The sequence below is a fragment of the Oculina patagonica genome, chromosome 10 (assembly GCF_052425735.1).
Source record: "Oculina patagonica isolate OP01 chromosome 10, crgOcupat, whole genome shotgun sequence".
NCBI lineage: Eukaryota > Metazoa > Cnidaria > Anthozoa > Scleractinia > Oculinidae > Oculina > Oculina patagonica.
Window position 1 is genome coordinate 20,984,200 of NC_135767.1, and position 122,899 is coordinate 21,107,098.

The 122,899-nt window shown below is 40.1% G+C and overlaps 9 protein-coding genes and 1 non-coding gene across 17 annotated transcripts in view; 6 read left to right on the forward strand and 4 right to left on the reverse strand.

Moving 5' to 3' along the window:
- Window positions 1–25,890, reverse strand: part of LOC144629286 (A disintegrin and metalloproteinase with thrombospondin motifs 9-like) — a 53,375-nt gene extending 27,485 nt beyond the window's left edge. For 3 of the 4 annotated variants that reach the window (XM_078487503.1, XM_078487502.1, XM_078487501.1), the window contains exons 1-23: window positions 25,811–25,890; window positions 21,149–21,400; window positions 20,690–21,051; window positions 19,669–19,828; window positions 16,958–17,151; window positions 15,166–15,249; window positions 14,106–14,230; window positions 13,454–13,494; window positions 12,872–12,977; window positions 12,257–12,400; window positions 11,439–11,583; window positions 10,503–10,607; window positions 6,931–7,073; window positions 6,675–6,738; window positions 6,429–6,549; window positions 5,710–5,846; window positions 5,156–5,273; window positions 3,424–3,516; window positions 3,142–3,308; window positions 2,556–2,688; window positions 1,473–1,599; window positions 1,165–1,366; window positions 515–682 (exon numbers count right to left, since the gene is read on the reverse strand). In XM_078487503.1, coding sequence (XP_078343629.1) covers window positions 515–682; window positions 1,165–1,366; window positions 1,473–1,599; window positions 2,556–2,688; window positions 3,142–3,308; window positions 3,424–3,516; window positions 5,156–5,273; window positions 5,710–5,846; window positions 6,429–6,549; window positions 6,675–6,738; window positions 6,931–7,073; window positions 10,503–10,607; window positions 11,439–11,583; window positions 12,257–12,400; window positions 12,872–12,977; window positions 13,454–13,494; window positions 14,106–14,230; window positions 15,166–15,249; window positions 16,958–17,151; window positions 19,669–19,828; window positions 20,690–21,051; window positions 21,149–21,230 — 3,021 coding nt within the window. In that variant the 5' untranslated portion in view covers window positions 21,231–21,400; window positions 25,811–25,890. Of the gene's footprint in view, window positions 1–514; window positions 683–1,164; window positions 1,367–1,472; window positions 1,600–2,555; window positions 2,689–3,141; window positions 3,309–3,423; window positions 3,517–5,155; window positions 5,274–5,709; window positions 5,847–6,428; window positions 6,550–6,674; window positions 6,739–6,930; window positions 7,074–10,502; window positions 10,608–11,438; window positions 11,584–12,256; window positions 12,401–12,871; window positions 12,978–13,453; window positions 13,495–14,105; window positions 14,231–15,165; window positions 15,250–15,423; window positions 15,514–16,957; window positions 17,152–19,668; window positions 19,829–20,689; window positions 21,052–21,148; window positions 21,401–25,810 lie in introns of those variants that run through there. The other variant, XM_078487504.1, reaches the window with a different exon arrangement.
- Window positions 4,549–4,623, forward strand: Trnat-ggu (transfer RNA threonine (anticodon GGU)). The gene has a single exon. It is a non-coding gene; the product is annotated as a tRNA-Thr (tRNA).
- A 21,975-nt stretch (window positions 25,891–47,865) lies between the features above and the next one.
- Window positions 47,866–57,604, forward strand: LOC144629293 (uncharacterized). The gene is made up of 3 exons (XM_078487515.1): window positions 47,866–48,453; window positions 53,218–54,266; window positions 55,686–57,604. Exons 1-3 carry the CDS (start codon window positions 47,970–47,972, stop codon window positions 57,324–57,326), a joined length of 3,174 nt encoding a protein of 1,057 aa, XP_078343641.1. The 5' UTR covers window positions 47,866–47,969; the 3' UTR covers window positions 57,327–57,604.
- Window positions 57,605–57,856: 252 nt separating this feature from the next.
- LOC144629294 (uncharacterized) lies at window positions 57,857–63,859 on the reverse strand. Its single transcript, XM_078487516.1, has 6 exons — window positions 63,821–63,859; window positions 62,387–62,557; window positions 61,133–61,227; window positions 60,432–60,518; window positions 59,782–59,843; window positions 57,857–58,978 (listed from the first exon to the last, which is right to left on the reverse strand). Exons 1-6 carry the CDS (start codon window positions 63,828–63,830, stop codon window positions 58,162–58,164), a joined length of 1,242 nt encoding a protein of 413 aa, XP_078343642.1. The 5' UTR covers window positions 63,831–63,859; the 3' UTR covers window positions 57,857–58,161.
- Window positions 63,860–64,217: 358 nt separating this feature from the next.
- Window positions 64,218–64,920, forward strand: LOC144667178 (uncharacterized). The gene has a single exon (XM_078528581.1). The coding sequence runs from the start codon at window positions 64,387–64,389 to the stop codon at window positions 64,831–64,833; it is 447 nt and encodes a 148-aa protein (XP_078384707.1). The 5' UTR covers window positions 64,218–64,386; the 3' UTR covers window positions 64,834–64,920.
- A 685-nt stretch (window positions 64,921–65,605) lies between these two features.
- On the forward strand, window positions 65,606–66,392 carry LOC144628153 (uncharacterized). Its single transcript, XM_078486211.1, has one exon. It carries the CDS (start codon window positions 65,796–65,798, stop codon window positions 66,252–66,254), a length of 459 nt encoding a protein of 152 aa, XP_078342337.1. The 5' UTR covers window positions 65,606–65,795; the 3' UTR covers window positions 66,255–66,392.
- Window positions 66,393–67,032: 640 nt separating this feature from the next.
- On the reverse strand, window positions 67,033–78,729 carry LOC144667446 (uncharacterized). Its single transcript, XM_078528863.1, has 11 exons — window positions 78,405–78,729; window positions 78,192–78,278; window positions 77,519–77,581; window positions 76,027–76,105; window positions 72,675–72,817; window positions 71,982–72,086; window positions 70,775–70,886; window positions 69,962–70,064; window positions 69,461–69,517; window positions 68,752–68,846; window positions 67,033–67,735 (listed from the first exon to the last, which is right to left on the reverse strand). Exons 1-11 carry the CDS (start codon window positions 78,477–78,479, stop codon window positions 67,644–67,646), a joined length of 1,011 nt encoding a protein of 336 aa, XP_078384989.1. The 5' UTR covers window positions 78,480–78,729; the 3' UTR covers window positions 67,033–67,643.
- A 346-nt stretch (window positions 78,730–79,075) lies between these two features.
- LOC144629193 (uncharacterized) lies at window positions 79,076–86,951 on the forward strand. 3 transcript variants are annotated; one of them, XR_013566313.1, is made up of 7 exons: window positions 79,076–79,203; window positions 80,969–81,174; window positions 83,105–83,133; window positions 83,253–83,298; window positions 84,313–84,448; window positions 85,751–86,047; window positions 86,469–86,949. XR_013566313.1 is itself a non-coding variant. In XM_078487411.1 (6 exons), exons 1-6 carry the CDS (start codon window positions 79,137–79,139, stop codon window positions 85,918–85,920), a joined length of 654 nt encoding a protein of 217 aa, XP_078343537.1. In that variant the 5' UTR covers window positions 79,076–79,136; the 3' UTR covers window positions 85,921–86,949. The 3 variants fall into 3 exon arrangements, 2 of the variants coding, with proteins under 2 accessions (XP_078343537.1, XP_078343538.1); XM_078487411.1 differs by having other exon boundaries at window positions 85,751–86,949; XM_078487412.1 differs by lacking the exon at window positions 83,105–83,133 and having other exon boundaries at window positions 80,969–81,203; window positions 85,751–86,951.
- Window positions 86,952–86,996: 45 nt separating this feature from the next.
- Window positions 86,997–103,550, reverse strand: LOC144629245 (uncharacterized). 3 transcript variants are annotated; one of them, XM_078487481.1, is made up of 7 exons: window positions 103,213–103,550; window positions 96,371–96,515; window positions 94,357–95,665; window positions 94,216–94,254; window positions 88,184–88,299; window positions 87,424–87,577; window positions 86,998–87,144 (listed from the first exon to the last, which is right to left on the reverse strand). In XM_078487481.1, the coding sequence occupies exons 5-7, from the start codon at window positions 88,262–88,264 to the stop codon at window positions 87,110–87,112; spliced, it is 270 nt and encodes an 89-aa protein (XP_078343607.1). In that variant the 5' UTR covers window positions 88,265–88,299; window positions 94,216–94,254; window positions 94,357–95,665; window positions 96,371–96,515; window positions 103,213–103,550; the 3' UTR covers window positions 86,998–87,109. The 3 variants fall into 3 exon arrangements, with proteins under 3 accessions (XP_078343609.1, XP_078343607.1, XP_078343608.1); XM_078487483.1 differs by lacking the exons at window positions 94,216–94,254; window positions 94,357–95,665; window positions 96,371–96,515; window positions 103,213–103,550 and adding an exon at window positions 90,661–90,867 and having other exon boundaries at window positions 86,997–87,144; window positions 88,184–88,294; XM_078487482.1 differs by lacking the exons at window positions 94,216–94,254; window positions 94,357–95,665; window positions 96,371–96,515; window positions 103,213–103,550 and adding an exon at window positions 90,661–90,867.
- Window positions 97,082–114,160, forward strand: LOC144667332 (uncharacterized). Its single transcript, XM_078528722.1, has 7 exons — window positions 97,082–97,407; window positions 101,381–101,441; window positions 102,730–102,777; window positions 104,937–105,318; window positions 106,286–106,372; window positions 108,307–108,382; window positions 113,762–114,160. Coding segments are annotated over exons 3-7 (945 nt in total). The 5' UTR covers window positions 97,082–97,407; window positions 101,381–101,441; window positions 102,730–102,776.
- Window positions 114,161–122,899: the final 8,739 nt, after the last annotated feature.

Genomic DNA, 122,899 nt, shown 5'->3' on the forward strand with positions numbered 1-122,899 from the left:
TTACACAGGTAGGTAAGATAAAGCCTGAGCCAATCAGAGGGGTTGGTAAAGCCATGCATATGGCAAATCGGTGCTGACTTAGTTAAGCCTTCTAGCTAGACAGATTAACACCGATATTTTATCGGGTTACCCTTAGCGTTCGGCAGTGCAGATTAAAGCTAGCGCTCCTGCCCAAGATTGCTTAGTAACACTGGTCACGACTCGAAGCTGGACCTATTCATCTGAGATCTAGCACATTAATTTTTAAATGCACGACACCGGTCAAACAGACAGACAGAAAGACAAATTTATAGACAGACAGACAATCAGACAGACAGACAGACAGACAGACAGACAGACAGACATATAGAAAGTCAGTCAGTCAGTCGGGTGACAGACAGTTAGATAGTCAGACAGAGAGACAGACAGTCAAACACAAAGATACAGTCAGACAGGGAGAAGGACAAACCGACAGACAGACAAACATAGAGACAGACAGGAAGACACAATGAATATGTATGAACGTTCGACTTACCGAGCTCCAGTCTCCCTCCGTCCACCACGGGCACCTGAAGGCATTACACTCTCTTCTTTCTGTGGGTTTTTCTTCAGGTCGGCAATCCCGTTCTATCAAGAGTTCTCCAAAGTTATCCACGCATGTAGCTTGCCTGGTCTGTTGTCCATTATTGCAACTTTTTGAACACTGTGGATGACAAACGAAAAAAAAAAACATTTTCTTGGTTATGTTCGGTAATGCTTCGATTGGGCGCTTATTTAATTTTGGGAACTCAAGAGGTGCTTATTGGAGAGGGGCGCTTATAAGGGACACGGCACTTATTCCTTTTTTGATGTGAATATATGAATACGTAAAGCAAAAGAGACCGCTTTCGTTTGAACGATTTGAATACAAGAATAACAATCGAGACTGGCTTATTTTGTAATTCGGAAATGATGTCAGCAGTTCAGAAGGAAGGTCAACCACGAGTGATCTGAAACTACTCTAACGCAGAAGTTGAAATAGAATATGGGAACTTAGCTATTAGGAACGCTTTTTGGCACAGAGGCACTTATAATTAAAATTGGGGCACTTCCAAAAGAGGGTGCTTATTAGAAAGGGAGGCGTATATTTGAAGGCGGGCGCTGCGTTATTGGCAAATGACCTTCACTAATTTAATTATGAATTACCTCTGTCCATTTACTGTACACCCATTTAGTGCCCTCGCACGTGCCCTCACATGGAACGACTACAGCGGGTTTCGCGCCTGGGCAATGTTTGTCCTGAACGACGTCCCAGCGGCCACTGCTAACGCGCATGCACCGTACAGTTCGACTCTGGTACCCATTCCCACAACGTGCTGAGCATTTACCCGGGTTTTGTATGTGCCATCTGAAAGAACGAGAAGAGAAGACTTAGATGAGTAAACAAAGAAAGTATTTCTGGGAACGAAGTGTTGATATACGTTACAATTTCTACGGAAGATTGCGTGACCCACCTGAGGCGGCAGCTGATGTTACAGTCCTCTGTCACGCTACTCGGCCGCGTCCTCTGATCACAGCGTGAGTTCGATACAAGCTGACCGTCAATAGCACGAACACATCTGGGTCGCCGCTTTCTTTGTCCTGAAAAAAGACGGCAAAAGTACTGTAAAGGTTCATTGAAAAAGGAAATGTAATATGAACACTTTACATCGCTAAAGAAACGTTGCCTTACACATTGGTAAAAAAAAATATCTGAATCATCGTCAACAAAGATGTTGCAAGATCGTACAGGGTCTGTAACACAGAGACAAATTTCGTGAAACTTATGACATAGCTACCCTGCAAGAAGGCTCTGCCACAAGGGGCTTTAAGGGCCTGTTTATATGGAGGAGAGTTGTCCCTGGTAGGAGGGTTACTCTGTCCCCCGAGCCATCTTTTGCCGTGCGTTTAGATGAGAAAGTGGTCCCTGTTGACCGAGCCAAAACTTGGCCCTCTCGGTTCAAAAGACTAGCGAGAGTTGTTTTGAAACATCTATTATGCCTGCTTTTTCTAAAATCAGGAACGCTGAATCGTCGACAAAGACCATTTTTTGGACTAATTTACCGCCGACTTCGATTTCAATTTATCTGCAGTTTTGTTTTTGCTGATTTTAGCTTTTGCGCATGCTCCGTATGTGTCAACTTGTCCCTGGTAGGCGAGGCAAAAACAACCAAACTGTTTATATGGAAAAAAGTTGGCTCGCTCCCCAGGGTCACCCTCCCTTCAAAGCGAGTGACCCTCCACCCAGGGTCACCCTGCCCCCCGAGCCAACTTTGCAATTTCTCATGTAAACGGTTTGCAGCTATTTATAAAGAAACGTATGAAAAGCTCTCTCGCCCGGGGTGGCTCGGTATGGAGGGTAACCCTCCTTCCAGGGACAACTCTCCTCCATATAAACAGGCCCTAAGATAGGGAGAATAATTAAGGGGGAAGAAGAATAGCTTTCCTCCTTCCTCCATCATTTCCCTTATATCTCTTTCTTTCTATCCATGTCAACAAACTGGCGAGGCAAGATGTACGACAATTTTCCAGGTGCATGCGCACAGAAACATTCCTACCTTGACAAAGTCTGCTGCACTGGGTCCATGGTCCAAGCTGGTCCCATTTGTAAACGAACTTTGTAGGTTCCGCCACTTTCTGGTTGAGAGCGTAGTGAACATTAGGGGGCAGAACCTCTCCTACTTCAAGGACCTACAGAAGGTGATGGAAAATTGGACAACTTGGTTATCATCTGATCAGATGCAAGGTAAAACGAAATTTCTGAAGTTTTAAATGGCTCGATCAAAATGGCGCCAAAACAGGATCAGGCAAAATACAGCTATAAGCATTACGGCGCGAATATTGACTTTGTCTAGACTTCTAAGTTTATAATCTACTATAATCAGACAGTGGTTTGTTTCAGCAAAATGTTTCTTGTTCAAGAAGGGATAAGTGATCCCGACATTTTATTTGTGGGGAATACTGCAGCGCCAATTGGACGCCATCTTGTTGCTGTCTTTTCATACGATCACAGAATAACTAGCGCTCCAAACCGGTCCTTAGTCTCCTCCAAAGTTTATTTTATAACATGGCCCGGAAGTAAGATATCTATTAACGCACGACGTAGTTACTAAGGTTACAAAATAAGTAGCATTGTTTACGCACGTGCACTTTGATTGGTTCTGAGAGTTTCCCGTCAATCTTGATTTGTTCCGTTGCCTTGTCTGAACCCGAGTACCAGACTTTCCCGCCTGCGAAGCGGAATTCTCTTACTCCAATCCCGATGATCATTCCTCCATTGAGAAGAAAATTGCCGTTTTCAGCTTGAAGCGCTGAAAATAACAAATGAAAGCAACTTCAGATCATGTTCATACTACGTAAAAAAAGGCAAGATTGCATACTCGTATACACACACACAACCCAACAGAAACAACGGAAAGTACTAACCTAAATAACTGGAATCTTCACGATTTTTCCAGCCGTACTGAGTAATTACGATATCGGTGGAGCCAACAGGAATTGTAAATATATAGTTGTACCCTGTAGATGAAAACGAAGGAAAAAGAAAATGATAATTTTGCTCCATTACAACAAAAATAGTTTATCGTCAAATGTTCAGGCCGAGTAAGCTACTCTAGGAAAATAACTTTCACACCAAATTGTTTGAAAGCAGAAAAAAAGAAAACTTAAAAAAAAAAAAATGTTTGAAACGATGGTAACCCACAAGCAGTCACACGTTCCCTCTAGGAAGTAAAAGAAAACTTGAGGTCAGGTGTGTATTGATGCCAACCATTCCCTGACCGTGTTTTATACTCGATCGCTTTTTGCTTTTCTTTTTTACTAACAAAAAGAGAGACTAATGAAGATGAAGTGTTCAACATGGAAGCATAGGTGCTTCTCTTTTGTAGCACCTAGCCTATGGAACTCTCTCCCGAACTATAAAAGAGAGAGAGAGAGCGGCTCGCTATCAGATTTTAAGACTTGTATAAAGACATACCTTTTTAACAAATTTTATAATTAGATTTATAGTTAGTCAGTAAACCAGTAAATTAGATAGTTTAGTTAGACAGTTAGTTAGTCACTTACTTAATTAGTTAGTTTATTAGTTAATGAGTTAGTTTTTCATTTAAAGGTTTTAATGATTCTTAGTTTTTATTCCCATTTTTAGAGCTTAGCTATTTTATTTGTTAGTACAGTATTTCCTTTTGTCATTGATGTAAATTTTTTAAGTAAATTTCACTTTTTAATAATATTTTTACTGTAAAGCGCCATAAGCCATAGCCTGTTCCAGGCTCTCGGTTTGTTGAGAAGAGCGAAAAAAGCGGGCGAGCGCGGAAAAGACGAGCGGGGATGAAGGCGAGCGAGCGCAGTGTCGAATTCATCAAGTTTGTAGTAAATAGTAAAGATAGTAAATTTTAAGCTCGGTAATAAATAATGAAGATAAAGTTTTTAACATGACACGAGCATCTTTACTATTTACTACAAACTTGATGAATTCGACATTGCTGATCCTAGCAGTATGCAGGATGTGTGTCACTTATCAACCTAGTGAAATGGCCCAGCTCACAACGAGTCTCTCGTAGCTCAGTTGGTTAGAGCGCCCAACCGGTATTTGGGAGGCCATGGGTTCGATTCCCGTCGGGGACTCAGAATTTTTCTTTGTCCCATGCTGGTGTCATGTTGAACACTTCATCTTCATTATTTATTACCGAGCTTAAAATTTACTATCTTTACTATTTACTACAAAAGGAGAGACTGTTTGTAGTGTAGACAACAGTTAAACTCAAAAAGTTGCACACAAGTAAGGATAAACAATCCTCGACAACATTAAACGGATTGAACAATTTGTAACAGTTAGAGCGGTTTTCACTTGAGTATCGAAAGTAATTCGTATTTGCTTTGGTTTTGCATTACTTCGCTTGTGATTGGTTTAAAAATCTCGCGCCACTTTCTTAACCAATCAGAAGTGAAACCAAAACCAATCATGACTCGCTCACACGCGTTTTCCCGCGCTTTGCGTCGGCTACATGCATTAACTTCGAGTTTTGATTGGTTCACTGGATTGTCTGTGTCTGTTTTGATTGGCCAGCATGATTGCTTTGGTTTTGGTTTTACGACACTCAATTGAAAACCGCTCAATAAGCCCTAGCCCTTGCAATAACATGCCGGCAAACCTTACCAAACCTTGTTTCATTGAATGTTCCTGTGAATCTCCTGCACGATGAGTTGTCTCCATCACACACTCCACACTTATCCACCTTCTTCTTTGAGTTAAGGACTCTGTCACATCCAGCAGGCTATAAAAAAGACAGACCAAGTCATATTTTTTCTTTCACTTTGGCAATACAACATAAAGTACCCTCAAGCGGATTCTTATTTGCAATCTCAAAACGCAAACACCTTCCCTAAGACTCCCCCCCCCCCCCCCACGAGCCAAGACTTCCCATAAGCAGACGCATTTCCTTTACAATCAGTCTCATTTACGAGGCAGAACTTGCAAATTGTTGTCGTGTTTTTTTTTTTGTGGAGGAGAAGATAGCGCCAGCACCGAAAATAAAAATCAAGTCTTCCAGAGTATTACCCCTCGCATCATTTTCGTTGCGTTGTCTTTACTAAATCTGCCTGCAGTACATATGCAACCACTTTTAAGCTGACATAAAAGTTTTCGTTTAAGCAGATAACAAGCCAGTCAGAAAACCAACGTGCTTCACCACTGAAAAACTGAACACTTACCAGACATTTTCCATCCACACAGATGTCGTTGGTCTCTTGGTTACACGGGGTGCCATCAATAACTTTGTCTCTTAACTTGAAATAGATCGCCGTACCCACCATGCGGCAGTAGAGTTTACACTGGTCTTCTTTTCGAACTGTATTGTAAACAAAAGCTAACTGTTAGCTGATTGGTAAATGGGCATAAACTGCGCAAAAACCACCCCTAGTGGTAGAGTTTGAAACTGCACGACCTCAATCTCGTCCCAAGAGAGCACCAAGAACGCCGTATCTGGCCAAGTTCGATTCATGCTCAAAGCTGATTGGCTGATAATTGATAATGAGCACTATAGGGACTAGGTTTGAGTCCGCGTTTTTGGTGCTGACCAAAAGGCGGGTCTGGGGTACGAAATTGGTGAAGCCTGTATAGTAAACCATTTATCCTTCTAAAAGTACCACAATCGTCGTCTCTAATTGGCTTATGATCAAAGTTAAGACACCTTTGAAGACAAACGAACGTTGCTTCAAGCATATTGAGCTGCCGTTTGATTGCATTAAAGAAGCGTCAAACTGCGCTTTTGTTATGCTGCGTAGCTTTGATACCTTTGATTAGCCCAGATAAGATTAAAAAGGTTATAAAGATAACTACACTTGGAACGGTGAGTTGTTGACCTCCGCATCTAAACTAAAGTGGATCTTGAGCAAAGAGACACTTCATTAATTTTAAGTGACGTTCTTACCTCCAGCATATTTCGGCACCCACTGTGTTGCTCTGTAGCTCTTCGATCCGGCACTCACAGTTCGCGCATGCGTATTTACACACTGCAGGGCTCGGAAGTCTGCTGACCCTTTCTGGCATTCCTACAAAGGAACAGACACGATGACCATTGCGTTACACTTTTATAAAGCAATTGTCACAAGAGTGTGAGTGTAACAGGTAACACAACGTGACGGAATTATAATTCGTTACATTACGGTATTACTACCTGAGAGTTACAGGACTTGAATCGTTTCCTTTGTCCAACGCAATATTTTCCACCATTTTCTGGTCTGAGAAGAAAACATAAAATTAAGGTCAGCAAATGAAATTTATCTTCTGCAATCTAGATTCAAGAACTAAAAAGAAGTCATTTAATACGACTAACAACTCTTCCTATTTGCAGGGGAAAATTGCGTGACCTGCTAAACGAACATCAAATTGCGTGACAATAGTTGCGTGACGAGGCAAATGAAGGTACTTACATTGGATTGTTGCATTTCCTGTATGAAAAGGTAATCCCTCCGCCACATTTCCTTGTGCACTCATTGTACGGACCCCACGGACCCCAGTTACCATCCACTGGCTTTAATCTACGTTTCTTGACACACTGGCCCTTGATACACCACTGTGAATTGAAAGAAAAATACAGGAAAGTAAACAAGGGTTTTTTTCCGAATTACTTTCAACCTTTATTACCACGTTTCGAAGGCACTGAGTCACGTGTGAGAGTAACGCCTTCCGTTCGTCACGCAATGCCTTGTCTGGTTCGTATTAATAAAGTAAGATCTTGTTACACGGGACCAGTCGTAGGGAAATCGCGCGGGCAACCAGCCACTAACAATTGACAAAAAATGACAGCAAAAGTAAAAAAATCTTTCCTAAAAGTTATGTGATTAGGGACGGACCATTATTTTCTTGGGGGGGGGGGGGGGGGTGAAAAATGTTCCTCTGCAAACTTTTTTTTTAGTTAATGCACCTCTGCAAACTTTTTTTTTAGTTTATGCACCTCTGCAAACTTTTTTTTTGAAATTCTTACTATTTTTTGTTATACATATCGTGTTTGCAAACAATTTATTTTGTCTTTCCAGGCCCTGCAAACAATTCTTTTCAATATTTTTCACCCCCCCCCCCCCCGCTTCAAAAAAATAATGGTCCGTCCCTTAGTGGCAACTACCTTCAACTTGTTTCGCAATCACGTTTCAACTTTGTACTGGATATGTCACGATAATTAATCAACTTTGATAGTTTGAAATTAACCATGTTTTTCCTGGTTTATATACGCGATAAAAATGAGCAAGAAAAATTCAACTGCTGTAATCTTTTAATTAAATTAATATGACATCGCTATTTAAGCAAGGTTAGGAGCTTTTCATAATTGTCTTACACGTTTAAAAGTCCATCATGGAAAACCTTCTTACAGTTTTTTGAGCACTTATGTAGAATTTGCTTTTTAACTCCACAAAATCCTAGAGTTCGCTGTCGACAAAATGTGTGCCTGCATAGCAACACTCGCACATCAAAGTTTACTGTAAACAACTTTCCCTGTGGTTCCAAATAAGGAGCCGTTATTGAAAACACGAAAATTGTTGCCATTCCTGACGTCACAGGGATTGTTGTATGACGTCATAAAATTTGTTTACCCGGTAATCTTGTTAGTTGAAGTGGATAACGCGCGCCATTCTAAAGATATCTATGGACCACACTTATCGAGAATGTAAACAAATTGGGTATGAGTGATTGGAATTGAAAACACAACAAAAATTAACCCTATCGCCTCACAATATTATCTTCGTGACCTCGTGTTAAGAACGACATTTAAAACTTGAGAGAAAAAAACACTTGCAGCAAACAGCTACAGATAGTAACAGTCTACAATATGCTTGTTGCTTAAGGGAAAATGCTCTATGCTTGAATAACGTACGTTGTAACATTGTTCGCGCTCAGAAAACAAAGATTGCGCTCGCGTGTTCATAAACTCGAATTGACATTTAACTGGTCTTTATCAATTAAAGAGGCAACGTTGTAAGGTCTTCATTAGAGAGTAAAGCAATTACAAGTTTGTGGTCGCGTGTTCATAATTTCGAAATGACATTTAACTGGTCTCTATTAATTAAAGAGGTGACGTTATAAGGTCTTCATTTGAGAGTAAAGCAATTACAGTTGTTGACATTATTGAAAGCCGTGCGCAAAGTACAAATCCAACATCTGAGGGAACGCACAGAACTTTACAAAATTTGCTAGAAAACTAAAACCAAAGATCATTACGTAATTATGACATCTTCATGTGCCAAACATGGCATATAAAAGATTCGTTATTATCGTATCAATAACGTACATGTAATTGATGACAGATGAGAAACGAGACATTCATGTTGGATTGACACACTCGAAACACACCTTGTTGTTTTGAAGTTTATTAAAGGGGCTCTGTCACGGATTTAACCAGTTTTTTGAATAGCGAAAATTTATATTAATGTCGCAGGGATAATAGTCCATTTGTGTTAAAAATTGATATACTAGAGCACTGAAACTGCTAACAAGCGTCTAGCTCGGATGGAAATGGATTGCAGCTTGAAAAATTAAGGCTTAACTTTTTCAAGTTGTTTCTGCGCGTCTTTCAAAAATCGATATTCATAGCTGTAGCTTGATTTCTATCCGTTCAAAGATAATGATTTTCATGGGCTAAGTTGCCTGCCACTAATTTCAGATGAGTTAAGACCAAGAATCTGCGAAAGCCCCGTGGCGTAGCTCCTTTAATTTTCATTGTAGATTATGAATGTCAAATCAATTGTAGGAACTCGTGTACGTGCTCGTAAAAATCTATACACGGTTAAAAGTATTTAAAACTCGCGTTTGCTTAATTGATTTATTTCTTGATAACAGATAACGCAGGTCTCATCAACATCAAGTAGTGGAAAAAAAAAACGGATTTGGCCTTGGCCTGGAAAAACAGGCGTTTTCTTGGCATAGTGCTTTTGTAGGCTTATCCCAGTAAAGAAATTAGCGAAGATGTACTTAGACAGATAAGGAATAGATTTCTTTAGATACAGTTAATCTATTTACGCCTGCTGGTTAGTACGGCCAAAAAATTCATGGTCATCTACAAGCTTTAACGTACGTGAAGTTAGGCGAGTCATGATACCATGATTAAGGCATGATTTGCAAACCAACATAATTAGTGACCTTACTCGGTTTTTTGGCAGACTACATTTAATAAATGTCAACATAAGTCCGGGCTTATTACAATTTAGACGTTTCGTTCGCGTTTGAAAACTATCCAAGAATGAGTGACAATTTGAAGGAAGGGACGTTTGGACTGGACTAGCGAAATGAGACTCGGGAGGGGAAGTTACTCTACTTCAAATAACAAATTTAAGATAAGGAATATATTCTTTTAAAGAAAGTTAATCTGTTTACGCCTGATGGGTAGTAAAGCCAAGAAAATGCATGGCCATGTGCACGCTTTAACGCACGTGAAGATAGGGCTAGAGTCATGATACCATAATTAAGACATGCTTAACAATCCAACTTAATTAGTGACCTTAGTTTTTTTTGCAGACTAGATTTAATAAATGTCAACATATGTCCGGGTTTACTATAATTGAGACATTTCGCTCGCTTTTGAAAACTGTCCAAAAATGAGTGAATGATTGAATTGAGAGAAGATGACATTTGGACTGGACTAGCGAAATCGGACTCGGGATGTCCGTCTTAGAGAGTTGTCCGTTTTATTGGGAGTTTAGTTACAGTAAAATGACTGAAAAACGGCAGGGACAATCACCAGGTGTCCGTCTTATAAAGGTGTCCGTCTTATAGAGGTGTCCATTAAGAGAGAGTTGACTGTATACTTCAAATAACAAATAGAATTTATATCCAAGATTGACTTTTGACTTAAGTCGCTCATTTGCGATGTTCAAAATTACTTTCGAAGCGAGTAAAATCACAAAATAATAGTTTACTAAGTTAGTAAAACAGCAAAGGAGTGATAACAAACCAAAACTGAGAAACAAGGATGGTTAGAATTGAGGAAGATTAAGTAGGATTTCACGCTTACTCTTTTTTTGGCGCAAGGCGTTCCATCTGCCCACGGCATGTGATGAGTCGAGCAACCTCTTCTACGTCCAATCATCTTCACGCACCAGAGACGTCGACAAGGTTCCTTGGAGAAAAAGGAGACAAGACGAACGCATTAAGAACGTTTATCATTCAAAATCGTCAACGACTTAATTTAGAGATACTTCACTGATTTGTTTTCCCTGAAAGCAGCTGTTTTTATTGCCCGTCGTCGAGACAACGGGCGATAAAGCCCAGGGCCGTAACAAGCAATGGCAAGACGAGGCACTTGCTACTCGTCTAGATTTCTACCCATAACTTAAAAACAAAATATGTTTTTTTGGGAAAATAATCCCCAGTTGAAAAAAATGATTTTTCTCAGGAAATGCCTCAAGAAAAATGTCTTTAAAAGAGTTTCATGGCATCTAGATTTCAAAATTTTCTGAAGGGCCTGCCCCCAGAACCCCTTAGCAAGATCTTGCCTCGGTAAAAGGTCTGGTTACAGCCCTGAAGCCCGTGGCAATTTTTGCATGCATACTCGTTTTTTGTAGCGGAAACGAAAGTCGGGCTTTTGGAAGTAAATACGGTAAATTATTCACTGGTCTATAGCTAATAATATCGAACAATTGTGGGTGCTTTCCTTAAACTTATCTTCCCTAAGCAGACTCTTACGGATAGAGTTATTCACTGTAGTTAGAAAGCAGGGGGGACAGGATTCAAAAGGGGGGGGGGGTGGAGGAAAGGGCCCCCACCCACCCAACCCAGGGGGGACGGGACGGCGAACAACAACCAGACTGAGCGAGAGCTCTTTTTTCTATTTCAAATAAAGTGACTTCGATTCCGAAAAATGGGGGGTGGATATCCACCCTATCCACCCCCTTATCCGCCCCTGGAAAGCAAAAAAGGACAAACTCGGAAAAGACAAGTCATAACTTACCATAAAAGGGCAAAGTGACGAGCTATCCCCGAAAATCATTTGACATTGTTTGTCGACGCTGTAAATCTCCCCTGGCAGAGTATCATGGTATTTTATTGCTGTTTTTTCTTGGGGTTTATCTGCCAAGCAAGATCCATAACCTAGACTGCGACAAAAAAAAACAAAGAACGAACTTATGAGCGAATGTTTTTAAAGACGTTATCTCACAATACAATGGTAAAGTCTGCGTTCGGGCCTAGTAGCGCATCAGGCCGGAGCTTGTTGTGTCCCGGTTACCGTAGCATTAGGAGATAAGGAGTATTATTATCCCTCTCTGGATAGGGTGCTAGTCCATTGCAGGGTTAACCCCAGGATTAAATTCGCCGGTACCCGTTTATACACCTGTGTGGAAAGGGACACTGCGAGAGTTAAGTGTCTTGCCCAAGAACACAACACAGCGACCCCGGTAAGAGAGTTCTGGAATTTGGGGATTCGATAACCTGAGCGTAAATCATATTCAAAAGCATTGCCAAAATTTGTAGAGTTCGGCTACCCGAATATTCCATGGTTCAAACTATTTATTATATCATCGGTTTCTCGATATGTCATAACATCGAGGGTTTTCATGGAGGCCACAAATGGAATTTCCAAACAATAGCAAATGTTTGCATAAGAAAAGAGCTCGTTTTCCAAAGCAGGAGTAAACTCTTGATTGTACGTTTGGGACACCGGTATGGCCGCCGAAACATCATGTGAAAACGTGCTATGGTGAGGCTCCCCCAGGGGTATCAGGGAACAAGGGAACATGGGCTCCCGGGGAAGGTCCTGTATGTACTTACTCTAAGAACTGGGTGATTTTATCACGGCTACAATTGGACCAAGACCACGGCTTTGTATCGAAGCTGAGTGACGGCGCCATCAGGTGCTGATCTCCTCTGCTCCGTGTACACCTGTTATTATCGCCATCATGAGGAAGGCTGAAACTGCAGTGTCACAAAGCATGAAAAAAGGTTTGAGTTTGATTAACCGACTCCTGGAAGGTGAAGGAGGAAAAAGAGAAGAGGGAGGAAAGGAGGAGGAGAACGACGACGAGAAGGAGGAGAAGAAGAAGAGAAGTAAGGGATGAGGAAGAGGTGGAGAAGGAGGAGCAGGAGGAGAACGAGAAGAGGCATGAGAAGGCGCACGAACCTGAGAAGGAGCAAGGGAAGGAGGAGGAGGCAGAGCATGAAGAGAAGGAATAGGAGGGGGAGGAGGAGAGAAAGAGGAGGGGGAGGAGGAGAGGAGAAGGAGCAGGAGGAGGAGGAGGAGGAGGAGGGGGGACTCAAGCTTACAGTACGCACAAACAGCAACGCATTTTTTTTGGTTACGGAATGTTGAAATATTTGCTGTCTGTTTGTTGCAGTTGAACAACCCCACATCCCTGCTCAGATTCAGTAAAAAAGTTCGATACTTACACATGTCCTAGTTCGTGTGCTATTGTGTACGCCGTGCTCAGTCCACTGTCCTCAGCTAAGGCGCAGCTTCTGGAAGGATGGCACATAGTTCCAAGCTCAGCAAGACCTGACGTGAAGCAGAAACAAATAGGATCAGGGATAAAAATAAATACAAAGAAAAACAGGGTTAAGGTGGGGTGCCTTAACGCCTGCACCTACGCGACAATGTTCTCTCTATAAGTAGTTAGAGTCGCTGGTAGGTGAATAAAAATTCAATCTCGTAACCAGCGTTTTCTTTATTCTTTCCTGTTGGATTTCGCAACCTACAGAACTTATACGAGAGCATTAACGACACTTTTTCGCAAGGAGTTTCGTCACATAAAGCACGAACTGTGAGTTTATTGAACGGCTTCAAAAACCTCTGATGAAGATCTTTACATTCTTGCACTGATATTTAGATTTGGGTTAATTTTGGCCAAGAAAATTGGACATAAAATTTAGCCTTGTCTTTATTAGATATAAAGACACACATTAAACATTAATTTCCTTTGTATTTTCTTAATGAATTATTAAACTAAAGCAATGATGGCTTCAAAAACTTACCTAGTGTATCACATTTTCCAGCTGATCGACATATATTTCTCCTAAAAAGGGAAACGAAACAAATTTTAAGACAGAGGAATATCAAAATGGGGATATTAGAAATGCATACACGGCTATTTGAGCGGAATTCCCGCGCGAGCGGAGCATCCATAACTAAGCGAAATTAGTAAAACCATCGGACCGAAAAAAAAAGGAAAAGGGGGTAGCGTGCGCCCGTACGCACGGATTAGACCTGGGTACGAGGTTGGCCGAGTCTAAAGGAAATTAAGGAAATTACAAACTACAAATAAAGCTCGCAGGGCTAGACAAAATACAGACAACGGGTAAGATTACTCAGCGACACTACGCAGCAAAACATCTGAGAAATTTATTATCCAACTGCTCTATTTTGTTTGCCTGTTTTTTAATACACTTGGGTGAAAGAAGACGAACACTTGCAAGTGGTGTCTCCTTCGATAACTAAAACCAGTACAACATTTTAGTCACGTGTCTTTTCCCCGCGCGCTTGTCACCGGTACACATTTCTGCTTACACTTTTGATCGGTTGATAAAGATATTTGTGGGCGAAGCGGTTCATTCTGTGATAACTTAGGGTTTTACTTTATCACAGCTGTTCCACAACTCCTCTACACAAAATTAAGATGAATTTTACCTTGTTAATAAGATTGCTGTGTCGTGATGTTCAGGGTGACTGTCCTCTTTCGCCATGACTCTTTTTTGCCAGCGGCAGAAACTTTTCAAAGTGTTAGTAGCGTCTGTCGAAATACGGATACCAGGCTGAAATTAACAAAAACACATCATAGCCTGTTATGACGAGTGCAGGCATTGTCATGGCAACAGGTGAAATGACAGGCGCGTGCGGCGCAGTGACCCAGTGGCTAATACACTGGGCACGAGGTCTGAGATTCGAGCCCTGACCTTTGACTTCGTATTTTCATTCTACTCTCGCAGAGCCTCTCTTCCACCACGGGAGAAAAATGGGCACCAGTGAGGGGGAGAATGGAGGGGTAGGTTGGGGGTGGAATTAGGAGACCTAACGTGCAATAAAATAGAACCCCATCATATCATGTGGAAGTTGCCTTACGATCCCCTGCTACGTGCTTCGGAAAGTACAAGAATCAGGCACCGGTTTAAGGCATGACTAAGGTGAACAGAATTAACTAAATCCAATCTTTAATTCGGTTCCGTTGCGACATTTCTTACGCACTCTCCGCTTTATCATCGGTCATCTCAAAGCACAAGTTGTTTGGGCGCAAAAAATGCTTTGAGACTGAAGCTGTTGTGAAGTGTTAGGTACACGTATACGTAGGATGAGATGGTGACGATAACATTTTAACAAAGCTCAGCACCTATCTTTAAGTCAAGAGTAATCTCCCAGGTAGGCGACGCCGAGGGACTTCCGGGTACTAACCCTAACACTGCAAAGTTATGGCAGCTAAGAAAACAGGAAACACTTTATGCGGAAGTTTTTGATTAGCACCGATTTAAATTGCTTCACGACTTCTTTATTAGCACCTTCCAGCGCAACCACAAAGTCGCCGGTATGCAAAAATACCACCCACTGTTTCCCGCTTGTCGGCACCATTTTGGACTTTGCTAGTATAAACTTTAAAGGTTTATGCAGGCTTGGGAGTTTTCAAGATTGGTTATTTTTTACGCTTTTGCGTCGGCGTTGCACCCAACAGAATAACTGAAAACAATTGACAGCATACCTCGTTTGTTTCCAGAAAGACAATCTTTACCACGACAATGTTAATGGAATTACCAATACTTCTGTCACGATATACTTGAGCGACCTACAGAAAGAATCAGCATTAAACATCAGAAACTTTCGTTAGGAATAAAAAAAAGATTTTTTTTCTATGTAAGATTACTCACTCAAAAAGATTAAGTAAATAACGTAACAAAAAGTGAACTAATTAACAATGACATTTTAACGTTCAATTTATTTATGATAGTCAGTTTTTCACCTGTTGGAGTTTGCGTTCGAGTATTACACCTCATTTCGTGAAGAGTCATTAAGCGGATTGCTGAAGCATCTCTAGACTGGCCAGGGTAGTCTGCGGTTCTTCTCTCGCGATGACAAGCAAAAGCAGGCCGGGGATTGACTAGGAGGGCACGAGCATTCGTTTGTCAAGGGATTTACATTGGATATTTTGCTATCGTTTAACGATGAAGAAGCGTCTGCTTCACCGTTGGGCTTAGGCGTTGTCCTAATTTGCATTACTGCGATAAAGGACGAACGTACGGGACATCCGCTGAACAAAAACCGGCGACTAACTGAACATAATGTAATTGTTCCACTTCCCCGCCGACGAAACGCAAACATTTTCTTTAGAAACTTATCCCGATATCCATTTTATCAGGACAGTTTAGGAAAATTAGGACTTGCGCACGTCTACAGGACACGATTACATGAACAGAAATTGAGTGAATTTACTGAGGTATAAATCGAGCAATCAAACGTTGAACTGCAGAAAACACGCGTGCCTGCCCAGGGCCTTGAAAGAACTTTAATAGACACCTGATTATCACTCGGTGACCTTTCATCATGCATTTTTATCTGATTAAACCCCGAGCCATATCACAGCGGATTAACCATGTTTACATATTAGGTGCTTATAGACTACTTATGGACTGAGCGGGGGAACTTAGTTGAAATATCTTTGTTTAAGGTCATGGCGTGCGAAATAAATTAAACGCTAACCAGATATTTTCTCGTTCGATTCGTTCGCGGCCTGATCATCTTATGCGACAATTTGTGGAGTTTTATTCGATTGGAAAATACTGGAGTTGCTAATTGCAAGTACGGGAAACTTGCTCAACTATGCTAGCGATAGTTAAACTGCTGTCGTGAGCTGAGCCGGACATATGTCCCGGGACCAGACAAAGCTATCCTGCCTTGCTTACGTCAGGGTGTGGTGCAGTGGACTTAAGATTTTAAAACAATGACGTGTTCTTAGGGTCGTGGCCGGTCGTGTGATAACGCGCGCGCGTGTATCGCTATAGTAAATCGCGCGGAGGTGTTATGATCTGTGTTGGCGGACAGCCTTATCGCACCAACTAAGGTTCCGATGCAAAATGTGCATTTTCACACGTCTGTCTATGAATATTTTGAGTCGCCTGATATTGGCGCAAATTAAACGACTAAGATGAAGGCGGAAAAATACAACTTTTTCAAGCGTGCGCGTCATAGCTTGCGAGCAAACTTTCCTAGCTCGTATTCTACGCGCGTTATTTTAAACAGACGGATTCACACAGGGGTAAGTGTTGTTTTGAATTCGATTGGGGAATCACAAGCCAACGAAATTCTGCGTATAAGATTGCGAGGCTGCACGCTTTCTAATTTTAGCTTGAGTTGTAGAAGAGCCGGACGCCTTTGCCTTATGGGCAGCTTTCACTTCCGAGGTCACGCTAAGCTAAAAGCGTTGCGTGACAACCGAGGCAATGGTTGGTAAATTACAAAACGCATGTGAAATCTGAATCTGAGATTGCGTTACTTACCACTCCCATTAGGGTGATGATATAGCTTTGTAAATCCGCCTTGCTATCAAACGCATCCACCATAGTCTTGTCTGCGACCACTAATGTTTCAACAAAACTGTCATCGATGCTTCTTCTTCGTCTTTTCCTCGAGTTGCTCTCGTTGGAAGGGTGTGACGGCAGGCCACGTAAAAGTGGCAGTGGTTTGTTAGTGTCTAAACAGAGAGAGATTGGAAAGCAATGAAGCGTTATAATTACACAAGAAATATCTACACTCTCCTTGTTCGTTACACTACAGACGTGTGCGGGCAACCGTGGCTGAAAGTAAGCGCGTCGGACAGATTAAAGGGTTGCCTCCTTGCTGGGACGTAGGAGGCGCGGTGGTCAATGGTTAGCGCGCCGACTCCGAGCGAACGGCCTGGGTTCGAGGCCGGCCGGCCGGGGCGCTGCGTTGTGTCTTGGGCAAGACACTTACTCCACAGTGCCCTCTCCACCCAGGGACAAATGGGTACCGGGATTACTGCTGGGAGGTAACCCTGCGATGGACTAGCATCCCACAAGGGGGGGAGCAATACTCCTAGTCGGCTACGGAAACCGGGAAGCTCCGGCTGAGAGCCTCGGCCGGACACAGACTTTACCTACCTTTTTTTATCCTTGCTGGGATGCTCTTCCAATGCCTCTATCCACTAAGGCAAATTGTTGGGGAAAATTTTAGAATTATCTTACAAAGCTAAAGAGAGAGGTAGTAGGCGATAGTCTTGTAATACTCCAGAGCTGTTTTATGCCACCGAAATCGTTGTTAGCATGGGGGACTAATACGGTCGAAGCCTAAGAACATAGCTTACCTTCAAAGAATACTACAAACATATTAAAAGGGAAAGGTGCTTTGCATACGATTCGGAATGTGAAAGCGTGATCGAAAACCTTTTCACGGAGAATCAAATTTACTATTACAGCACTTACTAAACATTCAATACCGAATACAACGTTAGCAGGGAACTGGGACAAAGGCCCGGACACATGGAGAAACATAGCTGATTATACGGCGATCATTCCACTTCGGAAATTTGTAGTCGCATAATGCGCGCAAAGATTTTTGGGGTAGACAGACGGTGCAACGAAGAAACTGCGCGCAACATTGTGAGTTACATTGATTGCCCGGACCTTAACTGCGCTGGAGTGAAGCAGGTCTAGTTAATACTTATACAAAATAGTACGGTAATGGGTAAACAATCTAGTGTCTTTGTGGATAAAACGTCCGTATTGGAGTCTCGAGCACTCGGAACGTTGCGTGACGCGAGGTGCGTGACGAAAGGGCACTGAGTTAAAGACAAGATCAGTTTCAACTATGCAACTGATCGCCGTCATTAAAAATCGATCACGAAAACATTAATTGCAGGTTTTTCCCTCGTATGCGTCATGTGCAGTGTCAAATGCGCACGAAAACAAAACCAGATACATTGCGCAAAGAAATGACGCGCACAGACAGGAGAAAAGTGGACCTGTCTTCAGTTTTCCGGTCTGTCAGATCGTGAAATGAAGTGATTTGTTAATGCCTCTATGGCCTGCATGCTGCGTGCTGGCAGCGACAGCCTCATCTGCAGAACAATTTGCATGCGCGTGAAATTCCTGACTTTCATCAAAGGAATTTACAACTTTATAGCATCTTGAGTTAGAAGTCGTTTTATTCGTGCGTTCTCTCTCCGGAACAATTTGGAAAACCTGTGATCAAATGCACATAGAGCACGTTTGAGACAGCAGGGAGGGAATAAGGGGGAAAATCAGTGTGTTTTTGAAACAAGTTGGTATTTACGAAATTTAAAAAATCTATAACCTCCATCATTAGACAATGACCTCTGACTAGTGACTGGTTGATTGAGCAGAGCTATAACTTGTTCCCTGTTTTCATCAATTCGTAATGATGCACGTAGTGAAAAGATCTTACAGCAATTTTCTCTATCTAATTTGTTAGCTATTCTTCAACTAAAATTCTCCATTTTTCGTGCAACACGACCAATCGGAAAAGGTACTAAATTGATAAAATCCAAAAAAATGGTTTCAGACAACTAAAGACACAAAGTAAACTGAAAGATGTTGGTTTGTTGATGGTATCAAATCAGTTTTGAAATGTCCACGTGAACTCTGTCAGCTTTGCGTCACAAATTTCTCAGATGACCTTCCTTCGCGAGCGCGACGCGATCGTATCGCGATAAGGGGATCAGGATATCAGGTGGATTTCTGCTACGTTCCCGCGCTTGCACGCACAAGGCAGAAGTGTATCTGGGGTCAACAAATCGTGCAGCGGGGTGATGCGAAAAGGAATTTCATTCAAATGACCCGTGCAATTTCTCACTCGCAGTTTTGCGCACAAATGGTATAACAGCTATTGGCAAGAGCGTTTTTAAACGCGCGCAAGAGAAAAGAACAATTAGCGATTCTTTCCATCGGGTTATCGACCCAAACTTGAGAGTTTATTTATTTGTTTTAGCTGAGAGGTGAGCAGTGAGGAAAACCTATCTGATCTGGCGCATGATCTAAAACTACGTGAAATTAGGCATTGTAAAGTCTATTGTTAATGTAGATAAGGAGAGCAGGACTTCGCCAAAAGAGATAAGCCTCTTGGATGCGGGAAAAAAATGGCGGTTATAACAACAGCGCATTGATTTGGCCGTTTTTGCCAGGCACGCACTGGCGCACGGAGTTCTTTGTTGTAAAAATTCAACTCAACTCACCTTCAAGCCCACAGGTTGACGGTGCGTTACTAAGACCTTCTCTCACGGCAGAATGGCGAAATATGAGATGGAATTTCCTGAAATGTGCGCTTGTATTCATCTTTCCGTCGTTGGCTGGTCCAACAAAATAGCGCTCGCCGTTTGAGACAAATGAACCTCGCTGAAAAGAAAAGAAATAAACAAAATGGCGCAAATCTGAGAAACGGTGTAAGACTTAAAACTGCACGTACACAAAATAAAATATAGGATAGGGATAAACTGGCGTTGCGGGCTATGTGTTTTTGTCCGGGCTTCTTGGACTCAAAGCGTTGTTTATTATAGCTATTTATCACATAGGAAGTACCTACTCGAGATTCTATAAGCTAATTAAAAGTCTATATACCAAAAGTTGTAGTTTAAACACAAAAAAAAAAATTAAAGATTGTTTTTTAAACCGTTATTGAAATCGGCTGCGAGACGCGTAGTGCGTGAGCCGCTAACAGTTCACCGTATTGATTACCGGGGGGTCATTTACCGCATTGGAGCGCTTCCGGTTCAATTAAAAACCCAAAAATCTGAAATGGCGACCACAACATTACCCAAGCCTCTGTTAAAATTCTTCTCAAAGAGTACTGATGGGTATAAATTCTGGATAAGCGCTTCTTGTTCTAAGACGCAAATCCGCCTAATAAAGAGTGTTTTGTAGGACTTTTCAATTCACGGGCTTTACGAACGAACCTGTCAATGGGGACGATGGGTTGTGATGGTCGGCCAGGCATCGTTAATTGAGTAAATAAATACAAGGTTATACCGCCTTAGTCTCAAATGATAATTTTTCCAAATGTTTTCATCACATGCAAGAGGATCGTATGAACTCGGAGTAAATGGAATTAAAATTACGGAGCGGTTCGAAGCAAGAGTATTAACTGCCGGCGAGATGAAATGCCGGCCAGCGTTACAGTACACGTTTTGTGCCGCGCCGCGCGGCTTACACCCCAAAAATTATTAATCAAAAAATACAAAACAGGGCCAATTGACTTACCAGTCCATTGCATAAGTTAAATACGGCAGTAGAGTTGGGATCTCCTTGGATTTCCCCACGGTAAAAGCAATGTTGCAAATCTCCAGCGAACGGCAATCTCCGCGTGTCGCTGTAAACATGTTCTACAGTGAGCACAGGCGATACAAAGCTATCATCCCGCTCCAATCGAAATTGAAAAGTGCGCCCAAACGCCGCAAGTCTATAGTAAACAGTGCCTGTCCTCAGACCACTGTGTTCGTATTTTATAAAATGTTTATGAGGCGAGTGGCGTTTCCCATTGCGGTTCACTCTCTCCACTAACGTTACCTCGTATTCAAAGCGCCCATTGTTAACGTGGAGATCGCTAAGGCCTTGCGCGCGACCTGTATCGGAGAAACACCGGACAATATTAGAAAACATACACACATAACAGTCTTGAATCCTTTAAGCCGGCTCTAAATATCGATTAATTCCACTTACCTTTTGAGGGTTTCTTGTCCGTCGCCGCGCAAATTTGATGAATCAACACAATTATATATACAGCACAAGATATTCTCTTCATAGTACAGGATTTTGGCGATTTGAAGCTTTGGTCTCGAGTTGCTGGGACCTTTACTGAAGTGTTTTGTTAGACAGCTACAGGACCTCAAGGAACGCCCACAGAGTGCATGAAACTAGCCAATCACAGGCCAGCTTGAAGATAGCGATGTTATACGCGTTGACACAAATCACCTGGTGAGAGAGGAAGAGTTCTACATCACAAAACTGTGCAATTTGTTTTGCTTTACTGCACAAGACCCGTGTTATAAACAAACTAAGAATTGCTGCTGTTTCTTGGAGTTGATTGGTCGCGTCTCTTCGACATTTCGCTGTGGGTGAGTTGCTTCTAGAAAATTGCCATTAGTGTCAAGCAAATCATTAGAATCTGTAGCGAGAGGGTTTTGATTAAGCGCCCAGCCGTTAGAAATCGGCCTGGATAAATGACTTCTTGACAGCGGTTGCGGAATCCAAGTTTCGCACAGGATCAAAGTTTCACACACAGATCTGCTGCAGATTTGTTTATGTACCCTTTTGACGTTGTTTAATTTATGAGGATCAGGTCGTTTTACGCCGGTGATGGCTCGGGGTAATGATGTCACCAAAACCGGTTTGCATTGCCCTGTCGCTCAAAGCGCTGAAAACACTGTCATAAAAAACATTGAATAATTCTCCGCGACACAATGAAAACAAATCAACTCTCCAGTTCTGCGTCTAGGCAGTTGAGAATGTCAAATGATCGAAACAACGACGTTTTCATCAACGCAGTTGCGCAACACAGAAGAAATCCTGATATCTGTTTCTTTTTTTTATTGACCGCAAATAAAGGTAAATATTTATATCAAACTGATCAATAAGCACCGAAAACTGGTGCTAGAGGTAGATACGATAAATATCGCACGGTGTGGAGTCCGCATCAGGTCCGAAGTCCCCAAAACGTCTGATAATAAACGTATCAGTGATGGTCACGTTGTAAACTTAAACAATAACAATTTGACGGTTGAATAAAATTTCTTTGACGATGTATTATAACTTCAATATTGTGAATTTATGTCACTGAAACATTAATAATCATGAGTACTTTGTGCACATCTTCCTTTAATTTAGCAAATCAGAGCGTTATTCCACTGAAAATAACAGCCAATTTTTTTTGGAGCGGGTGAAATCCGAATATTTATACCCGTCCTTTTATGGATACCTGTACAAGTGTGCAAGACCCACAGATTGAAAATCTTGTTGTTGTTTTTTTTTATTCGCTGATCGTTCAACGACGGAAACCCTTCAAATTTAAACATCAGTGCGATCTTGGAATTCTAAAATAAAAGCTGCTAAATTTACATCAACAACACATGCCCAAGAAAGAAAAATTTCATAAGGTCACTAGCAATTGAGCCCTCGCATTAACTATTTAAAAATACCTGGGAATGATCAAATTAGCTACAGATGAAATCGATTTAAAATGCGTTTAAATAAATGAAAATCACGTCAATACGTACAATTTCTGATTCTTCTGCTTCAAAAAAGGTAGAAGTGGTAGTTTTTAATGCGGTAATCATGTTCATAAGGTTGTACAACATATTTAGGTTTGCTCATTTCCGTTGTGACCTTGTAGCGCGAAACAGCAGCGTTTTGCATTGCAAGCCTTTCAGACATAGGGCCTGATTACATGAGCCGGGCTGGCCCGGTTAGCCGGGCTGGCTCGGTTTGCCGGGTTTTTTTCCCCGGTTTTTGGGGGGTCGGGGGGCCCCGTTTGGGTTTTCTTTTTTTTTTTTTTTTTTTTTTTTTTTTTTTTTTTTTTTTTTTTTTTTTTTTTTTTTTTTTTTTTTTTTTTTTGAAAAAAAAAACGGGGGGGGGCCAATATAACTTTCATAATCTCTGTGTTGTCGCATAGTCATTCCTTTCGTCAAATGAAACCGGAAACAATTTACTTCATATCAATTTTCTACAAAACATGTCGAATGACAGCGCACTAGTGCATATCATATCGATCGGTTATCTCGTTCTGTACCTAAAATTAAAGAACAAAGAATTTGTGGGAGAAAATCTGCGCGCGCTTCTATTTTACACGTGGAGACAATTCTAGAAAGCTGTCAGCGGATTTGTCGTTTCAGGAATGTTTTAAAATACTTCTCGATTGGTCCATAGGGATTATTTTAGAGCTCATCGCCTTAGAAATCTTGTATGTCCTCCATAACATTGTTGAATTAGCACGTGTTTTACCTACTTACGTTCTAAGAAGGAGATTTTCTCTGGACGTTTAAACAAAGCGAAACATTTGAAGAATTCACCTCGGCGAAGGCGGCGCGCATTTAGCCGAACGCGGTAAAGCGCGCAAAACTGCTTTGAAAAACGACCGCAGATTCTGTGGCAGCAGAGTGGAAAAAAGCCGATTTACCAAGGGTCAAAATTCTTTACGAAGTCTTAAAATCGAATTACAACTTGGTGCCGCCATAGCCGAACGTTTCTGCTTTAGCTTTGTTTGCGCCGAGAAAACCATTATTTCAGCCAAAATTTTCAGACGGTGACCTCAAACAGAAGATGTGGTTTCACAATTGACATTTTGGGTCCTTTTCTAATAGCACGTCTGATGCAGCGATAAGGTATTATCATCATGATGAGACGAAAACAGATCGTTTTTTGGGACGTGCGTGACTTTTTAAGTATTTGCTATCGATCCCCCGTGAAAAAAGGTATTGTCTTCTTTTTGGCTCGTGACCATAAAGTCATACAATTCTCGTTTGTTGCCCGGTTTAACCGTTCAGATTAATATCAACATCCAATTTCTCAATAAGTGTCCCTATACATTTCTTGTAGAATAAGTTGGGAGAATTCCATTTTCTATCACTATCCTGTTCAATAGTCATCAATTTTTCTATTTTCACTACTCGGCATGCCTGACTAAATATTTTCGGTTTTTCGTGAGAAGTGAAATTTTGATCACCTGTTAAGAAAAAAAAATGGTTTATGGAGTTTGCTTTTTGAAAGTGAGTGTCCTTATTAAAAAACAAACATTTTAAATCAGACGCATCGTGAAATACTTTTCTGTCAATGCGCGAAACGAAACTTGGGTATACATTTCTGCTACAAATACCACATGCCAAAAACTCGTTTGATATTCTTAGAATTCCCTTCTGATTTTATCCGATTCTTCATTTGTTTGTGTAAAAAAACGCCGCGCTTTTCGCCCCCAAGCTTGTAAAGAGGCAGAAAATCGACACCTTAATCTTTCTAATCGGGCGAAACTCTGATCCATTTGTGGCTAGATAACCGCTCTTAACATCGCTTCACAAAGACAAAACAGTATCTTTCTACATTCGGCCTTTTATATGTCAAGGAGTCTGGTGTAAGCATAGACACTTGTATATTAGCCTATATCCGTAACCTACCTTATAGGTGTGGCTGGCTGCGGTGGTTTCAAAAGATTCCTGTTCGTTTTGAAACACGTATTGCAAATTCTTTGCCAACGTTCCGGCCTTTTGTGCGCGTCGACAAAAAGATGATATTGAAGTTCCCTTCTCTTGGAAAAAAACGTGCGCTCGGTCGACGAACTAAATTAAAATCATCCGAAATGTCGGAGGTCGAGTGATGTGAGTTAGCTGTGTGAATATTTTTAGTTGAAGTCCTTACACCAGACGCGCGCACCTTCAAGACTGGGTCAATTCCTTTCAATTGCCGATTAACTGTACGCGAAACTTAGTTTAAAGTCGCAAACGCCGTTGAATCAAAGCGAACGTAAAGTAAACCGATACGATTTTTCTTATTGACGGATAATTTGGTAGTAAGAAGCTAACCCCTGAAATGCCATTTTCGAAACAAATGAAAAAGCTATTTGCGGTTTTTAAGGATCATCCCTTTAGTTAGTTTATTAGAAGGAAAATCTCCTTTACTTATAGTTAGTATAATGGGGCCACGTTTCTGGGTCACAGTGGCGACTACATTCTGTGCAAACATAAAAACAACCAGCAAAAAGATTTTTATATTATGACATTTACTTTAAACACAGAGTTTTAAATTCGTTTAATTCCTTTGACAGTCGGAAATGGCGTTGGTGTAATGGTGTAATTTGTTTTTTAACCCTTTGGGTGGGATGTGAGATCTCTTCACTTATTTTCCCCCCATATTTCCCGGTCGTGCTACAAGGAAGTCTTAAAATAAAACATTGATAACATCTGTACACAGATATATACCTTAATTTAAATCTTACTATAAGATAAAATACGATAAGATGTAGTTATCACTGATTTTGCCATTAATAGCTGAAAAAATCGTCATGCACTCGACGAAATTTCCTTATTTATGTAACTGAATAGTTTTAATCTTTTCTTGTTGTTTTCTGTTTGCAGTAATGTTTATATTGAAGCCAAAACAATTTTACTTTAATGTTAGCGAAATTAAATTTAAAGTGTACCAGATTTTTACCCTTCATCATCAGCAGTTAGCCGCCAAGTAAGCTGATTTCTTAGCAAGCCGAGTATTTTAATGCTATGATATTAATTGCAGACTAGCCTAATAATATAAACTTGCATTAAACTTTAGTAATGCACGCAACACGAAATTCTAAGCTCGTTTAACTAGAATTTTCTGACAAACGTAACTTCGACCCACCTTAGAGGCTTTCAGCTAAAATCCACTTGAAAGAAACCATTGGAGTTGAAAGCTAAACGCATTGGGTAACAACATTTGATTATCGCCCAGTAAACAAGCGAATTAACAATGGCGCACAACACTAACACGTATTATAAAACACTTTTGCTTCCACGAACAAAGCCTCAATACATGCAGTTAAAAACCCGCCAGTGACTTTTCCTTGCGGTCAATGCCTCTTTACCAACTAACCAATCACATTCGAGGAGGAATTGCGCGGAGGAACTGCGCAGATTTCGTCTTAGTTGATGGCCGGTAGCGGGAAGCCTGAAAGTATCCATTACAGATTTTCTTAAGTTGATCGCATTGAATTTTTCAATCCGGATGACTTAGACTTTGCATGTCCGACAGAAGTTTAGTCATGCCGAGAATTTATATCGCTTTATACACGCAAACGATATAACATCCCTCTTAATACAGTACGCCAATTACATTACCAAAGTCGATACGTAAATTCTCTGCACTAATCACCGTAAATTTCTTTAAATCCACGTTTGGAGAATTTAGCTGTACATCAAGGTGTTATCTCCTAATGAGTTCATTTTTGTTCTTCTCGTCATCGCCTGTCCATTCTTTAAAAATTTCTTCCAAAAATACTTAAATAAAACGCGAAAAAGGTTGGTTGATTCCTGTGATATATTCTACAATTTTAGCCATGTGCCGTTTTTGGGAACTGTAGCAAACTAAAAAAGTTTTGATCTGAAAAGGTTCTAAATTTTTATATTATAATCGTGACTTTAGAGCTAGTTAACCATATCAAAAACAAAATCGTTATTGGATTCCAGTAAAACTCGACAAAACCACAAAACCGATTTAACCCTGCTTTGTCACAAAGCACCGGTACTATATTAGTGTGCAAAAAAGTTATGCCTAACAAATAAAATTGGGAAATAAATGGGAAAACATGCTACAGATTTCGTCTCTGGGGTGTGAAATGGTAATAAAACCAAACTGGTAAAAACAAAGATCTGCTTTTTTTGAAATAGGACGTCGCATTGGTATCGATTTGTCTTTTACTGAGAAAATCCTGCACTTCAGCTCGCCACAGGGCTTCTCTTCCGTAAAGAGATACTAAGCCGTAGTTTTTCAATGCCGATAAGGTACCACAATAAAAAAAAAACAGTATAAGAAAAAACCGAAAATCAAGTCCAAAAAATACCCGAAAGCGACAGGGCTTCCAAGGCAACATTGGCTTGTTCTGTTAAGGTTTCCCTGGCATTCTTCACTGACAGGTTTTCCTATAGTATAAGTCTAAAGAAATCTTAACATTTTACCTCAGGAGGATCAGCTCCATCGATCTAAGCCCTACCTGCTTGAATTTGTCAGAGAAAGGAAGACCAAAGGAAGGAATTAACGAGTGCTAGACAATTTTGACGGTGTTGTTAGGCAGTCGGAAAAATTGCCCGTGTCTTTTTGCTGCTGTCGCCCAGTTTTCCTGCTCATTCAAGTCAGTTCAAGTAGACATGAATGCTCCGCAGTCTCGGCGCCTCTCAAGAACTAAAAAAAACGTTTTGAAACACACAATGGATTGGGGTCGAGTAAGAGTTAATTGAACACAAGTGGAGTACCCGTATCATGTAGCTTTAAATCCTTTGCTGACCATAAGTGTTCTTATAGCTTCCGAGTCTTCTGTTCTAACACGAAAATTTGTTCCATGCGGTTAGATTTTATTCTAAGGACACGGAAGCATTGGCCATGAAGTTTTGCATGTAGACAACAGTTTATCGAAGAAAGACACACCCTACAAATTTTGTTCACGCAGTGAAATGCTTTGCAAGTCGGACACTTAGGTGCAGTTTTTGCAGGCGTGCAGATATGGAACTTGTTCCTTATCTGCTGGCAATACCAGCGATATTGCACACATGGTTATTATATATGGGTGGCCCTAGGCTTAGCCAGAATTTCCGCCGCCTTCCTCTTGTGTTTGAACTTCATTAGCACGGTTAGTAATTAAGACTTCCATCATTGCATGCAATCTTGAAACGCGAATCCGGCGAGCCTTGTCATTCCTAGCATGTACTAACAAAATCACCACTCGTGTAGCTATGAGCTCGGTTTTGTTTAGCATTGAAGGCTAGGCTCGGATCATCAAAATTTGGACCTTGCGCTGGAGACCACACATGCTCAAAGGAATATTAAGAAGGAAGTGTTAGATGTATAGATGGCTTTATGTTATTTTGTTTTTTTATTGAGATTTCCTACAACAAGCGAACTAATCGTCTCCACCACACTATAGTAGAACCTTAGCTAACGGTCACTTTACGTACGTGTAAACTCTTCTTTTTTGTCGACGCCTCTGGTAAAGGGTTGCCAACACCTTTCTTATAGGTCCTTTTTGGTAAAGATGCACACAGTTGAGCCTTTTACTCAATCTTCGCTTTACGGACACCACCCATAAAGGAACGTTAGAAACGTGGTGTTGAGAATTTCTGGTTGAACGCCAAATTCATTTCCCGCCAAATTCACCGCCGGGTTGCCTTTCATATGACGTCATCGATTGAAATTAATAAATTGCGCCTTGAACTAGTCGTGCAATAAAAAACCGCTAAATAGTGTATACTTTCATTTTCGACAAACTGGCGTTATATATTTAGTTTCATCTTTTGATTCCTGTTAAGTTTCCCTTAAAGATATTACGCCACAACAATTGAAATAACGGACCAGACCGTAAAAACTGAATAATCTTAAAATTGTTTAAAGCCGACAAATGAAACGTCCAAAATGAGCGATGTAATAAACAGATTACATTGTTTGTTACATGTTTAGAGGATATGTAAGCCGGATCTATCTTACAGCGAGTAATAACATTGCCAGACAACTTGATAGCTTTTTCATTATAAGGGAAACACATCCCACAGTTGGGGCCGTCTGGGAAAAGAAACTGGCGCTTGATTCATAATAACCGCAAAAAAGTTGTCTTCAACATATACACAGCTTATTAATGATACAAAGAGTCTGTCGTTAGCAAATCAAAACCAAGTGCTTTACAATTTCGTTTAATTTTTTAAAGAAAACGTTCATGACTTCTTACGAACGTTTAGCATGCGATTTGACTTCTAAGGGATCTAGTAGCTTGCGTATAGCGTCTATAGCCGGCGGTTTATTCTGCACAGTGGCAATAATGGAAGCAGGAAACCTTACTAACGTGCAGTTATGTCCAATGTCCTGATTTCGTTCACTGAACAGTGCTTGGAAAATGGCAGGAAGCAGTAAGTGAACACGATTAACAAGGAAGCATTTAACAGACATGAACAAACTTCGGAAACGCGAACCTAAGGCGTTTCCAAGTTTCGGTGATGAATTGGACTTCATTTTTTTTTTCAGTTATAATAAAAAAAATGATGTCTGGAATCCTTTGGTTTGATTGCTTCCTATATAAGAAAAGAGTTAAAAAAAACATTTCCTGATAACTGCCTGATTAAATGCGCGTCGACAGAGCTCCTATAAATGAACGTGCAGTCTTTCCATCCAAAGTGAGAAACAACATTATCAGTTGAATACCAAAACACGAAACTTATCAACAGCTTTCATGTAAATGTAAATGTCACATTTTGCTTTATTCAGGAACTATGAAAAAGGGAAATCAATCTTGTCCGACTGTTATTTACAACGACTACAAGTAGTTGTTCTTGGCCAGTTTTCATTCACAGCAAAATGGAAAGTACCACAGGAATGTACCCATCGATAGCTGTCATTTGTGAAGTCCGCGACTGCTCAATGGCTTTTATTTGAATGGTCACATAGTTCAGCCACATGCAGAAAGAAATGTTACAATGTTCATGTCAGTAGCTTTGATTTAAGTAATCACAATTTCAGTTTGGCTTCATTTAAAGCTGACTGAAAAGTTTGAACCACCTTGTAAAGCATAATAAAGAGTACCACATCAATGCATTGCACTGTGTAATAGCTTTGCGGATTAAAATGGTCACGCTCTGGGGTTTCTCCAAAGACCCCAAAAAATTAGCGTATAAGTTAATGGCCTCGATCCAAAGACCCAAAAGTTAGAGTAAAGAGAAGTGCCACATGAAAGTACTGCTCGAAAGGTTTCATTTGAATGGCCACAGTCTGAGGTTTGAACGTGAGACTGCAAGTTAGAACCACCTTGTACAGCATAATAAGCAGTACCACATGAAAGTACTGCTCAGTAGCATTCATTTGAATGGTCACAATCTGGGGTTTCATCTAGAGACTTAAAAAAGAACAAATTTGTTCGACACAAGTATTAGCTCGTCAATACAAAGAATAATCAGCGCTTGGTTTATACACAAGAAAGTGAGTGCACTACATCATGAATCAAGAGGTCATCTGATAAAACTTGATCGGGACCATAACTGCTACCACAAGACCATATTCGTTGAAAGCGTTTATTTGAATGATCAATCGTTGAATAAATCAGGTATCAACCACAGAAGCACTGTGCATTGCATTGTGAAGGTTACGAGATAATCGAAATATTCACCTTGTTTATAACAAATACTACAATAAATAACTAAAAGTGGCTTTAAGCCACTAAACTCGGAAAAGTTATTATGAAACAAGACTCGAAAACAGCAAACTGACAAATAAAGTTGCTAATACAAATAATAATAGATAATATCATTGGCTTAAGTCGAGCGTTTTTTTTCGCCAACCCCTTGAATGGTTATCTTTCACTTTAGTGTCAATGAGGTTAAAAGCTACTATCATCTCACTTTCCTTTGCAAAACTTAGAATTTCTTTCATATAATATTTGTATTTTTATACAGCACTTAGATTCTCTCAAAGATGGGTCATTATGTTGGAGATCTTTGTCTTCGTATATAAAATTGTTAAAATTAGTTATGCACTTCTCTAACATATACGAACAAGATCAGTATCTAACATAAACAAAACAGATGTTTTGTATAAACGTTCTGGCGGCTTACCTATAAGGGATTCCACGAGATTTCGTTCGACGTGTTGTGCAGTAAAATATAAAACGGAGAAAGCATTGGTCTTATACATTCCTCAAGTGTAATAGAAATCTCAGGTTGTCAAACATTTTAATGGCTAAACCTTCACCTGGTTATCGTAAAGTGAATTCTATTCATTGTGTTTAGGAATCATGGAGCCTCTAGCTAATTGCTTGTGACTTTTGTTCAATTTCCGTAGTGTCCTGTTTCGTAATTAATGGGTCATACACCTTTTAAACTGCTGTCGTGTGAAACAGCAATAATTAGACACATGGCCACAAAAATCATAGCATTCAAAACAACAACGACATCTTTTGCTTAGATCGAACGAAACGAGAATAACTAGCCTTTGAGGAATGTTTACGTTGGAAGCTTTTAACAGTGGGGAATTTCTGGCATGTTGCCTTTGAAATTGAGGTCTTCCCTTCTCAAAACATAAACCCACAATATGATTGGGTAATTTAATTTTACTGGGAGTGTCCCAGCATTTTGTGGTTAGATCAGACGAGTGTTTTTCCTTAACAGTCAGCAGTCCAGTCATTGCGTCTAGTTATTGATTGTTTAACACGACTAATGTCCTTAACCTGCTAATGTATTTCAATTCAGCTTATGTAAACACTCTAATCGGATTGTAGACTAATTGTTGAAAACTGAATTCAACCAAACTTGAAAGGAATGCATCAATAGATGACCTTGCATTTAAATGAACTGGGAAAATTCTAGATTCTTTTTAATCGCCATTGTGGTCGGAAGACCTATTCACGGAAGATTAGAACTTGTTTTATTAAAAAAATTGTAAAACTAAATTCTTTTTAGCAAAATTGTAGAGCTTGTCCCTTTGAGTTCTTTTGCGATTTCCAAGAGTTTCAACCGTTCACAAATTGAAAAAAAAAGGAAAGTCCAAATTTAATTTTATAGAATGAGAGAACAGGTAACATGACATGAAGTACTGTTGAATAGGCTTTCATTTGAATGGCCACACACAAGGGTTTCATCCACTGACGTTTAATAGTTAGAGCCACCTTGTACAGCATAATAAACAGTGCTACATGAAAGTACTGCTCAATAGCTTTCATTTGAATGGTCACACACTAAGGTTTCATCCAAAGAATTAAAAGTAATAACCTGGTTTTACTTTGAGAGAGCGAAACGTTTGTTAACTTTGCAACAAGCGATGCATGCGGGAAAACTTCTTAGAAATGTCAAATCCACAGAGGCAGCCGTGTTTTTTTCCAGGCAAGTTGTCATAAAAACAAAGTCGCAATTTCTGTTATTTTTCGATAAAGAGAAATGGGATCGTTTTCGTCCACCAATATGGCGGCCGTGACGTCACGACAGGTGATGCGAATATATAGAGATAACCAGACACTCACGAGGAGCGAGCGAGGGAATGAGACGAGAGACCCGTTCCACTTACGAGGGAAGGCGCCAGAGAAGAATGTCGGCCCCACTGTCGAAGGAGGAGGACCAGCGGACGGAGCGACCGTGCGGAAGATGGTCATGATGTTTATATAATAAAGGAAATTATCACACAGAGGAATGTTGTCTTGACGCAGCACAAATTCTGAACGGACGAAACTTTAAAATTTAAGATATATGATGAAACATAAGTAAACCTGATTGTGTTATTTAAATAAATGCCGCCGAAGCTCCCAGTTTTTTTCTGTTTCAAATAAAGCGCATTTACAAAAGGAGCTACGATTCGATCGAAAACTTGATGTCACAATAAAGATGAATAAAAAAATAAAACTAGACATTCACGTTTGTTTTAAAGGGTTACAAAAGGAGACTTGACATCTTGCAAGAAGCACTCTGTCAGTTTAATTAATGTTTTTTTAACTTCATCCTTGCTCATTTTTTTTTCTGCAAAAAAATTCAATAAATTATGACGTCACACGTGCTGTACATTTGACCTTTCTTCTTCCAAACCGGAAAAGTTTGAGTGTTTTATTTACATGGCATTGTTCTATTTCAAAATGAATTCGACTATTGCTTTACATTATAATTAGTCCATGAATAAAAGGAAATGTCAAATTATAATTAACAGTTTACAGAAAGCTTGTTTGATCTGCGTTCACCTCCAACGTGGTTAACTAAAGACCAACCAATTTATTTAAAGGGGCGGTGTACGGATTTGAGATTTTTGAAAGCTAAAATTTATTTTTGTGGATTTAAAAACAATGTTCTATTTTTATTAACATTTTAGAGCACGAAACTGTACTTTGGTTGCGGATGAGGAGGTGAGCAACTAAACTCAGCCTTATTTCTATTGTTTCTACGCGTCTCAAAAATCGATGATCGAGGCGGGGATCTTCCTGATGTCAAGTTAGGCGAGTCACAATGAACTTTTAGACCTAAAGTTTGCGAAATCCCCGTGACGTAGGTTCTTTACATTGAAATAATATCCACGCTTTTGTCAACAGCCATTCAAAGTGACTACGTAACAATATCAAAAGTCATTTTTACGTTATAAAAAATTACCTTTAAATCCAAAAAACAAACATCAAAATATCGACTGAGATAAATGACGTTACAATACCACACGCATGCCCTTTCATTATCCTTTCCTGTGGTAGAATTTGATACCCAGAGCCCGCATCCTCCGACCGCTAGTCTAGGCGATCGCAGGCGCTGGGTACAAGATCGGTAACAATCACAAAATTGTCTAATTTCGTGTCTAAGCAGAGAGATAGCTATCAGAGTGAAGTATGATTTGTCCATTCGTAAGTGTTAAACTGAGAAAGTAGTAAAATATACCCAAATTTGGCAATCGAGCACCCTTAAACAATAATTAACAAGGCGGCGCAGCATGTTGTAATGGCGTTCCGTATACCTTGAGAATTTAAATATGTGGCGCTATTTTTACTAGGCGAGTCGAATATTATAAACTTGATGTCACGAATAAACAGCAAGCATGCTATTAAGTATATTGTTATTACGCAAATTTTACTACAAAAGAACTTTTGTTATACTGTTGCATTTTTAGTAAGGTGGGCCTATTCTGGTTTGGTGTAATTTCCTGTTCTGTAGTTTCCTTTTAGTTTGTGGCGAGGCAGAGTTCTTAATATCCAAGGTTCCAGATTCTGATTTCAATATAGTTAATTGCCGCTACTTTTTGATCAGTATATTCTTATAAGGGTGTTTTGTTTTATCGTCAGCTAACGGAGGCAAGTTTTCGCGCTAAGTACTTGGTCAGAGAAAAATAAGTTTCAGTCCGAGGTGATTAGAAATGTAAGATAATTGCGTTAGTTTACAATGCAAAATGCAATAAACCAGTCCGGGCTTGTGTAAGCTCGAACGTGAAAATTTGCGACAGCCTACACCGCAGGCGGACATTGACCTTAGTATGAATAATTTGGAGATCAATGGCCCCAAACTTATACTTAAGCTCACTTGAGTATATTCATCACTAAAAGCTAACACGAGGCGACAGTTTTCACTGAATTTCTTGCGCAGAATGAAAGAAAAAAAAAGTCAATCGTTGTTTCGTTGTGATGTTTATAAAAAGAGATGTAACATGGTGATTGTCCAATCACAGCTAGTGTTAAATTAATCTTAGGTTATAAAAAATCTGTAAATCTGTACTATGCCATGTGCTTACCTTATATAATGTTAAGGCGACGAAATCCCGCGTGGAAAAACTTAGAAGCGAACTATAGCCTTGTCTTCGAAAACTACCAAAACAAAAACTGCTCTTTCAGAGTAACCAACGTTCACTTGAATTAACGCTTTCTTGTGCCAATTGTTCTGAACCTCCGCTTGTTAGAGCAAGCACTGAATGAAAATGAAATTAAACCATAGACACCAAAACACATTGATCGATCGTAGAAGCAATATCACTTTGCAAACATTCAAACCTGTAATTACGCTAATTTAAATCGTGGTCAATGTCTTCAAAACATATATAAAACTTTACGGATATCTATAAATGGCTTTATACAATATTGCTATTGTGGTATGTCTAATTTTGTCTCAAGATGAACTTGTAGTGGGGTGGGGCGAGGTCCTTACCCCTCTCTCACCAAGGCCCACCTTTATATCATTATCTCTAGTACAGTATTTATAAATTAATTGGCAGTATTTATAATAACAATGAGATTGCATTCCTTTGCCTCTAAAAAGATCAAATGCGTTGCCTAGCAACTTATTTTGAAGATTAAAGGCTGGTTTTAAATTGATCGCCTTCAATCGTGAGAAAGCTCAAAGAATTTCGAAATCGGAGTCCAAACTATAGTTAATTATTATTATTATTATTATTTTTGTTATTATTATTATTATTTTTATTATTATCCAACTAGTGCAAATCTCTCCCTTGACTTCAATGGTTACGTATTAAAATTGTTAAACATGGATTCCCCTCATTAAACAAACATTTTTTGCGCCATAAATGTATTGAACAATCTGTTTATAAAATAATTAAAAATATCAAAAAGATATTCTAAGGAATAACTTAATGATAAACTTTTTCGACTCGGGGAAGCTCACGAACATATTTTCGCTTTTTCTATACCTTTTAAGACAACTACAGAACTCTCTCTAGCGAAAACTTTTTTGACAATGGTAGAAAAACGATACCCGGTCAACAATGATATATTTTTCACTACGTCTCACAAAATGATAATATATTGACTAAAACTGACCTTATAAGGACGCAAACATCTCTGTTTTTCTCATTCGCTGCTGGCTCTATGGTAACATTGCAGTCTTAAATGTATTTTATACAACTTTCACAACGATTTCAAGCGCCGCTCTCAAATTCAACGCCGGGCAACATGGCACGGCCGAAAAATTTCACACGCAAGCAGTTCTGAATTTCGTGCTCACGCAAATGTTGACGTCAAAATTGACACCCTCATGTACAGACATTAAGGAGCACATTTGGATAATCTCTATAGTACAACAGATTTTTATGGAGATAGACTTACTTTTCCGTGATCTTTACCAATATTCAAACTGATAAGCTAGCCAAGGTCTCGCAAACTTTGGGAATTAACAGTATTTAGTACAAAAATGTTTTGAAAAACGACGTTCAATTTACATGATAAAATGTTTTAGACACGTTAAAGACAGCCTGTTGTTGAGATAATTGTAGTGCTTTGTCGTAAAGAGGAACTAGCCATGACATACAGAGAATTTATAGTTTTCAGAACTCCTTCAATAACAGGAGGGAAAACCAATATGATATAATGATATTTATATCAACCTTTAACAAGAAATGTAGCAATTACAGTTTAAGCGATTTTTCAATGTAAAGGAGAAATAGAACAAAATCGACTGCGAATCTGAAACGTCCATCGTGTCTGGAAAAGAGATAAACCTATTCAAAAGGCGCTTTTTAATTCAGTGTTTCTAGCATTAGGCAAAAACAAAGACAACAAAAACGGCTTTACATAGTATTAAAAGGTGTAATGTATCATTTCCATTGCATGGAATCCTTTAATCCTTCCTATTGAGCCATCTATTTATTCTATTCATTCAGTGATTATTTCAATAGTCTATGACATATCAACGACACTCACGCTAAAACAGAATTTGCGCGCACGCATAAAGTTGTGATACATTTAATGTTGTACAGTTATTTCGCACAGCTATTTTTTTTGGCACTCTTTTTTTCGCTTCACGCGAGACGGACAACGAAAAAAGCGGGCGTGCTTGTGGTCTACAAAGCCTTGGTCTACAAAATCCTTGGTGACTGGGGGTGACTGTTTTAGAAGTAGAATAAAAAGAGAGTTTCTTTTTTTGCGTAGTCTCTGGGTACCAACACAGCCTAGTAAAGCGCAAGTTCAGCTCGCAAATTTCATTTCCTCGTGACCGTATCGCGACTAACGGGCGACTTTTTCTCACGTGCACTCATCTTGAGCTAATATCAACCGGTAACAAGTCCGTTATATCGATGATATTAACGCGACACCTCTTTAACACCTCAAGCGTGAGGTATGAATATTGTATATAGAGAATAACGTAACTCCAAACGCCTGGCTTTCATATGCGACGCACGAGCGGACACGAACACAAGGATTAAAATAATAAAAAAACACAATTATGCGAAGGACAGACTGCTACAAAGAAAGCGCAAGAAAGTAGGAGAAAAAATATTAATATTTTTTTCTCCTACCTGTGCTTGCGCTTATGCTTATAGTAGCAGTCTGTCCCAATTAAAATCAAAGAAAAATCATAATTGTGTTTTTTTTTTATGGTTATTTTGCTTTGTTGCTGTTCAGTTCGCTAGAAGTATCTTATGCTTTGATTATGCTTGCTCTTGTGCGTGCGTCGTTGTGAAAAACGCGAATTATGTGTTTTGCAATAGTCTATCACTTAGTTTTATATCAGACTTCAAGTAGCTGTTTTCTTGTTTCCTTAACTGGAGGAAAATACTGCCACTTAGTGTTTAGGTTGCCTGATGAAAATCCTCGTTCTCATTTTTGAGCGTTTCTGGACACATTCGCGTGTTTGAATCATGTTACGTAAACACAAGCGCGTATTTTCATTCTTGAAGCGTAAAGTAAACTGAAGCACACTTTTGAATTAATAAACAATATTGTATCGACGTTGACTGTTATTACGCTAGGTAACGTTGTTGGCAAGATATTAAAATATACGAAAAAAAGAAAGCGACTCTTTTTAATTTGAAATCATGATTAACCAAATAACGTTTTGGGGCCATTACTTCAACGTTGTGATTAGATGATGCTATTCATTTGACGAATTTATCCCAAGTTGTAATTATAAACTGAAATATTTCTTTTACACAGTTTAAAGCCCTATATTGCATGTTTACGAAAGTATTCCCTAAGCGCTAATATTATAAACCAATCAGAATAAATATTACGTACCCACGATGGCCAATCACATTTGGAACCCATCAAAATGCAAGAAAATCGCCGCGTGCTAATTTTCGCGCGTTTTTCTCCTGTTTCCGTGCGATTGTTCATTCGAAAACTAAAATTTCAAATTTTGGTTAACAACGTTGTATGTTTGCCTTCAACACCCCTGAGTGCTTAGCCACTTACGTTCCAGTTTACTCTCAAGCTGTTTCGCCACAGAACGTAAGCAAGTGCGCAACAAACGCACGCCCGTCTCCCGCCCGGAAGTTGTGGTTTACACACCTCATTCCGGCTTCCGGCGGAAACACGTGATTTTGAGGGTACATTTTGAGTCTTGTCGCAGCTGTTTATGAAATCACACATGTTTGTTTTTTTTTTTTTTAATTTTTAATTTAATTTTTTTTGGGGGCATTTTTTTTTTTTCACATGTTATTTTGCGCCGAATAATTATTAAATTTTTATAAATTTTTTTTTTTGTTCATTAACGCAGGAAGAGCATACCTCTTTAACAAAAATATCTGTTTGGTAGAAATGGGTCTTCTCCGCTCATCAGAACTCGCTGTGATAACAAACACTAGTTTTTCGTGAGCAAAATTGACGATCTTCATTTCCTTTCAGTACCACGCATCAATTTATAAGTGAATTAAATCGCCACCCTGCGTTTTCGGAAAATCTTGGGTGTTGCTGTTGTTAAATTTACGCAAAAATTCCAATTTTTTTCAGTTTCGGCGATTTCCTGATATTCGATAATCTATAAAACTTTCGGAAAGCCCATGATTTAGTTTGTTTTTCGGGAAATCTCACTTTCTCCGGAATTAAAATGTTATCAAAAGAAAGGTTGTCCTAAATACGAAGTATGAGGCATTACGATTTTACTCTCAAACTATTTTACTTCTTCATTGCTCAATCCGAAAGATTAAATTGCTGTAATTGTATAAACAGGTTCGTTTATACGTTAAAACTACTTAGAAGACAGGACGTCATGATATTTACGTAAGCGGTTTTTTTTTTCAATTTCCTCATCGAGTTCTCCAGAAGACGAACCGTTCGTCGTGAAAATCTTCATTAAGACGGAAACTTATATACCCTGCTTACGTCACACCGGGCAATAATTATAATAACTTCTGCTGAAAGACCCGTGATGAAACGTTGAAAAAGACCCACAATGAAAAAGAGCAAGGTTTTTTTATAAAGATTTTTTTAGCTATGGCTTTCCAAATTCTTTTGCCGTTAGTTATCTACATCATCGCTCAGTTTTTATACAGCCTCTTATCTGCTTATTGTACCTTATTTTCGCGGTTAGCACGGCCGGCTGAATACCAAAAATGTTAGGGAAAAACATATTTCGCGTAATTAGCAAAGACATGATATCATGCAAAGAATTATAATTAATGAATTTCATCGCTGGCTGAAACCGGCTGTGTCCGCATAAATGCCTAACAACGCGTAAAAATCATTCATTTTTGTGTGTCAGTTGACAAGGATTTGTAGCAAATAAGAAAGGCTTGTAGACTTGTTAGGAACGGAGTAAATTTTAAAGTTCAATGTGATTTGTTTTTTAAATTTAATTCGAGGCTTGATTTGGTTCATTGATCATCTCTTCTAGTTATGCCATTGTCTTGTTGAAATAGGAAATAAAATTGATCGTATTTGATGACCTTTGATTTGAGAGTAAATGGTTGTTTCATTCCGGAAACACAGAGTTCTTTAATAAAGACAAATAACTCGCCCGCAGAAATAACTGTGGAACCGAAGCTCTTGTCGAATGACCGCAAATTAGTTCTTGTGAAAACGCCAAGATATTGAAGTGATTTCTGCTTGAAGAAGCAAGAAAATCGTGCGAAGTTTAAGGTGCAATCAAGCCTAGCTTCCGAAGTTCAATGCTTATTCAGTTCCCGCTGATTAACAACAAACACAGACAAAGCAATTTACATTTTTTATCGTCACCTTCACAATGGAAACTTATTTTGTTAAACAATGTACTCAGTTTTAAGAGTGAATTACTGCGTTGTATCGTATCTTGTTTCAAACATTTCTTCAGGCTGGGAAAAGATTTCTGCTGAATACGCTATTCTTTTGATGTCAAACCAGAAAAAGACAAGTTTTCTCTAACTTCGATACACTTAAGAAACTTTTCTGTTTAGACAGAATTCAACTCAAGCGTGCAATGTTTATAAGCATTTTTCAAGTCTTCAATACTCATCCGATAAGAAAATGCGAGTTTATGCAAATAAATTCAACATAATAACCGATAATTGTGCATTACAAACCAATGCCGATAAAATTGAAATGTAATGAACTCTAAACAACCCGCCGTACCCACAGGCGAAAAGCGTATAACGCGCCGCTAACACGCCCATAATTTCATCTGTATCAAACTAGTCTTTATGTGTCAGTTTAGGAGACAATAATTCATTGGTTTTATGCACTTTATGTCTCTTGGGGGTCGGTACAGCATTACCATCAAGAAATCAACCAAATTCTTCGCTTCATTTATACGCACGGAATCACATACAACCGTATCTTTGCTTCACCGAAGCTAATTGTTTAGCCACCTTATCTCTGAGAACTAAATAATAGGTTGGCCACGCATATTGTCTACCTATTTTGTAGGGAGTTTATGGTCTGGAGTCAAACAGTCGACTGTTTCTGAGTAATCAAAGGACGTATTGACCGCTTACAAGCCTACCCGTGCAAAGGACCAATATCTTGCTTTTGTACACCCACGGAAATGGAAGAATATGAACTTTTCTCTGTTGAAACAATTTCCCAGTCGTGTGGGCTATTATGTAAAGGTCAAAGTTTCTCAATAAATTGTGACGCTTCGAAGCCTGAATACAACTTAAAACCAGCAATATTTTGATCGAGTAGTGAATTGTATATTCACTAAAGCCTCGCAAAACAAGTGCAAATTTACTATGAGTGTAAGTTAAGTAGGTAGTCTAAGACCTCCTAAGACGGGCCAATATTAAACTTAGGAGGGTTCGTGACGCTTTTCGAGGGTTTACTCGCCCAGAAGAGCACGCTTTGAAATGGTGCACGTGCTGGGCGCTTCTGAAAGAATAAACCCTCAAGGTTTCAAAAGCCGGCATTTAAAACCTCTCCTATCTATGACTCGGTTTACTCGCTGAGCGCGCTTTATGCAATTATAAATTTTACTCGCATTCTTTGACGTATTATAATTTATCTACCTTATCGCAGTTACTGTATAAAACAAAGGAAACTTAACTCACCCTCTCGTACAAATGCGGCCAAAACGATTCCTTCGGACTTCTGATATTTGCAACTGACCCACACACCAAATCGACCGCCGTCGCTCTGCAAATTAACGTTGACACTTCTCACAGCCACTCAAGACCGACTCTATAACAAGGGTGCGAATGTAAATTCAAATTATTTACTAGCGGTGATAAATTTTGCCAGTGTACTTATCACTAATGGTGTCACGATTGATTTGATGGAAAATTACCCTGTTACAATTTATAGCTGTTTTGACGCGAACGTTTCAAGAGGGCGGCTGGCATTTTGTAGCTCTTGATTGAGGAAGGAAGCACAAAGATTTCCTTAATCCGCTGTGACGTTCGCTTCTCGTCGTAGAAACATGCAGAATTCTTGCGGTGAGGAGACCCACTCTTGTCCAACTTGTTTTGTTTTTTTAAAAAACCCTCCGGCGGTATCGCTTTATAGTTTTTATGCTTGAAATCCGCTAGAAGCAACTGAATCAAATCCAATCTTGTTTCTGCATGAAATTATTTAAAAACCATCAACGATGTCACCACACAAAAATAGTCTGTCATTTGGAAAGCACTGTTTTCTACAAACAGATATTTGTTTGGTGTTTAGACCAGGCGTTCCCGAGTCGTTTGTGTTTTTAAATTACTGATTATGCGAAGCGTGTAACTGAAGTTGAACAATGGAAAAAGAGATTTTATTCGGCCTCCTACTCGCGGACGTAGCACCCAAAATTCGCGCGAAACTGTTCCGCTAAAATTGACTACCACCCACAAGTCTGGAAATGCCCTGTTAGTGAAATGACGACCTGATAAGTCTGATAACAACTGACACGAAAAACTAAGCTAATAATAAATCTCTATATTCATGCCCTGCTTTTTATAAATTTTTGACAAAACGGACATTGATTTTTAAGTGCTTTCAAGACCCCGGGACTCTTTTATATATCGCTCGCTTTTGAGTGACATGGGAATTGTTTGCGGTTTTTTATGGTCTCTGCCGACACAAAAAAATTCCCAAGCCTATAAAGCAACAAAGACCTTTTAATAAACTTAGGACTAATTTGTGTCTCAACATGCCGAGACAGCGAAGGTGTTAACATAAAAATTAAAGACACGGAGCGAGTGAATATATAGAAACAAACGTGACGAAAGGGTTTCGCCAAATTAAACTGCGTCTTGAATTTCTCAAAATTAGCAAAACTTCTTCGACGTTTGTTTTTTTATTTTCTAGGATCGGTGTTTCTAAGATAAGAGGGGATTGTTTAATTCGTGTGCTCTTTGTAGCTGAAAATAAATTGTAGTGCTTTGTAAACCTATCCGTAGCACCATTTTTTTTTTTTACAGTGTCAACCAAATTCACATCCCTTTATGTATTAGTGAAACCGTCAAGGTACTGTACAGAGCGCTTGTGAGAAGGCTGTCTTGCGAAGAACTAAGTTTTTCCCCTTGGTAATATTGTTGTACAATCAAGCTAACAACTGGCCATCATATTAAAACAATGTAACAATACGCGAAGCGTTTCTAAAATCAGACACAACAAAGGGAAGCGTTTACTTACCTAAGTTTTTAGTGTGAGCTAAGGAACAATTATTAAGGTGGCGGTCCGACTTCGTGCGCTTTGTTCGCTTTCGTGCAAGCGCCTCTGTTCCCTTCCAACGATAAAAGACGAGACAACTACAGTAACTCATGAGACATATTAAATTTCGTGCTAACTTCTGATCTTTCTCACGCCATTAAAGAAGTCTTCGCGTTTGTTGACAAGATCCGATCCGATAAAGACACTCCAGTCAATTGATTTGGTCCGCCCTTGCTGTCGATACTCAAAGCTGCAACTTGTGATTAAAATACCCACCGCAGAAAATACATTAACTAACTTGCCAAACACGAAAAAAAGTAAATTCACACACAAAGAGAATTCATGCACTCTATTTCTGCCAAGGAGTCGTTACAAACTTGGTTGAGCTGGCGCGAGGAAGCGAAAAAGAATCACTTGAAAACTCGGGACAAATTCTCTAGCCTTCTCAATTTGATGCCAGAGATCTTTCTTTCTTCTAGATTCACTAGCAAACTGCGACGTAAAATCTACCTTTTTCACAACGATTATTTTCATTAAAAGGTATTCATCATTTAAATGCATTACCACAAAAATGTACACATCGAAGGCTTTTTATAAGTTTGATGAAAAGATATGAAAAAGGACCCACCCTGAGGTTTATAACAAACAGTTGAAAACAATGGTCCTGTCATCGGATGTCGAATTTAGCATTTCTCCTTTACTTGCAAGGGTCATTAAAATATAATAATTATTAACATAATAAACAGAAAAAAGGAATGTCTATAAACCAATAGAATAGAAGAACACAATAGAAGCTGGAATTAGAGCTAAAAGTTTGCAAAACTCATTATGCAGAAAAAGTATATATTTTCAGTTTCAGTCAAAATCTTTCAATCACTGGACAAAGGAAATTAAAGATATATACCAGCGCAGACGACATTTTGAAATGAATACGCTGGAGCTATTTGCAGTTACTGTATTAAGAAGGCACAATTTGCGTAATCCTAGGTCTTAAAAGTTTCGATTTGCTAAAAAAAATCCGTCCCACAAAATTAACGTCTGTTGTCCGCAAAATATCAGAAGTGCTTTCTCTAGAAAGATATTCCTTCCCAAATCAGTTTAATATACCAAATCAGTTAATTATATCATTGAAAAGATATTTTCTGCTCTGCATGGGTTTGTGGTTTCGAAGTGGAGGAACTATATTTGTTTATTTCGCAATTTTGTGGAAACAAAATAAGGCCTTTGTGGTTTGTTGGTTCTTTCCCGAAAGTGCGCCAACTTGACGGAGCTAAAATTAACAACGAGACTAAAGAATCGATTTAGGTAACCACAAGAATAGAAACAGTTGTACCCAACATCATTAGTTGAAAAGATTGTCATTTGGCGGAAATGTTGAAAACTATTGTTATAAACCATAATTAACAACAAATTTATACAAATACCATGTGCCAGGTAACTTAATTTTTGCCGCTTTAGAGACGCTTGGTTGATAAATCCTACGTGACAGAGTAAAATCGGAAATACATGTAGAAACTTTCTAATTTTATGAAAACTACGATGATGTAATGTTCGAAACAATTTAAAAACTGCAAAAAGGAGTTCCGCGCTTGCTGAGTCCGATTTAAATTATCTCCCTTCTCCGCCGCCTACGTACATTTTTATCGGTGATTTTAAAACAAAAGTTCATTTATTTGTTTACAACTATTCTTATATTGAAGTTGTTTGCTAGTAATTTTAAACATTCTATATTTAACAAGGTCGGGCTTCCCGTTAGATCATCGAAGTTATAAAGAGGTAGTTTGGAAATGTCGTTTTTTCAGAAAGACATTTTTCTGTCTCTGTTGAAACTTTGTTACTTGAAAGTAACATAAAAATTTTAAGGTAATACATTGCAAAATATTTGTGACAGTTTTTACGATTCATAATGTATGACTTGAAGTTTTCCAGAATGCATCATTCGTCAATTTTTTGATCGCTTTGCCGTTCTAATTTTTCTTTTTAAACTTTGCAGAAAGCGTCACCAACGATGCCATTTCGGAGCCGGTAGCGACGAAAAAAGATTCTGGAAAAGTGGGAGTTGGTCAAATGGTTTCCAATCTGTATTACAAATGGTTTTCCTATAGCTTGCTGTTTTTTAGTGGGTGGCGTTACTGAACGTGGGTGTTTTCAAATGGTTTCCATTCTACATTAAATGGTTTTCCTTTGGTTGCTTGATTATATTTTTGTCTACCTTTATTTAAATGTAAAAACAGCGCGAATCTTTCTCTTAAATTAGTATTTAGTGTCGTCCTCTATCGGTCAACTGCAGGAGAGAGATCTTTCCTTCTTGGCATTCCTGGGAGCAGTTAAGTGCTTCAAACAAGGGCATTTTATAATCTCTTCAACAAGACGCAAAAAAAAAAAAAAAAATCCACTGCCAGCGATTGTATTAAAATTATAAAGCTTAAGAGGAAATCCGCCAGGACTTCGAGTAGTTATTGGACAAAATTATGTACCAAAACTATTTACACCTGATTGCAAGCTTTTGAGTTACTGCTTCAAATATCTTATCGAAAGAAATCTTTTCTAACAACACCAAACATCGAAAACAAATTTCGAAGTTCCACTGAATTCCCATGAATCGCTTAAAAGATGTGAGCTTTTGTCCATAGCTTGTGAACTTTGAATATCATTTTCTCAGACTTTGATAAGAAATTGTTGTACCAGAATTATTTCCACCTTATTGCAAACTTTTTTGTTACTGCTTCAAATATCTTATCAAAAGAAATCTTTTCTAACAACACCAAACATCGAAAACAAATTTCGAAGTTCCGCTGAATTCCACTGAATCGCTTAAGACGAATTTACAAAATGGCTACACGTGAGATTTTGCCAATACCTTGTGAACTTTGAAATTCATTTTCTCAGACTCTGATAAGAAATTGTTGTTGGTATTATTACGAATAATTACTTACATCTTTACCTTTTATTAAGGGTAGGAAATAACGCAATAGGATTTAAATTATTCTGGTATTTGATTTTTGTCCAACTTTAATACAGTTAAATCCCGATAACTCGAACCCTCAGTAACTCGAACCTCCCAAAAACTCGAACCTTTTTCGTTTTCCCTTCAGGTCATTTTCTTACTAATTCTACCCTCGATAACTCGAACTCCCGATATCTCGAACCCTTTTCGACTTCCCTTGAAGGTTCGAGTTATCGGGATTCGACTGTAAATATTACTCGACTTCCTAGTGGATTCCATCTTAAGCGCTATTACTAATAAAGAGTAGAAAAAGGGACGCTGTTCTTTCTGCTCTGCGGGCACTAAAACTGGTGAGTGTTTAAAGTACCACTTGTAAAGAAATAGTGTATCAATGAAGTGTTTCTGTATCACGGATTAGCAACAAACATTCTCTAAAACCTTGAGAACTTTAGACACCTTTATTACTTCTTTGAACTATTATATATCTACACTAAGGTCTAAAATCATGTGAATCCAATAAAGTTAGAAGGGTTGTTTTGCTGTGTTAGTTTTTCAGTGTAACGTGACTTAAACTCGACCAGTTTGTTTTCAATTCATGGACTTATATTAATGATACATTACACTTCATCGAGTATCGGGAAACATTTTACCAAGATGCTTTTAGTCATTTTTCAAAGGCGAACTAAGGCTGGGTAGCCCATTAAGCTTAATGGCTGTATCTAAACGGGGCCCTTTATAGTACCTTTATTACAAAATGAAATACAAAAACTGCAAAGGAAAATCAACTACAGGCCAGAACAAGACGGACGAGTTAAAGTTACTACGTCCACAAAGCCAATATTACCGGCGAACAAATTCGAGCTAGTTCATTGTTATGCTGTGAAGAAACGTGAATCTTGTCAAATTCCGTGACCTCTCTCAGAACGTTGCAATACTAAAAATAGACGTGTTTTTCACTGCTATACGTAATTACGGACGGACTCTTGTGACCTCTTACAGTAGGGTGTAGGGTTCGCCTGTGTGTCTCGACACAGAGACGAAAGCGCTATGTCTCGGATTCGTTTCTGGACGTGCCAAAATATCAAGTGCACAAAGTCAATGAAACCATCACGCACATAATTTGATTTTTATTGTGGTCGAAAAGTCCGGTAATAGGGAGATTAACCTTCACGTTCTAACGGCAAACGTATAAGTGACAAACAGCTAAAGTTGTTTTTGTTCTTGCTTTGTTGTTGTTGTTGTCTTGCTTGTTTGTTTGTTTATTATTTTTTTGCCGTTTGTGGGATAAACAAGCGTCAAGAAATAACTGACTAGGTTTGGAACATCAAATATCGTTATATTATAAATGAAAATAATAATAAAATTAAAACAATTTATAACGAAATATCACCATTCGACGCTGCACGCGGTCACAGTTTCAATTACTATAAATCAACAGTTTATTTAGGCGACACTTTAATTTTACCGAAAATAAAACTCAAGTGCGTTGTTGACGGACATTTTATGTCACTGAAATGCATGTGGTTTTGCGACCTACGCCGGAGCGCGTTTCATCTTTACTGTATGCTATGAATCACACAAAGTAGCCGACTTCGAATAGAACTCTCCTTGGCTTCATTCCCTCATTAACGGATGTGTGCCGAACGTGAGTTTAGTGGGGTCCGCTTTATTAGTAAAGTGAGGGGTCAATTAATTTTTTCCGAAGTCAAGACTATCAGTTCACATACAATAAACCCGGCCTACACATCCGTCATAAATTAAAAAACAAGAAAAAAGGTGAAAGGAAAAATGACCATGATCCTAACTAAGCATGAAATGTCTTTTGTCTCGTGTTCACTTCTTTCGATAGCGCGCGAGAATAACTTTTGTTTTCTCAAGCCTCAAACTAAACAATGCCTTAGACTGCAAACTGAATACAGCCGTATATCATCGCCCCGGTCGCTTTGGGCTCTTGCGAACACACCCAAACCCGGCCGGGAGCGATTTGAGGCGGCGGTATTCGCAAGCTAAAGAAAGCCGGCTGCTTGCCATCTCTTTCTCTCGCATTTTCACTACCCGCTTAGCGATTAGTAACAAAAAAGATGGGATATTGGTTTGAAAGAACTCGTTTCTATACAACCTATTCATTTGTTAAGAAAATATTAATGATTAATTGAAGTGAACCAATTGTACTACACCACCGCTAACAAAAGAGCGTGCGCCTTGTTTCAACTCCACGAAAGCGGATTTTGTTTGCACATTGGTCCACCTTACTCCTACGTATTCGCCTTGCGCTCCGCCGAAAACCCCCCAAAAGCTGCATTTTTACTAGGCTAGCTCACTGCAAAAAATTTGCCTGATTTTCTCATAAAAAGAATTGAAAAACGCACCCTTCAAAAAGTTTGTTCGGGTAGTGAACCCGTGTGGATATAAGCGCTCGATTACACAAGCACGCGCGCGCACGGAGCGAGCGCGCGCAATTCAAATGAGAACAACGCAAGCCATTCATTACGTCAGAGCGCGAGTTTTCAACGGAAAACAAACGCAAAAGTCAATCAAAGAGATAGCTTGCTTGTTTTCTTTAACGAGGAAATTCTAAAATTGATAGTTGAAGGCTTCAAATTTTCGTTATGAGCTGGGCTAGGGACGAGTGGAAGCTGGATTTACCCACGACAGCGCTAAGGAAGATTAGCGAGCTGGAAAACGACAATGAAAATCTCCGTAAAAGCAAACAACAGCAGCAGTTTCAATTGGAGAGCGTCTCGACCTCGCTGCAAAAACAAAAGCAGCTCAATACCGAGGAAAAAGTCGCAAACTCGAATCTCCGGCGCGAAATTCAAGAACTGACCCGAAAATGCTCCGATTTCGAGAGCCAAGAGGAAAAGAGTCAAGTGGATCTCAAAGCAAAAGACAACAAAATTGGTTTGCTCGAAGAACAATTGCGCAAAGCGAAAGCAAAGCTGAAAGACGAGGAAGATAAAAACTCTGAGGCGCTGAGTCAAATTGATCAACAAAAGTTGATTGTGGAAGCGAAGGAAAATGAAATTGGAGAGTTGAGAGAAGAACTTGAAAGGACGAAAGATGCCAAGGCACAGATGATAAAAGATCTTGAAGGTAGGCTGCTTCGGTTTTATTTTTTAGTTATAAGCTAGGACATAAGTAAGACATAGGACATAGGATAGGACATAACACGAACAATATTTCACACATTTTAACTTTAGTTGTGATCAGTTCTTTTCTTCTTATGACCCGACAAAAACTGCTTGTAAAAGCGCTAGAAAATACGGAAGAAGCAACTTTCAGGTTTAACTCAGCTGTTCAAGAGTAAAATGGCAACAACTTTTGATCCTATTTCAATCCATACAAACTTTATAGAACGCTTTGCCTAGCTGTGGCAGAACTGAAACTCCACTGCACCGACGCTATCTGGCACAATGCGTTCCTCTAATTTGATTGACAACGAAGTAAATATATATGTTATTGTTGGAGCGGTTCTCTACATGTAGCTAGACCTCTCAGCTGGATAGCCTCCAGCCGTCTTTGTTTTGTGTACAGAGCGGTTTTCGATGTGAAAGCCGCAGAGCTTGCTCTGGGGTTTAATCCATCGGGCGCGGCATGGAATGCAAAGCCGCAATATCTCTTGTATTTTAGGCGTGGCCCTACCCCGTGGAGTTGCACGCGTGAGAGAACAGGCGTAGAAAGTATTTTGAGATGATTGTCTTTTTAAATAATTAGAGCGATTTTCACCTGAGTTCCGAAAGTAATTCGCATTCCCGTTGGTTTTGCATTGCTACGCTTAGCCTGCAAACGGGCTCCCGAGTGGGATTACGCGAGCAAAAGTGAGTGGGGCGCCCGCGTAACCCCACTCGCTTCGCTCGCGTAACCCCACTGTTCGCAGGCTATGCTACGCTTAGTGATTAGTTTAAAAAAATTCGCGCCACTATTTCAATCAATCATAAGTTAACCGACCAAAACCAATCGTTTTCCCGCGTTTCGTGCCGGCTACATGCATTTGCTTCGAGTTTTTGGTTTGATCCACTGGATTGTCTGCGTCCGTTTTGATTGGCCAGAGTGCATAGTTTTACGCCGACACAATTAAAAACCGCTCTTATACAAGTTATTAAAGATCTTAGTTAAGTCACTGGATACACGTTGAATTTCACCTGGATTTACGAATGGATTTGGATCGGAGAGAACATACTGAAAAATATGTAGCTTAGTGAACCTACGCAAAAATACTTTCACATGCTTGTCGTAACTCCTTAGACGGTCTTGTTTAACTTGTATGTAAGAAAAAACTTATGTTGCTTTTAGATATCCGTATAGCTAAGTCGCAAGAGGCGCTTTTTATTTACTTGAAGTGTTTTCTGATCGGAGCAAAGACCTTAAGAAAAACAGTCGTCGCGATGAAGATCGAAAAATTAGATGGCGAAAACCTAAATTCCGTGTACGCTTTGGTTTCAAATGAACAAAAACACATGTGTAATGTTAACACAAATCCTGGTGGTCTTTTGAAACAGTAATTCTGTTCTGATAACGTAGAGCTGTCTCAGCTATCTTGATGGCTCACTTATTTTATCAGATTTTTAAGATTATCGAACAAAACGGCTCGCGTCTGAAGAATTTTCAGGTTAGAGCCGGATTAATCTCTAAATATTACTTAACAGATAAGATCATATATAAGTTTAAAGAGACAAAGCAAAAGAATCTAGCATTTTCTCTTGTGTCTAGCAATTTCTATTTAGAGGTGACTCGCAAATTCTCAAGATTTCCAGGTTTTTATAATCGGCCAAACTCGTTTTCACTCCACTATTTATCCTTTTGAAATATTCATATTTCTTTTCTGCATTGTTGAAGACAGTGCATAGCTGTTCAAACGAAAATCTATTCTGGGCAGTTTATTTTATCATATTTAATTATGGAAAGGCGACAAACGGCTCGTGCCTTTGTGAGAATTTTACGGACAGGTTAGTTTATCCTCTTAGTAAGGCTAAAGTAGATAAGACCGAACATAATAAAATGTCTAGGAAATTGAAACGGGGATCTTACTAATATAAAGTTATCGAGTTTGAATTCTACGCAAAGCATGACATGATTCCGCCTATGTAATATACTTTAACTACTATTGAACGTATTTCTTCTTCGTAAGATGAAAATAGAATGTATTTGTCACAATAGAGCAGACGAAATCGAGTTCAAGATAGTAACTTCGTATAGATAAGGAACGAAATTAATCTAAACTAAACAATATCGTTGGCAAGGCTTTCTCTTCCTTCCTGGAGAGGTAAACCTTAATCTGGTAGCTTGAAAGAGAAAATGCATTATCCCAAGTCTATATTGGGTGAAAATACAAGCGAAAAACAGGCTGTTTTCTCGTCTGGCTTACGACAGCGAGCCAGGAGCTGACCGGAGCTCTCTGTTGCTCTTATCAGATAACCGATAAAGAGCCCTTATCCTTATCTAACTCAGATATTGAGTTATTCTGATAAAATTTAGCTATCAAGGCAGGTGCTTTATGCACTTGTCCAAAGTCAGGAGTGAGGTCAGAACATCTAATTTTAGAATGAAACAACTAAAGCATCCACTTATTGGCAGAGTTAATCAGGTTTTATCTCAGTGTGCTAAAAATCCCTAAGTTGTTTAACGTGTATGCTTACTGAATGGGCGTTAGCGCTGGAAATTCTTTGGATTTTATAAGTGTTAGACAAAGTTAAGCCCAGATCAACCGAGAACGACAGCAGAAGAATGAGAAATAGGCAAGAGTTTTCTTACGAGCTGTTATAAAACGAGTAAAACTCCCATTGACTTGAATAATACAGATCTTGCCCGGTTTAAATTTACGAACGGAAAATATTGTTCTTGCTTTATTTAGCTCCGGCTTGCTCTCAGATTTTCTTTCTTGTGTGGGGAGCTGCAGTTGGGTGGGGACTTTGGCGGGCCCCGCAGTTCCCGGCGCGGCGAAGATTGTCGGAAATAACATAGTCCACGAAAAACTTACGGAGAATTTTGATGATTTCCGAAGATCAATCTATTCCATCGGAAACTTAGCCGAGTTTTTAGAAACGATTATACCGTTAAAAAAACTGACTGAACTCGAAGAGTAGATTCAGTTTTTGTTTAAAGATCTAAATATTGTTCTTTTTGGCCAAGAATCTTGAATTACTTTTACTGGCTATTGCATAAATGAGACCCTCTACGTATTTTACCCAACTGTCTCCATTCATCGCAGAAGGAAAGGGTGTGCTGATCGTTTAAATCAATCAGTGATCGTGAGTTTACAGTTTTTCCAGTGTTTCAAGTAATTATTATGCGCTACGTAGCTTTTACTGCAAAGCAAGAGAATTTCAGCCTACGCAGGGCAAGCCGGGCCGAGTTGAAACTCGGCGCGTGGGCTGTGTAACCAATCCCTCTCGCTTCCGGGGGCCTAGACATCGTCTCATCGTCCTACAAAGACGTGCTCGCGGAAAGAAGCGAGAAAATAACTGCGGTTTCGCAAGCTACTTGTCACTTAGTCGGTATCTCTAGACGGAACCGATAAACTGAAGTGGTTTAATGGAGTTTAAGTGTCTTAAGCAGTTTCAAATCCCTTAGAAAAGCTGTTATTTCCGAACCCTAATCCGCTCAGAATAAACAAGTAAATCAGGCTCAGGGCAGGCAACTTGTCTGGCAGAAACTTCGCGAAGTTTTATTTCTGATTAATCACCTTGGACTTGGTATATAATATAATCTTCTTGATTGGATATTTTCCGATTAAAATCTTAATGCCGTCTCCTACAAAAAAGTATATCATATAGAAAATAATAACCTATAATTGAAATGTTAGATTTTTGATGTGTCATAGATGTATTATAAACCCTATATCTGCACGAAGCGAGAGTCGACAACAACCAATATTTTACATTTCAGGAAATGACATAACTGAAAAAATAAAAACAACAACAATAGCAACAACGACAATAACAACTTATATTGATGTATCTGGGGAAAAGGCGTCTTTCTCTTGAATGTAATGTCGATATGTGTATCAATTGTGTAGTCTGAAAGCCTGAAATGCCGAAAATTATTTGAAAATCGGAACAACTAATTAATTAAAATGCTAATTATAATTATGCCAATCATACAAAAGAAATTATAAATCATTTCCTCGTTTTCTTGTATATAACCTCCTAGCCCTTCGTTTCATTGCCAAGTCCTGGCTCGTCAAATAAAAGGCGATCTAAAAATCAAGTTGCCCAAGTTGTACAGATGGGATTCGGATTTTCTACTGTCTTTACTTTATCTAAAACTGTAGTTTGTGTATAACATACATGTAAAATCGATATCAAGCACGGAAGATTCAACCGTTACTTGTTTGTAAATGTGTCGGTATACGTTCGCAGAAGCTGTTGCGTTCCCCCCTTCACTTCTCTGCGTGACTTGTTTTGTGACTTTTGAAGCGTACGTTGACGTATGACTGGCGTTTCCGTGCACGTGCAAGTGTCGTAGAAACTCTGAAAGAAATTCAGGAGAAGGCCACGCGAATAGGAAGAATGGATATTTGTTTCTCCAAAATTTCCTCAATTTTGTTCTGAGTAAAAACATAGGCAAAATCAAATACTCAATACTCAGTGAAACCGCGATAGCAACTTAGTGGGGTTAAATAGGCAAATTTAGGTGCAATTTGTCGCTCTCTTTTTCTGGCGCGTTGTGACGTCATCACGGACCAGCAATTCACTTTCCCGCCAAAAGCTAGCAAGTGACGTCAGTTCTGACAACTATGTGTGGCGTCACGTGTTAGCGCCTTAGTGAACTAGGGAGGGGAAATGGAAGGGATAGGAAATGTACTCTAAAGTTTGCAATGTTATCTGAAATGTTTGTTCATGTTTTAAATTTCTTTAGTGACCAAAGAGAAAGTTGACCAACTGTACAAAGAAAACGAGACTCTGAGAGATCAGCTGCGACAGCGGGACGAGCTCCTTTTGTCACATTCCAACAACCAATCTGTTGACAATGAGGATGCGCCAATAACAGATGTCGCTGATTCAATGACAGCAGACGCAGTAAGCAGCGCCTTCTTGGAGATCTTGAAAAGAGAAAACAACGCTCTCATTAGTGACAATGAAGAGCTTAAAGCTCAGGTGGAACATCTGAAGAGCATGCTTCGTGAAAAGGAGAGGGAGGTTGAGAGAGTTATGGAAAAGCTGGCTGCATCTCATGCTGAGTGCGAGAAAACAACAGCAACGCTGAAAGCGAGAGAAAAAGAGGTTGCTAAATTGCAAGAGAAGCTTGATAGAACCGAAAGAGAGTTGCGAAACACGTACAACAGAGTGGAGACGTTGGAAGAAAAAAGTAAACAACTTCACGAGGGGATTCTGAGCGAGAAGCGCAACACTGAAGACACAAAAGAAAAGATTGCTGCTTTGAGTAGTGCGCTAGAAGAGTCGAAAAACAAGATCAAAACTCTGGAGACAGATTTGACGCAACGTTCAAGCCAGATGAAAGGCAAACGGGACAGAATAGAGACTTTGGAAGAGGAGAATGTCCGTCTAACCCAAGAACTTGATTCTGTGAAGCGACAAAACAGCGCCGCCACTGAATCCTATCTCGCTATGACGAAGGCATTGAGAGAGAAAGACAACAGGATTCAAGAACTCAGTGCAGATTATAAAGAGAAAAAGAATCAGCTCAGGATTCAGGGGGAGAAAGTTGAACTTCTTACCTCAGAGAGCAGCCGTTTGAAAGAAGAACTTGAGCGCATGGAGCAAAAGTTTACGAATGCCGACAGGTCGTGCCGTCGTGTTTCGAAGGCGTTAGAGGATTGCAGGAAAAACTTCCAGAACATTGACATCGGTCAGGAACTTTGGCAGAAAGAAGCAGGCGAGGGACAAGAGCAGAGCAACAGTGGGGGCTTGAAAGATAACGGCGGAGACCAGAAATTACGAGACACGGTTAGTGTTGGCCTATTATTTCTAGAAACCAGCAAAATTAACTGTCGTTAAATAGCCAAACTATAAAAGCTTGCGAAAAGTGCATTGAGCCCATTAGAGAGCGAAACTTAAGTGTAACGCGGTGACACGCGCGGGAAAGTGGTACAAACCAAAAGGCAATATAAATATAGGGGGGGGGGGGGGGGAGGGGGATAGGTTCAAGTGCCGTTTTTTGGCGAATTCTCGTTAAGGCACTCAAAGAGGACCAGGGCGTCTGTTGCTAAGCAACTTCGGCAACCAAAACCGCGAGTTCAGTCAATTCTCCGAGACCGGATGTCGTCATCAAGTGGTAGTTTTCTCGGATGAAGAGCCGAAAATGCTTTGAGAATTTTCACGAAGATGCAATGGCCGATTCCTCTATGGCGTGCGTCTGCAGGAAATCATGGTAGTTGTATTTATCAAACCCTGCGCGAGACTTTATAGCAACGATGAATACAACTACTGAATCAGTAGTTGTATTCATCGTTGCTATAAAGTCTCGCGCAGGGTTTGATAAATACAACTACCATGATTTCCTGCAGTCGCGCGCCATAGGGAGAATCGGGCATTTCCTCGTGCATTGTAGTAGACACTCGTCGAGTTATACCTTTTGCAAATCTACGAATCTGATCAGTTCTCTTCGTTGTTTTGGAGCTAACAGACTACGATCGCACTCGCGTGACCTTAAAAAAGACAAACTCATTCTTGATTTTGGCGTAAAAAAAGCCTACAATAGAACGCATAAAAAGAAAGCTACCTTATTATAGGAAACAGAAGCTTCTATAGGAAATTAACGCTTTATGAAATTAACGCGAATTTCAAAAATTCGCGTTTATATAAGTCGCGTTTATTTTTGTTAACGTTAATTTTCGCGCGGTAAATTAAGTGGAGCGTTAATTTCCATGACCTTAATTTTCATCATTTTCGCCCCAATTTCTCGATACGGTCAAGACGTTCTTGACTCGTAGGAAAAAGCATTATTTCATCAGGGTGGAAATCTACCGGTATCACTGAAACTGTGAAGAACTCTCGAGGCGCTTAACCCCTACGTTTAGGATTATACGCCTAGTGTTGAAATAAATTTGTTCCTGTTTCCTCACAAAGTTTTTTTCTTTGTGTTCGTCCCGTTAATTTCCTTCATTTTGAAATGTTACCTCCTCTTTCGAGTTAATTTCCTTTATTGGGAAGTAGTTTTTCCTTCAATTCGCGTTAATTTCAAATACCTTAATTAACACAAGAGTAAATTTTCTAAAATAAGGTATATAGTGGCCGTTCCTAGTTGACTCTTCGCTCAAAAAAATAATAAAATAAAACACTCGGGTTCGCAGTCCAATTGTTTTAACAAATCTGCACCGTGTTTGAATCTACTCGCTAACAATAAGTTTTTCGTGTATTTCACAGAAAACAAGCAAGTGCTCCAACTGCGACCATCTGAAGGAAAAATTGCGTGAGCAGCAAAACTCTTACGAGCAGAAGATCCGGGAACTTGAAGCTTGCATACGGGAACTAATGGCCGAGAAAGAAGCCCTGAAACGGAAGGCGGCCAAAGAACGGCGGAGCAGTGAGGAATTCACGAGCCGTGTGCAACAAATGGTGCGACAACTGGAAACCGATCAGAGAGGAAGTAAACCGGAGAACGAGAGCAGAAAGGGACAATTGCGTGAAAAGGAGAACTTCTTTAACATGGTGAAACAATTCTTCACAGAAAACGAGGGTCTGAAAGATCATGCGCAGAAGTGTCTGTGCGACCTTCAGCATTTGCAGGAGTTCTTCCAGGGTTGTTCGAATGGAGCCAAAGATGTCATCAGTCATGCGCATGCGTTCGAAACTGTCGCTAAGCGGATGTCTCTGTTAAAGTCGCTTCTGGAGTCGGTCGTGAACGAGCTTGGGCGACCATTGAAGGAAGAAGAAAGCGATACGGAAGGAAATGAGGATTCTCCGCTGGAGGCAAGCATGAAAGCTGAGATGTCGTGGGATGACTACGAGAGAGAGGTCGCTTTTAAAGCCTTCAAAGGTGACGTGGAAGATATTATTCAGCAACTTGAGAGAGATAAGAAACGGTCAGTGAAAAAGGCTGAGGAACTGCATGAGGTCAAACGGGCACACATGGCTCTTAAAAAGGTCAGGAAAAGGTCCAGGAAAGCTATTGAAAGGGCTCTTGAGGAGAGTGAAATTGAGGACTTATACGTGGAGGAACCAGAACAGGATATCCAGAAAGGCTCTCAATATACAAATACCCGGATGGATGGCGAGGATTTGGTTGAGGTCATCAAAGATTTACTTGATCAAAACAGAGAAGAGCTTGAGGTTAAAATGAGTGGATATTTTAACAGCTTAGAGGACACTATAAAGCAACAACGCGCACAGCCCATGTCGGATGAGAGAACGGAGAAGTTTGGCGCGGAAAACGTCAAAGATGTCCTTGATGGAAAGTACGCGATCGGAGAGCTGGATCTAATGAAGAGAAAACTCTCGGATGTGCAGAAAAGCATCAAGCATCTCATTGGATCTCTGGCAGAAATCGAGCACGAAAAGAAATCTGTTGAGTCGAAAATGGATTTGTTAAACGGAGAACTCGATCGGAAAGAGTCGCAGTACGAAGCCATCAGCGAAGATCTGAAGCGAGCCACGAAAACCGCTTCGGAGCACGAAATCTCGTTCCGAAACCGACTCGACGCACTATCGTCGGAAAAAGACCAGATCAACTCGGAGCTACGAAGAGTCGTCGGAATTCTGAAGGAGAAAGAGCTGGATCTAGTCGAGAGATCTCAACAGTTGAAACATTTGCAGACAGTTTACAAAGACGGGGAGCGCGCCATGAAAAACAAGCTGGATTCCCTTGAGCAGGAAAATAACGCTTTGTGGTTGGACTATAAAGAGGCTGATAAGCGCGCGGAGATTAAGGAGAAAGAGTTTAAAGAGCTCTCGGAACGACTCAAGAAGAGTCAAGGGTATATTCACTCGGTGTTTAGCAGCTTGACAAACATGGATGATGAACTACAAAAAGCGCGAGACATTGAGGCATTCAGCGAACAAGATTGACTAAGATTCTAAACTGAACAATTAGGGACAGAAATACATAATATTTTACATACATCTCTTTCGTGCTGAAACCCTGTTTTGCTGGATTATCTAGTTTCTCTATCTCTTTTTCTAAGCTGTGAAAAGTTGTTGGGGACTGATCATGATATAATGTAAATAATACTGAATTACTATACCTCTGAAAAGACCCTACTATAGATGAATTAAAGTATGTATGTATTTATTTATTTTTTTAAATTTTTATTTGGTATAAATAAAGTTATCATGAGTGAAAACAATTCTTGGGCGCAATGAATTCATTCCCGTCTCTGTATGGAAAAAAAATACGCTAAAACAGAGTGAAACGTTTTATTGTTGATTTGCTTGAAAAGTGAAATTAGCCTTTTCCTTCCGAGGTTCGAAGTAAAATTGATTCACCATACCAAATACTGAACAATTCTTTCAGTGTTTGTCCATGGAATGAATTTATACCAAAATAATTTAAAAAAAAAAGCGGGACAGAAAACTGCAGTTGAAACTGTTGTCCATTCTAAAATAACAGTACTGTGTTATTTTTGTTAAATCTTCTACAAGAACCACGGTCTTTAAAATGGTTTTGACCGTCTGGAGGGAAGCACTCTAAAGAAAACAGATCAACTATTATAGATTTTTGCGACTGAATAGTTTAGGAAATTACACACGCCAGTGGTTTTATGGATACTAAACTAAAATACCGTTTTTCGCTGTGTTCTAGAATAATTAGATGTCGGAAAGTGGCTCTGATAGTTAAATACTGAAGCTGAAAATGTTGATTATACATGTAGATTAAATTTCCATTCTCAAAGGAACAAAGGCTTTAAAACATTGGGCGGAAATGAGGGTCTCCAGGTGGGGGTCTCCCCGGGGGAGGCGCCCCAGGGGGAACCATGTTTCCCACGCTTCGTGGTGGAATCCAGTCCCTCTCAGCCCGCCCAGGAGGTGGCATCCAGTCCCTTTCTCCTCGCACCGGAGGCCCTCTTTCAGCTTGAATCCATTCTGCCTCGGACCGGGGTGGCCCAGGAAATCTCCCTGGGAACCCGGGCGCTACTGGTCTTGGTCCAAAGCCTTCTTCAATTGGTGCAGGGGCCATTGGTCTCGCAACTCTCATCTCCTCAAATCTCGGAGAAGGTCCTTGCTCAGGACGCGGAAAGGCGCCTTGAGGGATATGTGGTATAGGAGCTGGTGCAGGAGCTTGTGTTGGGAACCCAGTGACCACAGGGTGCTGCTGGCGTGGCCCCTCCATGAAAAACGTTTCACGAGGTATTGTGGGCACTCCAAAATGGCGCCCGTCCATAACAGGTACAGCAGCAACATTTCCAAAGGGCCTGTCACCCGGCAAAATAGGATGCGGGGGAACTGCTGGGAGAGCCTCAGGCCCTCGCATTGGGGGTGCAAAGAATGGCACTGCTTGAGGAAACATGGCACGCTGTATTTCGTTCTCAGCCTCCTCTCCTCCATCGCTCTCTCCGCCTCCTTGCTCTCTCTGATGACGTCTCTTGATGTGCGATTGCAAGTCTCTCTGGGAAAAATAGCTCCGACGGCAACCCGAGATTCCATAGCGGCTTCCGCCAACTGAGCACACGTACACACTGCCCAGTGGTGCCCGCTCAATTCGTTGAACCCCATCTCCGCACCTGAAGCAAAGTTTGATGTCAGAAAAGTCAGATGTTGATTCAAAGAATAAAATTAGTTTTGTTACTGCGAAGATTTGGCAAATTCCCTGCAAAGCTGGTGAACACTTTCTCTTCTATAAACTCGTGCTTAATTTGTCTGATTTATAAAAAAAATAATAGTGCATAAGTAAACGTAAATCGCTAGATTCTTGAATGATAAGGAGGTAGAGAATACTTCCATCGAGAAGTAAAAGAGTGCTTCTTTCCCTCGGTGAAATTTTTCCTTTTTGCTTGTTGTTGGTTCTTGTCCTTGCTTCGAGGGTTTTTCTCTGGGTTCTCCGGTTTTCCTCGTTCCACAAAAACCAACGCTTCTAAATTCCAATTTGATTTGGAAACAGTGGATGAAGAGTCACCCTTTGGAAATTCCATTTCAAATTTCCCTTTTTTTTATTTAAAATTTTTCACTGTTTTCCGGTATCTTTTCCGAGGTTAAGAATATTTAAAAATCGACGTTTCGATCAGTTTCACTGATCTTCTTCGGGCTGTTGTTAAAAATGACAATATGGCGGATTGTTTCTCATGTTCAGCTTGGTAACCGCACCAATAAATCGTGACTATTATACGACGTATGTGATTTATTATTAATTTTATTTCAGTGTCAAATGTGCGTGTGTCGTTCGTTTGTTTAAGGAGTTACTTTTCAGCTCTGAATCTAAATCCAGTCTGCTGAAACTTAGCAGTGAAGCTATTTTGACCTGTTCTGAGCAAAAACGTGTACACAGTTGTTGTGGAAGACATTCCAACTTTGCCTTTGCAATAGTTACCTTGGACATTTGCCATTTCCCTTTTCAGCGCATGTCAGGCAAAACGAGTGTTTACAAGGACTCTGAGCAATAAAAAAGAAAACAGAACAATCACTAAAGTCTCTGGGAAGTGCATGTAACTGTGTCAAAATTAGGTGATCATTCAAATGAAAGCTGTAGAACAGTACGTTCAGTCATGGAAATGTTTATTGTGCTGTACAGGGTGGTTCTAACTTTAAAGTGTGTGGATAAAACCCTAATGTGGGAATGTTTAAATGAAAGCTGTTGAAGAATGGTACTTTCATGTGATGCTGTACAAAGTGGTTTTAACCTTAACTTTGTGGATAAAATCTTTGTGTGTGCCCGTTTAAATGAAAGCTATTAAGCAGTACTTTCATGTGGTACTGTTTATTATACTGTACAAGGTGGTTCTAACTTTTAAGTCTGTGGGTCAAACCCTAGTGTGTGACCATTCAAATGAAAGCTATTGAACAGAACTTTCACATGGTACTATTTTTTTATGCTGCACAAGGAGGTTCTACCTTTTAAGTCTGTGGATGAAACTCTAGGGTGTGACCATTCAAATGAAAGCTACTGCTTATTATGCTACTGACTGAAACTGTAACTTTTGATTATTCAAATAAGAATGAAAAAGTGTTAACAATACTAACCAGTCGACCATACACCAGAATAGGCAGGGAACACTTCTCACACAGATGAAGAAGTGGATCCTGTACCTTCTGTCCAATGGGCACAATCTGTAAATAGCAGAAAAAAAAAGCGTTAAAGATTGTTATGTCCTAAAGCAAGCACCAGAATATGCAGCAAGGCCAGCTGCCTTCGCTAGAGGTCTCGCATACAAGAACCTACGTAGACAAAGCCACTTAGTCCAGTTTTTTTTCTTGAGCATGCCTGATGGATATACCCTTTGAATTTTGTGATGCCTCTGGGAGCAGTTCCGAAGCAAGACAAGCACTCTGATGTTGCTTGGTGCTCCCACATAACTGTAATCTCAACCCTAGAGGCCACGATCCTTCTGGTCTGTAACAGGAATTGAGACCTCTGGGCTAGACTGAAAGCCTGCCAAAAGGACTGCCAAATCTGATCGGCTGTTGAAAACTTGTTCATTTTATCCATAATCTCTGACACACGGAGAAAAACAAACTGGAACCAGAAATTGCTGGTTCCGGTTTTTGAATTGCCCAGAACTGTTGCTTTTCCCAACTGCTGGTCAAGGAAGATGCAAGCTCTGAGAACAAGACTGAAGTTACCGGGACAATGTCACAGACAGTAGTTGTATTGTTTTCTAGGTTTCCTGAGAACATGTTTAGCCGCACAATAAAGAAAAGACACAGACTGTACATGTACTTACTTGGTGGTCCCACTTGAGTTCTCTCATGACAACCACTTGTGGAGCTGCTCCACTGGACGCTGGCGACTTCTGCTTCTTTTTACTCTCTTTATCGCCTAAAGTAAAACAATATAACTAAGATCAGGGCTTCGATAAACAAAAGCCCGCACTCTAGTCAGTGGTCGGCTGGCCCCATCTACAAGCGTGCTGTAACTTCCTTAAATATGTACAAGTTTGTTTTTAAATGCATTAATGGACTGTAACCAATCTACCTATTTAATGAATTTAAACATGCCCACCAAATCCACGCCTATCAAACCAGACAACGAAACCTGTTGTGACTACCTTTAGCCAAAACTACAAAATACCAGGGCAGCTTTAGGATCAATGGTGTGCATGCTTACAACTCGCTACCTTCTAAGACAAGATTAGCAACTGACTACAACAAGTTCAAGTCACTTGCTAAGAAATTCTTTAAGCCCCAGTGAAGACACAACATAATCTTAACTGTTTATTTATCTCATATTAATGTAGCGTTCTAGTAATATCAGGGTGTTCATTAGGCATCGGAGATCAGAGAATTTTCCTTCTACTACGTAGAATTCTCCTGCTAAATTTCAAAGGCCTGCAACTATTTTTTTATAAAGATGCGGAACCTTTAAAAATCATTCTCCGGTTACTTTACACTATTCTCCTGCTATTACAATTCTTAATGAAAACCCTGTAATATAATGTAGTTTGTATGGTTTTCTTTAGTACTTATTTATTTTAGTATTTAGACAGGACTCTGTTCTAACTAGTTTGTAAGCTAAATCAGATATCAAGCTTAGTGGCCCATACAGGCCCAAGCTTATCCTGGTTTCTGTAACATGAAGTGGCTAGGAGTATTTCTACTCGCCCTGGATAGGATGCTAGTCCATTGCAGGGTTACCCCCCAGCATTAGTTCACTGGTACCCATTTATGCACCTGAGTGTATAAATTACTGCTGTGTATGTAATGTAGTCGTTTATAGTTGTATGCCACTAACTGAACTCTGCCCTAGTAAAAAATGCAAGGACTCTCTCATAAATTTTTTTGAAACATCATGACTGGAAGACCTATAATCTAGGACTGGTAATCCTGTGTCCCCAGAGCCCTTCATTCCTCGTGCCAAGGCCCCGCCGGCTAAGAGAAACGAAAAGGGCTATGGGGATGAAAATGGAACAGAGTTATCCAAGCTTTGAACAACTCATCCCAGGAAAGTAAATAAATAACTGTTATTTTAGATACATTACCTTCTGATCCACTTTTGGATCTTTCACTGCTTTTCCCTTCCTTTTTCTTGCTCTTCCCAGAAGACAGTGAACTCGCAGATTTGCTCTTGGCTTTAAGTTTCAAGGAAATGTTCCGTCTCACTGGCTGTGATGCTGATCCTTGGTTAACCCCTTCATGCTCCAGTTCAAGATCTAACAAGAAATGTTTGAAAAATTGCTCATTTTTTTTTCACAAAGAAAACACCCATTGTATAATGTCTTGTTTCGCTCGAGTGCGATATTTGAGTGAGTTAAGTAATACCCATTATAATAAAGCCACCCCTCCCTCTTGTTTGATGATCCTTTCAAAGCTAAAGGGTTTCTTTTCCACAGTGGTAAAAATCTAAAATGGCACTCATTTGGTGTTTGACGTGGAGAACCTTCTAGTGCAAGGGTACTGAATTTTTTTTTTACAAATGAAACATGCATGAGACTATAGAGTAGTGCATTCAAATTATAGAAGCATCAATGAGCAAAAAAGTTTGCAAGACAGTTGGTTGAAATTATACTTATTTAAATTTTTTCACTTTTTTTCGATGCAACTTGTTAAACATTTCCCCTTCCCCTTTTCAATGTTGTACACAAACATGGCAAGTCTTGCAGATTGCAAATCCAACATTGTTTCAAGGGGAGGGGATAATATTGAAAGGGTGAGGGTAAAATTTGTCCAAGGTACTCAAAATTAAACTGCCGAGTGTCTCGATACTTTTGGCAATCATTGATGATTTTGATCCAGTCTCTTTAAATAAACTGATGATCATCAGATCCAACAGTACTCAAGACATGTTACACACATTAATGACAGAGAAAATTCGTTTGTTGCTATACCGTTGCAATTACATGCAAACCAATTATGCTACCTTTCGTATATAAATAAATGAAATAAATACTATGTAATATAAGTATAGGAAAGAGTCAAATTCTCCAAGCAAGTAAATATTTTGCAACTGGAAAGAAAAGCAGACTAGTACTCAACACTTATGGATACAAAATATTACGCGACTGTTTCACAGTCTAAACCTTAAACAAGATAGTCACCTCGCGTTGCAAAAGCAATTCAGTTTTCAACAGACAAACAACCCGAAACAGTAGTCATAATTCTAAATTGGTCCAAAGATGTGAATTTGCAATCGATCGATGTTCAAGGGATAAATCGTTCATGAACTAAGTCAATTAAGACCTTTTATCCATGATTATTGTAAGGATACTGTCGATAAAATTGACAACTATTGGCGGCCCAGAAATTTGTTCACTTTCAAATTACGATTTCAACATTGCAAGGCTCTTAACATGGTTTAGATGATTGAAAATAATATAAAGACCTATTTTCTAGCGAACATTACTTTATGGAACCTTCAAAGCTAGGAAACAAGGAGATAGTAATCAAGAAAATTGCAAAGAAACTCTCATGCTTACCGTCTTCCATCTTGGATTTTCCTGCTCTTTGGAGTAGTACCGCTGATCAGATTGATTGCAGAGTCATACAGCGCACCGCGCGCACAGACCCCTCAGGAATGCTCGGGTTTGATGAATAAGCGAAGGAGGAAGAAATTCTTACTTTTCCCTTTAAAGGGCGCCAGGAGGAGGGAAAGGGGTGTGAGGAAAGAGATACACGAGGAGAGAAAACAAATTACAGCTGCAAACTACCTCTCACGAGTGTCTTCTCCCTAGCGCGCGCCCCTCCTCGCAAGCTAGTTGCGGCGATACCTTTGATAAATTTTCCAGAGAAACATCTCGAGTAGGCGGTGAGACAACCACCCAAACACCAGTGACAATTTGACGCAACCGCACAAGCCTAGGAGGGCGCGATTCACGCTGAAGGTAACCTGCTAAGAGGAGTGGGAGGTTGGACTCTAACCAAAAGCTTAAACTTGTCACGCGGTCAAAGGCCCCTGGATTCGATTGCCGTTGTGTGACGCCTTATTGTCCTTGATACCAAACTTCCTCTAAAAATTGCAAGCTACAACTATATATATATTCACATGGAAGGAGAAGAGATTTACTTTGGCTTCGGCTCAAACCTGAGTAAGAGAAAAATGACAGAACGCGGCACGAAGTTCCTTTCACGAGAGAGCGCAGTGCTCCGAGGATATCGCCTTGAATTCTCGATCTGGAAAGATGACGGTTTTGGCTACGCTAATATTGTTCGAGATGAAGATTCTTTAGTTTATGGAGCTCTTTACTGCTGTGAAAAAGGAAGTATGGCTAAGTTAGACGCATTTGAAGCTGGTCGACTTCGCCGTATTGTCGTCAAGGTTGAAAAGAGTAATGGCGAAGTAGTGGAGGCTTTTGCGTTCCAAGCTTACGAAGAGTTCGTTAAGGAAGGGCTAAGACCAAGTGAGGTTTATTTAAACGAAATGCTTGAGGGGAAGGATATTATTCCGAAAGAGTACGCTGAATATTTAAGAAGTTTGAAGAGTGGAAACTGATTACTACGGAGTGAGTTGAACAATACATCAAATAATGCAAATGCATAAAGCGCCGATTGTGTTTGAATTGGTGAAACGAAGCGTAAAGTACAACCCACCCCGTCCAGTTACTCAGTGCTATATATGTATGAACAGCCAGGATAACTTAGCCTCCAAAACAAGGCCGGACAGCAATCTCTTGTGAGATAATAAAATCCGCAAATCCACTTGTTCTACAAGCTGGGACAAATCCTACTTTCCTTTTTTGGAGACATGTAATTTTAAATCGATCACTGTTGAATTTGTTTTATGTTCCATCTTGTTATGCTAAGATTCTTTTAAATTGCGATGTTTTTGTACTAACATAAATCCTTGTAGATTTAACATCTCTACCAACTATAAAACCAATAATTTTTGAATGACATTCCCTCTCGGCGCGAAAATAAACCCACCAAAAATACTTGTAAACAAATACCGGGTATAAGGCAAGGGCTTATCTTTTCTATTTTGTGGTATTTGTGAAAGGAGTTATAAATAAACATTGTTGTGTGTTTGTGCTCCCTTTCTAAACTCCTCTTCCCTTTTGTTTCAATGAATTATGGATCGCCCTTTTCAGCGAATTTAAATTTGCGCGCCAAATAGTGGTGCCAAATACTTCTCGCCGAAGGGGTGGTAGGGTCGAAAATTCGCCTGGACTTCCCGGCTTGCGTATCTCTTTCGAAATGCCCAGAAACTAAGCAAAGGGATCTTTATCCTCGAATTTTTAAATACGGCGATTGTGGAAGTGGTGATTGAGCATTACATAACACAACTATCTATAAACAAACAGAGTTATGTAATCCACGCACTTCTGAATTCCGCGTCATAATTTATATGAATCAGAATAGTCACGCGTCACACTCTCCTTCACATGTATTGGGAGAATTCAGCTTCAAATTAATATTTGGTCGAAACTTTCCTTTAGTTACTAAAGTTACATCCCCATGGACGAGAAAGAGATTTACTTTGGCTTTGCCTCAAATTTGAGCAAGAGAAAAATGAAAGAACGCGGCGCGAAATTTCTCTCGCGTGAAAGCGCTGTGCTGCGAGAATTTCGTCTTGAATTCAGCACGAACTGGAAAGATGACGGCTATGGTTATGCGAATATCGTTTCAGACGAAGGCTCTGTAGTTCATGGAGCCCTCTACACTTGTAAGAAAGGAAGCATGGCTAATATAGATACTGAACATATCGACGAAAATAACAGATTTTGCCGAGTCACTGTTCAAGTCGAAAAGAAAAATGGCGAGGTGGTGCAAGCTACAGCATACCAAGCGAACGAAGAATTTGTTAACAAGGAGCTTAAGCCGAGTGAGGTTTATTTAAGCGAAATTCTGGAAGGAGAAGATATAATTCCTGAAGATTATGCCGAGTATATACGAAGCTTTACGGGTGGAAAGTGAAGGACGGATAATATGACTTCGAACCGTGACCAAATATAATATGCAAATTAGCAATTAAAAAGATGGCTTCATTTCCTTGTTGAAGCAATCTAGAAAAGTTGCGATGCGATCTCCGATTTGCTGATTTAAAAGTTGCAACAAAAAAAAAAAAAACCCGTTAACCCGGGTAAATTTGAAAACGCATCTTTTTTTCTCCGGATAGGCAACCGTCCACACTGAAACGGCGTTTTCGGTCACCGAAAACGGTACTTTTCAAAAACGCTCTCCAAAGTGGGTAAATTTAAAAACGCCGGCTAGGTGGTGAAGTGTGGACAGCGAAGTCCGGACTTTTTGAAAACCGGCTGACGTCAAATAGTCATGTGATCACTGTGCATGCGCTGTCACTGCGTGCGATTAAACGTTATACACCATTTTCAAATTTACCCGGGTTAATGTGGACAGGGCCTTAGTGTGTGGTAACTTTACAACAAAATCATCCTTGAAATACACAGTTTTATTGGAAAACAAAGCATTTACAAGCAAGTAATTTATATCATTAACCAATATGGCTGAAATGGGTCAAGAACAGTTTTCTAATTAAATTACAATAAATTGTAATTACGTAAATCGAAATTATGGAGAAATAAGGCCATTTGTGGTCTTTCAAGTTGGTGAGGACTGCACATTTTGTTGTGCGTAATACACTTTTTACAAGGAGTCACTCCTTTGTTATTATTTGTAAGATGTTATTTACCATTATTTTTGGTGTTCTTTTTGCTTCTTTGGTTTCTCTTGTTGTTGTTGTTGTTGTTGTTATAATTTAGAGTTTCAGTAGCTGCAAATACAACAGGGCTAAATAGGCGGCAGTCGTTGCTTCCAGCCAATCGAAGCCAGCTAAATAAAAGCTCATGGATACACGTCTTGAATTTCAATATTGGCAAAAATACTGAGCAATCCTCCATTATCAATTGAAATTTTAATTAGACTTAATAGCTTTCCACACAAGGAACTTCTCTCACTGTCGCGTCCTCAATGGCACATAGTTCAATAAACTTGAGATTTGCTTGTCCAATACACGACGTCAGCTGACCGTAGTAGCCTGGGTCGAGTCCATCACCAGCTCAGTTACCAGCCTCCTCAAAGCCACTGCGCGACTTGACTGTGTTAATGCGGCACCCTTAACCCTCATAGTATAGTTCTCAGTGGCGCATAGTTCAATAAACCTGAGATGCGCATGTCCAATACAAGACGGCAGTTGACCGTAGTAGCCTGGGTCGAATCCATCACCAGCTTAGTTACCAGCCTCCTCAAAGCCGCTGCGCGACTTGACTGTGTTAATGCGGCACCCTTAACCCTTATTGCTGTATACATGTAATTACGCGTTCAAGCTGCTGTAATGTTCCCCAGCTGCTACCTTATCTCGCCATACTCCGTGACGCCGTGACTGGGAGGCCCAAGTCTATAAACACCAACACTTTGGTCTTTGGATGCAGTTACTAGAACTAACACGCTGTCAAGGAAAAACAGTATACAGGAAAATGGACCGGTCACCTTTAGCCTGCAGAACAGGCGGTTTATTTTGCGGGTCGAAGCGCGAAGTGCGAGTTTTTATTTTGCGGATCGCGTGGGGGCAAGCGCGAAGTTTATTTTTCCCTCGCGCTCCGCGCTCAATAACCCCGCAAAAAATAAACCGCCTGTTCTGCAGGCTAGTCACTTTGCACGCTCAAGCGGGGTATATGGCGACAAAGATGAGCGAGATGAGCGCTGCCTGGGTACAATGATCAGGCGTTCGCTACGCTCTTACCTTAAGGTTTTGATTGTAAGCTGCTACTAATTTTAGCGATTTTAGCGAGTTGGGCAAAAATCACTAAATCGAGTGCTCGCTAAAATTTTTTCCCAGTCAAATTTAATACTCTTTATATTTAAGTACCCCCCCACCTCAAAGGGAAACAAAATTAAGCTTAGTTGACCTGAATTTTTTTTGCTCGTTACTGTTTTTTTGGCGATGTAAATGTTCGTTCAATTTAAAGCGAGTTTGTTCTTTTACTGAACATTAATTTTATTTCCATCTTAGCTTTATGTTTATTAAAAACTGGTTTACACAATAACACTAACTTTTTAAACTTTTCGGAAAATCGCTAAATTAAATGATCGCTAAATCTTACTTTGAAAATATCGCTAAAATTAGTAGCCGCTAAAAATAGTATCCTTAAGGCAATTATCGATTTCTCTTTCGCCGTGTGCCCGCAGGCAAGTGCGCGAAAAATCTAAAACCGGGCATGAAACAAACTTGAAGACTACACGTATCTCCACAGAGCTACGTCAAAAGTATGGAATTATTCATTAAACTTTCTTCTCATGTTTTCGCAGAGCTAGGGAGAAACTCGTGAAAGATTAGAAATCAAATACGAAAATACAACTTTTATATTTTTTTCTAAACCATTCTCTGGCCATTTAAGACATTCACTGAAATTGCTATCATGGATCAGGAGTTATGAAATTCCCATGGTAAGGATACATTCATCATAAGGAGAGATATCAATGTCTTCCACATCATCTGAATGGCAAAACAAATTCTCCACAAACTCGTGGTGATCAGGAAATCGTCTGTATCTACAAAAAAAAAAAACAAGCATCTATTTTAAAGCACTTTTTTTGCCTTTTTACTTAACAGCAGTTCAGGGGGAAAACAACCTTGGGGGAGGGAGGGGGGGGGGTCAACCTTGATTTTGGCTCATTTGCGCTCTTAAGTTCCAATTCATTGCACCATCGAGTGATTGACAAGGAAAGACTCCTTTCGATTCAATTTGGTTTTTAGAGCAATTTTGTCAAAAAGAAATTCGCGCTTGCTTCGGTTTTGCATTACTACGCTTAATGATTGGTTTAGAACAGGGCGGGAGAAGCCTTCTCTCGCCCTGGTTTAGAAAACTCACCCCACTTTTTCAACCAATCAGAAGAAAAATCAAAACCACTCACACACGTTTTCCCGCGCCACATGCCAAGCACATGTATTTGCTTCAAATTTTGATTGGTTCACTGGATTGTCTGTGTCCTTTGTGATTGGTTACTTTGGTTTTCGTTTTACAGCAATCAATCAAAATCCATCTTATGACAATCATCTGAAAGCCTCTATGTAACCCGTTCAAGAAAATGAGTTTACAAAAGGGTAAAACCAATCAGGGAAAAACGGTCACAAGACCTTTACAGATGGCAAAATAAGCCCTTACTTTCGAATCACTCCTCTGTCACAAGCAGTAAAGAGTGTACTTCCATTAGACGTGTACCTGCGACAAAATATAAATGAAAAATCAATCCCAAAAGTTAACTCCTTTAAATATTTGGTTAGCTCTATGAAACACTGAACTAGGAGTATTGCTAATCCCCCTGCATATACGCTTCCAAGGCTACCACAGCCCTAAGTACTTTTGTCAGGTTTCCATGAACAATTTGCTGGAACCCATTTATACACCTGGGTGGAGAGAGGCACTGTGAGAGTAAAGTGTCTTGCCCAAGAACACAACACAGTGACCCTTTAATTTTAATTAATTTAATTTTTTGCTTGCTTAGGGCAATTGTATGTAGTTGACATGCCTGGGCCCTTGCTCATTGGCCCAGTGAGCAGGAAAAGTTACTTCAGGCCCAGCACAGAATCTACTTGTCCTGGACAACAGGACAGCCGGGGAGCACTTGGATTAAGGTAAAAATTTAGCAAATTGTGCTGTTCATACTTGATTTTCCATAATGGATCTTTGCCATGTTCTTGCATTCGCTCTTGTACACCAACTTCCGGGACAAAACTTGTCAGAAACTCACCACCAAACATAATGAGACCTAAAGAAAAAGTGGAACCTAGATTATGTTTTGAACAATTTTATTTTACATGCAGCTTGGGTGTGTGTGAATGAAACTGTGCTTGTAGCAGTGCCACTTTACTTCCTAGGGAAAGGTCCCGGGGGGGGGGGGGGGGGGAGGGGTTCATCAATCCAAGGCAGCACTTATCTGAATGGGGGACACTTACAAACAGTAAGTTACTAGCCTGGGGGGGGGGGGGTACTCGAAAAAGTTTTGTACGGGGAGGCTCCGCCCAAAGATTCAACCCCTTACCCTTTTATATACCATTTTGAAAGGAAAGGTACCCCTTTTGTATACCTTTTATTGCAAAAAGGCACCCCTTTCATATACCTACATGACATCACATTTACCTAAAACGGGATGTTTTCTTGTCATTTTTATGAAGCGCTTAATAAATTAAGACGATACAGCCAAAAGTTGCGTCTGCTCGAAATATTTAATGTAAAGGCCTTTTAAAATATCATTATGACAGATTTCCCTACCCTTTCATATACCTAAACCTGTGAAATCCCTACCCTTTTATATACCTGGAGCCTGAAAAAGGTACCCCTTTCAGGCGGAGCCTCCCCGTCCCCCCCTCCCCCCGGGGGGGGGGAAGGGGTTCATCAATCCAAGGCAGCACTTATCTGAATGGGGGACACTTGTAACAAACAGTAAGTTACTAGTAACCAAGGAATTATAGTACTTACTATAGAATCCATCATCAGCCATAGAACCAAAAGGCTCAGGAGTAGGGGCGGCAGTGTTCAGCATGGATCCAATCTCTGTGCTTTGTAAAGTACGTCCATCAACTGTGGATACCTGAAGCAGTGTTTAAAATGGAATGAATAAGATCCATTCTCAATGACGTAACTGGATGCCAATTTTAACATAAAATAATTACTAATAACATTATCTCAGGGTCCTAGGCAGGGAAGGGGGTGCGATGGGTATGTCCGCACCCACCCATAGGCCACAAAGTCGAACAAAGGTCTGCCTAATCAGGGAGTGAAGGTAAAATGATTCTCAGAATACAGGAAATGTGGACTCAAACAATTTTTATTTTTAAAATTTCCCAGGGGAGAATACTCCTGGATCCCCCAAGACACTCACGCTTCGGGCACTCGCACCCACCCATGCAAGATCCTGCCTACGGCCCTGTATTTAGTTTTTGCTACATGGGCACCCACAATGGGAGCTAAATCAGGGCTCGAGACTAACGGTAGCCAACTAGTCAAAGGCTAAAATGCAGTTGTGGCTAGTAGGTTTTGGCCTTTCACTAGCCAAAATGGCTAGTGAAAAAATCAGGCATTAGTGGCAAGGAACCGCATTTATTAAAATCGTCTCTTGGAGAATTTAAGTAACAAGTAAACTGTTGACATTATAGAATGTGAAGCTTTAAACAATCTAGTTGACAAAAACGCATGTACATGTACAATTTTTATAGTGAAGAACAAAGCCCAATTTTGTAAGAAAACACAAAAAACATGAAGATTTAAGGAACATTTTACAGCTCAAGGTTTAAACATTATCGCTCATTGTTTTCACCCTCCCCCCCCCCTTAAAAGAAGAACTATGCTTAAAAATTGTGGCTAGTAGAAAATAAGTTTTGGCTAGTGAAATCAAAGCTGTCACTAGCGACTTGGCTAGTTAGCAAAAAAGTTAGTCTCGAGCCCTGTAAATAAAAAAGGCGTCTGTTTGTCTGGGACATGTAAAGATATTATAGCTAGGGAATTAACTTTTAATGCTTATTTGCCAAATAGACAAGGGCCCAATCAAGTCATATGTCAACTAAATTTAATTCTTTTTGTGCTGGTGAGTCAAATCCTAGACATCACTTGAGTGGGGAACAAATGAATATACAACTGTCAACTTAGCCTGTGCATTGTTAATAAAATGTTTGTATAATTTTTGTACCTTTGCTGTGCCATCAATTGCAACTGATAACAGCGCATTCTGGCCTTTGCACCAAGGCCAGCTTTCGTGAAGAAACATCACATCACGAATGACATTATTATGCAACTAAAAAAAATGGAAACTTCTTAGTAAGAAACACACATAACTTAACAAATATAAACAAGGAGGAATTAAGCTAAGCAAAGAAAGTAAGCTTGCAGATAGACAAGTGCGCTGAGTTTCTAGGTGCCACTGGTACATAGTAAATGGGCTTAAAAAAAGTCTGAGTTTAGGCCTACTGGCACATAATACCAGAGCTTGTCATGGTTTTGTAGCATTAACTGACTAGGACTATTTCTCCCCCTTCCCCACCCACCAGATAGGATGCAAGTCCATCACAGGGCTACCCCCAGCATTACATTTAATGGTACCCAAAAATTTTATACATTGTACTTCTGTACATTTTCAGAAAAGTGTGCGTTGCCCAAAACACAAAACGGTGACCCCGGCTAGGGCTTGAACCCAGGCTGTCCTATCTAGAGTCCAGCATGCTAACCATTAGGCCACTACACCTCCTATACACAGTAAACAGGCTACAGAAAAAAACAACAACAACTGACAGCAAATTCAGGGGGGGAGCAACGATACACATAGATATACATCTACAACTAACATTACTACTAACAATTACTACTCAGCTGGTAAATAACTTACATCATAAATGAAATCCATAGGAAGGGGCATTCTTAGGTCGAACATGGACAGACCTCGTCCATTTACACAACAGCAAGTTGCGATGTTAGGGCCAGTCTGGGAATCTACTGCCAATCCTGTCCTATCTGGGCCATTGTAGACACCTAGGGGATACCAAAATGTTATGACTGACTGAAATCATTAAAACCATATGGTTTCAGGAAAGAAACTCACACGAACAAGTATCTCGATTTCGCCTCTCACAACCCAATGCAGCACAAAGAGGCCAGGGTCAAAGCACTCCTGCATAGGGCCAACTTGCTACCGTCACACCCTGAACTGAGGACCAATGAACAAGATCAAGTCCCGCATGATCTTAAAGCAAATGGGTACTCTGACATCCTGTTTAAGAAATGCATCAGGGACAGAGCAAAGGAGAGGCCAACGCAAGAAAGACCATAATAGGACTTGCAGTCCTGCCGTACGTAAGGGGTTCATCGGATCGAGTGGGGGGGCTGTGGGGGGGGGTACTCCATGTAATGGCCTATACGGGGAGGCTCCACCCGAAAGGGGTACCTTTTTCAGGCTTCAGGTATATAAAAGGGTAGGGATTTCACAAGTTTTGGTATATGAAAGGGTATGAATCGAACAGATGCACTTTACGACTGTATTATTTTAATTTATTAAGCGCTGCATGAAAATGATGAGAAAACGTCCTGTTCTAAGTCTATGCCATGTCTTTTAGGTATATGACAGGGGTACCTTTTTCCAGTAAAAGTTATACGAAAGGGATACAATTTCTGTCAAAATGGTATATAAAAGGGTAAGGGGTAAAAGCTTGGGGCGGAGCCTCCCCGTATAAAACTTTTTTTAGTGCCCCCCCCCCCCCCCCCCCGGGCATTCAAACTTGTAAGAACATTAGGCCACGTGTTCAGAAAGCCGAAGGATAGACCAGCGGTTAACTGAATAGCAGGAATTGTTTACAAAGTGAAGTGCCACTGCAACTGCTCTTTTACGTACATCGAGGAAAGCAAGCGCTCATGGTCCTCGCGCGGAGCCAAACACGATCCAGGCCGCGCGAGCAACAGCGAATCAGCAATTAAACAGCATGCTGAGTCAACGGAACATAACATCCATCCAAAGGACACCCAGATCCTCGAGCGTCGTGTAAGCAATTACAGCAAGAGGCTTTTCTTGGAGTCGTGGCACTCCACTTTGGACAGCGACGCTATCAACGAACGCAAAGCTTTTCCTCGTGCTTATGTGCCGTTAATTCAAAATTAAAATGTCACACTAACGCACGGATTGGTAGCGCAAGCACCAACAAACTTTCACTTCCTCTGATGAAGGTGAACAGATGTCATCGAAAATTTAGACAGAAAAGAAAAAACAGATCGGCTTAAAAAACCTTCTTTAAAAGAAATCATTAAGGTATAAGAACTGCTATAAGGTCAAAAATAAACCATACCTAAAAACTCGCTCTTTTCAAAGATATTAATAAAGTTAACACAAATACAAGAGATGGGGGCTTCTTTTAGCTTAGAAGTGGAGAGAAAAAAAGGCGAAAGTTGGTTGCTATAAGCGCCATTTTGCGATGTTAATGATTAGCGCTCTGCCATCCGAGTCGACATGACCTCGCGTTGACAGCAATATTACATGAATCGGCTTCACAACATGCGATCGTATCTACGCAGTTCGAGCGAAATTTTAGTAAAAGACGGCAAAATTCTTTCGTATTTCATCTTCAAATATAATTCGAAAGCATCGACTAAATCTATGCCTCTTTTTAAGCCTTCTAAAGCTCACAAAGAAGCTGTCTTGATATCCGACCCTCGCAGAGCCCAGAGAAGACGCAGCATGAGTTCCGTAACGCAATTGCGAAATTTGGCGTTGCTATGTGTATCATATTTGTTTACGCTGCCATGTTTTCTCCGACAGTAATCGGAAAAATCCGTATTTTTTCGTGCTTGTTCGTGTAGCAACTGAACAATGCGGCCTTAAACACAATGAACAGCGGTCTACCTCTGAGAATTCAATATGGCGTCGAAAAAAACAGAGCGTCGAACGCACATTTCGCTGCCTACATTCGCTAATTTCGCCGCTGTAACAGACCGCCTCGAAAGGTACTTGCAATTTAAAGGTGTAGAATTGTCAGATCTCGGTGAAATTTGCACTGTTTATTTGTGTAATGTTGAGGAAACTGTGTGTGAATACCCGGAGCGGCCCAGACATTTTTCACAAAATTATGGCTGTTCAAAGTTGAGGCACACATAAAAATAACTAGAATGCTCTATCTCCAGAAGTAAATGCTGGCATACTCCGGGTATTTGTAGGTAATTAAACGTTTCTATCATAAATCGGCTCCAGTTGAAATTATCTCTGTATCTTTTAAAGGAAAGCCGTAAATCGGCAATCTTTAATTTTATGAGCCTGCGATTTAACCGCGAATTCACACCTAAGGTGTGAAAATTGACACCTCGTATATCATTTTCCTGAATGTCCAGGTCTTGTTTAATAAGCCTGTGTAACTTTTATTTTGAGAAATGATTTAATGTTTGAGTTATTAATTTTCAAATTGGACATGTTTTGAGCAGTTCTACTACCTTAAATGAAGCTTCTTTCCGTGTTGTTGTATGTTAAGTACACCATTGTCTCCAAAAGTTATACCGTAAAATTCCGGTTATAAGCCCCCCCGCTTATAAGCCCCCCCCCAGTTACAGGCCCATCAACCTGGAAAGAAAAAAATACATCCGGTTATAAGCCCCCCCCCCCCCCCACCCGATATAAGCCCCCCTCTACCAGATGACAGTACTGAACAGGGCTAAATGTTGCTTTTTTGTGCGTTTTTAACTTAAAAACGTATTTCGATCAACACTCCTGAGGCTCGTTTCGAAACGTTTTTTTCCTTCCGCTTATAAGCCCTCCCGAATATAAGCCCCTCCGTTTATAAGCCCACCCAAAAACCCTTACGAAGTTGTATAAGCCCGGGGCTTATAACCGGAATTCTACGGTATAGAATTGAAGACAAAGGTCAGAGGTGGGCTAATGATTACAAGCTTTTCTTGCATTCTAATCCTCATGAAAATAATGTGGCATTCAGAGGGAAGCACTCTGGATTGCATGCTCTTGAACAGCTTATTGTGCAGTTCCAGGAGATTTCCATGTACCAACACCTCAAGGAAGAACATTGGAAATTTAGAGGGAGTGGGGGGATCTCAAAAGCCATATTTTAAAAGAAAAGTATGGGGCTTAAGTGGAATTTTTAGAGGTGTGGGGTGATTCAAACCAAAACACCTTCCATGGGAGGGGTATGGGTATTTTCTGGAACAAAACATTTTAATAACATGACATTGACTGACTTTATTTCACTTACAGTTATCATAAGATACTACTTGCTCTCCTGTTTCTACATCCATAACAATCAATCTTCTAGCATTTGTTGATGCCAAAATCTGAAAGGAGAAAACCATTCACATGTAGTTGCATAAAAATTATGCCCTGTTGAAGTTCTACACAAGCTCACAGTTTTCCTAGTAATTGGTAGCCCCAGGGGGGTACTTGCAGTATACATGACGGGGAGGTCCGACATATTTTTTTTGGGTTGAAAATTTACACCCTCTGTATTTTTTTGGGTCAAGAGATCTGTCATGTATTTTTTTAGGTCTCAAAGTCTGTTCAAGTGAATAAATCAGTAACGAGGTGCTAGGTCTTGTACTTTTTGAGGTAAAAAAAAAAATTTGATGCCAGGTATTTTTTTGGGTGTAAAATTTCAGGCTCATGTTTTTTTTGGGTTCCCAATATGAAGCTCCGTCGGACCCCCCAGTCATGTATACTGCAAGTACCCCCCCCTGGGTTGGTAGCACAGTACAGTGGAACCTCGATAAAATGAAGGACCAAGGAACTGGCAAAATATGTTCCGCTATAATGACAGACACCCTATTCTAGACCAAAGCTCTTTGATTTGTATACCCTATCCCACACTAAACTGCTTGAAAACAATGCCCTTCACAGTGGTACATACCTATATAGCCCTTATATGGGAGCTCCCCCACCCCCGGGGTTATTGAGGTTATCTTCCATATAAAAAAACTGAGGTCTTTGTCAAATCAGGTTTCCATTCCAGTGGCGAATCCAGACCTACATGTATAGATAAGTGGGAGCCCTGATCATCCAGACCCTGGTAAAGGGGAAGGCGTGCTCTCGGCTCTACAGGCCTCTATTTGGCCTAAAAATAAGGTTGGGGCCTAGGAACCCCAGGCCCATCCCACAGATCTGCCACTGCACTTTACATTTGGACAACCCCTTTGTAAGGCCATTATTGCATTCAAGATGGCAGGCAAACACATAGAATGTGTTAAAAACAACCATTGACGCAAAATACAATCCCCGGGGGGCACTCCCCTATATGGCCTATACAGGGACATGCCGCTGGATAGGGTATGGTTTTTTACTCCGCCGGCCCTGGACAGGGTATATAATTTCAAGCTCCTCTGTCCTAAACAGGGTCTGAAGCTGTCCTAGACAGGGTATGGATGCAAGACTGTCGTCCATGTATTTATATTGTTTTCGCTTTTGCTTCAATAAAAAGCATTATTTAATTTGGTGGGATCGGTGTTTCGCATTTCAATGCGTCAAACATCGCGTACGGGACGCAATTACAATAAAGCGTAAATGATTGTTGATGTTCTCCTTTGTCCTAAATAGGGTCTCCAAATAGGGTGTATTGTCCTACACAGGGTAGATATTTTAAGTTTTTATTGTCCTAAACAGGGTCAGGGTTTCAAACCCCCAGCGGAACCCCTATACCTAAACTTAAGTACCCACCCCGGGATACAATCACTGTTTCAGATTCAGAGGGAATATACCTTCCGTCCATCACTTGTAAATCTTACAGCCTTTATATTCCTTGCCAGGCTCAGTGTTGTAATCTGTTGTTCACAGTGAAAACAAAAAACAAAAATGCAATTACAGTGTATTATGATTAAAATGGTATTCAGTAGAAAAACTGTACTTATCACTTACTTCTACAGAAATATACTGAGAAATTCTGAAAATAAAAGGCAAGAAAATTCTTTTGTTCAAAAGGGTTTTCTAACTGGCTGTCAATTATTTTCTTTTTCGAGGGGGTTTTCAGCTGGGTGACAATGTTTGTTAGTTTGCTCTATTCAGTTGTTTGTTACGGTGGTTAGGGTGGCACCATATTTAAATATTTTAGTCCCCCACCATTGCACTTTAAAACTAAAATGAATTAAATTAAAAAAAAAAAACTTCTATGGTCAAATTTTAACCAGCGTATAAACTGGTTGATGTGTTGTGTTTACTAGAAGTACATATATGTACCTTTGGGGATATCTTAATGTTTATTTTAATGTTAAACGAATGCCCTCTAAATTATACCCATGAGTAACAATTAAAAATCTATTTTCTCACTTTGAAGTACCATATTGATGAATGGACTGCAGTCTACAGACAATGATTCAAACAATTTAAGTCTTAAATATAAATAAAAAAATAATATGAGCTTCAGTCTTCACTTACGGGATAACTGCCCAAAAGATGACATTTCTTTGCGCTGTAGACGTTAACTTTCCCATCATAAGCACCGGAGCAGAACAAGTATCGATCCTGAAGGCCGAAAATTATTCAAATATGATCTGCTTTGCATGTACTCATTCACAACAAAAGAATAGAATGAGTGGAACTAAAACTTGGAAAACAAGTAGTCCAGTATTTATAGAGTTTGAATCTTACCACAGGCGAAAATGCGACTCCACGTACATATCCTTGGTGAAATTTTAAAAATTCTACTTTCGGAGTTAAATCCATAATCAAAGATTAGAGGAAAACATTCAAGTGATCAAAGACTCGGCCTTCGCCATGGATATAAATTGTTGTTGTTTTGTTCACCCGCGCTCTCATCGACTTTTTGTACCTTTTCACACAAAAGAATGAATTGAAAATGATATCTACAGGAGTGATTTTGTACCATGCGTCATGTCTTCAACACGATAGCCTCCAGGAAGTCGTAATATATTTGCTTTCATCGGCAAAACATGTCTTGAACTCAGCAAATTTGTGCAAAACTTTCTGTGGGAGCTGGACCCAGGTAAACCTCGTTTGCAATATTGACCAAATTTGGAAACGCGATTGTCACGCACTGGTGCGTTACTTTGTTTAAAGTCACGCGAAAATCAAATACAGTAAATCTGATGTTTATGACCCAATGCTTATGAAAAATTGTAAAATATTGCAGTTGGCCTAAATTAGGATAGCAAAATTTGCTAAGAAAATAATTTTAAATTATGGTGGTCAACATCCTCTTTTTTTAAAAAGCAGAGATTTTGCAAAATAAACTTACTACCCTCTCCTTGGGATTCCCCACCAGACCCATGACGTACTGATGGCATTTTCTCGCATTGCAAGTCGCGTGACGGTCGCGCGTGATTCCAGTCCCGTGGTTCACGAGTTTTCATTCAGAAAAACATGGACTTTTGGCTTCGGAATCTTTGTGTCTTTCTCTTCCTTGCGTTCAGTGTAATTATTAGCTCAGGTGAGTATCAATATTTCACGTTTTTTTACCGTAAATATGGCGATTATTTGAGTAAGTGTGGATCGCGCCGAAAATATGCGGCAGTAACTTTCAGCTGGCCGGCAGCAGCTTGTGTTCGAGCGCTGAGCCAGAAACTTCTTCAAACACTTTTTTAACATGCATAAGTTGATAACCATGTGTGATTTACAGCTATTTATGCAAAGTTTAGATCCTTTCACTTTGGTGTTCTTTCATTATTTCGCTTTAACGTTATGTCGTAAAGTTATGCGAGCTTCCGGTGAATATATTTTTGTTTTGTTTACTGTGCATGGTTGTACTTGGTACGGAGCAGTACTTGCTTGCCGGAAACTGTAACCGTGAAATAGAGTCATTGTTAAAAGTAATTAGATCTATTGTAAGATTATATGTATTGGCTCGAGGCATTTGTTGTAGAACGTTATTTTGGAATGTACAGCACCGCCCACAGTTTATTGAATGAGACTAAATCCGTAAGCTAAATATCATACTGTAGAATATCATCTCCCTGGAACTTATTTGCATTTTGTCGAATAACAATGCTGCCTGTATATTGATTCATGCCTGGTTCTTCAAAGAGTTCTGACATTAAATGCTGTTGTTTGAGCCTTCCATTCAACAAGATGAGGCCCTGCCAAGGGGATCCCACATCGCTTGTCTGAATTAAGCTTAAAAATGTCCCGTGTCGCTGTTTTATCGCGCTTCCCGTTGCTGTCGGTAGTTGAATTAAAGAAAAACTCCTTGTCCTTATGGGAATTCAATCTTTTCCAAAATGGTTGTCGTTTGTTGCGATTTTATTTTATGTGCTATTGCTACTTTTTTGGTCGTGGCGCTTGTCGGAATTTACCCTGGCAGGGTCTCTGAGATTCTAGTCCATCACAGATCAACTCCAGCATTTTGGCATGCTCGTTACCGGTAGTACTCATATTGTGGTGGTGGGAGGTGCGGTGGCCTAATGGTTAGTGCGCTGGACTTAGATTGAGTGATCTGGGTTCAAGCCCTGGCCAGGGTCATGGATTGTGTTCAAAGGAAAGGCACTTTACTCTCACATGTACAGTGCCTCTTCCACCCAGGTGTATCAGTGGGTTCTGGTGATTGCAATGCTCATGGTTTTCATGGGATGGAAAGGTTCCTGAATGGGGGTATAAATCCATTTTCTCAGCTCAAATTTTTTTCCAAATCCCATTTCCCAGCCTGTGATTCCCTTTCCCAGTAACCAAATCCCAGTCCCAGTGACCCAAAGTCCCATTTTTTCAGTGAAAATTTACCCAATCGTAGTTACTATTTTACCCCTGGATGGACAAGCATCCCATCCAGGGAGGAGTAGAAATACTCCTAGTCACTTAATTAATGCTACGAAAACTGGGATAAGCTCCAGCTTATCCCAGCACTAGGCATGACCACAGACTTTGACCATAAGAGCCATTCTTTTGAAATATATTTTTACACTCGCATTCAGTGTTGCGTCCATAGCTAACATTCTACATCCATCTGCTGACATCATCTTTCGACGGCATCTTTCGATGTGCTGTTTGAATTAAGCCAATCCAAACTGATGTATACTGTTGTTGGTTTCATGTAACTGAGCCCACAAGGTCAAAAGGTCATGCTAGTGGGCTGTGATTGGAGGATTTCGTTCTGTGTTCTTTGTATAGCACGTCGAAAGATGGATGTTGACAAAAAGCTGATATGCACGTACCGGTAATACTGAAAGTGGGTGTAATTCTCACCTCTTAATTCATTTTTATAGTGTCCACCTTACAACTCAGCGACTGTACAGAGTTTAAAGTAATTCCGCCAGACCAGTATGATAGGAATCCCAGCTCTGCTGACGATATAACCAAGAGACCTTTGGGATATATGTATGCAAATGTGTTATACCCTGGTGTGCAATCCGAGATAAAGAACCCATGTGTATATGTGAAAAATTTGACGTCAAGAGATATAGAAGTCATGGTAAGTCATGTCAGCTCCTGGAGGGTGGGGTGGGGGGGGGGGGGAGGAGGGACTCGCATATGAAGTGATGGGGATGCTCGTCATCTCGCTTAGGGGTGTAGATGTAAATTTCGGATTTTTGGTCTTGCTTAGGGTGTTCCAGGCAAAACGCCAAATGAATCTTTTTAACCATAATGGTCTTGTTTAGGGTTACACACGAAGAAATATACAAACATAAATTCTATGCGTAGTTTTTTGGTATCTTTAGGGGTCAAGAAAAGCTTGAGCCACACCCAGATTGGTCTCTTTTAGGGGTTCTTTACAAAATTCCGACGAGCATCCCCGTCCATTTCATATAGGAGTCCCCCCCGGGCGTCAGCTGTATACCACTTGCAGTCCATTTAACCTGACTAATTAGTAACAAATTATGTGAGAAAGTTGTAATTTTTGTAGCCATGCTGTGCAGGGGCGGATCCAGGATTTCGAGAAAGAGGGTTCCAACAAATGGACCGCCGAAGGCGGGCCCATCTGGGGGGGTCCAGGGGCATGCTTCCCCGGGAAATTTTGAAATTTAAGTCCTCGGAAATGCGATTTCCAGCGTTTTGAGGGATGATTGTGGACGGTTTAATACCTCAACAAACCATCTATTTTTAAAGCTATTTTATTAAACAAGGACTACGTTTAAGTCTTTACAATAATCAACTGACACCTACAAAATGAAACTAAAATCACTGTAATATATTTGTCCTCGCTATTTAATGTGTTCTAAAAAGTCACGCTTAAGATTCTTCAAAAATGGGATTAACGAGTAACATTCTACGAGGTTGTTGTTCGGCTTATTTCAGAACTATAGCATCGTATATAATCGACAGGCTTTTCATAATTACCGGTATGAATACTCATTAAAGTCAGGCTAAGGAGTCTCTCGGTTGTCATCGTGGTCTGAAGATAAGGCTTGACTAGTTTTAAAGTGCTGTTTGAGCGGAATTATAATGCAATTCGCAACAACAGGTGGATGTTCGGAAAGATTTCTGGATCACGAGCATGTAATCAATAAAGTTGTCATTTTGTTAACCTAAGGGAACATTTGAAAAATAACAAATTGAGTTTCTTCAAAGCTGTAAGGCAGGTTGAAGCGCGTCTGGTTTGTCTGTCTCTGATTTCCATTTTCTCATCCAACGATCATATTCAATGTCGAGAGTCTGTGGGCTTGGGAGATCTGACATATACATTTCGGAGACTACAGCAATGTCTACATTTGTGCCCGCATCAATGGAAGGAAGCGCTTATATAAAACAAATTTTAGACTGGCATTTTGTTTCGTTCACTTCTGTTTTTTCGTCAAAAACCGCCTGAGTTAGAATGTTTTTTCTTTCAGTTTAGGGGGTTCGACCGAACCACCCGAACCACCCCTGGATCCGCCCCAGCTGTGAGTATGAGACCCTCAAAAAAAGATCTGAGTCTCACTGGCCATTTGCATGCCAGATGGATTCTCTAACCACATGAGCTTCGCACCCAGGGGGTACTCCGGATTTCAAGTGACAGGGATGATGGAAGGATTTTTCTGTTTTTTTTTTTTTTTGGGGGGGGGGGGGGCAGGAAAATTTGGCAAGTATTTTTTTGCCCAGGTGGCTTGATTTTTAAAAGTAGAAATTTTTTGGGTATTAGGAACAATCTAAAGATTTGTGGTAGTGCCTTAATTGGCTGCATTGTTCTGCGAATAAAGTACAAATTAACATGTTTTTCCAATGTTGTTTTTTGTGTTATATAAGTTCCCCTTTTCGGAAATTTAAGGGTCAGGAAGTCGGCATGGGATTTTTGGGGGTAGTTAATTTTCGGTCTAAGGATTTTTTTGGGTTTGTAAATCCCGAGTACCCCGAGGCCTACCTGGGCTCAAGATATAGTACCAGCCTGCCTGCTTCTTACTTTGAATATTTTACTTTTTTGACAGATTCAGGCTCTTGTCCCTGGGACAGTTTGGTATGCACCATATGTTTTACAAAATTTGTAATTTGATGGCAAATGAAATAAACTGTACATATTAATATATAATTATAATAAAATTATAAACATTTTGTTTTGCTTCTGACTGCATGTAGTGTGAGAGATGACAGTAAACCTACCCCAAAGTCAAATTGTGCTCAGGTATGTGTATGAAAACAGCAAAGTTTGTAAGAATCAATATTTATAAGTAAAATTGTTGCAATTATAATCCATCCATCCATCCATCCATTATAATCTATTTTTTGCACGTGCGATTGGTCAGCAAACACGTCACGTGATGCAGCCAAAACTGGGGAACTGTACCCCCCCCCTCCCCCTAAGTAATGTTCCCCAGTTTATGAGCTTTGTGATTTGCATTTACACATTTAGTTTTCATGCCAATTAATTATAATTGAATAGAAATGAACATTTTGAACAGACCAGCATTTTGAGTGCTGACAGAATTACTTTGAATTTAAGAAGTTTATAAGAAAAGGCCTCCCAAAATAAGCAGCCTGGTGTAAAAATATTTGAAGGACAAAAAACACACTGTTCACTTCTTTGAACACCTATATCTGCAGACAAATATCAGTGCAATCATTTACAATGAGAGCTGGGTAGCAAAGGGCTTATGCGTAACACGTGAAAATGGCAAAATAAGACCGTGGCATGTGAAAATAGGGTAAAAATTATACTATGATACGTGAAAATAGCTAGAAAGGACACGTGACTTGTGAATTTTGCAATTTCAAGGTAGCGTGTTACGTGAATTTGGTGACAGTTTGTACCTCACTCACACTCACTCATCCTCTTCGCTCCTCTAACTGGAGCATAAGGCTACCCAGAAATGTCCGCCATCCTTCACAGTCTTTTGCTCGCTGTTCCACCTCATTCCAGCTAGTCCAGCTCAGGTCTTTATGCTCACCTTCCACAGTTCTTCTCCTCACTTTCTCCTACCTTCAGGGGTCCAGGTGAGAGCAAGTTCTCGGCAATTGTTGTCTTTTTCCCTCCTCAAGATATGACCTACCTGAAACGGGATAACAAACCCCCCTTTGCTACCCTTTACTGAGTTCTTCTCTTCATCCAGGAGAAAGAGGTAGCCCTTTCACCTATATAAGATACAAAGTCAATTGTATCAATATCTGTAGGTCACTCAGTTCTCGCACTCTTTTGCAGGGTGGCACACTAAGTGTAGGATGTTGGAACCCGACAACAGACACAGTGATGTTTGAGTTCTATTGTGATCCTGGAGCAGGCTGCGATGCTGATGTTCAGTTCTGGTACAGACTAACTCCAAGCCCTCCTGGAGCTGGTGAGTGCATAGTTGATTGTAAGTTGTTGGTTAAATTATAACGAGGCATGGAAAGGTAAACAGTCTGCATTTGGGCCTAGTGGCCCATCAGGCTAAAGCTTATCCTGTTTTCCATAGTATTAGGCAACTAGGAGTATTTCTACTCGCCCCTGGATAGGATGCTCAGGGCCGTACCTAGGATTTTTTGTCTGCATGTGCAAACTCCGCACTTCAGGGGCAAACCTTTAGTTTTCTTAGTTTTTTAAGTTTAGTGTTTTTTTTTCTTTAGTTTTCTTAGTTTTTTAATTTCCTGGTGGGGGCAACTGCCCCCGCACCCCCCCCCCCCCCAGGCTGCTATGTATGGCCCTGATGCTGGTCCATCGCAGGGCTTCCCCAGCATTGAATTTGCGGGTACCTGTTTTATAATTATTACGTCTAGGTTGAGAGAAGCATTGTGAAAGCAATTGCTAGTAGTTCAAGTAGTGTTTTGTAAGCTGTATTTAGGTATTGTTAAAGACTGTTAGTAGTCTAAGTACTGTAAGTAGTGTTAACCGTGTACTGTTGCTATTGTACTGTAATCGCTGATTTTTTTCTGTATGTATTGTTGCATTTCAATAAAAAAAAAAAGTGAAAATAAAAAAATAAAAAAAATAAAAAAAAGAGTCAGAGTAAAGTGTCTTGCCCAAAGACACAACACAGTGACCGGCAGCACTCAAACCATTCTGGTCCCCACAGCTCTTTCGTTTCTGGGCTGGGCCTTGGCATGGGAAAATGCAGGGCTCTGGGGACACAGGTTTTTCTGTCCTAGATTCTAGGACTTCCGGTCTTCATGTATGCATTCATGAGGCCCTGCCAGGGTGGGTTCCCGTGTCGATTGTCTTAATTTGGTAGTTAAATTGAAGAAAAATTGCTTGTCTTTGTCCAAATTTAAGTTTTTTTTATAAGGGTTGTCGTTTGTCGCTATTTTATTTTATGTGCTGTCGCTACTTTTTGGGCCATGTCGCTTGTCGGAATTTACCCTGGCAGGGCCTCAGTCATGACATTTCAAAAGAATGTACGAGAGAGTCATTACGTTTTGACTTCCGTTTAGGAAGCCAATAAAAAAATTTGAATTATTTCAAAAATTCCTTTGTCCCCAGAGCCCTTCATTTTCTTGTGCCAAGCCGGCTAAGAGAAACGATGAGAATGCTTTCAAACTCAAAGCACACAATTCGGAGTCCAGGGCACTCTAACCATTTAAGGCACCACACCTCCCCAGGAAAGAGGCGTGGTGGTCTAATATACCTACTGTATGTAAATGACAACCATTCTATTTTGTTGTAGATGTGGATGACTGGTGCAATGCTCGTAGCAGCGAGTTTCCACAAGATTTAATAACTGCCCCTCCACCAGTAAATAACAAACCAACTGTTAAAAGTGAAGCATCTGGCATTGTATCCTGGAGCATTCTTTTTGCACTTGTTCTTTTTCTTGTTCACTTTGTAACGCTTTAGCAGATCAAATGGGAATAATATTGTAAATTGCCACACTTGCCTATGTATTTCCCTCAATTAATTAAGTGCCCACCTTGTGAGAACAAATGGGTAAAGTCAAATGCAAAACTATGTACTCCCCAGGGGGGTACTCCGGCTTGTAATGACAGGGATGATCAAAGGATTTTTTTGGGTTTGAAATTTTTGATTCCGGTTATTTTTGGGTTGGAAAATTTGGCAAGTATTTTTTTGGGTGACTTGATTTAGATAGAGGATTTTTTTGGGTATTAAAAACGAACTAAAGGGCCTTGGCACAGCCTTGGCGTATTAATGGTATCATGAATAAACAAAACAAGCGTTCTTTGTGTTATGTTATTGCCCCTCCTGGCAATTTAGGGATAATTTGACAAGAGATTTTTTTGGGGGTTATTTTTGGTCCAGGGATTTTTTTGGGTAATGTTAGAAGACTTAGGAATTCTTTTGTGTCCTGAGTTTTGTCTCCATTCGGTCACCCCATCATTTACAAGCCAGAGTACCCCCCCCCCCCCTGGGATGTACTCCAGCTTCAGCATTTAAAGGAGCTACGTCACAGACAACACATTTTTGAAAAAACAATTGACCAGCTATCATCCGAACATGGCAAAATGAGAGTACACAAGCTTAAACTCTTGTCCACTCTCTTAAAATTTTGAACAGGCTCAAAACCTCATCATCACCATCGTTGTCGTTGATATAATCATCATTAGTTGACGAAAACTGATAAAAGCGTGGGAACGTTTTAAGGCAATTGATAGTGAGAGTTCAGCTCTTGGGTAGTCTTATTCTCAATTGGCCCACGCTGAATTAGATGATTGCATAAAGACTTTACAATTGATATGAGTTTGCTTGCTTAAAACACAGATGGATTTTAATCATTGTTTGTGTAGTCTACTGATAGGGTTGCCTACTAGAACAAGAGCACTATTATAATTACAGTAGAATATAATATTCTTAATCAAGTTGTCACCATGTAAATTGTTTTTAAATAAAAGAAGAGGTTTTCTAATTATCCAGAAAAAAAGCCTTTATGGAGTATGAAAAAATATGCCACGCTTTCACACCAAAAACTCCTCATTTTTTATTATTATTAGTAACTCAATAACAAACCACAGCAAAACGCCCACAATAAATATTATTTTGTCACTTCTTCTGGTTCCCCCATTCGGCTGGTTTAAATATGTGACTCCGGCATAAGGTTTGCAAATTCTGAAAATGAGACATAATGAAAGTAAAAATTAATGAAGAAAGTAAGTTAACTTGAAGTCCTTTTCCAAACTAAGCATGGCTCAACTGGCATAATTAAACGTGGCTTGCCGCTTGTGATATGTTCAGGTTAGTCTCCTTCGCAGGCCCGTTATATGGGTTGTCAGGCAATGCTCCTTCTTTGGGGGAGCGTTGCGTGACATCTCAAATAACGGCTGCCAAGAAGACTAAGCTCAGATCGGGGAATAAAATCAAAATCTCTTCACCCCGTGTCAGACGTACCTTCACGATTCAGCTTGCCGTCCTTGTCAGCATCTACTGTTGAAACGTAATTATTTGCAACAGTGAGGTCAACACCCACACCCAATCCATCTTTTAATTCTGCTGGTGTAATCAGGCCGTCTCTATTTGTGTCGATGCTGTCAAAGCGATCACCCTAAGCAGTATTTAAGAAGTCATTAAAAATGTGGTCGTTCGTCGTAGTTTGAAAGATAGATAGTTTGTTATTTTATTATTGTTTTTTGGACTCGTGTTGATTTCACTTTGAGTTGTTGATCGCAAAGATGAAAAGAAGGAGGAGAAGCAGGAAGAGGAGAAAGAAAATGAGAAGGAGGTAGTAGCAGAGGAAGAAAAGAAGGAGGAGGAAAGGAAGGGGAGGAGGAGGAGCATGTTGTAAAAGAGAAGGGGCCAGAGGAGGAGAAGGGGAAGAGGTGATGGTGGCGGTGGTGGTAGGCGATGTTCAGAAACAGGAGGAGAAGAGGGAGGAGCAGGTGGAGGTGGGGTGCAGGAGGAGAAAAAAGTATAAAAGGAGGAGGAGGTGTGGTAGTAGTAGCAGCAGCATTAGGAGGAGAGGAGGAAGGGAAGGAGCAGGAGCAGTAGTAGTAGTAGTAGTAGTAGGAGGAGTGGTGGTGGTGGAGGTGGCGAGATAGAGGAAAAAGAGGAGAAGGAGGAGGAGCATGTGGAGTAAGAAGAAGAGGAGGAGTAAGAAAAGGAGGAGTAAGAGCAGAAGAAGATAAAGGAGGAAAGTGTTTACAATACTTACGTCATTGGCACCCAGAACTCCTCTCGTGAGCAGCACAGTCATAGCCACCAGGGTAACGAATAACAGCTTTGAATTTGGCATATTCCTTCACCTTTGTTACTGTAACGTATTCTGTGCTGAACGTATAATGGAAACTTAGAATGAGTGTAAAAATGATAAAAAAGAGACATATGGTAATTGGGATGTTGCAAGAGATCCCTCTAACGAGGGTGATAAAAGAGTGTGGCATAAAACCCGGCCCATTTCCCCAGCCTAAATTTTGCCCAAATCCCATTTCCTCGCCAATTGTTTTTCCGATTTCTCAAATCTATTGTTTATTTGTTTGTGATTCCCAATTCCAGTGACTCCTCCTCGCCCCTCTTGCCTGTTGGCAAGATTTGACTAAAAAGTAGTATACGTTTAAAACTAAGAAGTACAGTATTATTAGTACTTTACGTTTTAATAAAATAACTCGGATAATACGCGCGCTCTGATTGGTCAAAAAACCGGCTATGTACTATTGTACCGGAAAACTCCCGTTTCCGTCCCGACATGGCCGCACTACGCTCGATTACTTTTAAAGGACGAAGAATTAACGTTAGTTTAATGTCTTCTTTTGGTCTATCTGATGGTTAAAACGGAGGATATGATTCTCATTGTGAAAATTTACCGAGGGTGGATCACAAAAATCAATTTTCCCGTCCAACACAGTTAGAGCGAAGGAACTACAGAAAAAAAACAAAAATGCAAAGACAAACATGAGAAGGAACACAATAAATAGGTCCGCTTTCACCGGACTAGGGAAATATTAAACATGGATATTGTTCCATTCAACATTTACTCGGAAATGCTATTTGAAAGGAATTAAAACTACATCAAATTGGTTGCCATGCACATGAAAGCTTACTTAAATTATTATAATGGCAGAAACTTGAATTATTTTGATGGCAGAAACTCGAAAAGCTTGTAAATCAGCTTGTAAAAAGTCAGCGAAGAAAAGTTCTTGACTTTTCTTCGCTGATTTTTTTTTTTCGCCCGTCTAGACTTTTCCCCGCCAATACAAACTGCCCCTGGGTCTCCGAGGATGGGAAATCACTCGCCTGACGGCTCGTGATTGACAAGTAACCGACATCCTGAGTGGTTTTATTACGCCAGTATTAAGCCCTAGAAAGTGTGGTCTGGGTCTGTTGCTTACATGAGAGACGCTAGCCGGTTAACATATAACATGATAACATATGGAAAGACGAGACAAAATAATTTTCTCTTGAGGTAATGATTGGCATGATTGATTTTTTTTTACCTGATTCGTTATTCTATAAATGATACATGAAAGAAATAATCTGTTAAACATCGTCTGCAGCCAGGTAATTAATTAAATCTCAGCGGGGGTTATTTATTTACCCACGCAAAATACAGAAGACTATCTTTCAAATGTAGTGAATAGCGCAAATTGCCTGAAGGGGTGTCTTGAAAAGGATTTTTAATTCAAAAAGTTTTCCAGGTTAAAGAAGCTTTTATTACATGCTTTCGGTAATGAAAAATCTTGAAGCTCTTTTTGCCGTTTAAGGCTTAGTACTTAGTATATTTTATATTTTCTTCAGAAAACACTGCATATTTACTTTTTGGGGATTTGTCTGGTCAGGTTAAATAGGTAATTGTTATTTTTTTGTTTCAATCTGTTCTTATATGTCGACACAACTAAGTTCACTCAGTTTCATCACAATGTTATGGCCCCGACTTGTTATTTTGCTCTGCTATTTTTGCCATGTTTAACCATAATTTAAATTGTTTGGTTTTAAAATTAAGCCTGGAATCCAGTAACAAAGTGTTCTTACTACACTATTGGAATCGGACTGAAAATCGTCGCAACAAGTTGGCACCCCCAATTTCCATATGGCGCAAAACATGACTATTTCATTTTGCGCAATTTTAGTACCTTGTGCTTTGAACATGTCTATTATGATTATGAGCATGGACAGTACACGCCATAATTTTTGCCACCAAAAAGTAGTATTTGAGAAGACGGTCAGATCTCAGGTTTCGAATTTCAAGCGTTTATACGACATATATTTCGACTAGGGCATATTCATGGGGCCTACTACCTCATAAACACATGATTTTTTTCAGTGGTGGAAACCACTATTTCTACTATTCCCGTCTCCTTTGTTAACTGATAGAGAGATTTTAAAAACATGACGTTATACGGCAAACGGCAAACGCGAGCTTGCCTTTCATTTTGTTACCTTTTTATCGAATTCTAAAATTAATCCCTCATAAAAATTGGAAAAAACCCCACATTTACGAGAAACACAAAACTACTCATTTCCGTGTACAAACGCCAAACGGCAGAAGTCGAATTTTTGCCGTTCGCGGGAAACGTCATGCTGATTACTTACAAAACCTCAGCTCGAAGTGAAAGCCCCCGGTAGGCTGATTAGTAAAATAACAGAATTTCGTATGATGTATTGGAATTAAAATCAAACTTGAGTATTCCTCACCTAAGATTTTGTTTAACGTTGGATGAAGTCAGTACACCTTAGAACAGTTCTGTCAACCAGTTAGCAAAATTTAAAGTCAGTGTTGAATCGCCGGAGAGTTAAACGTTATTACACATCGACTGTCCTTTCCGTGCAAAAGAACAGATTTATCCTCTGAAACTCAGACGTAATGATTGTTGCTGAGTACTCTGTGGTCTAAGGGCAAGAATTTACTATTGAAATACAAAAGATGGCGATTTTCCTTTCAAATTCAGTGAATAGAATATTGTAATAACTCAAATCGTTTTTAACACATTTGACAATCTTCAGACGTAAGAAATATACGTTGTAGTTTTAAATTAATTTAAGGTGAAAATGATTTAATTTTAAACTAATCATTTTTCCTTTGTTATAGATTTATTACCATAATCTCTTGGACAAAGAAAAAACCCCAAATAAAACTAGTTTAAAATCAGAAAAGTAGAAAACTAACTTCTAAAACCGGGTTTACATGGGCGATCTTTTTTGACAATTTTTAAGTGGCAAATATACAGTATTTGATCGTGTAAATGACAGCAATTATTTGACAGCAGTCCAAAGTTTAGTGCGCCAGCAGTGACCTTTGGACAGCAGAGATACGCGTGCATAGGGGTGAGTGGGAGTTTGGGTACCATATAATATACTGACGCAAATATTTGCCACATTTCATATGACAATACGTCTACACTACATAGCGCTCTAACTAGTTGAACAAACAAGCCAACTGGGAGTCAGTCATTAAATTGGTTCGTAATATACCCGGGGAAGATGAAGATGAAATTATGAATACCGTATTTATTCGATTAAGCGCCCAACCTCAAATAAGCGCCCACCCGGAAGGTAGGAAAAGTTAATAAGCGCCCAGCCTCGATTAAGCGCCCACCCCCACCTCACAAAATAACCGGCACGCATACATGCATGCACAGGCGATGACGCTTTACAATGATCCCAGAAATTGCATTTTTCTTATTCATTTTAATTTTTATTTGCCTTGACTACAAAACGAACCTCCAATACATTACAAACCTACAGTATGATAAGATAAATACATTAAATCATTATGAACTTCGTCATTTAGCAACAGAAAGGCCCAGGATTGATTTCCACACCTAGTCGATACTGAAGATTGTGTGACATTTCCGTATTGGAATGGTCTGAAATGTAATGAAGTCAACACCGCTTACTAGAATCACTTACATGCATTTATGCAACTTATCAAACAAAACATTTTAGATCAGCCAAATCAGCAATAGGGTAGAAGTTCTTTCTGAACTCTGGCTTCTCGTACAAATAGGAATACGGATACCGTCACTGTGTTATTTTTAATGGCTTGAGATAAATACCCGAATAAATATTATCAAAAGCAGTAAAAGGAAGATGGCGAGTCGCGAAGGGAAAAATTAAATATTATCGACAACAATGCACGTCAAAGCAAACAATGATTTCAGATAGCTCACCTTTGCAATCTAATCAAGATACTGCTGCCATCGGTCTCCCTTTTGGAAAGGTTTCAAAAGTTATGACACTAACCGGCCTTCACTCGTCAAATTCAACATCAGTCAACTTAGTGCCGACTTCGAATACACGTACAACGGTAAAAAAGTTCTTTAAGCGAGCTCACAATTATCCAGTACATCATTCTCCCCTGACCCCAAAACTCCGTTTAACTGTACGTTAGAAATCAAACGCATTTTGCCGATGGATGCTCTTAAAGTTGATTCATACTCATTGACAATCAAAGATGGCGTACCGAAACTGAGTAAACAACAAAGTGCCTAGTTCCCAGTGCTACTCGGTTGGAGTAATCTTTCACTCCTCACACGGCCGTCCACCGGGCCATAGCATATAGGCGTCACCGCCTAAAAAGTGAAGTGCAGAAGAGGAGTTAAAATTGAGCAAGTACTACTAAGAGACTTCCCCGAAACCCAATTTTTTCTTAGTATTTTACAGAAACTTTCAATGAACAGTTAAAATTCTGCTTTGGTACATCTTCACGTTTTGTTATTATTTGTTGTTTTGTTACAAAATAAACTTACTACTTGCTGAAAATGGTGAAAATTTGGTGAAAAGCAGTTGCGAAAATAAAGCCTGAAAAAATCAGGCTTGTCGGGACTCGAATCCTGACCTCTGCGATACCGGTGCGAGGATCTTCTCTTCATAAATAGGCTTTATGCATGATAACGTCATATGCTCAAAATTCACCACCAAGCCTCGTTTACGCGAATTATTTTCAACCTTCGGCCACCTTCATGCAGTTTCCACGTGGATATTCTTTTCATCTTTGCTGCTAAGGGAATTCGTTCATGACAAAATTTGCAAGTTCGCACTTCGAAAGCGAGGCTTGGTGGTGTAACAAGCAGTCTGACGTAAACACGCATAAGGGCTATTCATCATCCGCAGTTCATATAAATATATATATGATATATTTATATTCATGATAAATTTCAGAAAGAACTTCTCGCAAATACTAATGTTTCTAGTGCTCAAAGAAATTTTTACTCAGAAAAATTACCCGGCGCCCCTCAAAAGTTTTATAATCAAGAACCGTCGCGCAGACCAGAAGGATCAATGGCTTTGGGGACGAGAATGGTCTTTTCTGCCTTGTGTATAATTTAAATGTCGTTTACACGTTTCTGTTCCAGGAAATGGGAAAACTTAAAATGGTAAATTAAAAATATTACAAGTTTTAAAAATAAAATAATGAAACATATGCCAATTCTAAATCAGAAATGAAATTCTTTCGTTTATTAATGGATCAGATTTGCGCAACTTTTAATGAGCTATAAACAGAAAAAATTAAAGGTTTTTCCAGGATAAACCGTAACAACGTTCAAGCCTAACCCTTCCACTTTATTACGTTAAACTGTACAAACAAATAAGCATTACACTCAATACTTAAACTCGAAACTCATTTTACTGTGAAAACTCGTGAGGTCGACTTGTGGCAAGTCTAAACAAACTGTTTGTAATACGTTACTTTACACGCATTAAATATTTTAGCCAATCACCTGCAGAACAATTAAATTTACAATTGCAACCTACGACTAACAAACTACAAATACAATTTACAGATTACTACCCCATTCCTCATTTTCCATTCCCCAATTCCTTATTTTCCATTTACCATTCCCCATTCCTCGTTCCCCATTTCCTATTCCCGTTTCTTCATTTTCCATTTTCCATTCCCCGTTCTATATTTTCTATTCTTTATTCTCCATTCGCCGTTTTAGTAACATCACTAAGATCTTAGCTTAGTTTCAAGATCTTAGGTTTCAAAGTATTGTGACTGTTACAAGTAATTTATTTTCGGTTGCATTTCAAAGTGAAGCGACCGTTCAGAGACCTATTGCCCTGCGGCTGCAATCCCTGCACTGAGTAAGGATTTTTGTCTTACGATACAGTACCAAAATCGTGGCTAGGTTTGAGTCTGGCCCCTTAATCTAAAGCTCAAGACACTAACCAACTACAAGCATTATATAAACTCTAAAGATTTTTCTCTTTCTGCATTGCCTTCATGCTCTTTCGCTTGAGGTTCACCTGTTTGTGTTAGCATTTCGCCCATTTTTCTTCGTTGCTCTAAAGACAAAAGACAAACTAAAATAAATACTGCAGACAGTTTTATTTTAATTTTTTAGTGATCAACTGCTGAAGACATCTTACACAACAAACAAAACAAACCTTCTTTCCCCTTTTTCCAGTAGGAAGATCATCGACTGAAAAGTTATGGTCATTGTGCTTCAGGTGTCTAATGCTATCCTGCAAGAAGGCCAAACATAATGGTTTAAAATCAGCAAAATCTTTCTGCATAGCTATCTTTAATGCATGTCATGATATTAACAGCAACAATCTCAAGGCTTCAAAACCTTATGACTATCTACTTTGTAACGACCATGCACTACACCTTGCCAAAAATCATTTTTTAGCAAGCTTAACTTGTGCCATATGATTCGAGAAAACAACCGTTTCTCGGAACCAAATTATTACGACTTTGAAAAAAACAACTCGAGAATGTTTTTTTTACGTTGCTTGAATGTTCGTGATTTTTTTCCCATAAATCATATAATGCATTTTACCTTACGCTCGACACCTTCAACAAATGGTTTTTGTTCAAGTACTTCTTTAAAAAACTTTGCTTCAAGCTACCGAAAAACCGATAAAATAACGGGCGTGATAACTACAAGAACAGGCATAAATGGGCACGGAAACTTGTCTTTTTTATTTTATTTTTCAAAACAGTCCTTAGTAGAGAACATTAATGGAAAGTTAAAAAAAACTGTCGTCAAAATAAAGTCCTGAGGAATCACCTTAATAAGTGTTGACCAAGTGAAAGGCATAGACCATAAACGACAACACCAAATGAGTATCTGGGAGGACAACACTGGCAAGCTGCGTAATATCCCATTTATTGATAACCAAGATATTTTATTCTTGTGGTACCTTTAGAGTATGATTAGTGCAACCTGTTTTGTGTATCCTGTTGTATCACGTTTATTCTCTCAGTTTGACGGGGATTCACCATGATTTTCCCATTTTTTTTACTGGACATTTGGGTCGCATCGTTCATGGTTTATGCCTTTTACGGGTCAACGTTTCTTCCATAAGGTATTTCAATATGTGTGTAAATGTTTCCCATGGCAGAAATGGAACACTGACAGTACACCACTAAGTGTAACCTTTCTCGTTTCTTGGCAGTTTGGCAGTTCTTCTGCAGACGTTGCACCTCATCTCTGATTTGCTTTATTGAAAATTGTGCCTTATTTCAATGCAAGCAAATCACTCTTTATTTTCTTTCTTTAGACGGCTTGTTTCAATCCGAAGCTTTACATTCTCTGTTTTATAATCAGTGTTTATTTCAACCAGTTCTTCGTGTTCCTTCTCCAACGAAAAAGATGTCCCAGGGCGATCCTGTATAAAATAGTACTCTTCATTTTCTTGCTTTATTCGGCTGTTCTCAGTTTGAAGCTTTTCGTTCTGTCCCAGAGCAATCCTGTAGGAAGGCCAAGCAGAATGGTTTTTAATCAACCAAAATCGTTCTGTATAGCTATCAATGTATGTTATATCAACAACAATAATCTGAACGCTTCACAAAAGGTCAAAAAACGTGGCACTAGTCACTACGTATTCTTCGTTTTCATGTGACGTCATCGAAATTCTACAGTGCAGAATCGCATGGGCCCTTGAGTTTTTTCCTTCCAGGCTATTAGACGTCCGAAATATATATGTCTTTTCAGCTCGGCAGCATCCGCCGTCTTAGAGATAAAGCATTTTAAACTTTAGTTAGGTGTCGCCAATGAGTGGTTGCACTGCTATTCTTCTTTTGTGACTCATTTTCACTGCTTTTGCTGCCCGGGAGGGCTACTCAAAAACGTTTTGTACGGAGAGGCTCCGCCCTGAGGTCCAACCCCTTACCTTTTTATATACCATTTTTTCCATAAGGTGCCTCTCTTTGAAATATTGTAATTGAAGGCCTTTTTAAACACCTATATATCCCTACCCTTTTATATACCTGAAGCATGAAAAAGGTACCCTTTTCGGGCGGAGCCTCCCCGTATAGGAAGTGCCCCCCCCCCCCCGAGTTTTGATGTGTAGCCTTAATATTCTCTGTTTTGCTTTCATCTGTTAGTTCAATCAGTTCCACGTGCCTCTTTTCCAGAATACTGTACTTTCTTCGTTCGTTTTTTAACGCAGTTACCATTTCGTTGAGTTCCTCTTCTAGGAATGTCGACTTTTGAAGCGATTCATCGGCCCGCTTTATTAGAATTTGCATAAGTTCACACTGCTGATCAATACGTGAACGCAGAAGACCATTTTCCGAGACACCTTTTTCTCATCACCTCCTGTGGAAATTGTAAATGGAGAAAAAATCAATACCATTTGATAAATATAGCCTGCCCCAATATTTTAAAATTTCTTATCAGAAAACGCACTATTTTACTCGTTTCAAAGACAGCAACGGTGATTGCCACATGTACTTTTATGTTGCTGCTTACGATTGCCGTTTACGTGACGTTAAATCAATTTCTTAGCAAACTAGCCATGGTATAGCCATGGTAAATAGCAACTCCTGGGTTTTAATCAGTGAGCCATATAACATGGACAACAGACATGGTAGATGTTAAAGTAAAAAGTAAAGCAACTTTATTTATACACGGTTTGTGTTTAAAGCTAGAAGCTTGTGGGGCCGTGTATAGGAAACAAATACTGAACAAATATAATATATTAAAAAAAACATAACATGGTTAAAAATCCCAACTGGCAGGAGGTAGACCAGTTGGCTATTTACAAGCATGACCAAGGATTTGAACTCGGGACGACCGAGAACAAATCAGTCCAGGTAGTGGTCACTCAGAACGGGACTTGGACCCGGGACCTCCAGATTTCAAGTCCGGCGCTCTAACCACTCGGCCACGCTGCCTCCTTTTGTTCGCCTCAACGACAACGTAAAATGCCGGGGAACTGATTTTTTCAGAAATATCGGAACTCTTGTTTTTTTTTAAAGTAAAACAATTATTCAACTCGCGCTTATTGGATACGAGATAGTTATAGACAGCTCGGCGCTACGAACCTTGTTGGCTATCAACCATCTCATATGCAACGCGCGCTCGTGGAATAAAATCGTGTTAAATATTTTCTCGACAAACATTCGCGGCAAGAAATCACCGTCGTTGTCGATTTTTCCACGGGGGAGCCGAAAAGAGACTTAAAACAAAGGAAATTCGAAGATTGTGGGTAAGACCAGCCTCTTGCATTTTGGATTTTTATCAAGTATCCGTTCGATTTATTAAATGTTTCATATCAGTGTTTTATATGAAAAAAAAAGTTTTAAGCAAGCAATAATAGTTATAAGCATTTTCTCTTGTTATAAGTCGACGTTTCGGCATCAACAAAACTTCCTTCTCATTAAATATGCGATGTCGTAAAGTATAAACAAAGTTTCTAAATTTGCATAAAGCAAAAAATCCCAGGTGAATACTTTTGCTCAGACAGAGTCTGTTTGCACATTAAGGATTGTTGCAGCTTGCGGATGAAAATCATCTCTTTGATTAGGCAATCCACTTCGTTCTTACACTTTGATTGCATGTGAAATTGATTTAAGAGAGACGCTGGCATTGGAACCCCAGGGAGGGGGGGGGGGTACTCCGGCTTGTTAATGACGGGGATGATAGAAGGATTTTTTTGGGTTTGAAATTTTCGATTCCGGGATTTTTTTGGGGGGTATTAAAAACAAACTAACCTGCCTTGGCGTTTTAATGGCATGATGAATAAACAAAGCGAGCGTTCTTTGTGTTTTGTTATTGCCGCTTCTGGCAATTTAGGGGTAATTTGACAAGGGATTTTTTTGGGGGGTTATTTTTGGTCCAGGGAATTTTTTGGGTAATGTCGGAAGTCTTAGGGATTTTTTTGGGTCCTGAGTTTTACCTCCATTCGATTATCCCCGTCATTTACAAGCCGGAGTAGCGCCAGGGTAACCCTAGGGATTGGAACATTGTGATCGTCCACGTAATGCGTGAAAATGATTTCTGTCATTCTTTCGGTCAAGAAATATTTTTTCGCGCGCTCGTTCCAGTCCTTCCCTGCATCAGCCATCGAGACCGCGGGATCATTAAACAAGATGCCCTTTAAACCGTGCCCGATCTGCAAGTCAAAGGTATTTAACTGTCGAATATAATAGTTAAACTTAAACTACGGCGGACAACTGAGAATACTCTCTATCACAATTCATAACATTCGACTGCGTCGAGTTATAACCCTCGTTCGCGAACTGAAATCGTAACTTGAAGTTAGCTTGAAATGAGTCAAGTCGTGATCGAAAGTTTATCGTCGAAGTACCGTATTGTGAGTTTTCATAGATGGATAAAATGTTGCTATTGCGAATGCCATCGTAAGTAACAAGTCACGATTAAGCGTTATAAGCAGCGATTAATTACTATGCTAAGATGAAAAATATTAAAATGTCTCACCTTGGGGGGAGGGGAAGGGGTTTACTTTACATACATACATATACTTTATTGACGCTCCCTAAAAAGGGTTTGTCAGCTCAATATAATAAAATTACAAATACAGATTAAAAATTTAAAAATTTAGATTAATTAAGAATATAAGTACAATTATAATTACAATAAATATGTCAAAAATATTCTAAATGTAAAAAATTAACCTAATAATACATTTGCTAAATGGCGCCTAAAATTCCTCGGACATTTTAAAGATGATTTCCAGTCCATACTGCGCAGACTCGGGCTTTGTTTACGTTTTTGTTTTGAATTCGTTGAAACGTTACACTTCGATGACAGCATACATGACGTTTTTTAGTCCGCCATTACAGTTCATTTCGTTCAAGAAGTTCCGATGAGCTAAAACGTCGGTTTGAAATAGCGTCAAGGTTCTTCTACTCGTTATTATTTGTTCTGCAAGGATATCTGGCGTTAATAATGAAGAAAAAGGTAAGTTTGTCGCGGAATTTTTAGTTTTGCTTGTAAACATTCCCTTCGTGTGGGCTCACATAAACATTGCAGCCGAGATTGCGCAGTACGGACTGGAATTCATCTTTAAAGACTTGATGTTACTATTTAAAGAGTTCCAGAGTTGAGCTCCTCTGTAGGTAAAAGAGCGTTGTCCTGTGGACAGGCGGCATAAGGGTATATGGAAGGCACTAGACGATCGAGTTGGGTTACTCCCCAATGCAGTGAAAGACCTCTTTGTTGAAAGATTTCAAAAACACCCCATGTAAGGTACCAGAGTCTCCTTTTGTGGGTGCAGCCCCCGGGGGGGGGGGGGGACTCGCATATGAAAGTGACGGGGATGCTCGTCGTCTTGCTTAGGGGTGTAGATTTCGGTTTTTTGGTCTCGCTTAGGGTGTTCTGGGCAAAACGCCAATATATGCCAATATTTTAAGCCATAATGGTCTCGTTTAGGGTTCCACACGAAGAAATATACAAATATAAATTCCATTCTTAGTTTTTTGGTATCTTTTAGGGGTTAAGAAAAGCTTGAGCCACACCCAGATTGGTCTCCTTTAGGGGTTCTTTTCAAATTTTCCGACGAGCATCCCCGTCCGTTTCATATAGGAGTCCCCCCCCCCCGGGGTGCAGCCCAAATTCATTAGTCCTGGAAGGTACAGGTTCTAGAATAACAAATAAGCTGGTGCTGGCAAATTATTATTTTTATTTTAATATATTTTTATTTTAGACAACTTAGTTACAAATGTTCCAGACCGATAGGTACTGCAACAGCTCTTATGGATCTCGTAATTTCACAAAATATGTATTTTAAAACCTGACATGCAACAATGTAAGCTTCTGATAATAAGATGGGGATGGGGGGGGGGGGGCGGAAGCTGGTGCAAATAGTGGGGGGGGGGGGTGTATTAATTTTTTATGCGTGGAAATGAGACAGGGGGAGGGTACAAAAATTGATGCCCTTAAAAAGTGGGCAAAAAGGGTAGTAAGAGGGGTGGAAGTTAACACAAAATGTGCTTTACTAACAGGAGGGGGCCAAGGCCTCTCTCCCTTTGCACCAGCCCTTGACTTGGTCAGAGTGAATAGTAAACACCCGGGGGGGACACCCTGTATATTTTTTGGGTGGGGGTGTGCCGCTGGGAATTTGAAGCCCTTACCCTATACCAGACCATTTTCAGCTGATTTTTGCAACCCTATACTAGACTAGCTAATAGACACCTGGGGGGGACTCCTATATGAAACGAACGGGGATGCTCATCTGAAATTTTGAAAAGAACCCCTAAAAGAGACCAATCTGGGTGTGGCTCAAGCTTTTCATTCAGCCCTAAAAGATACCAAAAAAACTAAGAATAGAATTTAAATTTGTATCTTTCTTCGTTTTTAACCCTAAACGAGAACATTCCTGTATGGCCAAAAATATTGGCGTTTTGCCTGGAACACCCTAAGCAAGACCAAAAATCCGAAATTTACAAACCTAAGCGAGACGACAAGCTTCCTCATCACTTTCATATGCGAGTCCCCTCTCCCCGGGCTAGACACCCAAAATTCCTACACTATCCCAGACTTGCATTTTTTTAGAACTGTTTACTACCAGAGTTTTAATGGAAAACCATCTGTCAACAACGATGCTCTGATGATTTTATTAACGTTTAGAAAATCCTCTTTCTTTTCTGAGTTTCTATTTGCACTTAATTCGTCATACCACCGATCAGTTTCCCTTGCAAATACTACCCTTTTCCAGACCAAAACTCTCTCAATTCTATACCCTATCCCAGACTAATTTAAACTGCTTGAAAAACCATACCCTTCACAGCGGCACATACCTATATAGCTCATATATGGCAGTGCCCCCCTCCCCCCTGGGAGTGCTCTGCACTCGGATCAAGTTCGGGCTTGAGCCCTGGCTGGGGCATTGTGTTTTATTCTTCAATTTATTGTCACAGTACCTCTCTCCACCCAGGTGTATAAATGGGTACTGGCGACATAAAGTTGGGGGTGGGAGAGGGGGGGGGGTAACCCTGTGATGGACTAGCATCCAATTTAGGGGGATTAGAAATATTCCTAGCCCCTTAATTAATGTACAGAAACTAGAATAAGCTCCAGCTGTATGGGCTGCGTGACTCAAGACTTTCCTTTTCTGTTTGCAATGGTTAATGTGCTTTTTTAATTAAAATTGTTTTTATAACCTGATTTTCTAACAATGGTGATGCTATAGGTTGTTTGATTTGTTTTGTTTTATTCAGGTCCCAAATGCAAAGAGAATTTGTAATTATTGCGGGCATGTGTTTAATTTTGCAAGTCAAGGTAGGAAAGATGGTAAATATTTTGGTGTTAATTAAAACTTGTGTACCAGGTAAATAAAATTGGTATTAAAATTAAGCATGATAAATTTTGCATTAACTGAAAAACTCGGAAAAAAATTCCGAGTTCTAGGACGCATGCTCATACCACTGAGCTACTGGGACTCTGTGGCGAGCAAGGGTGAAATGTGGGTCTTGACTAGAACCGCATCACGCAGTCAACATTTAAATATAACTTTATTATATATAACAAGAAGCTTGAGAAAAGCTTGAAACTAGGAGGTTTAATTAACTTCTTCTTTGGCTAGAAAGGCACAGTGCTGCACAATAAAAATACTTAGAAAAGCAATCACTTATGACATGTCTGAGGTCTGAGGTTTGTGTAATTATTAGTCACACAGTGTGTGTGAGCTCTTGCCTTACTCTCCACGTCAACTCTTGCCTTACTCTCCATGTCTGGATAAATTTCTGCTTATGCTTGCAAATAGTTTTTTCATTTTGAAATCGGAAATAAAACAAAAAAATACTTAAGAATTAGGTAAAGAGTAGACTAGACTTGTATTTCTCCCGTTAGCCTGATACATCCAACGACTCAAGTCCTAAGGTTTGCATGAGTCCGGACACACAGTTTGATTGAACTGTAGCAGTGAGCCAAAATTTCCCTTACTTGCCTCTTTTCTTTCATTTATCCACATGCAAAAACAATTCCTGCATTGGATTGCAAATATTTATTAAGATATCATGGAGCAACCTTAGAAGTTTAATTTTCCTGCTTTCCCTGAGTGGGCTAGCAAGATGTAGCTAGAAGATACCACCCCGAAAGCAATGCATAATTAAAACTAACCCGAAAAAATCTTTACAAGGGTGATTTATTTTTATTTTTGAAAAATTTTCACTTGGCTCTCGGCCAAGTGAGAGATAAAATTTACTAGCCAATTCACTATGCCTCAGGCTATAAGTAGTTCATTGCAGGGTTACCCCCAGCAGTAAATTGGCCAATACATTTATATACATTTTTAAGAACACAACAGGGATACCATGGCCCGGGCTTAAACCTGGACCACTTAATCCAGAGTCCAAAGTGCTAACCATTAATTTTTTAGGCCACCATGGCTCCTAGGGAGTTAGCAAACTTGTGTACCATCACTGAAGCAGGGATCGAGTTGAATACTTCTGGTAATGTGACCGAATCAAGGATAAGCTCTAATTGGCTTCATTGTCATGCCTTATTTGCTGTGAAGTGTTACTGCAGGATTCGTCTCTTCATTCATTCCTTTTCTTGCTTACTTCAGGTAGCACCAAAAGATCATCACCAAATGAACAACAACAGCAGGCGGAAAGTAAGTAGCAAGTAAGAATGCTCTTGTTCAGACAAGTTTGCCTTAGGAACCTCTTAGCTGTATTTCACCTCACTCCCTACCCCCTCCCCCCTAAATATAATATATGTATTGACAGGGACGGCGGAGCCGGTGGGCTTTAGCCTCCCCCCCTCCAGAATTTCCTAAAAAAATAAAGACTTATTAAGAGAAGGGTCTTTTAAGCCCCCCCCCCCCCCCCACTTTAAGTCACTAGTCAGTCCCCTCACTTGGAAAATTGCTCCGCCGTCACTGATTGAATGGCAAATGCTCTCGGTCGCCATTAAACTGTGAATAGCTAAACAAAACGGATGCAGAGAAGCAGTTTAATTTTAAAGTAGGATGAAAAATAACGCATAGCCTTAAAAACAAGCTACCAAAAGGTAGAAATAGTACTCCAAAATGGCTGCAAATACTAACGTTTTCGCGTTTGCTCCACGTGGCATTCCAAGAGGGCATAAACGTCAGAGTACATGGCCACTTTTGAAGACCGATGTATCTGGTGGCTCCTTTGGCTCGGTAGTCACTGCTGAGGCACTAAATCTTCACACCTAATACTTCCACTGCCGAGCCATATTTCCTTCAAACGGAAAGAAACGGCGGCCAAGAAACGACAAACGCGGGAAAAGTCAGGTCACATGTCCCTCTGCTATTCGCAGGAAAAAACAATGCGGGGACATCACAGGGCGCCCAGGCTCACGCTTTGACAACTCGGTCAAAATGGCGGCGTCGAAATTATAAGGATTTGTATGAAACTTTATAGCAAAAATTTATATCGATAAACAACACTGTTCGACAAAAACAAGCCAAATATTACTTTTAATTTCATCCGATCACCCTAAACCCTTCACATGGGTATAGTTTCAAGACCATACTTTCGATACAATAAATTTTTGATTCGGCTGCCACTCTCCATGTCATGATTAAAGAATACGGGAAAAATATCCAAGATTTGTACACTTTTGGCTTTCTCCAACACCTTGACTCCGATAGAGTCGACGCATTTTTAATTAGCCTTGCCTTTCACGTGCAGCCTCACGCTATGATTCGGCGACTGCTGTCAGGGCGACGACACTTCTTTCCCGTAGGGGAGGGAGGCAACAAGACCTTCGAGGGTCCTCTGCCTTACACGTGTACACTAGCCCGAGTTCCCACAGGATGATTTGACCTCACCCTTGCATATAATTCAGTAAGAGTAAACTAAAATTAAAAATATCGGTTAAATAGGCTTTAAATGCTATATAACATTCAAAAACCATCACATAGACAACATATGATGTAAAATGTGAATTTACCTGGCTGTTTATAATATTTTTTTCGATATGAATTTTAGCTATATAGTTTCATACAAATCCTTATAATTTCGACGCCGCTTTGTCAAAGCGTGAGCCTGGGCTCCCTGTGGGGACATGTAGCTGGACTCTCTCTTCTCGTGCCTGGGTTCAGCTCCTTTAAAGGGCGCGCGGAAGAGAGAGTTCAGGGACTGGACTAGGTTGTCTTTTGATCTCCAAAACAAAGCACCCTTCTGACCCAAAACGTTTACCAGCAATTAGTGACACTAATGTCTAGAATATAGTAAAAAAGCAGCTTTGTAGGTTCAATAGTACAGTTTTGGAATTTTGATGACGTCATGCGAAAACGCTCCATAATTTGCTTTCTCGAGTAGCTAGATCGAAGTACTCTCAGGGGACTGTTCATACAAAAATTACCGTATTCATTTGATTAAGCGCCCACCCCCCCCCCCCCCCCTCTCCCCCCACAAAAAGCTGAAAGACACAAGAGGAGTATTGATTATTGAAATTGACTAAGTACTTCTAAAAAGACTTCCCCCATGACCGAGTTCTGTATTTTACAAAAACCTACAATGAACAGTTAAAATTCTGCTTTGGTACATCTCAGTCCACGTTTTGTTATTATTTATTGTTTTCTTACGAAAATAAACTTACTATTTGCTGAAAATCGTGAACATTTAATAAGCACCAGGCCTCGAATAAGCGCCCACTCGTCCAAAATTAAATAAGCGCTCTGGGCGCTTAATCGAATAAATACGGTAAGTTTGAAGCAGATTTGAAGATATGAGAACACGCTTTGCTATCGATATTTAGGAATATGTCTAACTCTTCTTTAATTTCAGTTTGGTACAGTGGACCTTGCCGTAGAAGTAATGGAAAAATTGGAAAAACTTACTAATTTGTTTAGAGCTAACGAAACAGAAAACTGTCTCTTAAGAACTGGAATCGATCTACTTGCACAGCGCACAAAGGAATCCATGAATGAACTTGAAAGACACCGATCTGAGATTGAAACTGCATTGCACAATGAAATTAGAAAGTACAGTGTTCTTGAAGAGAAATTTTTTGTGCTCCAACTGAACTATGAAGAAATAGTTAAAATGAAGAAGGAACATGAAACGGAGATTGAAAAGCTTGGGGCTGAAAACAGTCAGATCAGGAACGAAAATGCTAGCCTTAAAGATGAGTTGAAACGTGTGAGTGAGAAACTGCAATCATCACAGGATCAAGAAAGGTTAGTCACAGGCAAAAAAAAACATGCACACACATATAAAGACCCGATGAAATCATAAACCATGAACGATGTGACCTAAATGCTTACTGGAAAATCGGGGAAACTTACCCCTATCCGACTGACAGACTAAACATTATGGTACAACAGGTCAGTTATTGTTTATGCGCATCCCAACTGTTTAAAATAAATAAAATAAATAAATATGTGTACTGCGCATGTAATTCATGTCGCAACGCCACGCCATGTCATACATTGAACGTGCGTGCTGAGGAAAAATTCTAAGCACATATAGGGTGGGTAACGTAGCCGTTTCGTTAACTTTGCTTGCAGTTTGCTCTCTTTATGGTCTGTGGAGGTTTTTTGAGTTTTATCACCTTTTCTTAATCTGCACCGATTGACAAAAATGACCTAAATTTGAGTGTTAGAAGTTTATCATTATTTTGTCGGAGGGGCGCCAAGATAGCGGCCGAAAATCAATGAAAACATCTGGCATTCACTTCTGCCTTAAAAAAACAGTCAGTTCACCCTCATGGACATGTAAACATTCACATAAACACATCTCGCAAAGCCTCAACTATAAAGATTCCTAAAAATAACAGGATGAGACTTTTTTTTTCAAGCATACGTGACAGCCTTTTGGCGGCTATCTTGAGACGCGTGGCGAGAAACTCCGAAATTCAAAATGCTTTAAAGACAGCGGATGCTTTTGATCTGAAAACCTTCAACAAGACATTCAACAAGGACGTCTAATAGCCAGTGAGGGATAAAAACTTAGGGGTCATGCAATTCTGGATTGTAAAATTGTGATGACGTCACGTGAAAACGAAGAATACGTAGTGACTAGTGCTACGTTTTTATACTTTTTTGAAACGCTCAGATTATTGTTGTTAATATAACATACATTGATAGCTATACAGAACGATTTTGATTGATTAAAAATCATTCCGGCTGTTTGGCCTTTCCACAGGATTGCTCTGGAAGAGAACGAAAAGCTTCGAACTGAAGAACGTCTGACTGAGAAGAACTGCCAACCAGCTCCTGAGCAACGAGAAAGGTTAGACTGACTGGTGTACTATCAGTGTTACATTTCTGTCATAGAAAATATTTACGCACAAAATGAAATTCCTGATGGAAGAAAAGGGTGACCGATAAACGGCATACACCTTAAACGATGCGACCTAAATATTGTCAGGAGAAATTAATCGATGTTAAGAGAAATTATCATAAAATAGGACCTTTGCACTTTCAGAGTTAGCTTTACCAGGAAACTGTGCAAATATGAGTTTTGTAGGCAAACAGCAATTTCTATGCTTAGGTAAACTACTTTTGTACTTTAGGTAAATATTCGCGCGTGTGGGTTGTCACTGTTTAAACTCGAGTCTTCTTCACGAGAAAAGTATAAAAGAAGTTAATTTCAATTTTCATTTAGTCCATTACCGAAAACAATTCGAATTTAGGCAGCTTGCTAGGTTGAACATACATTTGACAGATGTATCTTTTTGTTTTAGCTTTTGTTCATAATTGAGTTTGGTTAGTTTACGATTTCAAATAAGCCGACTCTATTCAATCCTGTTTTTAGTTTCAAATGCTTCTAATTAAATTGTATTTAGCTGTACTTTAGTCTACAAACTCGTCAGCTGAACTTATTCACTTTGCTTTTGTGTTGTAAGCTGACTTTGCTCAGCCTTCTTTCAATTGTACTTTGTATGATGCAATCAGGTTTAGCGTTAGTATATATAGAGTGCTGTTATCATTGTAAAGTCGATTTACATCTCGTGGAGTTACATAGAAGATTTACGCCGAGACGAAGAATAAACCTGCGAAGTCCAAGTTCTTGTGTCCTGATTCCAGTGTAGCAGATCCCTCGGTACTTTGGAACCCGTGACAAGTTCCTCTCTCGCAGCAAGCGTGGTTGCTCTGAGCTATCCCCAGTTCAGTTCGTTCAGTCCAATTAGTCGACAGTTTCAGCCGAAGAAAGGCCTCTCATCGCCGTTCCCCGTTAAAGAGTTTTGAGCAACAAATCCCGTGTCACAGACGCAAAACCCGTTGTCACAATATTTTGTAACAAATTGGGAACATCATGCGGAATCCCTGTCTAATCATTATGATACATCGAGATGCAAACATAAAACAGGTTGCACCAACCATGCCCTAAAGAACCAAAAAGTAGATAATATTTTGGTTATCAATTAATGGCATCTGTTGCCTCCCATTCGGTGATTCCTCAGAGTTGACGAGAGATTTCTTAAAACCTTCCATAAATGTTCTCCACGAAGCACTGTTTGGAAAAAAACAATAAAAAAAAAAGTTCACCGTGCTCGCAAAAAAAAAATATATGATGGGCCAATTTTACATAATTTTTTCGACTTTTTTGCTTGTTTACAAGAAAAAGGAAGAAGAATAGCGGTTAAGTCTTTCCATCTTAAACCACATTCTTGTTTACTCCCAAGGGACTGTTTTAATTTCTCAAGGGATTACTTTCCGCTGTGGGTGATCACTTGCGATCTCGTAGAAAAAACGTGTGTCTGAAAGGCGATCTATAAAAAGTGTCGCACTAACAATGGATTGCGTAACTAACGTTCAAACACGAATAAATAATCACTAGCACTTACATCGTTTAAAATTACAAACGTCAAAAATAAACCTTCCCAAGGGGTTTGAGTTTGCTTGTACGTCCGAGGGTTAATAAACAATCGATGGGATAGTAAATGATTTGCCAATTTTGTTCTACCGGAGTCTCATTCGGTCTTGTCGTTTATGGTTTATGGTTTTCTTTTATTAGGGGTATGTAATTAAATATAATTTTAGCTTGTCAGAAATGGAATTTTGAAGAAGTGTGATGGTTGATACGTATACAATATTCCTGTGTTTTTAACTTCGGCTGGTTTTGAAGCGTTCACACTGTTGCTGTGAATGAAACGTGTATACATGATTGCTAAACGGAGAGTATTTACTGATGAAAAACTATTATTTTTGGCCTTCATGTAGGGTGGCGCTAGAAAAGGCGGAAATCGGAGAGGAAGAAAAGGAAAGAGGAAAAGAGGAAAGAGGAAGCGATTTTGAGGTAATCTAGCGGTTGCTTGTGGTTGGTTGGTGTTTTTAGCTGAAGCCAAATCCTGCTGGTTTCATGTGTAGAAAATGTAGCAAATATAGCAAATGACGAAGCAAAGTGAATCAAATAATATAACATTTGTAGCAAACGGCGAAACAATTGTAGAGGACGTGGGAAATGGCGTAGCGAACATTGCACATTAATTTTAGCAAAAGTATCAATTGGCATTGAATTGTTGCATATGACGTAGCTAATGTAGCAAATGGCCTCAGAGGTGTAGCAAATAATAATAATAACAATAATAATAATAATAATAATAATAATAATAATAATAATAATAATAATAATAATAATAATAATATTGAAGAAACCAGCTTCGATATAACGATAACATTAATAATAATAGTGGTATTTGTATGGTGCATTAGCGCATTTCCATACGCTCAATGTGCTTTTCGACACTTTGCCAGGGAATTTGACCAGACTGCATTAAGTAGTTCACAAAGAACGAGGAAATGTGTGCAGGTGCCCCAATGTAATTTTAGAACAAGGCCAGACCACAACACCGGAAACTACAAATGGCGAGTCAAATGAAGCAAATTGCGTAGCAAGTGTGGAAACTGCGTTGATGGCATATGTTGGTTGTTTATTTTGTGAAAGCTCTATTTTGTGAACTTTTGGAAGTTCATAAAATGATGCAGAGATCGTGTGACAAAAGACCTTAAGGCATGTAAGCAGCCGTATATGACATCCACCCAATAATATGGCGAACCTGTTGTTTTTCATTGTCGAGAGAGGGCACATGAGGCAAAGTTTCAGTGGTCTAAACTGTTCTGAAATAAGTGGTAGGCAACTTAACCCAAAATAAATAACAACTTTGAACAACTAAAGGAATATATAACCTTAATTTTCGGATAGGAATCAAGCTACGGCTATAAATATCGATATTTCGAAGACTCGCGAAAACAACTTGAAATCGTTTGCCTAACTATTTCAATTTGCAATCCGTTTCCATCCGCAGCCAAAAATGCTTGTTAACGGTTTCAGTGCTCTGATATAGCAATTTTTAGTAAACAGTGGACTATTTCTTTTTGTTTTTCTGCGACAAAAGTATACATTTTGATGGTTCACAAATCAGTTAAAATCCATGACATAGTCCTTTTAACTTAGATCTGGCGTTTATCCGAGAGTCTTGAGCAAACTTTGTTAACTGCCCCGCAGGGTTTCTGCCCAGAGGCCGAAACCCTAGAAGGCATCCTTGTAGTCCCCACGAATAAAAGTAGAGGATTTAATATTTCCTTGGTTTACAGTGGGGAAGTGGGGCCGCTAATAGTCTCTGTTGGTGTGATAAAATCTTTTAACTTAATCGAAGTGGGGCCGCTTATAGGGTCGGTTGGTTGACAAATATCTTTGTTCAACGATTGGTTAATAGTGACGAAAGATCTAGGAACCTCGTATTCTGATTGGGTGATGATAATGACAACTCAAGTGCCAAACACGTGTGTGCACAGAGAAAGTTAATTGCAGATTTCAGTCGAACAGATAACAGCCGAGGATACAACGAGCGAATTGAAAGAATTAAATTTAGGTCTCGAGTTGATTTGCATTTTCTTGATTTCAAAAGGTCTGGAAGCGCAAGCTTAGTAGTAGGTAGAAGTTGAAGAATTTTCCAATGAAATTGGTTGATTTAATTCCGTTTTGCTGGATTGAAAGCCTCATTTCTAAACCGATTTGTCAGACACGACTGAAGGACAGTCAAAGACAGTCACAATAACTACAGACTAAAAGACTCAGTCGCAACCAAGTTTGGGCAACTCTTGGTGATGCACACCAGAGCTTAAGTAGATATAAACTGAGATCGGTCGAAAATAATTTAATATGTATAGAAAGAAAAAGATTTCGGGAGCGTTCTTATGTACTGAGTTTCACAAGACATTTTCATCGATAGAGATAAGACTGAAATCTTGCGGCATTTTCCACAAGTCAGTTGTCGAGACGAAGTCCGTGCTTTGCGCTTCCAGGCCACGAAAATTTCTTAAAACAGAGTCAGTTCTTGTAGTTCAGTTAAAAATGTAAAAAGAAAAAGATTTCAAGACAGCTCAAGTTGGTTAATTTAAGATAAGCTTATTGGATTGAAGACTTATCCCTTAAACCCGCGATTTGTTTGACACAGATCATAGCAGACTGGATCCTAAAAGACTCAAAACGTCTGAAACAATCAGACACAACCGAGATTTGCCAGTTCTTGAAGAGACACACTCCAGAGATGAAGTAAAATGATAAAGACTGAGATTAGTTGTAAAGGAGTTTCAATGTAAAAAGAAAATATTATTTTACAAGAGTTGTTGAGTACTGAAACTGACTCGCGGGACGTGTTCATGTAAAGAGCATGAGCTATAGGATAAGTGGAGTTTGTCTAAATTAAAAGCCAATATCTTACCACTAAAGTCTTTTCTTTACTACTCTGTTTACTTCTTTCGTTGTTCGATCACAATACATGGGTAACCAGGCTTTTATTCAACCGAGAAGACCTAGATGCTAAGCTAATTTGCATTTGGTGTTACGGCGAATAATAAAAACACTGGGTAGGAAAATCTTTTACTGTTGCTAGGAGATTTTGGTTTTTGGCCAATCACTAAACTGAACAAACAATGGGTATTGTTTTTTAATTTCGTGTTGAGCTCGTAAGATCAACGAGCACTCTCAATCCCCTAGTGGGGTATAAAAAGGCGACAAACTTGAGCCTTTCCCAACATGGACGAAGAAAGGTTTGGCAACCGGAAATGAATTTTGGTTTGTTTGAGAGGTGTTCGCAACTCAACGGTGGAAAAATGTAAATTTCGGATAGTTTTGTGGTCGTTGGCGTTATTTTTGAAGGCCTTTGCTATGGGGTATTAAGCTGGAGTTGTCTTAAATTGTCTAAACAAGCAATGAGTGACATTTTACCGGTGCAGCATGAACGGGAAAACACAGGCGTTGAACTCTATGCGTGTGTTTGTCTGTGTGTTGTCACAACTTACAAATATGAATATTCAAATCTATTCAGTAATTGTGGTTGTGAATATTTAAGCTCCGGCTTTTACGACTGAGTTTTTGAAATAAAATAAATAAGAAAAATTTCCGCTTAGGGTGAGTTAGTTTTTATGCAGGTTTTTTGACGAATTTAAGCTTGTGAGAGCGCTTCTTTGTTTAATGTTTTCGACTCGTACATATAATACAATTATTTACATGCGGCGTGCAATTTATTATCGTCCGAGAATCCACTACTGTTTCTGGAATGTAGCCGATAAAACTAAATATTTCTCTCAACATTAGAACGTCAGATTATGACAGTAAAATAAAGAAAAGTAGTAAGAGCGGGCGAGCTCGTATCATTTCAATTTACTTCAAAGGTGATGTTAATAGTTCTTAACTCCAATTCATAGTCGCAAAATTCAACCATTTAATTAAGCAAGATTCCAACGACTTCGGGTAAACCCATGTTCACCTCATCCCACTCCCTGTGTGAATGAATGGTTTCCTTTGTATAACCCCCAGGTGGGCCACCTTTACATTCCTTATAAGGAAAATGGCCACCTTTGGATCTTACGAGCTTCACACGAAAGAAGGGATTATCTTCCTACCCATGGTATTATACACATAGTCCCAAATGCAAATTAGCTTAGTGGTCTACATGTAGGAATACCTACCCCCAAAGGCATGAAATGGTGCTTTTTTCGGGGAGTGGCCAGGGGCACTCCAAATGCAAATTAGTTTAGCATCCAGGTCTTTTCGGTTGAATAAAAGCCTGGTTACCCATGTATTGTGATCGAACAACGAAAGAAGTAAACAGAGTAGTAAAGAAAAGACTTTAGTGGTAAGATATTGGCTTTTAATTTAGACAAGCTCCACTTATCCTATAGCTCATGGTAAAGAGGTGTGAAAATCTTGCAGTATTTTTGACAATTCAGTTCCCGGCGAGACAAAGCCAACGCTTTCCGCTTCCAGGCCAAGAAAATTTCTTCAAAAAACAGTTAGTCAGCTCTGGGAGCTCAGTAGGTTTTAAACAAACGTTTTTTGTTAGAGATCATCATTTTTTTATAGAAGCGAATCAGACGAGGACTTGACTATTTTTATTGCTACTATCATTGTTTCCTTTTGTTGCTTTTGGACCTTTTGACTACTTAGCATAGAATTTATTGCTAGATGTTGTTTCACGGGTATAAAAGCACCCTAAAGAAGAATTATTTGCCAGGAAATGAAAGACCCTTTACAGGAGCAATCAAGATAATTTTCCGGATAATTTCAAAAGTTCAAATCCAAAGACGAAGAGCTAATTATAAGTTCCCTGCGAAACTCAGCCGCAAAAAGGACGACATTCGCTAAATCAATTTTAAAGAAGGATTAGTCAAAAGCGGGGGCAATGTTAGTGCATGAGAATTATTCCTAGAACATAGTTAGTAGAAGGAAGCCGTCTTCAATATAATTGTCATCAGTATCCATATTCATCGTTTTGCGTGGTCCTTCTGCGAAAGCTAGAATTTCTTTTGATTTTGGGTGAAGTCATTTCGGTGTCAATAAAACGAAGATTATTGTTGGATGCATTTCGCGCGTTAGCCGTGTTAACCTGAAAAACCATCCAGACAGCTTACAGGGCTTTGAACAACGCTCTTTTAATTCCGGGTGAACAAACCTACAACGGTTAAGAAATGTTACCTTCGGTTTAGCTCTAAGCCATGGTTAATCAAACCTTCTTTTGAGCAACCGGGCCCAGAAGACTAAATTGTATTATATTAGTTCAGTTTCCGATAGCAAATACTAAATCTTGTACAATCGCCTTACAACAATCGCAATTACCACAACTCGTTCACTTACAAGTTAACGCACCTATGGAATCAGCTCTTTCCTTACATCAAACATTCTTCTATCTTGAGAGTCTTTCACAATAATCTGAAAAAATTACTTTTTTAACTGTTTGACCAGTTGCAAGTGTAATTGTTGTGTATCATAGGTGTTTAAGCGACATATTTTTGGCAAAATAATCATTTTTAAAAGATCTTAATACAGGGTGTAACAATTAGTTTTAGTGTGAGTGGGTTAGAGCATTTGTACATTTTTATAATTTTACTCATAACTATGCTGTATTGTATTTTTAAATTTTAATCTTTTTATTATTTACTACTTTTACTAGTTTCCATTGTTTATACTCTATTTTAATTATTGTCATGCGCTTTTGTCACGAGCCTCTGGCTTGGATAGGGCAACCTCCTCCCGCGCCATGCCTTGGTAAATTGATTGATTGATTGAACTTCATGACGGCCAAGAAACATCAAGGGAGAAAAGTATCGAATACTCTTCAAGTGAAATGAATATTTTAAACTTATTGTGTTTTCCTTTCATCTTAAATTATAGGCCAGGAAATGTGATGTGGGTGTCACAAATGAAGATGTTTCTTCAAGAATACTTTTGATGAAGGGGCCATATACCACCACTCGGCGAATTTATACAAGCTTTTCATCTCACTGTAGACCTAATGTGAATTTAGTCGAACAATCAATGAAAGAGCTAGAGGCTGCAGGTTTGGGAATGTATAAACAGATAAAACGGCTGAAGATCTTCTATAAAATCTTGCCAAGCCAAGACCTTCGGCAGAAACTGGCCAAATTCGAGGTTACACAGGAGGAATACAGAGAAGCATTTTTAATGGAGGATGAGAAACTTACCAAAGGTAATATAGTAACCATTAACGAAGGTCATCCATTTACAGAAGAACTGAACTCATTTCTTACGGAGAGCCAATTTGACTCTTAATGACCAGCACTTTTATTACGCTTATGCGTTCGTCGTGTAAGCATAGAGATTTAATTATGCAGCATTGTTTAGTTAATAATTTTTCAAGCTAATTTATGCCAATTAGTTAATTATTAACTTAAGGTGAAAGATATTTTATCAAAAATCACAAAAATCGATAGATTTATATATTTTAAAGTCAAACGGGCCACTCAATAAAGGCTAGAGAGTGAGAATGATTGAAGAAATTCTTTTCTTAAAAAAATGCATTTCAAGAGAGTGCAAGCAGTGGCTAAAGTTTATCGTAAATCGCGTTTCAGCACAACTAGAATAATCTAAATTTTTTTTCACTGCTGACTTCGTGCCATACAAGGCGGAATATTTCAGGTTGCAGTGATCTTAGTTGTGTTTGTCCCTTAAATAAATAGTTAGAAAGGACGGCTGTAAGGGTCGACTTAGCCTGCAGGCTAGGGTAGACTGGAAGCTAATACTTTATCAAGCATTTCGTAATTATCTGGTCAGTAAAACGTTTTTGACAGAGAAAAGTGACTTACAAGTTAGATAATTTTGAAAGGTGATATCTGTGACGGACATGTTACCATGTTACCAAATTAACAAAATTTATGATCTATTCGAGAGAAATTTTGAATACCTTTAATGGACAATTAAGTAATGTAAAAATCCATATCTTCGAGTTAAGACATTTTATTGAGAAGAACTGTGATTAACTTTAAATAGAGATAGGTATTTCAGAGAAATAGTCAAACGTTAGAGTAAATATTTCTAATGGAATGTAACAGTTATCATTTATTGAATACAATTTACTGGCACTCGCCAGATTCTTACAGAGCATTGTGTACTAGGCATAAATTCTTTACGCAAGTATACTCATTTAAAATTTCATTTCCATAACACTGGATATTATATTTAATCAATATTGAATTAACGCATATCATTGATGTTTGTATAATAAAATTGAACGCTAAAAAATTTTGAACGACGTTTCGACCGTTCGACGGTCATTTTCAAGTTAGGTGTTTGAATAAAATTACATGTGTAAATATAGTAAAAGCGCTAAAATATGTACATACAAACAATAGACAATAAGAATAAAAAGGCTAAAAATGGCTAAAAATAACTTTGTGCGAATGGCATGCATAGTTGTAAAAGATATAATTAAAAACGTAAAGCAAGCGAATAAGACGACGAGAATAAGAACATTAAAATGCCTAAAAATATCTAAACAAATAATTTCGCGCGGAGCGAGTCACTCTGTTTGTTAAGTTTCGGTTTCAGAAGTCTAATAAAAAGCATTTCAAAAATCAAACAGTCAAGCTTGCTTTGGCACTTCCTTAAAATCTTAAAGTTTTTCTCGATGTTGTGTGGCTCCTTTCCATGTTGTTCTTTCACGTGATGTCCGATAGACGATCCTTTGTGTTCTTCGATGCGCTGGTGCAAGTGTCGACAAGAATAGCCGACGTAATCTGCATCACACAGATCACACTTATAATAATAAACAGCGCTTTGTTGGTTTACGATGGGCGGTTTCTGTTCCTTCACTTTAAATGTGTCTTTGATCTTACGGCTGGTGTAAACTGGACGGATCTCGGTGTTTATCTTTCGGCTGAGATCGCTCAGTTGCCTGCGTACTGAGTTTGCTGCTTTTTGATCCTTGTACGGCAAAACGACTCTAATAGGAACTTCTCGCTGACAAGGGACCTGCTGTTGTTGAAACGGGAAATGCGTGTCCTCAACAACAGCAGGTCCCTTGTCAGCGAGAAGTTCCTATTAGAGTCGTTTTGCCGTACAAGGATCAAATATTTGACGTCAGGAAGGTAAGAGTCAATTGTTACTCGCGAATGTTCACCGATAACCGCTGTCTTCATTAGTCTTTCCCGTAGTCACTCGAGAATATAATGTAAACGATTTTCTCTCGAAACTTTGCCTGGATGTATTTTCCTCGAGAAAAGGCATAACCACCGTTTCGGTTGACATGCGTCTTAGGCAAAGAGGTTTCAAGATTTACGTCAATCAAAATTTAAATTTGAATATATTCTATATTCAAATTTAACTTTAATACAAAGCAGCTATTTCAAAGGTTTCTTTTCCAAGCATGATGGAAAGGATTACAGATCTTTACCAAAATTTCATTTAATGCAAAGGCGACAGTGACAGACTAATAAATTGTGCGCAACGTTTTACAGCTGGCTAATCATTAAGGTTTTGAACCTTTTATTTGCATGGTGTTTTTTACGCCATTCTAGCAAGACAAAGCTATTTTTGACAACTTAACTACAAAAGAGATTAATTACCTTCCGCTTATACATTTTAAGAAGTTTTGACCGCAGAATCAAAATTATTTATCACCAATTCACTTTCGTGATCGTTTGTGCGAAACTCAGTCGAAAAACGTTTTAATCTTTGATCGACGGAAAATTTGAAAACGTTCCAGCCGGTGTTTTGATTTCTGAAGTCGCGTATCATTGCAAACGGTAATAATGTATTATGGATGAGCCAGAACTAATGTGATGGGTGGTTCTCTGGTTCTCCTGGGTCACCTGGTTCTCCTGGTTCTCTTGATTCTCCTGGTTCTCCTGGTTCTCGTGGTTCACCTGGTTCTCTTGGTTCACCTGGTTCTCGTGGTTCAATTGGTTCTCGTGGTTCTCTTGGTTCTCCTGGTTCTCTTGGTTCTCCGGGTTCGCGTGGTTCTCGTGGTTATCGTGGTTCTCCTGGTTCACCTGGTTCACCTGGTTAACCTGGTTCACCTGGTTCACCTGATTCACCTGGTTCACCTGGTTCTCTTGGTTTACCTGGTTCACCTGGTTCTCGTGGTTGTCCTGGTTCTCTTGGTTCTCCGGGTTCTCGTGGTTCTTTCGGTTCTCCTGGTTCACCTGGTTCTCTTGGTTCTCCGGGTTCTCCTGGGTCACCTGGTTCTCCTGGTTCTCCTGGTTCGCTTGGTTCTCCGGGTTCTTGTGGTTATCGTGGTTCTCTTGGTTCTCCTGGCTTATCTGGTTCTCCTGGTTCTCTCGGTTCTCCTGGTTCAATTGGTTCTCGTGGTTATCTTGGTTCTCCTGGTCCACCTTGTTTACCGGGTTCTCTTGGTTCTCGTGGTTCTCCTGGTTCTCTTGGTTCACCTGGTTCTCCTGGATCTCCTGGTTCTCCTGGTTCTCGTGGTTCTCGTGGTTCTCTTGGTTCTCCGGGTTCTCCTGGTTCTCTTGGTTCTCTTGGTTCTCCGGGTTCTCGTGGTTTTCCTGGTTCACCTAGTTCTCCTGGTTCTCGTGATTCTCGTGGTTCTCGTGGTTTACCTGGTTCTCCTGGTTCTCCTGGTTCTCTTGGTTCACCTGGTTTAATTGGTTCTCGTGGTTCTCCTGGTTCAACTGGTTCTCTTGGTTCTCCGGGTTCTCCGGGTTCTCGTAGTTCTCGTGGTTCTCTTGGCTCAGCTGGTTCACCTGGTTCTCGTGGTTCTCCTTGTTCTCCTGGTTCTTATGGTTCTTCGGGTTCTCAGGGTTCTCCGAGTTCTCCTGGTTCTCCTGGTTCTCCTGGTTCACCCGGTTCTCCTGGTTTACCTGATTCTCCTGGTTCTTCTGGTTCTCATGGTTCTCTTGGTTCACCTGGGTCTCCTGGTTCACCTGGTTCTCGTGGGTCTCGTGGTTCACCTGGTTCTCGTGGTTCTCCTGGTTCTCCTGGTTCTCATGGTTCTCTTGGTTCACCTGGTTCTCCTGGTTCTCCTGGTTCTCGTGGTACTCGTGGTTCTCCTGGTTCTTCTGGTTCTCGTGGTTCTCATGGTTCTCCTGGTTCACCTGGTTCTCGTGGTTCTCGTGGTTCTCCTGGTTCTCATGGTTCTCTTGGTTCACCTGGTTCTCCTGGTTCTCGTGGTACTCGTGGTTCTCCTGGTTCTTTTGGTTCTCGTGGTTCTCATGGTTCTCCGGATTCTCCTGGTTCTCCTTGTTCTCCTTGTTCTCCTTGTTCTCCTGGTTCACTTGGTTCTCCTGGTTCTCATGGTTCTCTTGGTTCACCTGGTTCACCTGGTTCTCCTGGTTCACCTGGTTCACCTCCTGGTTCTCCTGGTTCTCTTCGTTCTCCTGGTTCAATTGGTTCTTGTAGTCCTGTGGTTCTCTGGGTACCGTATTTTCGCAATTAAACGCCCCCTGCGTTTATTTCAAACTTGGCTTGGTGGACCCGGCGTTCATTTGAAGCCGGCGTTTAATCGGGGCCCGGCGTTTATTAACGGGCTGTAATTTTCTGTCAAATTTTCAGATTGATTTACTGTTACCGATCTCCGAGACCAAGGGGCAGTTTGTCAAGGCGGGACGAATTTTTCCCTTCGTTTTACCCCGTTGTACCGCGTCCATCCTAGCTATGTATCGCTCGGACTTTTCCTTTGATCGTTTTTTGAAATTTCCAAAGCAGCATACCGTACTAGTATGTCATAGCGCTGACATTCAAGAGAATTTTGCTTGTTAGCTTGACCTTAAATGACTCAAATAAACGCCGGGACCTCGAACAAACGCCCCCGGCGTTTATTTAAAAATTTGCAATTTTGACCCGGCGTTTATACGAGGCCGGCGTTTTATCGGGGTCCGGCGTTTAATCCAGAAAATACGGTATTCCTGGTTCACCTGGTTCTCGTGGTTCTCCTGGTTCTTTGGTTCACCTGGTTCTCCAGGTTCTCCTGGTTCTCGTGGTTCTCGTGGTTCTCGTGGTTCTCGTTGTTCTCATGGTTCTCCGTTTCCTCCTTGTTCTCCTTGTTCTCCTGGTTCACCTGGTTCTCGTGATTCTCGTGGTTCTCCTACTTCACCTCCTGGTTCTCCTGGTTTTCTTCGTGCTCTTGGTCCAATTGGTTCTCGTGGTTCTCGTGGTTCTCTTGGTATTCCTGGTTCACCTGGCTCACCTGGTTCTCGTGGTTTTCGTGGTTCTCCTAGTTCTCAAGGTTCTCGTGGTTCTCGTGGTTTTCGTGGTTCACGTGGTTCTCCTGGATCACCTGGTTTTCTTCGTTCTCCTGGTTCTCTTGGTTCTCCTGGTTCACCTGGTTCTCCTGGTTCTCTTGGTTCACCTGGTTCTCGTGGTTCTCGTGGTTCTTGTGGTTCACCTGTTTCTCCTGCCTCAATTGGTTCTCGTGGTTCACCTGGTCCTCTTTGTTCTCCGGGTACTCGTGGTTCTCTTGGTTCTCGTGGTTCTCGTGGTTCTCGTGGTTCTCTTGCTTCTCTTGCTTCTCCTGGTTCACCTGGTTCTTCGGGTTCTCCTGGTTCTCTTGCTTCACCTGGTTCAATTGGTTCTCGTGTTTCTCCTACTTCACCTGGTTCTCGTGGTTCTCATGGTTCTCTTTGTTCACCTGTTTCTCCTGGTTCACCTGGTTCTGGTGGTTCTCGTGGTAATCGTGGTTCACTTGGTTCTCGTGGTTCTCCTGGTTCACCTGGTTCTCCTTGTTCGCGTGGTTCTCCTGGTTTTCCTGGTTCTTATGATTCTCCGGGCTCTCCTTGTTCTCCTGGTTCTCCTGGTTCACCTGGTTCTCCTGGTTCTCCTAATTCTCATGGTTCTCTTGGTTCACCTGGTTCTCGTGGTCTTCGTGGTTCTCTTAGTTCTTCTACTTCTACCTGGTTCTCCTGGTTCTCTTCGTTCTCCGGGTTCTTGTGATTATCGTGGTTCTCTTTGTTCTCCTGGCTCATCTTGTTCTCCTGGTTCTCTTGGTTCTCCTTGTTCAATTGGTTCTCGTGGTTCTCGTGGTTATCTTGGTTCTCCTGGTTCACCTTCTTTACCGGGTTCTCGTGGTTCTCTTGGTTCACCTTGTTCTCTTGGTTCTCCTGGCTCATCTTGTTCTCCTGGTTCTCTTGGTTCTCCTGGTTCAATTGGTTCTCGTGGTTCTCGTGGTTATCTTGGTTCTCCTGGTTCACCTTCTTTACCGGGTTCTCGTGGATCTCCTGGTTCTCGTGGTTCTCGTTGTTCTCCTGGTTCTCCTGGTTCTCCTGGTTCACATGGTTCACATGGTTCTCCTAGTTCTCAAGGTACTCTTGGTTCTCTTGGTTCTCCTGGTTCTCCTTGTTCTCCTAGTTCACCTGGTTCTCCTGGTTCTCCTGGTTCTCTTGGTTCACCTGGTTATCCTGGTTCTCTTGGTTTACCTGGTTTTCGTGGTTCTCGTAGTTCTCGTGGTTCTCGTGGTTCTCGTGGTTCTCGTGGTTCACCTGTTTCTCTTGGTTCTCGTGGTTCTCTTGGTTCACCTGGTTCTCCAGGTTCTCGTAGTTGTCGTGGTTCTCGTGGTTCTCCTTGTTCTCCTGGTTCTCTTGGTTCTCCGGGTTCTCCGGGTTCTCGTGGTTCTCGTGCTTCTCTTGGTCCTTCTGGTTCATCTGGTTCTCCTGGTTCTCTTGGTTCTCCTGGTTCAATTGGTTCTCGTGGTTCTCGTGGTTCTCGTGGTTCTCTTGGTTCACCTGGTTCTCCGTGTTCTCGTGGTTCTCCTGGTTCACCTTGTTCTCCTTGTTCTCCTGGTTCTCTTGGTTTTCCGGGTTCTCTTTGTTCTCGTGGTTCTCTTGGTTCACCTGGTTCTCCAGGTTCTCGTGGTTGTCGTGGTTCTCCTTGTTCTCCTGGTTCTTTTGGTTCTCCGGGTTCTCTTGGTTCTCGTGGTTCTCTTGGTTCACCTGGTTCTCCGGGTTCTCGTGGTTCTCCTGGTTCACCTTGTTCTCGTTGTTCTCCTTGTTCTCTTGGTTTTCCGGGTTCTCTTGGTTCTCGTGGTTCTCTTGGTTCACCTGGTTCTCCAGGTTCTCGTGGTTCTCCTGGTTCTCCTTGTTCTCCTGGTTCTCTTGGTTCTCCGGGTTCTCGTGGTTCTCGTGCTTCTCTTGGTTCTCCTGGTTCACCTTGTTCTCCTTGTTCTCCTGGTTCTCTTGGTTTTCTGGGTTCTCGTGGTTCTCGTGGCTCTCTTGGTTCTCCTGGCTCATATGGTTCTCCTGGTTCTCTTGGTTCTCCTGGGTCAATTGGTTCTCCTGTTCTCGTGGTTCTCCTGGTTCAATTGGTTCACCTGGTTCTCTTGGTTCTCCGATTTCTCGTGGTTCTCGTGGTTCTCGTAATTCTAGTGGTTCTCGTGTTCTCGTGGTTCTTGTGGTTCTCCTGGTTCTCCTGGTTCTCTTGGTTTTCCGGGTTCTCATGGTTCTCCTGGTTCACCTGGTTCTCCTGGTTCTCTTCTTTTACCTGGTTTTCTTGGTTCTCCTGGTTCTCCTGGTTCTCCTGGTTCTCGTGGTTTTCGTGGTTCTCCTGGTTCACCCAGTTCTTCTGGTGAGCGTGGTTCTCCTGGTTCACCTGTGTTCTCCTGGTTCTCCTGATTCTCATGGTTCTCTTGGTTCACCTGGTTCTTCTTGCTCGTCTGGTTCTCCTGGTTCTCTTGGTTCTCCTGGTTCAATTGGCTCTCGTGGTTCTCTTGGTTCTCCTGATTCATCTGGTTCACCTCGTTCACCTGGTTCACCTGTTTCTCTTGGTTCTCTGAGTTCTCGTGGTCCTCGTAATTCGCGTGGTTCTCGTGGTTCTTGTGGTTCTCCTGGTTCACGTCGTTCTCCTGGTTCTCTTGGTTCTCGTGGTTCTCTTGGTTTACCTGGTTCTCCAGGTTCTCGTGGTTGTCGTGGTTCTCCTTGTTCTCCTGGTTCTCTTGGTTCTCCGGGTTCTCTTGGTTCTCGTGGTTCTCTTGGTTCACCTGGTTCTCCGGGTTCTCGTGGTTCTCCTGGTTCACCTTGTTCTCCTTGTTCTCCTGGTTCTCTTGGTTTTCCGGGTTCTCTTGGTTCTCGTGGTTCTCTTGGTTCACCTGGTTCTCCACGTTCTCGTGGTTGTCGTGGTTCTCCTTGTTCTCCTGGTTCTCTTGGTTCTCCGGGTTCTCTTGGTTCTCGTGGTTCTCTTGGTTCACCTGGTTCTCCGGGTTCTCGTGGTTCTCCTGGTTCACCTTGTTCTCCTTGTTCTCCTTGTTCTCTTGGTTTTCCGGGTTCTCTTGGTTCTCGTGGTTCTCTTGGTTCACCTGGTTCTCCAGGTTCTCGTGGTTCTCCTGGTTCTCCTTGTTCTCCTGGGTCTCTTGGTTCTCCGGGTTCTCGTGGTTCTCTTGCTTCTCTTGGTTCTTCTGGTTCACCTTGTTCTCCTTGTTCTCCTGGTTCTCTTGGTTTTCCGGGTTCTCGTGGTTCTCGTGGCTCTCTTGGTTCTCCTGGCTCATATGGTTCTCCTGGTTCTCTTGGTTCTCCTGGGTCAATTGGTTCACCTGGTTCTCCTGGTTCTCCTGATTCTCATGGTTCTCTTGGTTCACCTGGTTCTTCTTGCTCATCTGGTTCTCCTGGTTCTTTTGGTTCTACTGGTTCAATTGGCTCTCGTGGTTCTCTTGGTTCTCCTGATTCATCTGGTTCACCTCGTTCACCTGGTTCACCTGTTTGTCTTGGTTCTCTGAGTTCTCGTGGTCCTCGTAATTCGCGTGGTTCTCGTGGTTCTTGTTGTTCTCCTGGTTCACCTCGTTCTCCTGGTTCTCTTGGTTCTCGTGGTTCTCTTGGTTTACCTGGTTCTCCAGGTTCTCGTGGTTGTCGTGGATCTCCTTGTTCTCCTGGTTTTCTTGGTTCTCCGGGTTCTCTTGGTTCTCGTGGTTCTCTTGGTTCACCTGGTTCTCTGGGTTCTCGTGGTTCTCCTGGTTCACCTTGTTCTCCTTGTTCTCCTGGTTCTCTTGGTTTTCCGGGTTCTCTTGGTTCTCGTGGTTCTCTTGGTTCACCTGGTTCTCCAGGTTCTCGTGGTTCTCCTGGTTCTCCTTGTTCT

Coding starts and splice junctions, on each gene's coding strand:
- LOC144629293 (XM_078487515.1), top strand. CDS start 47,970: ATGAGCTGGGCTAGGGACGAGTGGAAGCTGGATTTACCCACGACAGCG. Junction 48,454..53,217: donor GATGATAAAAGATCTTGAAG/GTAGGCTGCTTC, acceptor AAATTTCTTTAG/TGACCAAAGAGAAAGTTGAC. Junction 54,267..55,685: donor ACCAGAAATTACGAGACACG/GTTAGTGTTGGC, acceptor TGTATTTCACAG/AAAACAAGCAAGTGCTCCAA.
- LOC144629294 (XM_078487516.1), bottom strand. Junction 59,844..60,431: donor TTCTGGTGTATGGTCGACTG/GTTAGTATTGTT, acceptor TTTATTGCTCAG/AGTCCTTGTAAACACTCGTT. Junction 58,979..59,781: donor GGAAATGGCAAATGTCCAAG/GTAACTATTGCA, acceptor ACTTTGCTTCAG/GTGCGGAGATGGGGTTCAAC.
- LOC144667178 (XM_078528581.1), top strand. CDS start 64,387: ATGGAAGGAGAAGAGATTTACTTTGGCTTCGGCTCAAACCTGAGTAAG.
- LOC144628153 (XM_078486211.1), top strand. CDS start 65,796: ATGGACGAGAAAGAGATTTACTTTGGCTTTGCCTCAAATTTGAGCAAG.
- LOC144667446 (XM_078528863.1), bottom strand. CDS start 78,479: ATGGATTTAACTCCGAAAGTAGAATTTTTAAAATTTCACCAAGGATAT. Junction 70,065..70,774: donor GGCTGATGATGGATTCTATA/GTAAGTACTATA, acceptor CTTTTTCTTTAG/GTCTCATTATGTTTGGTGGT. Junction 67,736..68,751: donor TATCTCTCCTTATGATGAAT/GTATCCTTACCA, acceptor ACAGCGTGTTAG/TTCTAGTAACTGCATCCAAA.
- LOC144629193 (XM_078487412.1), top strand. CDS start 79,137: ATGGACTTTTGGCTTCGGAATCTTTGTGTCTTTCTCTTCCTTGCGTTC. Junction 83,299..84,312: donor CAAAGTCAAATTGTGCTCAG/GTATGTGTATGA, acceptor ACTCTTTTGCAG/GGTGGCACACTAAGTGTAGG. Junction 84,449..85,750: donor TCCAAGCCCTCCTGGAGCTG/GTGAGTGCATAG, acceptor ATTTTGTTGTAG/ATGTGGATGACTGGTGCAAT.
- LOC144629245 (XM_078487483.1), bottom strand. CDS start 88,264: ATGCCAAATTCAAAGCTGTTATTCGTTACCCTGGTGGCTATGACTGTG. Junction 87,578..88,183: donor GAGTTCTGGGTGCCAATGAC/GTAAGTATTGTA, acceptor AATACTGCTTAG/GGTGATCGCTTTGACAGCAT. Junction 87,145..87,423: donor CGGCAAGCTGAATCGTGAAG/GTACGTCTGACA, acceptor TCTCATTTTCAG/AATTTGCAAACCTTATGCCG.
- LOC144667332 (XM_078528722.1), top strand. Junction 106,373..108,306: donor GCTCCTGAGCAACGAGAAAG/GTTAGACTGACT, acceptor GCCTTCATGTAG/GGTGGCGCTAGAAAAGGCGG. Junction 108,383..113,761: donor AAAGAGGAAGCGATTTTGAG/GTAATCTAGCGG, acceptor CTTAAATTATAG/GCCAGGAAATGTGATGTGGG.